Genomic DNA, 135,046 nt, shown 5'->3' with positions numbered 1-135,046 from the left:
TGGGGACAAGGGACAGGGTGGTCACCCTCAGCCCTGGGCAGCACCTATGTAGCCCTCAGAGACATGGGGGAATTGCGTGGCCTCTGACCCCATGTGACCCCTACATGACCCCAAGGATCCCTCGGGACCAGAACTTCCTTTTAAGTGCCAGTAACTAACACTGTGACCTCTGGATAACCCCAGGAACCAGAGGTCATGACCCTTTGACCACTGGATCAGGTTCGGGGAAGGGGCCGCTCCTGAACGCACCTGCCATTGGGTCTGGGGCATCCTGGGGTCCTTGGTGCCTGCTGAGGAGGGGACGCGCCGGGCGGCTTAGGGTCCAGACACGGCGGCGCCAGCAGCTCTTGCAGCTTCGAGAAGTCTGGGACAGGTTCGGCCTCCATCACGCCCCGGCCCAGTCCCACTTCCCTAGTCACGCCCGGCCCCGCCCACCCCGAGCCCACTCGATGAGCCCCACCTGAGTGGAACAGAACGTGCCTGGTGGGGGCGCTTCTGGCAGAGGCTGCGATGAGCCCCACCTGGGGGCGGGGCGGGGTGAGCGGAGGGTGGGGGGCGGCTGGCAGGCAGCGCCGGGCACTCGGTTCCAAGCACCCCCGCCCCCACCCCTCCGGCCTGCCCGGGTCCCACCCCGGCAGCTCCGCTCCGGTGGTCTTCACACCCTCCAGGCTAGCCTGGGTCCCTCCAAATCCCTCCGCGGCTGCGGGGGCGGGGCCTTGCCACGCGGCTGCACGTGCGCTCCGCTCCCGAGCTCTCCTGGACGGAAGCTTCCAGGTCTCTGCCTCAATTGTACCCCCCGCCCCCACCCCCATGGCCCCAGCGCTACTGTGTGTGGGGGGGGGCGAGATGTGGGGCTCCAGAAGATATGGCCAGAGACCCCCCCCCCCAGGGCCTGCCCTCCCCGTCCCCTTCCCCCCAAGGACACTCAAGACACTGGAGGTCCGTGAGACGGTTTTATTGTTGCTCCGGTAAGACTCCACCCTATCTCCACACCGATTCTCATGAGTTGGGGGGAGGCCTCCCCAGCAGGGCTGGGTCTCCCCGCGGCCCCCAAAACCAGAGCCTGGACATGGGATCTCTCTGAGGCAGGGGCTCTGGCCTTCTGGTTGCTTCCAGCATCTCTCTCCGGCCTGTCCGTGCTCTGGGCTGGGCTGGCAACTTGGGTTTTTCCTCTGGTCCCGACTCCCCAGGGCCACGTGGCTGCCGGTGTCAGTGGGGCTTGGGGACGTGGCCGTCCACGTAGAAGTTCCTGGTGATCTTTGGCAGCGTGAATTCGGCTCCTTCCAGCTCAGGAGTCAGCACGATTTGGCAGCCCAGCCGGGAGTTCTCCTGAAGAAGGGGGGCCATGTCCAGCATGTCGTCTTCCCTGGAGCGAGAAGAGCAGTCAAGGGGGGGCGCGTGGTCCAGCTGGCGCGGGGCCCCCCAGGGCAGGGAGGAGAGAGGCTGGGGCCGCCGGAGGGCCTCGGGACAGCGGGGAGGGGCGGGCCCCGCTCACCTCTCATCGGGAGGAGGCAGAAGGTCCAGGTGGTCCTCGCTCACGTACACGTGGCAGGTAGAGCAGGCCAGGGAAGCTTCACAGGCCCCTGCGGGGGACAGATGAGGTGCCAGTGAGGGGCAGGGTCACGGAGGCACCATGCGGCACAGACAGAAGACGGAAGAGGCCCTTTGTTTCCCCACTTGCCCCTTGTCCGTCAGGGGCCCGCACCGAGGACAAAACCTCCCCCCACACTGATTCGAGTAGCTGTTCCCAAGCTGCATGTACGTTTTGCAAAGGGCTGTCTAGGGTGTCTCATCTCCCAAGGACCCCCCCAGCAGGCTGTGGACCAGACGGTGCACACAGAACTGTAAATGAGCGTGGACTTGACTTCAGTGTGGCTGAGAGGGGAAAGGTCAGGCAGGGTCCCGGCAGCATGTAAGCCATAGCTGGAACCCTGTTGCTGCTGGGCAGACGGGCTTCCTTCTCCTTCTTGCTCCTGACGATGGGACCCGCTTCCTCAACACCCATTGTGGCAGGGGAAGAGACCAGAAAATAAGGGTTGAAAGATACAGAAGCTGGAGTTTGCGGCTTTTCCCCCTGGACGCATTCCCACCCTTTGGATTGGTTGCTAAGAAATGTGCTTGAGGATAATGTCCCTCAGGGTCTAAAATCTTCCCAGGCCTTGGGGCGTCTGGGTGGCTCAGTTGTTGAATGTCTGCCTTCAGCTCAGGTCATGATCCTGGGGTCCTGGGGTCCAGCCCCGCATCGGGCTCCCTGCTCTATGGGAAGCCCGCTTCTCCCTCTCCCACTCACCCTCTCTTGCTGTCTCTGTCAAACAAATAAATAAAATCTTAAAAATAAATAAAACAAAGCCTTCCAAGGCCTTTTTGCAGCCAGAATAAAACCAAACTCTTCAGCTCATTCCTTGAGATCTCCCGACCCCTCATTCATTTCAATTCAGCCACGCTGAATTGCCCCTGCTCAGTTCCAACGCACCAAGCTCGTCCCCACCACAGGGCCTCCGCCCTTGCTGCCCCCTTGCCCTAGAATGTTCTTTTCTCCACTCCTTTACCATGGCTAGAACGTTCTTGCCTTCAGGGACTCAACTGTTCCCCCATTTCCTGTTTCTTATCCTCTCCCCACACCACCTCCGTCCCTGCCTGGCCTTGGGGAGTCTAATTTCTGCACAGCGCTTACCACGATCTCAGGTTACCATCTGAATCTCTGGGTGTACCTGTGCCCCATCAACCTGGCCTGCTCTCTTGTTACTTGGCACTGAGCCTGGCAGGTGGAAGCTCGAGACAGGTTATAAGCGAATGGGACAGATTTCTGTCTCTTCCACAACTTGCTGGATAATGAGGATGAAGCTGCAAGGCAGCCTCCTAACCCAGAACCACCCAGGGGGACTTGGTGACTTGGCCCACCCTCCATGCTCCCTGGAGATAAAATGTCTGGACCCTGAAGCTCCAGGCAGTCCCCAAGGAATCTCATCCCCAGCCCATTCCCAACTCAGTGGAGTCCTCATCAATGAAAGATTATCGAATACTGGAGTCCCAGTGAGGCACACCAGGGGCCGGGCATTCAGCACTAAGTGCAAGAGCAGCCCAGTGAGACAGCAAATAAACTGTCCCCTTTCACAGATGAAGCTTCAGAGGCCCAGAGAGGTCAAGGACCTTGATCAGAGTCACAGAGCTGGTAAGAGGCAAAACCTGAACACAGGCCACTTGCCTCTGAAACTCATGTTCCAATCTCTGTCGTGGGCTCTTAGGATTGGATTCCAGAACAGAACTTGAGGTAGGCCTGCCACGGCCAGCCCCCAACATCCCCACCCCCGATGATATTAAATCAGGCTCTGTATTACAGTCACCTAAAAAATAACCTTATCCATTTTTTTTTTCTCCTTCTTCCAGACTGCCCTTTCCAGCTGCTCACAATGTAATTACATGTTTACTCCTGGGATAACAGTCCCTGTGAAGTTGAAACTGACGTGAAATGACAGGGGTCATGACTGTTTTGTACATTGCTGCCTAGCACACAGTAGGTGTTCAATATACACAGAAGAGTGGCACCGATGGATCAGTGGCTAAAATAAGCGGGCTTTGAATCTAGTTTTGCCACTTACTTGACCTTGAAGCATGTCAACTTAACCTGGGGCTGCTTCCTTACCTATAAAATGAGATAACAGTCTTCCTTATCACATAACCTTGTCATGAAGATTCAGTCAGTAAGTAGGTATTTAATGCGCTTAACATAATGTCTGCTATGATTATCTTTTATTCAGCAAATACAGATTTAATACTGGTTAGATCTAAATAACATGACAGGCAACCGGTAGGTAGCATCACGGTTTCTGATCTCATTCTGAGGACAGGTGACAAAAATGAAACAAGACACTGAGAAGTGCTAGGAAGACAATAAAGCACACTAAGGTGACGGAGGGGCTGGAGGTGGGGGTTTCAGCTAGGCTGAGGGGATGAGATTGTCAGGAATGAGACCCAATGGATAAGGTGGAGCCAGAAGTTCTGGTGGGAAAGTACTTCAGATGTCTGGAGCAGGAAATGCAAAAGCCCTGAGGCAGGAATGAACTTGGCTTTTCCGTGTGAGCAACAAGCAAGAAAGCTCGTTTGCCTAGATTAGAAAGAGGAAGGAGAGAATACAAGCTCCTGGAGAGTAGGAATTTTACTGACCTCTAAGAAACGCTCAATAAATTGCTGTTGAGAGAGTGAAGGGTCAAAGCTGGTCAGGGTTTGAGCCATGGTGAAGAGTCTAGATTTTAGCCACGTTTGATGGGAAGCCACGGGAGAACAATATCTGTGATTTGCAGGGTTTTTAAAACAATGGATAAGGACCTCCCCAAATCCCAATGGCGGGTTCCCACCTTCCAGGTCCACTCCATGGCGCTGGGCCAGGTGGAGCACATTGTCCCCCACTCTGCCGCTCACCGGAATCCGCTGGCCTGACCGGTCTACGAACACCACGTTCACCCTGGGGACAGATGGGGATGCAGATACCAAACTTGATGGTGGGCGCGGTGAGCAGGTAACGTCTAGGTTTAGTTCCCCTCCCCTTGACTGTCAGGGGAATAGGACGAGGTAGAGAGGGGACACAGCGATGAGGCTGCAGGGCAAGGTGGGGACCAGAGGAGCCTCGTGGGATAAAGAAGAGGGGACTTGACCCCCTACACTCACACGTCCCCGGGTCGGTCGGGGCCGCCAGCTTCTTCTTCCCCCGCCGAGCGCGAGCCTGGAAAACACGGTTGGGTGAGCGGCCGCGGCGCGCCTCGCAGGCATCTGACGGATTAACGCAGTCCCCCAAAACGCCCCAGGTACCTGTCGCGCGGAATCTTCTGGTTGTCACTGGCGCCGCTGCCTCCCCGGACCCCCAGGAGCCCACAGGCCGGCTCCACCAGGTTCCCCGGGCCGCCCGCAGCAGAAATCCAGCACTCACGCCTCCCCGGGCCACGGAGGCGGCCATGACAGGCATCACGTGACCCGGGACTGGGCATGCCCAGTGGCAGGCCCGCAACCCGGGAGGCCCGTAATTGCCCGAATACAAGCACTGTCGTTTGAGTGGGGCGCGTGCCAGGAAGGACTCCAGGAAGGGACTGCTAAAGTGCGAGGGAGCCAGGCAGGGTCGCTCCCACAAGACCTGCGGGGCCATCCCCGACTACCCACCCAGGCCCACTGTTTGTCCCAAGAACCAGCCAGCTCTGCTTTCTTTAAAACCATTTACTTACAAACTTTAATTCAGCAAAGGAAGGTCTGTGAGGGAGGACTGGGGAGACGACACCCCCCTGGAGTGGATGTGGACCCCCCAGAGTCAGGGGAGGGAAGCTGGTGGCCCAGCCGGCCAGAAGGAGGGTCCAGGCCGACAGGTCCTGCTGGTAGGCAGGGGCAGAGCTTATCTGCATGAAGTTACTGGACTGGGCACTGGGCCAACAGGAGGCCAGCTCCAGGTGATCTAGCCTGGGAATGGAGAGGCGGAGCTCATCTTCAACATGGGGGTAGCGGGGGAGGGGGTAGACAGCAGAGGCTCAGTGAGATGCACAATACCCGACTCCCAAAGACTGACAGCAAGACTGGTTTAAGCTGGCAGAGAAAACCTGTCTCTGCACCTAGGCCTGGGCAGGAAGGATGATAGGGTTGTTTTGCCAAGACCAAGGCTTTGGCCTTCTACTGTCCTCAGAGTGGGGACCCTGGGTAGAGGGGCCCAATCCCCAGGCCAGAGCCATTTGGTCCTGAGTCAAGCTTCCGGAGCTCGGCATCTAAGAGGCTCTGACCGCAGGTCCTGGGACCCGGCTTTAAGGCATCAGAAGGCAAGGGAACAGTGGCAGGGGCCTGGGGCCCCCCAGCTGGAATACAGGCCAGAGTGGGCAGGCAGGGGCAGGACACAGCCATGCCTGCAGCAGACATGAGAGAAAGAGGGCTGAGCCATTTCAAACCGAAAAGAGTGGAATGAAGGCCCAGACATGCTGGACCTTGAAGGAATCAGAGCTGGGGGTCGTCCTGGATTGTTTTAAAAAATAATACAAATTAGAAAAGGAAACAAAAGTCAATTGTCAAAGTTAAAAAAGGGACAGTCTCTGATCCTCACGGGAGGTCAGGGGAACCTCCAAGGCACTCGAAAGGCCAAAATACAGGAGTGACGAGGCAGGAGAGGACTCCCAGAGAGACAGACACAGGTGGATATGGGGGAGGGGACAGAGAGCAGGCGAGGGCCCCTCTCTCTTAAGGCTGTAGAATTTCCATGCCGGGAGCAGGCCAGAGGTGCACAGCGGCCCCCAGACTCCCCCACACTCCTTGGGTTCCGGCTGGTTGGTCAACAAAGTCTTTTCAGAGATTTTTCTATTACTGAAAGGGGGAAAGAAAAAACACAAACAGAACTCCAGAAAACCCAAAAGCGATTTGGTGCAGGCCCTTGAGCATCTCTGGCACTGGCCCCCTAGAAAATCCTCTTGCGCTTCAGGTAGGAATCTGCGTAGTGGCCCCCAAGGCCCTGGGAGTGCTGGCCCACGTAGCTGCCTTCGGGGCTGGGCTCGGGTGAGGGCAACAGGTGGGCAAAGCTGCGTTTCTGGCCACCCAGTGGGGTCTAGAGACAGAGGGGACGGGGTGGCAAGTCAGGGGCCATCCAGGGGCCACTGCTCCCCAGCCTGGCATGTCCTCGCTGCCACCCCCCACCTCCCCACCTCATGACCCGTACCTTCAGCAGGTGGCTGTGGCCATTGGGCCCGGGACCGAGTCCCAGGAGCCCTTCTCCGGAGCCCAGTGGAGAGGAGCCGACCGCCTGGGAGACATGGGAGAAAGATGGAATGGGAGAGGAAGTGGTCCCCAAGGGCCAGGGGAAGGGGTTTTAGGCTCGAATCCTGCCTCTGCCACTCATCAGCTAGGAGGCTAGGGGAGGAGGAGTTCTTTTTTTGTGAGCCTGTTTCGTCCTCTGTCTACTGGGGTTAATATCGCCCACACCATAGGCCACTGGAGAGGGAGTGAAAGGTGACCAGGAAGGCTGGATATTAGGGGCAAGACAACACAGGTGTGGGGAGGATGGCCTGTCTGAGCTCAGCCCTGCCTAGAACCCCACTCTGCCACAACCTCAGCCAGGACCCAGGGACCAAAGGTCACAGGAGCCCCTGTATTCTGGCTGTCCCTAGGGCAATTGGTGGCTGGGGAAGCTCCTCACCTTGTTAAGGTGGCTCTGCTTGAGGCCAGCCTGCAGGCCACTGGTGAAGTAGGAAGTGGGCGAGCCCGAATAGAAGTGGGAGAGGGTTCCCCCACCGCCCCCGCCGCTCCGTTCTCCGAAACCACTGGGTGGGGGGGACATCTGCAGAGAGGGGGCGGGCCGAATGAGAGAGAGGACTAGTTCCACCTGCTTTTGCAGACCCTCCGAAATGCACCCCCACCCGCTCCCTGGACACCAAAATGCCCCCTGCACCAGTGACTAGCTTTGGTCACTGGGACGAGCAGCATGATGGCAAAGGCAGAGGGGCCTGGCCTCCCTGCTTCCTCTGGGGAGTCCTGGGGCTACCACCACCATATGTGGGCCACTCTCACAGGGTGGTATGCTGGAGAATGAGCTCCGGGAGCTAGTCATTGTCCCAGCTGAACCCCCCACCGCCCCGCCCAGTAACTGCTAGGTATGTGACTAAAACCAACGCAGACGACTGAGCCCCAGCTGAGCCACCAGGGAACCACCCGCTGGCCTCCGTGACGGAGAAATCAAGTATCTGCTGTTCTGAGCCACCAAGTGATAGGGCTGCTTGTTATGCGGCAAGAGCTGACTGATACACCCAGGAGGCAAGCTGGCCATGGCAAGCCCTTACTTTGTGTCGGCTGGGTCTGTGAGGCCCTAGTGTGGGCTCCCGTGGGTGGGAGAAGAGCCGCCGAGGTCCCACATCCTGAAGGAAAGGGGGAGAAGCATGTTGGGTCGGAGTCCACGCCAGCCTCACCCCTGGCTGAGTTCCAGGGCTCTGCTGCTCCCGGGGAAGTCTGGCCCCCTCCAGCAGGAGGCACACTCGACTGTGTGTGGGCAACTTCCAAGTGCAGGCTGGGCAGCTGGAAGGAGACAGGGTGTGCGCCCCACAGCAGGGAGGGCTTCCACATCGGCCCTGGAGGCGGCTGCTGTGAAGGCGTGTGGCCCCCGTGGGGGAAGGTGTTCACAGTGTTTCAGGAGCAGCTGCCCATCTGGGGTGTGTGAGGTCTTTTATACCTTAGCGTCAACATTTATCTCAGTTGTTATTTGTTTTTAATCCAGCGTGGGCCAAACAATACAGGGGGCCTGCCAGTGGCCGGGCTCCAATGGCTGACTGGGATTGGGGGCTGGGATCATGGAAGGAACAGCTCTCCAGGGACAGGGACAGGAGTCGGAGAAGGGAGAAGACAGAAACCAACAGGACACCGCGCCTTGTCTCGAAGAGACAGAAGCACAGCCTAACGCCTCTCAGGAGAGACAGACAGACAGAAAGCAGGTCTGATGTGCAGAGACAGACCTGTGACTCGGGGCAGGGACTGTGTGTGGCACCTTTCCCCCAATCTCCCTAGTGCTCGCCTGGCCATCAGCACTTGAGAAATAATGCTCTGGAGAATGACCTGCTCTAAGGGGACAAAGGGCCACAGCAGCGGCCCCCGGGAGGGCTGACCACACGGCGGCTAGGTACTCACCGAGGGGTAGTCGAAACCACAGCTGTCAGGCAGCCCTGGTTCAGGGGGCAGGCGGGTGCTGGCGAGAGGGCTGAGCAGGCGGGACTTGAGCTGGAAGGCTTTGCTGCTGCCGCCGCCGCCGCCGCCACCTCCAGGGGCTGGGGGGTTAGGCAGGTGGCCCTCAGCCAGGCGGCGGCTTCTCCCTGTGCCTCCCCAGCCCCGGGCCTCCTTACCCGCCAGGTTGCTGGCCGGGAGTAGGCTGTGTAGATTCAGGTAGGGATTCAGGGGGATCCGGAAGTCCTTTGGGGGTTCCCCCAGCAGCGAGACCTGTGGTGGAAGGGCTGGATTCGCGAGGGCCCCTGGCAGGCGGGGTCTGGCAGGGCAGGAGGCCGGATTGGTACTGGATACAGGGTGGGGCCTTACCCCAGGGGGTGCTGGCAGAGGTCCACTGTCTTTCTGGAGGCTCCTAAGGCCGGCGCCTCGGAGTCCCACTGGGGCCGGGGGTGGAGTGAGCTGGGCTGCTGGGGGACCCAGGCCTATGGCTTCCCGGTCACCGGCAGAGGGACCAAGGAGTGGTGGCAGCAGAGGTGGTGGCTTCCCTCGCCGAGGCGGCAGCTCCGGGGGCAGGGCCCCCCCTACAGGGAGAAGGAGGTATTGGCGCCCAACCGGAAAGGACCCATCTTCCAGGGGTCCTGGGCCTCCCCTAGGACTGGGACCAGCAGGTACGCACGCGGTGGGCACTGCGGAGAGCCCTCTAAGCACGTCGCCTCCCAGGCTCCTTCCGGCCACCCTGGGAGGTGGGGGCCCAAGTGACGGCTGGGGTCACTGAGACCCAGAGAGAGATGGGGTCATCCACCCCCACCCGGTAAGGAAAGGGGCTCAGAAAGGGGGAGAGGGAACGGGTCCAGAAAGATGAGTAGGGGCAGGGTCTGTGTTACCTGCAGGCAGTTCCCCGAGGAGGGGGTTGGCCGGCTGGGCCCCAGGCTGAAGGGCGCCCAGGGGAGAGTCTCCCAGGATCCCAGGCTTCTGGAGACAGAACACAATCGGCTGGAGATGGGCCAGCGTGGCCCGGGCAGGAGGCACCCAGCACGCCCAGACCGCAGGCCCAGCCAGTCACAGGCACACACGGACATGGGCTCCCACATCCCAGCCATCACCCTTCCGGCCACCCAGTGGTGACAGAGGGCCTCCAGCACACCAGGCCCCGGGAAGACCCGGGGACATGCACCTTATGCTCAGGATGTTAGGGCCCACCACCCTGCACTGCCAGCCACTGTCAGACACACGTAAGATGACGGTCCTTCCCAGGCACACACTGTCCCACACCCGGTCCCCTTGCTGATGATCAGGGAAGCACAGTCTCCAACACAGGGTAACAGCCACACGTGGAGCCACTTTCAGCCCCACAGGCCCCTGAGGCTGTCAGTGATGGTCACACACCCCCACGTCACTGACTTGACCCTAATGAACCAAACCGGGTAGGTCAGCAGCATGTGTGTGGATGTGTGTGTACAGGGGTGTGTGTGTGTGTTATCTTGGTCTGTACAGGTCTCCATGTCTGTGCGTTGAGAAGGTGGGAGTGAAACACCAGCAAGCGACTCTCCTGTGAAGCCTGGACTTTCTCTCCCAGACTGTGTCATCGCCGGAGTCCTGAGCACCTGCCTTCACCCCACCGACGAGAAGCCACTGGCACATGCGAGCGGGGTGTGACGTGGACCAACATGGAGCCGGGGTGTGCGTATGGATACGGAGGGCCCAGGGCCGTGGGCCGTGCAGTTACCTTCTGACTCTGGGTCTGCAGGGCGAGCTGCAGCAGTGCGGTGGACAGGGCGGGCCCGTTGAGCAGCGGCATGGCCGGAGGTGCGCCCAGGAGGCCTGGGGGAGATCGGGGAGTGAGCGGTGAACCCAGGATGGAAGCGCCTGCCCCCGTGAAGCACAGCCCCGGGCTTGAAGCTCCCTGAAAGCAACCAATATCCCCCAAAAGAGGACCAGAAGGAGTGTGCCGCAGGGAGGGATGGCCCTTTCACTAGCCTGCCTCTCTGCTGCTAGCTCTGCTTCCCCCGGGAGGGGCTCGGGGCCCTGCTCCCTCTGTGGTGCTCTCCTCCAGCCCCTGCTCATGGGCTCGAGTCACTTAGCAGTTGGATGGGAAAACAGTCCATGGAGGCGCCGGGTTCCAAGAGAGCTGCGGACCCTGGCCGCCACTTTGCCTGGCCCCACCTTACCCTGCTTGCCCCCTGCACTGCCGTGGAGCAGGGGGTTCAACAGCAGCTGGAGGGAGGCGGAGGGCCCCAGGTTGTTGAGCAGCTGCAGGAGGTTGGGCTCGGGCAGGAGCCCTTTGCCCCGATTGAGGGCCTGCAGAGAGAGAGGGAAGAGCGGCTTAGAGCCCCGCCGGGCCGCAGGGCCGCGGGCTCACCCGTCCCTCTCATCCTGAGTCCAGCTGACACCCTGACTTTTCAAGAGAGGAGGGTCTGGCCCCTGGGTGCCCACCCCCACCCCCGGGGGCACACCTCCCAGGCACGCACTCACCGTGGCCTGCGCAGCGATGAGCGCAGCCAGCATGCTGCGGCCGGGGGGCCCAGGGGCACAGAAGGAGACGCGCAAGTGGCTGCCCCCCAGCGCCAGGCCGTCCGCCCGCTGCTGTGCCTCTTCGGCCATCTCTGCAGTCTCGTACTCCAGCACAGCGAAGCCCTTCAGCTGCCCATCCTGGCCGTATGCCAGCTGGCGGGGGAGGGGGGCGGGGGGCGGGGAGGAAGACGTGAGCACCCAAGTGGCAGTGGCTGCTCTCATGTGAAGTGACAACAGTGCCCAGACTTGGCTCCTCCTGACAGGGAACCTCTCCAGACGGGGTGGGTTTTTAGATCTATACTCTTCTGAGCCCTGTTCTTGCAACAGCTCATCGAATCTTCTGGATGGCCCTAGGAAGCTGCATCCTACCCATTTTTCAGAGCGGACAACTGAGGCTCAGAGGTTGACATGCCCAAGGTCACGCAGCTGGTTAGAGCACAAAGCTGGGATCCACCTCGCATGGGTCAAGTGCCCTGGGCCTCAGACCAGCGCCACCTGGGGACTCTGATGGGGACCACGAAGCACACGAAGGCGCAGGGAGGTGGAGTTACAGAGCTGTGAAGGGGTGCTGGGGTGGGGAGAGATGGGTGGCTCTGACACTGCTCCACTGAGCCTCAGGCTGAAGACACGCAGCCAGGGCTGGAGAGAAAGGACACAGCTTGGGGGTGAAACACGTGGCCTCCAAGCTCGGGTTCAAGACCAGACGTGTCAGTTGAGAGGGAAGGAATACAGCCAGTCAGGGCCCCCACCTCTCCTGACAGCAACCTGTGGGTTAGGCCCACAGTCCCTTATGCAGACTCTGGGGTCAGATGTGTCCCGGGATGGAGACGTTTTTGGAGGATGCTGCATGTGCTGTGTGTCACGTGTTCGCTCCCCCACCACCCGGGTCTGTCTCTGCAGCAAGACACAAAGATAAAGGCCACAGGTACCCTCCTCCCCGCCCCCGTCAGGTCAGGTCAGGCTGTGCCACCATGTGAGCCTGCCACCTGCTCAGGGAACAAATGGGCACGGTGGTGCTGTCCCAGGGCAGGCAGATCCCAGGCGAGCGCCCGGTCGGACTGTGCCCGCCGCAGGCTGGGTGCCATGGGGGCTGGCCCAGCATGTCGCAGAGCCTGGCACGGGCAGCGCTCCCACTCTGCAGGGGAGGAAACGGGTTCCGACAAGGGCAGTCCCTGGCCTGGGCCACAGAGCCGGAGCTGGGAGCGGACAAGGCCATGCTGCTGCCCTCAAGAAACCACCTCTGGGCGGCTCTGGCCGTTTCAAGAAACAGTGATGCTCCTTGGTCCCCAGCGATGCATGTCCATCCACAGAGGACAGCAGGGCCCACGAAACGAATATGGGCATCCCTGACAGCAGTGAGAAAGCTGTCTTACGTCTGAGCATGGAAATATTCCCAAGACCAAGCGGAAGAACCAAACCAAAGCAGGCCCGGCCGTATCTGGGTCAGGCAGAGGGCAGCGCAAGGACATCCGCACGCATCTGCTTGAAATGCGTGGTAGAATCTCGCCGGAAGGAGACACCATAACCGGCTCTGGGCAGGGGCTGCGGGCAAAGCCGCCTTTGCCACTGACCTTCTGCACCTGCTGAATTTCCAAACAGGACTGGACTGTCCATTCGCAAAAATAAATAAAACGGAGAAGGCTTCTGACAACACCCAGAGCCTTGGGATACCTGCTTTATTAGCGTCTACAGCACCGCTGGAGACCGGCCCACGAGGGGCTGGCAGAGTGCGCAGAGTGGGCCGCTCGGGCGCTGCCTGATGGGCTCAGCTTGGTGATACTGAGAATGACACTCCCCACCAGGACGGCCAGTTCCCAGCTCTGCGTCCCGCCTTCTTGGAAGGTGAGGGTGCCCCACTCAGGACTGGGGGACCCTGGGGTCAGCGGCTGGACCTCGACCCCCAGGGCCCTCTTATTGGCAGGCTGGTGTGGGCACCTCACTGCACATGCCCAGCCCTGGGCCTCGCTCTCCTCATCTGTGAGCTGGAGCCAAAAGGAACCCACCTCTAAGGGTGGTTGTGGGGATTCAAGGAGACGCTACTCCCCGGGGGCAAGGAAGGGAGGTGCTCTCGGCGTGCCCCTGCTCCGGGTGCCCAGGTAGGGGGGCTCCGGCTGTCAGCCTGCCTCTACTAAGCACTTCAGCTTCGCCTCTGACCAAGGCCCAGATGCACATCTTCTAACAAAATGTTCTCTTGCAGGGGAAGAGAGAGAAGGGTCAAAGGGCAAGTGAGGCTTCACGGCTCATAGAGAGGGAGAGTAAGGCTCAAACCTCAACGTGCCTCACTCCTGAGTCCGGCCTCCATTCAACCAGGACACGTACTCTAAGTGGAACCATGAGCAAGGAGCCATTTATAATAACTCAATCACAAATCACTGCTAGCCCCATTTCCAGATGGGGAAACTGAGGCTTGGAGCGAGAACTGATCGTTGGTCAAGGCCCTGCTGTCCCACCCCCGCAAGACAGGACAGGGCTGCCAAGCTATGTCATCTGTGTCCTGAGCCCTCCACCCGGACCTAGCATGTGGCAGGTACGTCACGGAAGGCAGCAGCGTGACCAATTGCAGAGTGAGCGAGGCATGGGCTTTCTAAGACAGTGGAGTCCCCAGGCCCCAATACTCCATTTACACGAGGGAAGCGGGAGCCGCCCCTGGCCATAGAACTGGGGGGATATGGGGTTAGAGCCTGTACGGCAGCTCCGTCAGGCTGCCTGGGGGCCCCTGGAGCCAGGCTGTGGCCTTCCAATCCTGGCCCTGCCACGCCCCTCTGGCTGTACAGCCCCGGGTAGGGCACTTGAACTTGTGCCACCTGAAAACGGGGTTATTATCTGCCTCCGTGGGCAGTTCTAGGATGAAGGGATTCTCAGCAACACGCTCAGCGGGTACTGAAGGAGTGCCTACGTGGGGCTCTGTGGGTAAGAGGAGTGGGTCTGGCCTGCTCTCACACCCCCGTGCCTGCCACAGGGCCAGCCACGCACACTGGAGTGCATGACACATGCCACTCGGATGAAACAGATACCATTCTGCCGACCTGACGTGCCGAATCCCTTTTTATGGAGGGAAACTGTGACTCAGAAAGTGACTGACTTGCTCAAAGCCACAGGGCAGGGCTGGAATCTAGCCAAGCCGGACGTCCTGACCTCCAGGCTCACACGGGACTGTGGCTGTCTTCGGACAGCCTCCCCAAGGCCAGACCCGGGAGCCACAAGGCCCCTCTGCAAACGTCTGAGGAACACGGGAATGGGAGAGAGAGGTGACCAGCCTCGCACCCAGCTCTCTCAAACGCGGCCTCACCTGCACTTGATAGGAGGCTCAAGGCCACCAAGGTTCAGCAAGTCGCTAAAGGGTGCCCAGGAATCTAAACCCCAGCCATCTGGCTCCGGGCTGGGCTGTCACCCACTACACCACGTGGCCTTTCTAACAAGAACCCCATTCAAAGTGGCACCGCCGCTGCTTTACTGAAAAGGGACTCAGGAGATTAGAAAAGGCAGGTGACTCCAAAGGGCCCATCCGAGGCACTCTGTCCCTGGCCCCGATCCCCCAGGCTCCTGCACCAGGCCCAGGGCTCACCTGGCAGAAGGTGGGCGTGTGGACCGCCGACAGCGCCCGGCGCAGGGCGTCCACGTCGCTGAAGCCGGGGGGCAGGCGGTCGACACAGAGGCAGCGGGAGTGCAGCAGCACGGGGGTCAGCTGCCCGGCGTCCGTCCAGTGCACGTAGAGGGTGCGCGGGCCCAGCGGCTTGCCCAGCAGGTCCGACTTGGCACGGGCGGCCGAGTCCTTCTTCATGTACTCCGCGAAGCCATAGCCCTTGGAGTGGCCGGTGCGCTCGCTGTAGACCAGGAAGCAGCGCTCCAGGCTGCCGAAGGGCCGCACCAGCTCCTCGAACTGCTGCTGCGTGAAGCTGGGGGGCAGGTTGGCCACGCACAGCAGCGCGTCCGTGGGCTGCAGCTGCACCGACAGCTCGCGCTCCCGCAGGCGGCTCTGGTGGAAGGCGCTGATGGCAGCCTCTGCCTGCTCCCCGTTCAGCAGGGTCACAAAGGCTGCAGCGGAAGGGGGTGTAGGCTCAGGAGGCACCCTGAGGGGCAAGCCCCCCCACCTCCCTCTATACCTTGCATGACCTCAGAATACCTAACAACCAGAACGTGTCAGAGACCGGCCGAGGGAATGGCTGGCAGCCTTGAGGCCCGGGTGCGGGGCCCTCCTGCCTCCCTGAGCCCTGCTCCCTGCTCTCGTCCCCAATCCCCACCCACAGCAGGGCTCACCCAGTGTGTGCCTGGCTGGGTCCTACATGCATCTAACTCAGGGGCTGTGTGGCAGTGGTTCAGGATGTAGTCGCTGGGGCCTGGGCTTCCAGTCCAGCCCCTGAATGGCTCTGGGGAGCTCTGGGGTCTCAGTTTCTTCATGGGAAATGAGAGAACTTACTCCTGACCACCCCTGTTGGGCCAGCAAGGAAACAGGTCCAGAGCAGTGCCCCCTGCCCCCATCGAGGAGCCTGGACTTGAACCCAGGCAGGCAAGCCCCAGTGCCCTGCTCTGCACCCTTCCTTTACCACCTTTCCAGGCCACCAACACCTCTCATATCCAGTCCCACCGCCATGCCTCGTTTGCTCTCCACCCAGCAGCCACAGGGAGCCTTTTAAGAGGATAATCAGATGGCATCGCGTCCTTGTCTAGGGCTGGTTTCTCATTACAGGGGCCAGTGGGTCCTGTGCGGCCTGGCCCACCAGCCTTGCTGAACTCCTCTCCCATCTCTTCACGGCTACTTCCTGGACCGTGCCACGCCCACTCGGCCCCGGACCTTTGCTCCCGCTTTTCCCTGAGCCTGGAAGCCAGACCTCCATGCTGCTTTGCCTGGTTAACCCGATCTGCCCTTCAAACATCACTTCCCCACAAAGCCTAGCCTGACTTTTCCTGTTGCAGATCTGGAGCTTCTGGTCGCGTGTGTGTGCGTGCGTGTGTGTGTGTGTATACATGCACGCGTGCAAACCTCCATGTTTGCAGCTATTTGAATAACACCCTTGTCTGCAGACTACAGACTATTCTCCACTCGATTAACAGTTATGTACCCGGTAGCTGGCATACAACATTCAGTCACCACTGCTGGAAGAGTCTATCAATGAGAACGTCAGTTAACCTCCGGATCCCTGATGCCCGGCAAACACACATACTAGGTGCTCAGTAAATACTTTTGATGCACTGCCTCCACCTATATTAATAAGCACCCATTAGGTGCCAGGCACCCCCAGCTTTTTAGATATTTTAACAGGTTTGGCCTCGTGGCTAACCCAAGCAGGTCATGCCCAATTTGCAGGTGAGAAACTGAGGCTCCAGAGGGTAAATCACTTGCCTGGGGCCACAGAGGGTGGCCAGACCAGGACCTGAACCCAGGTCCGTTTGCCTCCTGCACCCAAGATCTGAACAACTTTCCTAGCCTGCCAGGTGGGTCGCAAGGAGTTACCTGTCCTCAGCTCCTCACCCATCTTACACACTGCAAGGAAAGGCCCCAGTAGATTTAATACTGGCACAATGCCTGGCAGGCACAGACACCCACAGTGAGCCTCCCATGCCTGGTGGGCAGGGGAAGAGGGAGCGCCAAGGCTGACAAGACCCCTCCTTGTTCTCAGGAAGCCAGCCACGAAGTGTAGGAGGCAGGTGAGCGAGAGAGTGACAAGAGCCCAGCGTGACAGTGCTATGATGGGCAGGGCGTTCGGAGCACAATGCAGAGCTGCCCGATGCCGCCCGGATGGCACAGTGGACAGCTAAAAGCACTGGCAGAGGGAACAGCCGAGAACATGATGGGTGCCCAGGGGGACGGTGAGGCCGGGGCCCATCCCTGCACCATAGTGTCAGCAGGAGCCTCAGAGATGTTGAAGAGAGAGAAGAACAATGAAGGTTACACCTGGATTTGGTCAGATTTTCAACTGGATCAGAGCTGGCTACTGGGGGGAAGACATGAAATCATAGGGGCAGACGAATCAGAGGGATGCTGCCTTTTTGGCAGAGACTGGGTCAGATGGAAATTGAGGGAATTAAGGGATGCCAATTGTTCTGGAGGACTTGAAGGAGAGGACCAGACTAGGCCTGGGTGACTGGCTGGCTGGGGGGAATGGCATGGGCAAGTGGGGAGCCCAATGTTCAGGTATCTGGCTAGGCAGCCCAGGGGAGGAAGGCCAAGGCTGCCCCACAATGGGCACCCAGGATGAGAGGCAGAGTGGGACAACAGTCTGTCCTATATGGCCTAGGGGACAATGTTGGGCCTGAGGTTCAGGACAGGAAATGTTGGGCCTAGACCCTCCCAGTTTCAGGGACTGTCACCTCCTGCCACTAGCCCAACCCACAGCCGCACAAACCTGTCCCTTTGTATTTGTCCACAAAACAGTACTTGAGCTCATAGTCGCTGAGCAGATCATGCACTTCCTGTGAAGAGAGAAGCCAAAGGATAGAGTCACCAGGGGCTAAAGGCACCCACCCAGAGCCACCTCCACATGGACCACCTATGAAAGCAGATCAATCAGCATACCCATCTCACAAACGAGGGAACACACACAGCCAGGATTCAGAGCCTAGCTGCAGACTCCATGCTTTGAACTAACACAACACAACTGAAGAGTCAGATGGGTCTGAGTTCAAGTCCCAGGTCTGCTGTATGTCCTTAGGGAAGTAACTTCAATCCATCTGAACCTTGGTTTGCAAGTCTGACTCTTTCCAACATCCCAACAAATTGGGCATTAACCCATTTTGTAGATGAAGAAACTGAGGCTCAGGGATGCAAAGAAACATGTCATAGGTCATGCAGCTGGTCAGGGCAGCAGAGAAAATGCCAGCCAGGGGGTACCTAACTGGGGACACTGTGTACTTAATAAGAGCACAGTGCATAGCTTCACATGCCTCCCAACTTCCTCCTGCTGACAGGGCTGGCCTTCTGGTAAGCTAGCTTCGTGAGCAAACTCTGGGGCCTGCTACTGCCAGACACACACCATGTACCCTGAGGAGAGTGTTCCCAACTGAGAGATGGTAGGCATTAGGAGAGCCAGCTCTAGGAAAAAAACAGACCATACTTAGTGGCACCTGCCCCAGGTGTGTCCTCAAGTCTGCCCCTCACCACACTCTGAGACCCCACCAGCCATGCGCCTACTGGTGGTTAGGGAGAGTCAGTGGCAGATGTGCACGTGGGTCAGAGAGCAGAGATTTCTCAGCAGCAGGGAGAAAGAACCCATCCCACTGTGGCAGGGCAGGGCCGACTAGATGCAATCTCTTTGGGTCCAAAGAGCACTGGGAAGCCCTACCCCATGTAGGCCCCAAAAGAAGGGCAGCCCTGGCCAGATCAGTCAAGGGAGGGGTAACAGAACAGTGGGGGAGGCCTGCAGGTCTGTGAGCTGGGGGAACTAGACTCAATTTTTCCGCATTAATCCAGAAGCTTTAGGGGAAGAAAGACCCCAGGAGCTACTACAACTTCCGATGTCGCAGAGGGGTCGATAAGCGCGTGCTATGGAAAGGTATACTACAGTGAACCCTGAAACTTCTGGATACATCCCGCCTACCCATAGGAGAGGGGGTGGGGCAATACACAATCAGAGCAGGGAGCAACTGCCATCCATACTTCCACAGTCCCAATATAGCAGCTCATTCACAATCCCCCAACCAGGCCAAAGTTGCCCGCCCCCTTCCAGTTCCCCGCCCCCCTTCAATCACTTGGTTTCGTCCAAGCCTGTGGTCGCCCCTAGCAACGTCCTCCCTCAGTCTAAAGTTGGTTTCTCCCTCCATCACTGCCCACCCCCACCCCCACATCCTGCTCTTGGTTTCTCCCGATCCCGCACTGATCCCGCGCTTGGACTCTCCCGCCGACGCCCCCAGCGCAGGCCAGCGTTGGTGTCGCCCGGTTCCCCCCGCGCACGCGCACGGTGGTATTTCCCGCCACGCTTCCCCCCCCCCCCATACCTGGTTGGTCACGTCCCCCGGGAGGCCCCGGATCAGTATCTTGCGGCGGTTACGGAACTGGCGCTCGGTATGTTCTAGGCGTTTCCGGATCTCTTCTGGATCTAGCGGCGGCAATTCTTCTTCGGGCGCCCGGCGCTCCGCGGCATCATCAGCTTCAGCCTCGGCCCCAGCCTCCGGGCTCAGCAGGGGCCGGTGAGTAACGGACACGTCGGCCGCCATCTTGGGAAACCCGGCGCCTTCTGGGACCAGCGAGCCTGGGCGGAGCGGCATAGAGCGGCAACGAGGGCACGCCCGGTGATTGGCCAGGATAAGCCCCGCCTCCTTTCCCACCCCCTCAGCCCATTGGCTAAGGCCCAGCCCGCCTCTCAGCGTTCAAGTCGCGTCTGGGCACCACAGGCTCCACCCCTTGCTGCCACAGAGATGTCACTCAAGGGACGCCAAGCGCAGTGGGTGAGCTCCTCAGCACACGTGGAATCAAGCCACAGACTTCGGATTTTGAGAGCTTTATTGGTGCGGAATCCGGGGATACAGTCAAACCCCCCATCGTCTTTGGTCCAGCATTACCCCAGCTGGAGGTTCAGGATGGATCCTCCCCCGCAGACTCCTCGGGCTGCCTAGAAGTCAGAGGAAACGAAGTGCTCCCCTGGTTCACATGGTAGATGCCACCATGCCTATGGACCCGGAAGACGTACAGTAAGGCAGCGCAGATCGTCACCACGCCCAGGACCGCTAACATCCCCAGGACGATGCTGACGGCGCGGGCGTTCCGATCTATGCAGAGAAGCAAGAAATAAATACACACGCTCTGCCGCCCCACGCCCCCGCCCGGGCTTGCCCGTCTATACCCGCGGCCCCATCTTGGCTCACCCAAAACGTTCATCACCACGGTTATAGTGTGTGTGCCTCGTGAGCTGGCCGCCTTGCAGGAGTACGTTCCATTATGATTTAACCTGACGAGGAATGGGATCCCGATGGGCACCTCGAGCCGGGAGCCTTCCTGGAAACAGTGCAGCGTGGGGTCCGGGTTGCCCCGAGCCTGGCACTGCAGGACATGGGTAGTCCTATCTTTCCACGTCAAGCGTTGAGGACATTTGGCTTGGTCAATCTTGGGACCGTCTGTGGAACAGTCCAATGATAAGACACACTCGAGGCACAGTGGGGCAAGGGAGAGACTTCCCACCAAACCAGTATATGTGCTGCCGAAGCGAGCACAAGACTTCCCACCAAACCAGGAGAGCAAGGGTTTAAAGATCAGAGTGACCTACTCACACAGGACACGCAACTGGACGCTGCTGTTTCTGTGTAAGATCTCCCCATCCACCCGGAGGGTCGCACTGCAGAAGAAAATGCGCCTGTCCTCCGTCTCGGTGGCGTTTAGCTGAAACTGGACAGGCTGTCCAGGGGCCGGAGCTGGAATTCCATCCAGTGTGACCTGAACTCGGGGTCCGGCCAAGCAAGTCACAGTCACTGCAGTCCCCTCGGGGGCGCTGGGCTCACTCAGGTTTAGGATGGGCCCCTGGAAGCCTAAAGACGGGACATTTCCCAGGTCACTGACCACGCCCCTCACATAGGACTGTCCCCGCCCTCCACCTGCCTCTTTCTTGGAGTATCCAGGCCATGCCTTTATGCTACTCTGTGCGACGCCCCTAGCCCCCGCCACCCCCGCCGCCCCAGTCCAGCTTGGGGTAATCTTGCTACATATACACCCTTCGGGTAATTTAGGCCTCGCCCACACGACAACCCCTTCCTCTCTGCTGGCTCAGACCCCACCTCTCCAGTTTAGTCTCCGCCCTATATATGTCACTCCGTTCCGGATACTGACGCCCCGCCCCTTGTCTCCGCGGGCCTGCTGTCTTGGCTCCACCCCCTCTTACTGTAGATGGTTATGTTCTCCCGGGCCTCCCAGCTGACGTTCGCCAATGTCATGTTGCAGACAATCTCCTGGGCACCCTCCTGCTCCATACTCGCTGTGGCTGTGGCTGTGGCTGTGATCGTGTTCTCGTGACTCTCGAGTGTAGAGTTCAGCGTCTGGTTCCCCAGCGCCAGGTGGACCTGGACCTCAGAGGCGGGGAACAACCCATCCAGGGTGCAGTTCACGGACCAAGTCGTTCCTACCTCCAAGAACCGAGGGACAGTGAGGTGTGGAGTGGTCGCGGGCAGTGCTGGGGAGAAGGGCGGACGTGAGCAGGAGGAAGGTCTCCCAGAGCCCTGGGCGTCCCTTTCCCCATGGAATGCTCACTGTCCCGAACCAGGGTCCTTCTTTCCCAGGATATCTTGCGGCCTGGCTCACCCCCTTCCCAGGACACACCCCCTTAGACTTCTCGTTAGTTACCGGGCCATGAGTCTCCCAGCTGAGGCTGCACAGTCCTCAGTGGCCAAGGGCATCCCTTCCCAGAAGCCGCTGAAGTCCAGTCCACTCCATTTGCAAGAAACCTCCCGGCCAGGGTACCCCTTCTCTGGCTCAGCTCATCACCCACCCTCTGCAGTCTCTTCCCTCACCAAAGGTTTGGAGCTGCCTGGGGGCCGAGCTGTTCTGGAACAATCCCAGCCCTCCGGGTCTCAGGTCCAGTTCCGTGCAGCAGGAGAAATTGGCGAGGTGGTCATCTCTGCTCGCCAGCATCGTGACCGTGACCTCGGCGGGCTCCCCGACGGCGGGCTGCCGGCTCAGCTCCTCCTCCCCGCGGAGCAGCACCACGGTGAGGTTTCTCCGGGGCGCCCCGCCTGCCACCTGGCAGCGCAGGGTGAGGTTTTCTCCCACGGGTTGCCAGCGGGGCAGGGGTAACAGCTCCACACGCTCCGGGAACCCTGGGGCGGGGTTGGGAGTGGGGAGCGTTGTACTCACCAGCCAGCCCTACAGCTCCCACCCCAGGGAGCGGAGAGAAGGCTGAGGGTGGCCCAGGGCAGAACTGAACTTTGAGTTAATAAATGGGGAGGGCTGAGTACTGTGCCAGAAGTGTTTGCTATTGTCCTTAACATCATGATTATTATTTCCTGTTTTGTGGGATCCCTTGCCAGGAACTGAAAGAGAAGTCAGTTTCTATTCTGTTCCTGAGAAATTCACAGTTGAGAAAAAAAAGGGGGGGGGGAAGAAAGGGGACTAATTTATGACCACTGACAATGTTATTAGTACTTATAAAAGTTCCTGTTTATTTAGTGTTCCTTAGACTTTCCAAATGTCATCCTCCTTCCTGCACGCAGCAACCAAGCGAAATCTCTGTATCCTTCTGCTTTACGGTTGAGGAAACCAAGGCCCAGAGAGGTGAGAGTAAGGTGATCTACTCAAGGACACAGAGCCAGAAAGGGTTAGAAGGTGAGTCACCCAAACTCCAGGCCCCTGTGTATTTCCCTGCCTCCTTGATGTCACAGCCTGGGACTCCCACAGCCCACCTCCCAGCGTCTGGCCTGGACTCTGGCCTTGGCCTTCTCAGTCAGTCCCAGGCACTCAAGGCTCTTCTGGGGCAGCCTCTCAGGGTGCCTTGGCACTGCCCTGAGGGACTGCTCAGCCCCAGGCTGGCTGGGTCTGCTCCCAGCAGCAGCTGCAGTGCCCCTCCTAGGCATGCGGACCAAACCCCGGACCCCCTTCAGGGAAGCATCTTGGGCCCTCGACAACTCAAGCCTGGATCTCAGCTATCACACGGAGGCCAGTGCACGGGCTGCTGTGAAAAATAGCTAACATCTTCCTGCAGGTGTCCCCCGCTTTCCAAAAGTTCATGACTCCACTTTGGTGAAAGCCCAACATTAATTAGCACCTGTTTTCGCTAAGCAGAACTCAGAAGAGGATTTCCGCTTTTAAGAAAAATAGCCAGGGGGCGCCTGGGTGCCTCCATCAGTTAAGTCTCTGCCTTCCTCTAAGGTTGTGATCCCAGGTCCTGGGATCCAGCCCCACAACGGGCTCCCTGATCATCAGAGAGCCTGCTTCTCCCTCTCCCTCTGCCCCTCCCTCGGCTTGTGGTCTCTCACTCTCTCTCTCTTTCAGATAAATAAAATCTCTTAAAAAAGAAAAGGAATGGAAAATGGCCAGGGGCGCCTATGCACAGTCGGTTAGGCCTCCAGCCCTGGGTTTCTGCTCAAATCATGATCCCAGGGTCATGAGATCGAGTACCACGTTGGGCTCTGTGTTCAGTGCAGACTCAGCTTGAAATTCTCTCTCCCTCTCCCTCTGCCCCTCCTGCTTGTGCTCCCTCTCAAATAAATAAATCAACCTTTAAAAAAAAAATTGGTGAAAAGCATAGATAGCATTCAGTGTTGGTTTTGCAGGGAGGGGTTATAGGGCAGCAGATATCACGTCCAGTGGGAGGGTCGCCCAAGGTCCTTCCCTGGGATGGCACTCAGCATCCCAGCGGCGAGCCGCTGGAGCTCTGACCTGCGTCTGCGAGCATCAGGACTTTCTCCCCATTTATTTTGTGAGCCTGTTAGCAAAATGTGTCCGTAAGATGTATCAGAAAAGCCTAGGAGATGTTATTTTTGGCATCTGAGAATGCTCAAGATTTTCTTCAATAGAAATTGATTGCTTCTTCACTTTCCATCATTTTTTAAAAGGATTTTATTTATTTATTTGAGAGAGAGAGTAAATGCACACAAGCAAGGGGAGCAGCAGAGGGAGAGGGAGAAGCAGGCTCTCTGCTGAGCAGGGGGCCTGATGGGCTCTATCTCAGGACTCTGGGATCATGACCTGAGCTGAAGGCAGACACTTAAGGACTGAGGCCCCCAGGCGCACCCACTTTACATCATTTTGACTCACAAAAGGTTTCACAGGAGTGCTTTCCTTTGGAAGCAGGAGAAGCCTGTATTTACAATTTTAGAGTATTTAACAAAAAGGGCCCCCATCCAGCCTCAGGCACCAGGGGTCAGAGATGGTGGCCTGTGGGCCCATGCTAGTAACACTTGGGAACTCAGGGCTGGGGTGGGGTGGGACAGCCCCAACATGGAGCGTTTGCCGATTTCTGCAGTGTAAATACTCCTACTCTGGCTGCTTTTAAGCTACCCAGCGTGACTCAGGGTCTCGAACGGATGAGTGCGTTTGGCTCCTGTAAGCCAGGACTGACAGGCTTCCGCAGAACGCTGGACAGAGGTATCTGGGACACACAGAGATCCGCACTTTACACAGAAATGTGATACAAAGACATAAAAGCACAGACGTGTCCCGACACAGACCTCCACGCCCATCACACACAAATACACACCGACACAGAAACACACGCTCACACACAGAGACACACATAGGCGCAAATCCTGAGCCAGACCTACCCACACTCACATTCACATCCACACACGCCACAGGCACACACAAACATGCAGACAGACACTAACGCCTGTGTACACTCCACACAGACTCGCAGAGATGATGACACACGTATTTACATGCACAGACATGCACATGGGGACACAGACACAGGCGCACACACGGTCCCAAGCATATACCACACTTCTCTATGAAGGCTCCGCCAAATGGCTGGGACCAGGAGGGGCGTGCTCTCTTTTCTGATCTATTGGATTCCTTTAAATGCAGAGAAACTCTGGCAGGAAGCACAAGAGACTGGTAACAGGAGCGCCTGGGTGGCTCAGTGGGTTAAAGCCTCTGCCTTCGGCTCAGGTCATGATCCCAGGGTCCTAGGATTGAGCCCCGCATCGGGCTCTCTGCTCCATGGGAAGCCTGCTTCCTCCTCTCTCTTTGCCTGCCTCTGCCTACTTGTGATCTCTCTCTGTCAAATAAATAAATAAAATCAATAAAATCTTAAAAAAAAGAGAGAAGAAACTGGTAATGGTGGGGATTGGGGAAGACTCAGCTGTTAGGAGCAAGGACCTGAGAGCCAGATGACCAGCTTCTCCACTCGTGGGCTGTGAGCCCCGACAAGCGACTTGACCCCACTGAGCCCTCTGTCCTCATCTGCGGAATGAGACTTCGCAGATGAGGACAGAGGTTCCTCCCCCAGCCTGGGGCTGCTTACGGACTGAAAGAGCGCCCAGTGTCCACATGAAAACATCACAGCCAGCACTAGGAAGAATGGAGGTTCTGACTTTGATGCCTTTTTATAACTCTTGATTTGAAACCACATACATGATTTATTACCTGCCATAAGAAATAGAGAAAGAAAAGAAGGAGATGTCGTCGAAAAAAGTGCTTGATGGGACCCAAGTAAATTGATTCCGCAGCTGTTGCCTTGGCATATGGTTGAGATGCGCCTCTCTCTCTCTACACACACACACATACACACACACACGCCCAGGTCCACACTCTAGGTCAGAGCCCTGGTCCATCTCTGCAGACTCAGGGTTCCCTGCTCCCCCACACCCCTCGCTCTCTACCCCCCAACTACTGCCCCAGGCTGGTCCCACCTCCAGGCTCCGTCACTCACGGTACTCTGTGATGATCAAGAAGCCTATCATCTGAACACCATTGCAGAAGCCAGAGCAGAGGACCTGGGTGTCACCAGTCACATTGAAGAGCTGGAAGGCCGCCCAGCCCAGGCCATTGCCCACAGGTTCCTTGGATAGGGATGTCTCTAGGGTGATGAGGTTGGGATTGGGGCAATCCGTACTGCAGTTGACCAAGAAGGACCCCCCGGCAGGCACCACGGGGCTCTGGACCTCCACCTTCAGCGGGAACTGCTGTCCTGGGGCACCTGTGGGGAGCAGAGGGACACTATGGGCCGGTGCCTCTCCCCAGCCCCCCACAGCGCCCCCCTCTTAACACCACCTCCCTGCGTTTGTGGCGCTTCAGTCCAGTGGGGAAGACAGATGATTGGTCAGGAATTGGGGAAAGCCCTGAAGAAGGCTAGGGGAGACCCTGATCCAGCCTGGAGGAGGAAGTGAGCCAACAAAAGCTTCCTGGAGGAGGAGGCAAATCGGGCCAGCTCTGAAGGGAAAGTAGTAGGGGTGTTCTGAGTGAAAGGGAAGAGATCCCGGCAGAGGGGAAAGTAGAGACAGAGGTCTAGGGAAGGAGTCTGTGGGTGGGTGGGGCGGGGCAAGTCACAGGGCATCAGGGCATCAGGGAGCCCTGAAGGCCGAGGTAAACAGCTGCTCTGTTGAGGCCGCTGGGTGAATACCTGTCAGATGCGAGTTTAGGGAAGTGTTACAGGGCCAGGAGCGGGGTGAGGGAAGCTCTGCTTCATCAATTCCCGTCCCCACCCTGCCGGCCCTCCGCCAGTACCCCAGCTCCAGTCCTCCCCAGCCTGACTTGCCTCACCTGGGGGCAGCAGACAGCAGACGAGAAGCAGGGAGATGAGTGGAGTCCCGCAGGCCCTGGGCAGCAGCCCCGGGAGCACCATGGTGGCCAGCCTGTAGGAGAAAGTCGCCCTAATGAGGTCCAGGGCAGCCGGGGGGGAGTGGGTGTGGCCCCCACGGGACGGAAGCCCAGCCACAGTGTTACAACTGCAGAAGTCCAGGGGCGGCTCTTCCGGCCAGCCCCGGAGAAGAGCAGGGGGTCCGGAGTGGGGGGGACCCCAGCGAGGTAGAGGCTGCTGGTGGGTCTCGGACGGGGCAGGCCTGACTCACACCATGGCCCCCAGTGATCGACAGGAAATGCTAACACAGTTGGCTTCCTTCGTGCTCAGTACTAGGAAGCCTGGGGTGCGTTGGAGGAGGTGATGAGACGCCTCCTTCCTGCTGAACTTGGGTGAAGGGGGTGCTCGGTTTCCAGAGAGGAAGTTAACAGGGGATCTCCAGGCAGGCAGTGTCCTTGAGGTGATGAGGTGGGGTTGCACGAGGGCAGTGGAGGGACTTGTGGGCAGGATCTAAAGACGTTAGCATGGGGACCTGATATTCCCAGGATGAGGCAAATAAGAGACTTGGGGGAGATAATGAGGGTGCCCTAAGATGAGTAGAGACATGAAAATGAACAGAAACCACGTTGAAGGGGCCCGGGTGCCTGGCTCTGCGTTGACTTGTCTGAGTGGCTACTGTGGGGGCGCTTTAACTCGGAAGATCATAGAGGATCCCCCCATTTCCTGTGTGTCCTGCTGAGGCGGGGTGTTTGGAGTAGAGCCAAATCCTGGGCCGAATCCAGCTGAAGGTGCTACTTATAATTGGCCCTTCCCTCCATCCTCAAGAGCCCCCCTGCCTCCCCTTGCCCCCTCCTCCAGGGGCAGCAGCTTTCTCTACCCCAAGAAAAGGGTCTGGGGACCCAGGTGGGCCCTCCCACTTCCACCTGCTCCATCTCCCGAGCTTCAGACCTTGTCTCGTGTCTCTGATCTGAGCTCCAGAGAGGAACCTTGTTGAGGTCCTCGAGGGCAGCCAGCATCCACGCACTGTCCCCATCCCGAGACCACGCCCCCTGCTCTCTCAGCTGGAACATCTCCCCCCTCCAGTTGGGTCTCTCCCCTGCTGCCCTGCCCTGGGGGGTGGGGGGGCGGGGAGGTCGGGGGTGCCCCCCCCCCCGTCCATTTCCCCTAAAGTCCTGAGAGGGCGCCTAAAACCAAAATCAAAAGTATTTGTAAGTAACCCTGGTCTCCCTCCCTTTTCTAAAGTTCCATTACGCCACTTGGCTTTTACGAAAGATCTTCATTAGTACCTGTTTTTTTAACCAAAGGAAATCTGAAGAGAATTTTCCTTTTTAGGAGAAAAGATTAAAAGCGAAAATAGTATTCAGCATTGGATTCCTAGTGGACGTTACAGAGGACGGTGCCCAACTACGCAGTGGGAGGGGCGCCCCAAGTCCTTCCCCAGGAGGACACTCAGCATCCCAGCAGCGAGCCGCCGGAGCTCTGACCTGCGTCTGCGAGCATCGGGGCTTTCTCCCCATTTATTCTGCATCTGGGAACACTAACAATTTTTTTCCACATAAATTCATAATTACTTCTTCACTTTAGGCCATTTTTGACTTATAAAAGGTTTCATAGGAACGCATCACTTTGGCATGGCTGGGGGAACTTATATTATCTGGTGAGGGATTAATATCCAGATTAGAGAAATTTCTGGAAGTTACAGAGGAAGCTAATAGGGGATCTCCAGGCAGGCACTGTCCTTGAGGTGATAAAGTGGGATTGTAAGGCAACATTTCAAGAGGACAATGGGGGGACTTCTAGGAGGGTCTAAAAGCCTTAGCATGAGGGCTCAATATTCTTGGGGTGGGGGATGCAAATACAACACAACTCAACAACAACAACAAAAAGCCTATTTAAAAATGGGCAAAGGACTTGAATAGACATTTCTTCAAAGAGGCTATTTAGGGCACCTGGGTGGCTTAGTCGGTTAAGCATCTGCTTTCGGCTCAGGTCATGATCCCAGGGTCCTAAAATCAAGCCCCGCATCAGGATCCCTACTCAGCGGGGAGCCTGCTTCTCCCTCTCCTTCTGCTGCTCCCCCTGCTCATGTGCTCTCTCCCTCTCTCAAATAAATAAATAAAACCCTTTTTTAAAAAATGGAAAGTGAAGATGCAATCAATTTCTAGTAAAAAAAGTCTTGAGCCTTCTCAGACTCCAGAAATACTATCTCTTAGACCTGATCCCACGAATGAGCTGAAACCAAGAGTCAGATGCTTAAACGACTGAGCCACCCAGGTGCCCCTTAAAAAATGGGTTTTTTGGGCACCTGGGTGGTTTAGGTGGTTAAGCATCTGCCTTTGGCTCAGGTCATGATCCTGGAGACCCGGGATCGAGTCCCATGTCGGGCTCCCAGCTCCACGGGGAGTCTGCTTCTCCCTTTGACCTTCTCCTCTCTCGTGTTCTCTCTCACTCTCTCTCAAATAAATAAAATCCGAAATGCCTTTTTAAAAAATGTGTCTTTTTAAAGTAGGTTCCATGTCAACGTGGAGCTTGAACTCATAACCCCAAGATCAAGAGTCACAGGGTCCACCTACTGAGCCAGCTGGGCCCACCACATGCTACTATTTTTACAAGAGTTGAGAAAGCCTAGTACACGCACAGATTTCCTTTTTCTAGATAGTCTCTGGAAGCAAGAATAGGAAACCAGATGACATTAGCTGCCTTCAGGGAGATGACAATAGTGGCTTGTAGAGGGAGACAGTTCACTGCATGGGTCAGTATCACCTACCTCGTGCCCATTTATTATAACTGTAATGCATATTTAACATTAAAACTGTTATAAAAAGCAAACCTCAACACATTTGCATGGAATTATCTGGAAAAGGGGAACTGCAGGCCATAAGGTCTTGAGAAACCCAAGCAGAAAGAAAAATATTTTCACAATGTGGCCTGACACACATCCTGTCTCAGTAGAAACACCTCAGCAGGGGCGCCTGGGTGGTGCAGCAGGTTAACTGTTGGACACTTTGTTTTAGCTCAGGTGGTGATACCAGGGTCCTGATCTCAGGATTGTGAGATCAAAGCCCTGTGTTGGGTTGCACAGACATGGAGTCTACTTGAAATTCTCTCTCCCTCTCCCTCTGCCCCTCTCACTCGTGCGCTAACACATAAATCTCTAGGGGGAGAAAAGCAAAATTAATCATTTCCTTAAAAAAAAAACAAAACAGAAACACTTTGGCAAACACCAGATTAACAAGAATATAAAATGTTTATTAAGTACATTGTTCGCATATCTGTCCACTAAGCATCTGACTTCAAGACCCCCATTAGCTATTTCCGTTGAGTCCCCTAGGTAGCCAGCATGACCATGCCCAGTTCAGAGCTGAGAGCTAAGGCCCAGAGAGGGAGAGCCATTTGCCTGAAGTCACATAGGGAGGAAAGCGTGAACCCAGAAAGCTTATCTACCTGGTGCAGGGCCCCTCCAAGCCCTGCATTCTTGGTTGATCTCTATGCGAGTAGTTCCCACGAGCCTTCTGTGCTCCAGGCAATGGCCTGCTAGCTGGGGATTCGGTCGAAGCAAAGGTCAGAGATATGTCTGGCTTCCTCTGCAGCGTCCTGCTCCAGTTGCAAAGCCCAGGACAGCAAACACCGGCTGCAGAAGGGCCCAAGGAACACGGCCTCCAGCAGAGAACCTATGAGTTTATTACCAGCTTGTGGAAATGCTGGGCCCTAACTAAGGCTGGGAGGGGGGAGGCCAGAAGATTGGATTCAAGGGCCTGATTAGGTCCTTGCTTGTCCTTGGGTCCCTCAGGGGCCTGCACCAGGCTCATAACCATAGAGGGTGTGACAGTTTGAAGGGTTGTGTCCCCTCAAAATTCGCAAATTGAAATCCCAGTGCCTGATATGACGGTATCAGGAGGTGAGCCTTTGGCAGGTGCTAAATCATGAGGGTGTCCTTGGCCTTAAGTGTCCTTATAAGAGGGACTCCAGTGAGATCCCCAGCGCCCCCCCCCCCGACCCTGTGGGGACCCAGCCTGTAGGTGTCGGCTGTGAACCAAGAGGACGGCCTTTACCAAATGTGACCGTGCTGGCACCTTGGTTTCAGACTTCCCAACCTCCGGAACTGTGAGAAATAAATTTCTGTTTATAAGCCATCCTGTCCGTAAGACTGCTACAGCAACCCAAGGGTGTAAGACAGAAGGGAAGTCCATTCACAGAGGTGGCAGCTCCGGTCAGGAATAAGGCACTGGGAACGGTGAGGCCGGCCTCTCCTTGTCGGGTTCCTCTGGGGCCAGGGAGGCCCTCTGGGTGGGCACCTGCTCCGGTCCCCCAAGAGCCACTGTTAGGCTTCAGCACACATTGAACACTGAGGCAGCCTGGCCTTGGTATTTCTCCTGGATGGTCTTGAGAATGGGTATGAGGTTCTGGAAGGTGGGGCGGAATGAGGCCTCCGCCTGCCAGCAGTTCTTCATGAGGAGATAGATCTGGGCAGGGAAGAGAGTGAGTCTGCGGGGGCTGCTCTCTCTGCGGTCTGATGGCACGGAGGTGAAAAGGGGGGGTCTCACCTCACAAGGACATCTCTCCGGCCGGGGCAGCCTCTCCCCGCGTTCCAGCAGCTCAGTGAGCCTCAGCACCGTCATCTGCCCATGGGTGAGGCCTATGAGCTCCATGAATTTCTACACAGAAACAAAAGCAGCTCTTTTCAGGAGGCGGGGCCGGCTAGACAGACGTCAGAAGCTGCCGTTCAGCGGTCCCCGGCCCACCTCCACCGGGACGTGGTGCCTAACTTCGTATTTATGACCTCATCTCTCTGGGCCTCGGTTTACTCATCTGTAAAATGGAGCGATAACATCTACTACTGGGTTATGTGGAAGGTAACTAACACTCATGGAGTAAGTCGGAGGTGGGAGGGTTGCTGTTAAGCCTCTCAGCAAACTGTTTTCATCGGTCCAGAATCCTTTGCCCACTCCTCTGACCATGGCCTTTGGAATAAACTCGGAGCACAGCCTTGGTTCCTCCCCCAGCCCAGGCCTGGCCAATAACCATGGCTCGGGGGGCCAAGCTGGGCTAATCAGAAAGCCCTCAATGATGCAGGCGGGGAACAGACCCTTTGGTCCCCTCAGCTGGGAGGCTGTGCCTGAAGAGCTAGGGGGCCACTGCTGCCACAGCAGAGCAGGGGGCGGGGGTGGGGGTGGGGGTGGGGCTGGGGAGGGCTGCCTGAAAGATGCCTCCTCGGAGAGCAGCTGAGCAGAGATGGAGAAAAATGGGTCTCCTGAGGACAGCTGAGGATCTAAGTCAAGCTGTGCCTCCCCGGCTGCAAACGCCTGAATAAGCTGTTTCTATTTGGGTTTCTATCACAATCCGAGCCCCCCGACGCGGCAAGGGGGCCCGTTTTACACGGTGGGACTGTGAGGCCCACGTGGCTTAAGTGCTCCCTACAGCGGGCGAGCTGGGAATTCAATGCCTTCCTTTCCAGCGCCTCTGGTATGGGGTGGGCTGAGGGCCTGGCTCTCACCGAGGGGGGGCTCTGGCTGGAGTCACAGTAGGTCAGCAGCTCGTACATGGTGACCCCGAAGGACCAGACATCAGAGGCATAGTAGAACTTACACTCCTTCAGGCACTCTGGGGCATACCTGGGGGCGGGGGAAGGGGGGGCACTCATGCCACCGGCCAGACCAGGTGGGAGGCCTTACCTGGGGCTCTCTGGTCCCAGTCAGGACCCCACCCTTGTGGGGGGGGCAGTTTCACTGAGACCAGGCCCTGTCGCCTGAGACCCCGGCATCTATCTCCTTCACCCTGTCTGCTCCAGGTACCCCTGACCCCCCACTCCAGCGGGTGCCTGTCCGGTCACCAGAATACGGGGCTGTCCCCATCCTCGCGCACGCGGTAGTACTCATGGCCTTCGGGCACAGCCTTGGCTAGACCAAAGTCCCCGATTTTGACCAGCCTGTCGTTGTCCAGCAGCACGTTGCGGGCCGCCAGGTCTCGGTGCACGTAGTGCTGTGCGTGGAGGTAGGCCATGCCCTGGGGGAAAGGCGAGTCAGGGTCAGTGGCCCGGGGCAGAGCCTGAGGCGCGCGGGACCGGATGGGAAGGGGCTGCGGAGTCCGGCGGGACTGCTGGGACCATGCCAGCGTGGGCAGGCAGGGTGGCAGGCGGCAGCCGCAGAAGGGAGCAGGGCCGGCAGCAGAGGCGGGGACAGGTGAGCGGGCGGTGTGGGGCCATCGGGCCGGGCCACGGAGGAGGGAGCCGGGCTCGGGGACCAGGGGCCAGCGGGCCCACCTCACAGATCTGCTGGGCGAAGAGCAGCAGCTGCGCCAGCCCCACGCTGTGCCGGGGCAGGTAGTCCCGCAGGCTTCCCAGGGGCACATACTCCATGACCAGCGGTACCGACTTCTCTCCTGAAGCAAGGCAGAGGGGTGGCCCGCGCAGGCGACGGGCAACAGAGGCAGGGGCTGGGCGCCGCGCGTTCGGAGAGCCGCAGCTTCGCCCTCCCCAGCGTGGGGCCCTGACTCGCCCACACCAGGTCCAGCCCTCAGGCGGGCCAGACCATCCTAAAACCCCCGGTGAGGGGGCCGCCGAGTCCCTCTCACCCATCGTGCCCCGCAGAAGGCCAAAATGGGAAGGAGGCAGCCCCGGGCCGCAGCCACCCCTGCCCGCGTTCCCCAGCCGGAGGCTCCAGCTGGCGGCTCCCATTCGCCCCAGGCCCCGCCGGCCCCGCCCACCTGCGTCCTCGCAGCAGCCCTTGTACTTGACAATGTGCTTGTGGTACAGCGTGCGCAGGATGTCGATCTCCCGCCGCCAGCTGGTGCGGAGCTGGGGGCCGCAGTCCGCCTTGAGGGTCTTCACGGCCACCATCTCGCCCGTGCCGTCGTTCGTGGGGTCGTAGCAGTACAGACTGACCTTGCCGAAATGGCCCTGGCCGGGGAAGGCGCAGGTGGGTCGGCCCTGCCCCGGCTCTCCAGGCCCCACCCCCTGGCTGGGTGCGCTTGGAAAATCCCAGGCCCCATCTCCTCTGTGGGGGCCGGGACTCGGACTCCCTTGAGGCGGGGGTGGGGGGGGAGCTTCTAGGCCAAGCCCCATCCATATTTCCAGAACTAAGCTCAGGCCCGCCCCAACCCCCTGAGCCCCTCACCTCGCCCAGATCTCGGATCTTTTTCAAATAGCGCTTGTGGAACACGGTGGGGTCTGAGGCAGGTGAGTCAGGGTTCACAGCCAAGACGTCAGCAAGATCTAGAAGGGCCGCGGTGGGTGTCACTGGACTCCTGCCTTTTCCCGGACAGGCCCACCCTTGGGGGCACAGAAAGGGGGCCACCACTCCGCCAGCATCCTATCTCAAATATAAGGAAACTTTTTTTTTTTGCAACGGTTGGAAAATTCTACCTTGGTGTCCAAAATGCAGAAGTGGCTGTATCCTAGGACACCCAGGATGGTCTCAGATAGAGTAAAGGGTGTTTCAAGATGAGAGAAAACGAAAGCCAGAAAGCTGCAAGGGCCCAATCTGTCCAAGGAAGCCGTGGTTCTCCCCACATAAACCATTAAGGCAAGCACAGGTGTCCACACACCCGGAAGTGGGTCAGACACTGTCACACCTAACGGGCGACACGGGGTAGAAACCTCAGGGGCCAGGGGCCAGCACCAGCAGGGATCCCAGCAATGGGGTGAGGCTCACTCTGGGGCTGCAGCTGAGTGAGGTCCCGCAGGATAGTGCGGAAGGAGGGCCGCTGAGCTGGTTCGTAAGTCAGGCACTGGCTGGTGAGTGTGGCCAGCTCCGGGCAGGAGGGCTGAGGAAGCTGGTGCTGCTTCTGGTAGAAGCACTCTTTCTGCCAGGAAGGGGATCCGTGGGAGTCAGTAACCCCCACCCATCCCCTGCCCCCAAACCCCTTTTCCAAAAGACAGTCAGGCCCCAAGAGCATGCTGGGTCCTTGTTCCGTCATTCCCATTTTACAGATGATGTCACTGTGGTTTGGTGGAGGGAAGCAGACTTGGACACCACTGCAGAGCCAGGGCTGAATCCCAAGTCCAGCTGACTCTGCAGAGCTCGGGAGCAGCCTGCACAAGGCCCTTCCTGCCCTGTCTCCTCCTCACTCTGCCTCCAGGAAGCTCCAACCACCATCTGATGCCTCAGGGCCTTTGTACCTGCCATGACCTCTGCCTAGGTTGCACTTCCAAGCCTGGGTCGCTGCAACATTTCTGTACTTGGATTGAAACCTCCTCTGGGAAGCCTTGCCTGACCCCTCAGCTGGTTCGGGGGGTCCTCTGGTCCTCCCTCACCCCCACAGCCTAGGGCTTCTCCCATGATGGCCTTGGTCGTTCTGCTTAAAATTGAAGCATGTCACTTACTTGCTGTGTGTCACAACAACCTGATGAGGTAAAGACTGTCAGCCCCAGCTGACAGACAATCAGATGGAGCCCCAGAGAGATGAGGCCACATATATATGCCAGGTCCCACAGCCAGAGGGGAGGCAGCCCAAGACCCTGAATGTGCCCTCTAGACTCCTTGGAAGTACCAATGCCCTCTGTGGTAAAGGCCCAGAGATGCCCCAGACATACCTCGGAGGGGCCACGGCCCTGCAGAGGGGCCTCCCCATCGAAGCAGATCTCCAGGAGGGTGGCACCAAAGCCCCATTTATCAGCCGCAGTGGTCAGACTGTTGGCTCCGCCGGAGAGGCACTCAGGGGCTGTCCAGGGGATCCGCTCCACCCGCTCTGGGGGCCAGGATCAGAGGTCAGTGAGGGTGGAAAAAGAGTTGGGGGGAAGCCTGTCCCTGAACCCAAGCCAGCCCGGGTCCTCACCCTCCCTGGAAAGGGCACCCAGGCCCACACCGGGGTCACTCAGCTTGATGAAGGGGCTGGTGCCCTCCGTCAGCCCTAGCCGTGCCAACAGGATGTTCCGGCCACACACATTACCATGAACCAGGCTCTTGTCTTCCTGTGGGGGGGTGAAAAGAAGGTGTGACCACTGGGGGGTGCTGGAGATACTGCCCCCACTCCCATGCCATGTGGTCTCCACAGGGACAGACCATGTGAAGAAAATACCCATGGTTAAATAAAACAAAACAAAAGCCATCATGGGGATCCAAGTACATCATTGGCACTGGATACCCAGTAGGTCCTTCCTGTCTTCCCAGAGCTGGTGGTCAAAGCTCGGCGTGGTCAGGTCCAGCTGCTGTCCTCTAACCATGCCAGGCATGGTCCTGCCCCAGGGCCTTTGCACTGCCTATTCCCTCTGCCTAGAGTGCACTTCCTGAGGTGCCCACACAGCTCCTTCCTCACCTCCAGGTCACCATAGCATCTATTTTAAACTCTACCTCTTCCCTTGCCTGTAGCAACTGCTTATTTCCACGCCTGCTACTCTCCCACAGTTGTCACTGCTTTCTAAAATACTGTGTAAAGGGGGCGCCTGAGTGGCTCAGTGGGTTAAGCCGCTGCCTTCAGCTCAGGTCATGATCTCAGGGTCCTGGGATCGAGTCCTGCATGGGGCTCTCTGCTCAGCAGGGAGCCTGCTTCCCTCTCTCTCTCTTTCTCTCTCTGCCTGCCTCTCCATCTACTGTCAAATAAATAAATAAAATCTTTAAAAAAAAAATAAAATAAAATACTGTGTAAAGTAGTTAATCATTTGTTTGCCCCTCCCAACTAAAATACCTGCTCCTTAAGGACAGAGACTTTGGTTTTGTTCTCTACTGTGTCCTCGGGGTCTAGGACAGAGCCTGGCACACAGAGGTGCTCTGGAAACTAGGGGGACTGCACCAGGAGGAGCTGGGAGCAATGCCAACAGAGAGTGACAGAGGAGCTGAGCTCAGGCCCCCATGGGACATAGAAATTTGAGGCATTCTTCTCTTGGGGGAGATGGGAGTCACAGGGGTGTGTGAGCAGAAGAGACTCGTGGAAAGATCTCCTAGGGCCAGTGTGTCCAGGACTGCTCTGGTGCGCCCCACCAACCCAGGCCCCGCCCACAGGCCACGCACCAGGTAGCTGAGGGCGCTGGCCAGCTGCTGGGCCACCACCACCTTCCAGGCCACAGGCACGTGACCCTTCTCTCGCCGCAGCCACACGTCCAGGGGCCCGTGCTCCACGTACTCTGCCACCATGATGTCTGCAAAGTCCCAGGCACTGCACAGGCTGCCCACCCGGCTCCCACTTCCTGGGCACGGTGGGGGCGGGACATGGGGGCTGGGACCGTGGGTGGGGAAGGTGCTGGGGCAGAAATGCTGGGGGCGGCTGACGAGCGACTGTGGGGCGAGGGGAGATGCGGGCCATGTGGGTGCAGGGTGGGGCAGAGGTGAAGGCTGGCATCTCGGTCTGGGGTGGGGGGCTGGGCAAAGCTGCCATGCAAGGGACAAAGGGGAGGACGGGCCTGGGGACCTGGGGGCGGGTGGAGACAAGTGGAGGCCTGGAGCATGGGGCTGGGGCTTAAGTGAGGAGAGGATCCCATGGGCTTGGGGTGCTCATGGGGTGTCGACCAGCGGTAGAAGGAAAGCAAGAGAGACAGACACATGGGGTTGAGGGTCTGGGGGCTACTGGCTGGACAAGGACTTGGGAGGTACATGCAGGGTAAGTGCAGGGGTGGGGCTAGAGCAGGGACTGAGATCTGGGAGGACGAGGGCGCCCCACAACACTGGCACCTGCACGGGGGGGTCAGAGGGTAGCCAGAGGCTGGGTGGCAGACGGAGTGCAGCCGGGCATCGAGGTGAAGCTAAGAGCCCAGGTGTGGTCGGGGACTGTTGGGGAATAGTCTGCGGCCGGGGCACAGGTCGAAGGTCAAGTAGTCACAGATCAAGGTGTGGAGTCAGGGATCCCAGTACAGGTCAAGGTGGAGCACAGAGTTAGGGTAAGGAGGACACAGGCTTGAGGGTCAGTGTCCAACCCAGGGAGCGGGCATAGGCGGGGGGTGGCCTGCTGACGGGGACACGAGAGGGCACGCGGGGCTCACTCACTCTCGGAGCCATGCACGCAGATGCCGTGTACAAAGGCCAGGTGCACGTGGGAGACCTGGCTCATGAGACTGGCTGTCTCGTAGAAGGCCTGCGGGGACCGGGCAGGTCAGGCAGCCACACACCCGGACTCCCGCATCCCTCCCCACAGCGTCCCCTGGCTGGGCTCACTCACCAGCGCGATGTCGTGGTGACTGGGGTCCAGCACCTTGAGGACCACTCGGAGCTCTTGCCCGCAGTCCCCACTGGGTGTGGGGGGGTCCTCACTGTCTGCCGTGCCCTCCTTGGGGTCTCTGCCCCCCACTCGTAAGATGCCCTCGTACACGTTGGTCCTGGTGCCTTGGCCCAAGTGGGACAGCTGAGGGAACAGGGCACGGGGCAGCTCCATGACCAGCACCCAGGGCTGCCCACCGCAGCGCCCCCCGGCCCCAGGGAGCTCCGACCACACACACCTGGGTGATGTCATCCTGGCTGATCCGGTGGAAGCTGAGCTGGCTGAGGTTGGGCGGAGCGGCGCTGGCCCGAGACCCCCGCATGATGATGAGGTTGGAGATCTCTGGAGGGTGGAGGTGCCGTCACGGAGGGCTGGCCTGGGTTGGGGATGGGGATCCCAACGCCCACCCTCACCCCGTCCAGGGCCCCCCCAAATGGTACCTCCAGGCCGTGGCAGGCAACAGCGGCGCAGGGCGAAGCAGTCGTTGCCAGCCCGCAGGCAGCAACCCTGCAGGGCAGCTCGCAGCTCCCGCACGCTGGGGAAGGACCGGTCCCAGCCCTCCAGCGTGAAGACCCCGGCCTGCAGCTCAATGGGGAATTTGCGCAGGTGCACGTGCTGTGTGCCTGGGGCCTGCGGCGGGGGCCAGGAGGCAGGGCGGTGAGCAGGGGTCCAGGCCAGAAGTGCACCCAGCCCCGGCCCAGGACCCCCGCCCCAGGCTCACTTGCTCTCTCTGCGCCACCGTGAGGATGAGGCGGTTGAGGTGGCTGGTGCTCCAGTGGATGAGGTAGAGGCCGTCCTCGGGCCGCAGCTTGGCCAGCACAAATGGCTCCCTGTGGGGGGACCAGGGGGCCGCGGTCAGAGAATCTGGGGGGTACCGTGGGGCACATGCCAGGCAACAGGGATACAGAGAATCTGCCCATAGGGGAGCACTCCCGGCTGGGACAAATGTCAGCACTTCTGTGGGGCCGCGGAGTCTGAGCGCGTCCAGAAATACCCACGGGATGAAAGAGGTAGCGAGACAGGCACCCCCTCGGTCAGGCAGCACCTCTGACACGGTAACACGTGCCCGGAGACAGGAGACATCGATCAGACACGGGAGGGCACATACCCAGGTAGCCACTCGGACACAGGGTGGGCAGCCTGCCGCACATGCGCAGACGATACCAACCGCAGACAGCCACTCAGCCCCTGCGACATGGCGCATAAGGCGCCACAACATCCCAGACCCAGAGGGGACAACTGCCAGGAACACAGATGGGCAGGACCCGTGACACTGCCACCTGGGCCCAGACAGACCGCCCCCCACCCCCGACGCTGGGGCTCCCATTCTATTGTCGACCCACCGTCCACGTCTCCCCAGAACTCCCGTGTGGAAACCTACCCCCCAGCGCGACGGCTCGAGGAAGCAGAGCCTCTGGGGGCTGAGTAGGTCGCGAGGGTGGAAAGCCCATGGATAGGATTCGTGCCCTTTTACAAAAAGGACCGCAGAGAGCGCCCCTGCCCCTTCCCCCATGTGCGGACCCAGCCGGAAGCTGGCTGTCTGTGCACCCGTGCGGGAGGCTCTCTGCCAAACACTGGACCTGCCCGCACCTTGAACTTAGACTTCCAGCCTCCAGAACTGTGAGAAATCGATGTCCGCTGTTTGGCATCACCAGGTCCCCAGGACCATTACAGCCACCTGAACTCACGAGGATGCCCGTAGATGGGGCCCAGAGACCCCTGTCAGGTGACACACACCAGGCAGTGACCTTGTGCCACCTTGGCCCTCAAGAAGTGGAATGGCCCCTCCACCCTCCTCCCGTGTAGAGAGGAGGCTCCTAGGGGTCAGACCTCTTAAGACACCTTAACGGCCAGTTCCGCTGTCACAGGTGGGCCGGGGGACAGCCACACACAGGTATGATGACCACATGAGCTCAGAGTCACAGCCCTGTGACCCAGCGGCACACAGGAGGACTCCTGATGGCCAGACACCGCACAGGTTCCGCCCCGCGAGTCTGTAGAGAACCGCAGGGACTGCCAGTGACCAAGACAGACACACGCCTGCAGGGATGTGAGTGCTCACGCGAATGTGTGACTGGCCTCCAGCCTCTGCGCAACGCACGGCTCCATGAAAATCACCAGCCCACTGCGCTGCGCAACACCAGGCTAGGACAACTGGGCAGGCGACTGTGAGGCACAGCTGCACGCTGGGCGGGCTGTTCGACCTGCAGACGTGCGCAGTGACAGTCCCAAACCTGGTCCCTTGTGCCACATGTCCACACCACTGCAGGCGCCCCCTCTCCCCCACACTGCTGGTGTGCCCCATCTGCACACACGTACACACGACCGCACGCACTCCCACACGTGCACGCGCATGGGTGAACACGTGTGCACTAACACGAACGCAAAGACGTGAATCCGCACAAACACGCACGTGCCTCATTCACGCCTCACCATGAGCTCTAGGCAGCCACACCTAGCTGTGTCACCCATGTGCCCTTCCTCCTCCTGCCTGCTCCGCCCGCCCCTTCCCTGCTCCCTCCACTACCCCCCAGCTCCCCCCACTCCCCCCCACTCACAGCAGGGGTCCGTGGAGCCCGTCCTGGATGCTCATCACCAGCCGTGGCGGCGCCACCTCGCGGCACAGGTAGTGGCTTGAGTCTGCGGTCAGGCGGAAATAGCCGTCCACCAGCGACACCAAGGACAGGGCCATGGCCCGGGAAGGCAGGGTCAGCTCCTGCAGGCCAAGGGCGGGGCAGGGTGGGGACGAGACATCAGGCAGGCATCCAGCCCACAGGAGCCCCCACCCCTGCCAGGCCCCCTCCCTGGGCCCCACCAGGCTCTTGTTGTCCTGACAGTGGACGCTGACGTGGCATTCCTTCAGCACCACGTGTGTGATATCCTGGAAGTCACAGAAGTAGGTCCACAGCGCTTCCTGAGGCCTGTCTGCTGGCTGGTCGCCTGCTGCTGGGGCCTTGGTTCCCTTCCCAGATGGGCCAGCACGGGGATTCCTGCTGCTGCCATCGCCTCTGGGACCCTGGAAAGGCAGCGCGCGGGGCAGGTGCATGACGCAGGGCTACACCCGTTCAGTCTCCCGCACAATCTCCCTGCGGAGAAGCGGGAGCTGGAGGGACCGGGGATGCTCCTGAGGCAGCCGCACTCGAGTCCGTGTCACAGACTGGATGATGGGGACCCGCCCCCTAGAGAGCTGCACACCAGAGGCCAGAACCTCAGGGTGGAAGAGAGGAAGCCCCAGGCCCTCTCACTCCCAAATACCAGACAGGGGTTCCTCAGAGGTCCCCAGGGGGGAGGCGCAGAGGACATTCCCCCAAAAAACCACCCCAGAGGACAAACAGACATATCCCAGAGCCACGCGGGAAAAAGGTTCCCTGCAGCCACCCTCGGGGGCCAAGGCCAAGGCGGAGCAGGAACCCCAGCCCCAGCCCGACCTGGACCGCTAGATGGGAGAGGCACCCTGCTCACCTCTGCCCGCACCGGCCGCCACTGGATGCCACCTGTGCCCGTCACCAGCACCTCGTGAGTGGGTGGCCCGGTGGCCAACTCCGGCCCAGGCTCTGGGGGAGCCTGCCCGGCGTCCCGGAGGTAGTAGGGCTCCCCCACGGCCTGGGCCAGTAACTCCAGGTGGCACACGGGCAGGCGCTCCGTGCCGAAGCGGGGTGCCAGCTGCTCGAGGGTGGCCAGGTATTTGACCATGATGACCTGCTGTGAGACGTGGCCCGGCTGGAAGGCCCGCACGAACCTGCGGAAGATGTTCCGCAGGCGCAGTCGGGTCAGCGCATTGTGCCGCCGGATCTGCAGCCGGAAGGAGCGTGGGATGCAGTCCTTGAAGCTGGGGGCGGGGGGCAACCAGGAAGGGCTGGTCAGGAGTCTGGGGTTGCCCCCCAAGCTGGCCCTCATATTCCAAGTTCAGATCCCCAAGAAACAGGCCTTTGCTGCCTCCTGCCTCTGGGCCTTTGTATATGCTTTTCCTCGGCCTGGAGTGCTTTGCCAACGTATTCTACATCAGGATAAAGCTGACTCAACCTTCAGGTCTTAGCAGAAATGTCACCTCCCCACCAGAAAGCGTTCTCTGCCGTCCAGGCTAGAGAGGGTATATCCTCTGGGTTTCCCTGCACCGTGGACTTTACTGTCCCAGCCAGAGTCATCCAGAGTGATAATACAACAGGGACAGAAAGATATGTGCTTTAAGAGGGACTACTGGTCCTCCAAGAGCCATGTCTCCCACTGCCTCCTCCAGGCAGTCTACCCTGATTACCAGGGCCCTCACAGCAATGGCCATGCCCACAGCTGGCTCCCAGCTCCCCACACTCCTGGGTCCGTCCTTCCCTAGAATCTAAGGAATTCTCCAAGCTCGCTCTGCTCCAGCCACACATCCTCCAATGCATCAGGCGGGCCTCAGGATCTTTGTCCTCTAAACAGAGAGGTATCTGTCCTCTCTGTCCAGAATGTTCTCCCAGACGCTCGCAAGCCTCCTGCCTTCACTTCCTTCGCACCTTAGAATTTGAATGCTACATTCTCTGAGGGAGTCCCGGACCCTCCACGCTGAAATTCTACACCTCTCCTTCTTCCTCCTTTCCTGCTGAATTTCCCCTCCGAAACACCGGACCTCCCCCTTTTGTATTTTGTTTACTGATGCCTCCTTCACCAGATGTGCGCTCAGGAGGGCAGTGACCGCTGTTTGACTTGGTCACTTCTGTGGCTTCAATACCCAGAACGACTGCTGGTACCACAGCAGGTATGCAGCAGGTACTAGATAAGTGCTGAATGAACACACTGCAGTAGGCGAGGTCTCTTGCGGCTCCCAGATACCCGTTCCCGCCGCATTCCCAGACACCTGATCTTCTTGGCCACCTTCTCCAGGGGGACGCCACGGCACAGGGCAAGGTGGCACAGGTGCAGAAAGGCCATGCCCAGACTCTCATTCTTAAAATGGCGGATCTCCTCCTCGCCGGACAGCTCCCACAGCGATGCTACGTCATTCACAAACTCATGCTTGCCCTGGGGGTTGGGGCAGGAGGGTGGGGGGACAGATTGGGCAGAAAGAGAGGCATGAGAGCCTGTTTGCTCCCCAGCTTCTGTCCACTCTGGGGATGGAAGGGGACCCCTGTTTTTAGGAAAGGTCACGTGTGCTTCCTCTGTGCAGGCAGCCAAAGGATCCCAGGTGGCATGAGTTGAAATCTATTAGCCTTGGTGAATTGGGATGAGGTGGGGGGGGGGTCCTCAATGGCACCAAAGTCCCTCACGAACAGTCCCACTTCCCCAGCCCTACGTGCACCTGCTCAAAGAGGTACTCAAAGGAGGCCGGGTCCAGTAGTTGCATGCCCTGCTCTGCCTGTTCAGAGGAAGACTTGGGCCCTGGGGGCCCACAGCGGTACACAGCTGGCTCCTGGGGGTTTGTGCCATGCCAGTTCCGGAAATAAAACCTGCAAGACGGGATGGAGAGGTCGCAGCTGGGACCTAGCATGGACTCAGATGCAGCTCCAAGAAGGCGGGGTGCAGGGGAGCAAGGGGACAGAACCAAAGGGGACAAGACTCCCAAGGGCCCATCACCCACCTCATGCGGAAGTACAGCGTGAGGCTCATGTCTCTGGGGATCTCCAAGACATGGTTTGGGGGCAGCCAGACCTGGGCCTGGGCATCGAAGAGGGCGAAGAGATTGAGGCAGGATGGAGTGATGCCTGTAACAGGGGAGAAAGAGAGTCAGGAGGCAGCATCTGCTGCCAGCTGCTTTGTGGACCCCCACACCTGATGTTTCCCACCACAGGCCCTCCCTCCCTGGGCCTCCTTCTGCCCACAGAGGACAATGCAATATGGTGACTGAGCTGTGGTTTCAGAGACTACATTTCCCATCCTCCTTTGCAGCTGGGATGGGGCCACAGGACCAGTTTCTGGCCAATGGGATGCTGGCGAAAGGAATCTGCAGATTTCTAGGCCTGGAAATAAACTCTTACCATCTCCTCTGGCTCAGGGATGTTAGAGACCCCTTGTGCCTTGAGACAGAAGCGAATCATCTGACCTGCACTGGATTTTAGGTAAACCTTCATTGTCTTGACCCAGGGAAATTTGGGGAGCTGCTTGTTACTGCAGCAAAAACCTACCCTTGATCGACCAGCCCAACTACAAACTGCTGGCACGCTGCCTGGTCTCCGAGCTCCAGCCCTGCAAGAATACCCAACTACCTCCCGGATGTCTCCTCCTGGACATGAAGCCCCCTTAGATGTGTCATCTCCCAAAGGAACCTCATGCCAGGTCCCCAAACCCGCCTCTTTTCTGGCTGGTTCTTTTAAACTAGGACTTGGTCCTTGTCCTCAACTTTGTCTGCAATCCACATCAGATGGGTCACAAGATCTGCTCTTTCCATATCCTCCATCTCTGGGATCCTTCAGATCCAGAGCCCAGCCCTAACCCCAGACTCCAGACTCGCTACCATTCCCTACACCGGCCACCCAAGGCACCCTTTTATACATATCACTTGAAACTGTTATCTAAGGCAATCTGTTGAGAATAATTTATCATGACCAAAGTACAGCCACAAGACATAAAACTTGCCTCTGCCTATATCCACCTCTTCTTCCTAAGAGTTAACCACACTTCTGGGATGCCTGGGTGGCTCAGCCGGTTAAGCTGCTGCCTTCTGCTTAGGTAATGATCCCAGGGTCCTGAGATTGAGTCCTGCATCGGGGTCCTTGTTTGACAGGGAGCCTGCTTCTCTCTCTGGCTCTGCCTGCCTCTCTGCCTGCTTGTGTGCTCTCTCTCTCTCTCTCTCTCTCTCTCTCTGACAAATAAATAAATAAAATCTTAAAGAAAAAGAAAGGGTTAACCACACTACCGAACTAGAGTTTATCATTCCCGTATCCTCTATGACCTAGTCTCAAATGTTATAAACTATAAATGCAGTATTACACTATAGGTGTCCTTCTACAATTTACTTCTTCATGTTATAACAGGTTTTTGTTTTGTTTTGTTTTCTAAAGATTTTATTTATTTATTCATGAGAGAGAGAGAGAGGCAGAGGCAGAAAAAGCAGCAGGCTCCCCAAGGAGCAGGGAGCCTGATGATCCCAGGACCCTGGGATCATGACCCAAGCCAAAGGCAGATGCTTAACCATCTGAACCACCCAGGCACCCAATCACAACAGCTTTTAAAACCTCACACATGGGGCACCTGGGTGGCTCAGTGGCTTAAAGCCTCTGCCTTCAGCTCAGGTCTTGATCTCAGGGTCCTGGGATCAAGCCCCACATCGGGCTCTGCTCAGCAGGGAGCCTGCCTCCCCCTCTCTCTTTGCCTGTCTCTCTGCCTACTTGTGATTTCTGTCAAATAAATAAATAAATAAAATCTCTTTAAAAACAAAAAACAAAAAACCTTACACAACAGGTGCCTGGCTAGTTCAGTCGGTAGAACTCTTGATCTTGGGGTTAGAGTTCAAGCCCCATGTTCGGTGTAGAGATTACTTTAAAAAATAAATTAAAGGGGCGCCTGGGTGGCTCAGTGGGCTAAGCCGCTGCCTTCGGCTCAGGTCATGATCCCAGGGTCCTGGGATCGAGTCCCACATCGGCTCTCTGCTCAGCGGGGAGCCTGCTTCCCTTCCTCTCTCTCTGCCTGCCTCTCTGCCTACTTGTGATCTCTGTCAAATAAATAAATAAAATCTTTAAAAAAAATAAAATTAAATTAAGAAAAAACTTCACATATGATTAGGTGTAACTTTGGTTAAATTTCCTTTTTCCTGATTATATAGCTTTCCAGCCTTCAACCTTAGTTTGCGTCCTCTCCCTTACAGGGTACCCTGAGAGGGTCTCTTATTTTTCACCACAATAAATGAAGCTGCTCCAACACATACATTCTGGTATGTGTCTCCTCGAACACATGAGCTGAGCGTCTGTACAGGGTCTATCTAGAAGTGGAACTATGCAGCCTCAAGGGACGTATGTTCCAACAATGTTGGATGATACCAAAGGCTTTCCAAAGTTGCTGGCTCCAAGTGTACTCACTGCCTCTCACAGGAGGATGCCTCCTTGAGAGACAACTTCCTAAAGAACCAATCTGACTGTTTCACTCTCTGGCTTAAACCTTCCATGGTTCCCCATTGCCCCATAAGAAAGCCCAACCCCCTCAGCACAGACTAACCATGACCTGGGCAGGGAGTGCCTGGGGCCGGGCTTAGTCGGTTACATGTCTGACTCTCCTTTTAGGCTCAGGTCATAATCTCAGGCTTGTAAGATGGAGCCCCAAGTTGGACTTCCCGTTCAGCGGGGAGTCCGCATGGGATTCTCCTCCCGCGCCTTCTGCCCCTCCCCGGCCTCCCGAAAATAAATCAATCTTAAAAATAATAATAACTATGACCCGGAGTCTGACAATATGATCCACTTTCAAGTCCTACTTCCCTTTCCAAATTCTTGAAAGCGACACTCGTTACTCTTAAGGTCTTTTGCTTCCTCACATACATCAAGCTGTCTGGGAGCTTTTCACACGCTGTTTCTTGTGCTGGGCATGTTTCTCACCACCCAGCACACCCGTCGGAGCTCATGAAGGATTAGCCACCATGGGAAAGTACAAGGCGTGGCAGAAATCCACCATGAGGCCCCCATCTGCTTGTGGCAAAGGGCATCAGAGAGGACTTCCTGGAGGAAGGGACATATAAGCAAGGTCCAATTGGACAGATCTTCTCCTCCTCAGGAGGAAGACAGGATACTTCTGGTGCCTCTGCTATGGGCTCTCTCAGGCATTCCGAAGTTCCTTCCTGCTCTCAGGAGAAAGTGTAAACTCTCAACGTCTCTCTCTGGCATTTAAGGCACTGTAAAATCTGGCCCTGGCTGACCCCTCCCCCTTATCTCCTACCTGGAGGTCACGACCACCCTGGTCTCCTGGCTCCCACCCTCACCTGCCACAGTCTCTTCCCCACACAGCAGCCAGAGAGCCCCTGTGACGCCTGAGTCCAGTCACGCCCCTCCTTTGCGCCTAGTCCTCTGTGGCTCCAACCTCACTTGCAGTCAAGAGTAACACACTCACGGGGCACCTGGGTGGCTCAGTGGGTTAAAGCCTCTGCCTTTGGCTCAGGTCATGGTCCCAGGGTCCTGGGATCAAGCCCCACATCGGGCTCTCTGCTTGACGGGGAGCCTGCTTCCTCCCTCTCTCTCTGCCTGCCTCTCTGCCTACTTGTGATCTGTGTCAAATAAACAAATAAAATCTCAAAAAAAAAAAAAAAAAAAAAGAGTCACATACCCTGCCAAGCGAGCCAGCCAGGCACTCCTCTTCCTCTCCTGAATTTCTGAATTTTTAATTTTTCTCCATCATCTATCTCTGTTCTCCCACAGTTGTTTTTTTTTTTTTTTTTGAAAGATTTTATTTCTTTGAGAGAGAGAGAGAGCAAATGAGCATAATTGGGGCGGGTGGAGGGAGAGGGAGAAGCTGACTTCTCCCTAGCAGGGAGCCTGGTGCAGGGCTTGATCTCAGGACCCCAAGATTGTGAGCTGAGCCAAAGGCAGGCGCTTAACTGACTGAGCCAACCAGGGGCCCCTTCCACACAGTTTTCTTATTCATTGTGTTTCTTGCTGATTTTCCTATTGGAATATCAGCTCTAAAAAGACAGTGATTTGGGGCTGCACAATGTAGTTGCTCACTCAATGTCTGTTGAATGAACGGGCCGACAGGCAGACAGATGGACAGACGGATGGGCCCAGCTACCTTGAGCACCTCCACCCCTGCCACAGGGCTGATGCCCCAGACTCACCGACTTTTTGTGCAATGTGGATGCAGACCTCCTCTGCGGTCAGTGTGGCCTCGCTGAAGGTGACCCAGGGGTCCCCGCCGCCAGGGCCAGCCCAGTGCAGAAGGACCTTCAGGCCTCCCCTGGTGGCCATGGGCTGAGCTCCATTGCCATCAGGCCTGCTGTCCCTGGTGGTGGCACCCCAGTGGCACAGAGACATGCTTTTGAGAGCTGGCTTGGCTAGAAAGAGATAGGCCATCAGCCTCCAAACATTAGGCCTGAGGGGAAAATTCTAGAACCCCCTCACTGTGTGACTTTAGGCATCCAATTCCCCTCCCTGAGCCTGTTTCTACATCTGTTTGATGGAGTTGGGGTACATGTCCACAACTGTTAGATCTGCCATGAACAATGAACCCCTTTATTGGACAAACTTGCATCAATATAAAAACCTGCTTTGCACCCCCCTTCCCCGAATCACCAGGCAGTCAGGTCAGACAGACCGGGGGACGAATCTTGGCTCTCTCCGTGTCAACTCAGGCAAGTCACTTAGCCACATCAGGCCTCAGTTTTCCCATCGGAAAATGAAGATGCGGAGAGCATTGCCATGAAAAGAAGGGTTGACATCCCCACAGCACCTAGCCCTTAATGCAGGCATGAAAAAATAACAAAATATGACAAAAAAAAAATAAAATCATTATTGATTTCATCGTCCTGATCATCTCTCTCTAGCAGGCCAAGATTCATGCGTCCCACACCTACCCGCAGGAGTGACCCCAGGCCCTGCCCACTCCCCCGAGCCTAGGAGGGGTTGTGTTTCCAGTCGCCCCTCAGTCCAGCTGGGGGACTTCTCGAGAGCCAGGCCCGGGGTCGGGCCGCCAAGTCCTCCAGTTTAAGATAAACAGTGACGGGAAGAAGAGAGTGTCGTCGTAGCACAATGTCAGATTCCTCGGGAATCAAGCTCCTCTCTGAGCCCGTTTCCTCGCCTGGAAAAGGGGCACAGAGCAGTCTTTCCCCCAAAGCGGTGCGGGGAGGATTCAGTGAGATGCGGAAGGGAAGCGCTCAGCTCAGGGCTCGGTGTGCGGTCCGTACTCGATAAACGTTCGCTAGTACTATATGTTAACGTTTGAGAAAATACGGGTGGAGTTTCGGGGGGTGCCCATTTCCTTCGTCCTCGTCCCCACTGAGTGCAGACCAGCTTTGCAGATGCGGTAGGAGTGACGTCTGCGCCCAGGAGACCCGCACCGCCCCCCAACACCCCCCTCCCCAAAACCTCGCCGGCTGGGGCAGGAGCCGCGATGCGCACCCACCAGGCATCGACGGGTCACGAGGCAGCGGGTGTTTCCGTCCACCCTCCGCCACGCGCAGCCTCCCGCCGCGCCTCCCGCCGCGCCTCCCGCCGGCCGCGGCCCTCCAGGGGACCTCCCGGAGGTTCCAGGCTCACCCTTTCCCCCCGGACTCTGGCTCGAACCCGGGACCCCGCCCCGCTCTGCGGGCAGCCACCGCCAAATCGCCGCCGAGACGCCGCCTCCCATTGGCCGCCTGAAATGGGCATATTCATTGGCTGCTGTTGTGATCCGTCGCACGTAGCCATTGGTCTTTTCGTTGCAATGGCGGCGCTTCTATTGGCCCTCACCTTTACCTTTTTTTTACCCTCAACCGCGATTGGCTGGGATGGCACCATGGCGTCAGTGATTGGCTGCTGGAGGGGAGCGGGCGGAGATGCGGAAGCGCTGGCTGGTGTGCGAGGTTAGACAGTGCAGGCGTTCAAGCGGCGTCGCGATATCGATTTCCTCCGCGGGCTGTTGGCCCTAGTGAGGCTTTCGGAACTGGCGTAAACTTCTCGTCCTCATTTTGGCGATCAAGGCTGCAGCCAGCCGCCCTTCCGTCTTCCAGACCCGTGCAGTGTGACTCCATTCCATCCTGCCTCGCTTCCCTCGTCTCCGCGGGGCCAGCTGCACCTGGCTGGACGGAGACACCCCTCACGCACGCCCGGGCGGCGTCTCCCGCCCGCCTATTCAGATCCTCCGCGGAATCACCTCCAGCCCGGTCCGCTGAGGCTGTCAAAGTAGCAGCTTGGAAGTCCCCCCTGACCGGAGTTCTAACCAACACACAGCGGCAAGTCGCTGTCATTTACCGAGAAGGCTATGCGCTGAGTGTTCTCATGCAGTATCTCATTTGATCAAGGCAGTAGTCCTCTTTGTGTTGTCCCCATTTCTCCGAGCAAGAAACTGAGGCACAGAGAGGTGACAAAGACGCCCTCCTTGACCTCACTCATTTGAGCTCTCTTCTCGACCAGCCTTCGACCCAGGCCTGAGCCTATCTTCAGCCTGCTTGGTCCTGTCCGAGCAAAGAAACCTTTTAAGTCATTCCCACCTTTGGTATCTGATTCAGTTCCTCCCAGCGAGTGTCTACAGAAAATTGGAGAGCTGTCTGGTGCAGAAAACCCACACACTGGGGATCAGAAGTGTTGCAAGTAGAGAAAGTTTTCCTTTATAATGCACTAAAGAAAGATTTCCCAGGCTTCACCTGTGGGCCCAGTTTTAAAGAACAGTAATAAACCCACTACCCAGGCCAAGAAATAAACCCTCAGCCCTTCCCAGAAGCTCCTTGATCTAAATCAACAATCTCATCTTTCTGTCTCTTCCCCTGCTGTATTTTTCTCTGCAGTCCTTATGACATTTCACTGGAAGTTTCTGTGAGCACTGATTTTAATGCCTGTGTTCCACTTTAAAATGTCAGCTCCACAAGGGAGGGGTCTGTGTGGTTCTCCACTATATGCTTGGCATCTGGAATTATGCCTGGCACCCAGGAGATGCCTTAAAGATGGTGGGGGGTGGTGGTGGTGAATGATTGAGGGAGCCCTCTGGGCTTGAGCAGCTGTCCTGCTTGCTGCGGAAAGCCTGATCATGGCCTTCCGGCCTCAGCTTCCTCTCTGCCCCTGAGAGCACAGCAGCAGGAAGTCGAAGTTGCCAGATTCTTCAACAGGCAGCTGGGTGAAGTGAGGCAGCCTCCACAGAACACGGGCTGAGCCTGGCACTGGGTGACCAGCATCCCAGGGGGACAGGAAGTGACAGGTGGCTATGATGACTGATAATAATAATGATGCTAATAACCCCAGTAATAAGAAGATAATTCCGGCTCACACTGTCCCAGACTGCATGTGCTTAGAATTCACCAAGCTCTTTCAGTTTCTCTTAAAGTGGGACTAGCACACCCACCTGACAGCGGAAGAAAAAGGAGACTACAGAGACTGCGGGCAAGGCTAGTGTCCTGCCCCCAGGGCCCAAGGCCTCCTTTGCAAACTCCTGCATGACAGACAGTTTCCAGGACCAGCAGGGGCACTCGGGGTCACCCCACCAACCATCAGGGTTTGCCCAGGATTGAGGGAGATTACCACAAGGGACTTTCGGGGTTGTAACTGGGACAGTCCTGAGCAAAATAGAACAATTGGTCACCCGTCCCTCGTGGGTTTTTAGGAGGAAGCTAGACTTGGGGGATTCCCCTGACCCTGCAGGGAGGGGCCTCCCAGAGCTCCCTCCAGCCCGGGCAAAAGCCAAGAGTCCAGTCGGTGAATTAAAAACAAAACCCCTTTGTGTTCTTTTGAATTGGAGGGTTCGTGGAACAGTCAGCCCCTTCCCCCCAAACAGCCATGAGGCTGGTCAGTTTCCTGGGAATCCTTCCAAGGAAGTGCCATACCCTGTTGGGTACATATGTGAATACATGCCTCCAGGAAATTCCCACGAGCAGCCCTAAACTGGGCATTCCTTGCTGGTCTTGGGAGGAAACAGGAGTTACACACACAAAGGCTGGAACCAGAAAGTCTGGGTTTGTATCCCAGCTCAGCCACTGTGGGATCCTGGGCACACATTTAACTGCTCATGCCCATCTCCTACTCTGCAGAATGGGGCTAATTGGAGTCACAAACTCTGAGACATGTCAGGAACCTCAAACAGGGTAGTACACGTGAGGTCTTGGAATCTGAGTATAGAGTGAGGGCCGTTACCTTTTTCAATTAATGATAGTTTTTGGTGATCTTTCCTTTCCCCTGTGTATAGATCTATTTTGCAGAATTGTTTGATTAGGATATATCCCAGGCACTCATCGAGGGTTTGGAAATGCATGAAAACATTGGCTAGGTGACAGGCAGAAACCACTCAGGTGTCCATCAATCAATGAATGGATAAACAAAATGTGGTCTAGCCATACGGGGGACTTTTTGGTCATTACAAGAAAGGAAGCTCTGACACATGCCACAACTTGGATGAACCTGGAAAACATTGTGTTGGGGGCACCTGCGTGGCTCAGTCAGTTAAGCATCTGCCTTCAGCTCAGGTCATGATCCCAGAGTCCTGGGATCGAATCCCCAGTTGGGCTCCCTGTTCAGTGGGGAGTCTGCTTCTCCCTCTTTCTCTGCTCCTCTCCCACACATGCTCTGTCTCCCTCTCTCTCTCTCTAATAAATAAATACGTTTTAAAAAAAATTTTTTTAAGTAGGCTACAGTTTATCTGTCTCTTCTCCCATGGATGGACAGTTATGTGGTTTCCAAGTGGTGCCAAGAAATGTTCTTACATCGTCATTCTTTTTTTAAAGAATTGCTTTTTTTTATTATTAAAGATTTTATTTATTTATTTGTCAGAGACAGAGGGAGAGAGAGCGAGTGAGCACAGGCAGACAGAGAGGCAGGCAGAGGCAGAGGGAGAAGCAGGCTCCCTGCTGAGCAGGGGGCCAGATGCGGAACTCGATCCCAGGACCCTGGGATCATGACCTGAGCCGAAGGCAGCTGCTTAACCAACTGAGCCACCCAGGCGTCCCTAAAGAATTGCTTATTTTAAGTAAATAATTCACTCACATGGTTCTGAATTGAAAAGGCAGAAAAGGATTTTGAGGACAAGTTCTTACTCTGCTTCTGGGTCCCTGACATTGAATTACTGAATTCAGTATATGTTTATGGTTTGGTGGTTCCTAAAGTTAAGTGTAGAATTACCATGTAAACCAGCAATTCCACATCGGGGTTGTATATGCAAAGAAATTGTATCCTATGATGCAAAATGATTCAACTGTAAAATGGAATGAAATTGGTACATGCTACACCACGGATGAACCTTGAAAACGTTATGCTAGTTGAAATAAGCCAGTCACAAAATTACAGATTCTTTAAAAAGACTTCATTTATTCATTTGCCAGAGAGAGAGAGCACAAGTGGTAGAGCAGCAGGCAGGGGTAGAGGGAGAAGCAGGCTCCCCGCTGAGCAGAGAGCTGATACGGGACTCGATCCCAAAACCCGGGGGAATCATGACCTGGGCTGAAGGCAGACACTTAACTGACTGAGCCACCCAGGCGTCCCACAAAATTACAGATATTTTATGAATGGGGGATTAAGTGTTTAACGGCAACAGTTTCTTGTAGTTAAAGCCACTGAATGGCACATCCCAAAATGGTTAATTTCATGGCATGTACATTTCACCACAATTTAAAAACACACACTTAAGGAGTGCCTACTGTGTGCTGTGCTCTAGGATCTGAGGGTTTAGCCATGAACAAAACACAGGAATCCCTGCCTCGGGGGAGTGGATGTAAATGATATAAATACTAGTAAGTGGGTTTTATGATATGTTGGAAGGTGCTAAGTGGTAGGGAGGGAAGAAGTTAGCCAAGTAAGGCGTCTCGGGGGCTGGAGTAACTTGTTCTAGGCTATGTGTCGTTGTCTGGGTATTTGTTGCCTATGATACTGAGGGCTTCCTCTTGTGGCCAGAAGTAATCAAAGTGCTGCACCCAGCTTCGGGTGCGTTCTGCCAATGGGGAAGCCTGGCCAGAGACCAGAAGTGGGAGAACCATGGAGTGATATCTAGTCCCCTGCTCCCTCCCTGCTGGGCACAGTTTGGGCAGTGATTGTACCTCTGTGACCACATGTTCTGCAAGGAGTGCCTTCCTTGTGGCTACAGATCTCCATGAGTTCTGCTAATTCTGTTTCCTGCCCCTGCACCTTAGCCCTGGATGTGGTGCCTCCCTGTGGCAGGCAGAGTAACAGACCCCCCAAAAAGCCCATTAGGAACTAATTAATCCCTGGAATCTATGAATAGGTTATGCTTCGTTAGGGAGAAGCATAAAAAGGGAGAATTAAATTTGCAGATGGAGGAGCGCCTGGGTGGCTCAGTCAGTTAAGTGGCTGCTTTAGGCTCTGGTCATGATCCCAGGGTCGTGGGATCGAGTCCCACATCGGGCTGTTTGGTCATCAGGGAGCCTGCTTCTCCCTCTGCCCCTTCCCGTGCTCATGTTCTCTTTCTCTCTGACAAATAAATAAATAAATTATTTTTAAAAATAAATAAGTAAGGGTGCCTGGGTGGCTCAGTGGGTTGGGCCTTCGGCTCAGGTCATGATCCCAGGGTCCTGGGATCGAGCCCCACATCGGGCTCTCTGCTCAGTGGGGAGCCTGCTTCCTCCTCTCTCTCTCTGCCTGCCTCTCTGCCTACTTGTAATCTCTGCCTGTCAAATAACATAAATAAAATCTTTAAACATAAATAAATAAATAAGCAAAATTGCAGATGGAAATTGAAAATGCTAATCAGATGGCCTTCAGGTAAGAAGATTATCCTGTTGGACTCAAGGTAATCACAAGGATCCTTATAAGTGGAGGAGGCAGGGTTGGGGGTGGGGGGTGGGGAGGACACCTGGGTGGCTCAATCGGTTGGGTGACTGACTCTTAGTCTTGGCTCAGGTCGAGATCTCACCATCGTGAGATCCAGCCCGAGTCAGGCCTGCACTAAGCATGGAGTCTGCTTCAGATTCTCTCTGTTCCTTTCCCACTGCCCCTCTTCCCACTCTATCTCAAATAAATAAAATTTAAAATCTTAACTTTAAAAAAAAGTGGAAGGGGGAGGCAGAAAAAGAAATCAGAATGATATGATATGAAGGCCTGACTTATCTTTTTTTTTTTAAGATTTTATTATTAAAAAAAAATTTAAAAAAAAGATTTTATTATTTATTTGACAGAGATCATAAGTAGGCAGAGAGGCAGGCAGAGAGAAAGGAAGGGAAGCAGGCTCCCTGCCGAGCAGAGAGCCCAATGGGGCTCTATCCCAGGACCCTGGGATCATGACCTGAGCTGAAGGCAGAGGGCCCAACCCACTGAGCCACCCAGGCTCCCCCTGACTTATCTTTGCCATCTTTGTAGATAGAGGAAGGGCCAGGAGCCAAGGAATGGAAGCAGCTTCTAGAAGCTGGGCAAGGCAAGGAAATGGATCCTACTCGGAGCTTCCGAAAGGATTGCAGCTCTGCCCGTGTCCTGATTTTAACCAAGTGAGACTCGTGTCAGGCTTCTCAGCAGCAGAACTGGAAGCAGTAAGTTTGTGTTGAAGACGCTAAGTTTGCAGTTATGTTACACCAGCTATAGAAAACAAATACTCTCGATATGAATTTGTTGGTTCTGCAACCCCGCTGACATCCCTGACATAATCCCTTCATCACAGTTTGTTCTGTGAAACCCTTTTGAGTTGAACTCTGTTTCTCTCGCTTAAGACCCAGCAATCCTGCTTCTGGGAATTTTTCCTATAGGTAGGATGCCTGTGCTTACAGGAAACGGTACACAAGTATATTTCTTGCTTGTAAAAAGAGAGAGACTGGAAAGCCTTGAATGAAACCAACCCCAAGAAAGGCACACCCTGTAGGTTTCCACGCAGGGAGAAAGAATGAGGAAGTCGTAATGGACTGATAAAGGCGGGTCTGCAGGTCATACTGTTCCGTCAAAAAAGCAAGATGCATTTCAGACAGTGAAACATGCTATGTTTCAGGCAAAGAAGAGGAGAGGGGATAAGAACACATTCAATTAAAGAACAAAATGCATTCAATTTTGCAAAAAGAAATCTTGGAAAGAGTCACGAGAAAGCACGGACAGTTGGTTCCCATGGGCGCCCGTCACTGGGGGCGGGGAACCACCTGGGGGGAGGGCAGACAGACCGAGCTAGTTCCTGTGTCTCTTTTGTTTGTTTGTTTGTTTAAGACTTTATTTATTTATTTGACAGATAGAGAGCAGAAATAAGCAGAGCAGCAGGCAGTGGGAGAGAGAGAAGCAGACTCTCCCCTAAGCAGGGAGCCTGATGTGGGGCTTGATCCCAGGACCCTGGAATCATGACCTGAGCTGAAGGCAGCGGCTTAACCAACTGAGCCACCCAGGTGTCCCCCTGTGCGTCTCTTGATAGCATTTGATGTTTTAAAATCCCGTCTTAAGAGAGCCGACACTATGTGCGGGAGGTGAGGCATGAAAAGTAAAGAGGGCGCCCAAAACCTCAGTAACCAAGATAAATACTTTAATGAAGTATTTTTTAAAAAGCACAATTAATGTGAACAAAAGAACACCCATGAACAAAATACTGAAATTTTAAGTAGAGATTCATTAACAGTGCTGAGTTAGAGCCTGAGGCAAAAGGAAAAACCAATAATATGGATTCCATCTTTGAAAGTTTTCACAGTAAATAATGAAGTCGCCTATCCTGGATGGCCGAGGTTTCCCCAGGGCCTTAGGAATACCTTCCTCCTCCCCAAGCCCTCCAGATCGGCGCCATGCCCACCATTTAAAAGCTTTAGGGGATGCCCGCAGGGTCTACAGCTCACCACTGCCCCCTGGTGGCAATCAGCTTGCACACAACAGCATCTACGGGCTCTTCGCTTAAGCGGACAGGGGTTTACTGAGCGCCCACTGAGGCCGGATCCATCCAGGGGGCTGTATCTCAGGGCCACAGCTCAAGGGAGAGGACAGCACACAAGCCGGCAAAGCTTGGCACATGGCAGGTGAGACAAGCCGCCTGACTGCACGTTGAGGGGCAACTCAGGTGGGCCAAGGAGGGCCCTGGGGAGGAAGTGGCACGGAGCTCTGGTCCGAGGTGTAAGCAGCTGCCAGGGGTGTAACCCCCTGGAAGGGGCAGGCAGAGGGCCTCCCTGCTTGGCTTCATCCTAAAATGGTGTCCTTGTTCATTGTACTATTCTTTAAGGCCTTTCATGTGGCCCAAATATTTCATTACTTTTTAAAGGAGCCTCACGAGGGGTGCAGGGAAGGGTATCCGGGGAGAGGGACAGGCACACGCCAAGGCCCACATTTTGAGAATTTAAGTGCCAGGCGCCCTGCTTGCCTGTGGCATGATCTCATTTTAGCACTAAGTCCCCAGGAGAAAGGCACTAACATTACTCATTGTGCAGAGGGGGAGGTATTTGCCCAAGGTCACACTGATAGAGAAATTTAAAGTGCTCAGGCCCTGCAAGGAGGGAGCAGGAGAGGGGGCGAGCGGAACTGGGGACAGGAAGAGACTGGGGCAGAGAGCGCAGCAGAGAGAACTCCAGGCTTCTGCTCTCAGGGAGGGATGTTCCTGGCTCCCCTCTGGCCACTGCTGTTGGGGTCTGCTGTGGACTGGGGTTGGGGGGGTGGATAGTGGAAGTGGCTGGGGTGGGCTGCAGGCCAGAGGAGATGGGATCTGGACCCAACTGGAGGCCATGGATACAAAGGGTAGTGGTCAGAGATGGGCCAATGCTTCTGAATGGGGCAGGGGGCCTGGGGGCCAAGCCGGAGAGTGGGGGGTGGGGCTGAGAACTCCAAGGTAAAGGAACCCTGGGGAAGAATGTTGTAGGCAGTGGAACAGCGTGGGCAAGAGCCTGGAATCCGAACAGAGGGAGCTGCCCAGACAGCTGGAGGATAAAGCCTGAGGCACCGCAGGCCAGGCCTCCAACACTCACTGGGTTTCCCTCCCACTCCACGAGAAGAGCTGTGTCAACAGCCCTCGAGACGCCCCCCTGAGCATCTGAAATCCTTTATTGGAAGATCATTGCTGTTTACCATATAGAAGACTCCGACAGCAGATGAACAGTGAAAACAGAGCCCATAGTGACTGGAGCAGGCCTCTGGGCTGGAGACCCCACCCCCCACCCCAGGAACCAGCCTAGCGACCTCCGCCCCTCCCTGGACCCCTAGGCCTTTGGCATAATGCTGATGGGGGAGGGGGTAGCGTCCTGCAGGCAGTGAAGCCCCTTGACTCAAAGCAGAGACTTGGATGAGCACTGGAGGTGGGGGCAGTGGGGGCGGGGACAGGCCCTCTCCCGGCCCCAGGCTGGGCAGGAGCACGAAAGTGGAGGAAGCCAGGAGCTGGGGAGACGGCATCTATTTCTGTTTTCTGAAGAGGGGCACACAGGGGCCTGCAGGCAGGTGGGCAGCAGCTGGGGCGAGTTAGGCGCTGACATCCTTCTTGTCGCCTGGCTTGGGGCCGGCTTCCAGCAAGGGGTCCCCGGGGCCTGCCTCCTCCCCATCCTTGGCCTCGCTGGACTTGGAGTTGGGGACCCAGAGGCCGGAGTCAATGCAGCGCTGCATGTGGTACTTCGCATCCTGTGGGGAGAAGGGTGGCGAGTGAGGCCGGGCTGCCTACCCACCCTCCCCGCCCCCCTACCCCCTGCACATCTTTCAACCTGCTCACTGCTTGTTCTAGATCAGAGCTGTCTAGGGGATTCTGCAATGATGGGAATGGTCTGCAATCTGCACGTGTGGCTGCCAAGTCCTTCAGCCATAGCCAGTGCTGGTGAGGAACAGACCTTTCCATTTCACTTAACATTAACTCAAATTTAAACAGTGTACGTCCAGAATGAGAGCTGTGTTCCAAAAAACTTTACTTTTACAGACAGACATGGAGCTTGTGAACCATAGGATCAAAACCCTCGGTCTAGAGATCCTTTTTCATGGAAGTTTCTAGAAATCCTGGGCCAGGTCCTGCAAGTAGACCCATTTCACAGATGGGGAAACTAGTGTGGCCAACCCAGTGAGGCAAGCAGCAGGCAAGGGGTCAAACCGAGATCTGTGAAGATACAGAGTCCCGTCCACCAGCTCCCAAAAGCAGCAGCAGCTGGGGGCACCTGGCTGGCTCCATCAGTAGAGCACATTGACTCTTGATCTGGGGTCATGAGTTCAAGCCCCACGCCGGGCACATACAGTGACAGCTGATGTGTACCACGTGCTCAGCGCCCCCAAGCATTCTCCAGGTCAGTCTCCAAAGAAACTGTGGTTTCATGGGGTAACCCAGGCTGGGGAGGAACGCCCGTTCCTTGGATGAAGGTGGGGCAACCACTAGGCTCGTAAATGGCCCACAGGGGGGTGACACTCGGCGGCAGGGGACATGCGGAAAATGCCGTGTTCACCTCTGGGGGTGGTCACACAGTAGACGTGTGTGAAAGGAAGCCTGGCTGCCTCCTGTGTGGGCCACAGGGTGACAGGCTCTCCCACGGCAGCCGGGAGCGGGGCTTGAGTGTGGCCCTGGGGCGCTGCTACTCACGGTGGGGTCCATCTTGCTGATGGCATCTTGGAGCATCTGCACATCCTTCACGTCAAAGCATTTCTGGAGTTCCTGCAGGTGCCGAAGGGCTGGGGGTCAGGGCCTAGGTCCCCAGGGGTCCTCCCTGCTGCCCCCTCAACCCTCCACCTGGGGACAGGGGAGCCACACCTCAGGGAGAGACTCATAGACTTCAACGGGGTCCAGGCCGCCGGGGCCCAGGCGCTTCTTGCGCTCCTCCTCCTCATACTCCTTCATGGCCTTCTCGATGCGCAGCTTGGCGCGGCCCCGCACGCGCTCCTTGAAGGCCTCAAGTTCATCGTTGAAGCCCTCCATGTACTGGCGGTCAGCGGTCTGCAGGGTCGGGGGCCGAGAGCTGTTCATGGGGCTGTGAGCCATTCACGGGGCCGTACCCGATTGGCCCGCGCAGGCCCTGCGCAGTCTCCTTGCCAGCTCTGCCATCTCTGCGCTACCAACCACCTGCCTACCTGCACCTCAAACTCAACACGGCTCGCTCGTGCTCTGGACCACTCCGCATGGGCTGCCCTGGCCTCAGCACCCCCAGCCCCAGCACGGGCTGCCCTGTTCTTCCAGGCGCTCAGCTGAGAAGCCCTGAGGCGTCCTCAACTCTGTCCCTCACCCCTGTCTTTCAAACTATCTGGGAGCCGGCCACCGGCCCCTCCAAGCCTCTGCCCTCCCCTGCTACGGCAGGCTCCGATCCCGCGGCCGGGAGTCTGAGTGGCCGCGTGGACACCCCTGCTGCAGACCAAGGCTGGTGCGCCACAGAGAGCCACACCCCAGCCCGGCCCGGCTCCTGGGGACGCTACCTTGATCTTAGTGAAGAACTGCCGGAAGCAGGCCCGGGGATCCACCTTCAGGCTCTTGGCCAGCTCCAGGATGAACTGCATGACGATCGTCTGGTGCGCCACCTGCTCCATAAGCGCGCATTTCTGCGAGAGGGAACAGAGGCACCTTGTCAGCTGTTGTCCCGGAGGTCTCGGGACAACGGCTCCTCCCCAGCCCCGGGGCAGCCTCCGCTCACCTCCTCCACCTCCAGGTCAATGCACCAGATGACCAGGTAGTTGGCCGTCTCCTCGCACACCAGGTGGACGTTGTCTGACAGGTACTTCTGGCTGTCATCCCAGCGGCGGAGCATACCTACGGGAAGGCGTTGGCAAGGTGCTGAAGGGCCCCGGACGCAGAGGGCCGGGCCCTGCCAAGTGCACCCCACGCCCCGGCAGCAGCGGGCCCCCTCCACCCCGCGCCCAACTCACCAAAGTGCTTGATCTGTTTCTCGTACTTCTCCACGAAGGTTTTGTGTTTCTGCTCCCTCACCTCCTCCGACTCCTCCTCCGCCGGCTCTGGCTTGGTATTGACCATGCTCTGTGGTGGGGCGAGAGGGGGAGTGGGCTGGGGCGAGGCAGCAGGGCGCCTCCAGCGGGGCCGGGCGGGCCGAGGCCGCAGCGCCCATCCCTTCCACAGCGGAGGCGGTGCCGGTGCCAGGAGCGTCAGTGTGGCGGGAGCGAGGGTGTGGCAGGTGTGGCCTCGGACTAGGGCCTTCGGGCAGATCAGAGGGGCGGTACCAGTGGGGTGCTTCCCGGCCCAACCCGCACACCTGTCCCTCCACCCCCACCAGCCGGTGCCCACCTTGACCTGCCGCCCACCACCTACCCCTGACGAGCGCGCAGCACCCCGCCCCTGCAGGAGGGGAACCCCCCCGCCCTCCCCACCTTGCTGAAGCCGTCCTTGCTGAGCGTGTCCACGTTCCAGGGCATGTTCTTCTCCTTCTTGCGCATCTCCTCTAGCTTCTGCTCCCAGCTCCGCTCCTCCTTACGCAGCTGCTGAGCCTCGGCCTGCAGCCGCTCGAGCTCCACCTTGCTGCCCTCGCCCTCCGCCACCTCCAGCTCCTTCAGCTTCCGCTGGCACTCGGCCACCTTGCGCCGGCACTCGCGGCAGCCCCTGTCCAGCTCCTCCTTCTCCTTCTGGAACTGCTCCATGCGCTCCACCCGGGCCTGGGGGTAGACACGCAGCCCGTCACTGGGGGGAAGGGCCAGTCCCTGGACCTCAACACCACCCCACCCAGGGCTCTACCCACTGCACCTGGGATGGCCCAGGGAATGCATGCGCCACCCTCTGTGGCCCAGATGGCCAGCTTCCACGCCCACCAGTACAGCTACACACACGTGAGTCTGTGTGTCGTACCCCCCTCCCAGGAACGCTCCGTGCCATCTACCGCACTCCGCAAAGGTCCAAGTCCTATCCGTGACCCACCCACAAGGCTCTGGACGGTCTTCCCCTCCCCTCAGTCACACTGGCTGCCTCACCTTTTCTCCAACCCACTTCCAACCTCAGGGCCTTTGCACTGGCTGTTTCCTCAGCCTGGAAAGCTCTCTGTTCAGATTCCACCCCCCAATACCACTTACTCCCTCACATCCTTACCATCTTGGCTCAAAGGTCACTTTACAGATGAGGCCCTCCCCTGACCACCCTGCTAAAGATGGCAACCTCCCCTTACTCTTGCCTGTGTCACCTTCCTCCTCAGCACTCATTACCTGCTAACGCCTGGTGATAATTATTTACTGTGTTATCGACGCTGTCCCGCTCCGAGGATACTGGCTCCATGGAGGCGGGGTTCTGTTCACTCTTGTGTCTCACACACACCGCACACATGGGAAACATTTGTTGGATGAATAAAGTGATGAAATACTGGATGGGGGTCTCAGGCTCCCCCTCCTCTCTAGAGCTGCCCTCAGGGACACTCGGGTGCCCCTCCTTGCCCAGCAACCTCCTCCAGCCGTCTCTGCCGCCAGCGGAGGCCTGCTCACTGGCCCTGTCCTTCCCTCCCCCTCCGCTACCCAGTCCTCACTACTTCCACTTCTAGATGTCTCTCCAATTCGCTCCCCTCAGGGCACTGCTGCTGGACTGCTGCCAGGACCCCTTCCACTCTGTCTCCAGGCCGGCACACCTCCTTCAGCCTTAGCTCGGGGACCACCAGCCTCCTGTCCCCCTTCCCCAGCTGTTGCTCCCCAGACCGCCTCTTCGGCTGTTCCCCAAGCTCAGATGGTCCCTTTTCATTCCCCCTCTCGCTCAGGTCCCCAGCGGACCCCATGTCACACAGCATGCCCCGTCTGGTCCCCAGGCCAGCTTGGCTCCACCTCCCCCGCCCCCCTAGCTCTCAGCAGTACCTGCTCAATCTCGAACCACTGCCTGAGCCCTGAGAGGCGCCCCTACCTTCCAGCACTGTTCCCTGAAGCTGCCAGGCTCTGAAATACACACATCTGTCTGCAGCCCTCCCTGCCACCCCTACCTAGAGTGCCTGGGTTCACACAGGAACCCTGACCCTTGCCCCAAGCTGTTCAGATAGCACCAAGGCCCCACGGGGGCCTGGGTCCCACTCCCCTCTCCCAACTCTGGGTCTCAGGCAGATGCTGGCCCTCATGGTTCCCCAAATGCCCCAGCTCGCTCTTGCCTCGGGGCCTCTGCATAGGCTGTTCCTTCCACCTGCAACTCTCTTCCCTTTGCTCCACTTACTCTGCCCTCAGGTCTCAGCTTCGACAGAACCTTGTCCAAGTGCCCCCATGCCACATCATTGTGCCCCCAAGGCCCCTTCATGATCCCCAGATAACATGATAAGATGCTGGACGACAGGTGCAGGGCCCCGAATGTGGGGTCATAACCCACAGCCACAGAATAAAGGCCAGGGGTCCCTGGGTCAATCCCATAACCTCTAGGGACCTCCGTTTCCTCAGCTGTCAAAGGCGACAACAGCCCCGGACTCACAGGGTGGCACTAGGAGAAGCAAAGGAGATAAGAAGTTCAAGTCGATAGTGCAGACCTGTGCTGGATGCTCAGCAAGCCCCTTTCCCGTGCTGGCGACTGCCACTACCATCCAAGGGGACAATTTTTTTCTCTCTCTCTGGGGGCCATTCTGGGCCTCAAACAAGAAAACTACTTCAAGCGTTTAGCTCGATTTCCAGCCGAGTAAATGCTCAGTAGCTGGGAGCGGTCAGCTTTGCACAGTCCAGTTACCCGGCTCCACCACTTACTGGCAATGTGACCTTAGCTAAGACACTTAAAACTCTCCAAGCCTTGGGGGTTCCTCTTTGGGAAACGGGGCCTCGGGAGTTAGTCCCAGGAAACTGCCTGCAACCCAGTACTCAGTACTGAACACGCTCCATTGTTACCGCCGTCACAGCCACTGCCACCAGAATGGTCTCCCGACTCACTTCTGGGCCTTCTTGGAGGCCGCATCCCCAGGTTCTAGCACAGAGCCAGGCGGGCGGTGGGTGGGAACCAGGAAACCTGGAGCCTTCTCTCACGCCCCACAGGACTACTACAGTCAATCCCGAATCTCACTTTGCCCATGTGGATAAAGGCCGAGAAGGGCCTTTTCTTGTGGAGGGACCAGAGAGAGCAGCCCTGGGCCCTGCCCGTTCCCCTTCCCGGGATGGGCCTTTGTTGCCTGGGAGGCTCCCTGCCGCCAAGAGGCTGGCATCATCACTGGCCTCAGGTGGCAGCAGGAACCTACCATCCTGCTGACTCCTGCTGGGCCACCACTGAGCTCTTCTCGGTGTCCTCTGAGTGGCCGCCAGGGAGGCCGAAGCTAAATAAAGGCCTCTCAGAGCCGATGGGGGCGGCAGCTCGCCCAGCTGGGGCTTTACACCTCTGGGAGGGGCTGGAGCAGGCTGGGCAGGGCAGACGGGGGCGGGGGGGGCACCCTATCTGCCCTACAGATACAAAACCTGAGGCTCCCAGAACCTTGGTGCCATCCAGTTCCATGAAAGGAGTCACAAGAAACCAGTAACAGCAGCTGAGGCGGGGGAGGGGGGACACGGGGCACGGCAGGGACTGGGAGACTCCCCTGTCCCTTTCTGGATAGCTCTGGAATTTTTCTTTCCCAGGAGCACGGATCACCCGAATAACAACAATGATGCTAACGGCTCAAGTTTACAGAGAGTTTATCACAAGCCAGATGAGGTCTATCCCAAGGACATCACACAAGTTAAATAAATAAAGTAACTCCTCCTACCTAAAGACCCTTTCAGGCAGATACCCTTAGTAGTCCCAGCTGGGGGAAACTGAGAGACCCGGAGATCAAACAACCCGCCAGAGGTCACGCAGTAAGCCAACGGATTGGATTCCGGACCCAGGACTGGACCCCAGGCGTGCCGGCTGGTACTCAGAAGCGCGCCAGGCTACCTTCTCACTAATCCCACCTCCCGCTCCCATATGCTTACTCCGTCCCAGGCCCTGAGCCAAGTTCTTGTCGTGCCTAATCTCATTTCATTCTCAAGTTGGTCTCCCCGGGCAGGGAAAGTACAGCAGTAAACGGTAGGGCTGGGATTAGAACCCAAACTGGCCTGTCACAGCTGGAGATGCTTATCTCCCCTCCCCCACCCCCACTAGGCTCCACTACAGCTCCAGGGTCCTCAGCAGGAAGGGAAAAGGTCCTGTGCAAGGGGGGAGGAAGGCGTGGTGGAGAGGATGACCTCTGCAGGAGAGGGGGCGCTGGCTTTCCACCCAGCAGGACCAAAATGTTCCCAATACAGCTGTATAGATTAACCTCTTTATGTGAAAGAAGTAGGTGTTCCCAAGAATAGTCTTATTAGAGCTCTGCACAGATCTTAGGCATTTCGTAATAAAATGTTACACACAGCAAGAAATAGAAGTGCTAGAACTTTCTTCTTACTCCGTAGCTTGCCTGGCAGGTACACTCCCCTAGAGACTGCTGCGGTAGGGTAAGGATTGGAAATGGGACTAGAGACCAGATGTAGGGACAAAAGACACCACGGAATGGGGAAAGGCTGTTCTAGGAGATTCTGACTGGGAGTTGCCTTATGCAAGGGTGGGGTGAGGAATTCCTAACCAGAAGATTCTGAGAGATCCATCGTCCTCAGTGTGAGAGTATACACCAGTACGTTGGTGTAGGAGCTCGGATTTACGGGAGCAAGAGGTTGGACTACTAGGACTTATGAGAGCTGTTTTGTTGGCCTGTGAGCACTGCTGGGCAGGGAGAGAGGCAGGAGGACATCCAGACAGGGTTCTGGGATCTGGATTTGGGGGCAAATAGGTAAAAGAAGGAGTGGTAAATTTGGAATCATATTGGGCGGTTCTCTAGTGAGAGCAGGTACAGTCTGGGTGTCTGAGAGCAGCAGACTGAGCTGGGGTCAGGAGGAAGGCCGGGTGGGTTTGGCTGTTGGACTGGAGTTGGTATAAGGCATTCCAAGGCTGCCAGAGGCTCCTACAGGAAACTGCTGGGGGTGGGTAGTGCCTGGGCCTGCAATACCAAGGAGGGGTAGGGGCTCTGGAAAGGCGGGCCGGAAGCCCTGCGGGGTAGGGTTTCCTGGTATAATGGGAAATGGGGTCCACAGTAAGCGACGCTGAGAGTGGCTGGCATTAGGAAGGCTCCATCAAGTGGAACCGGAAGTTTGTTCTGGAGGGGAAATGGGTTCCAAAACTCCAGGCCTGAATGAGATTGAAGGTCCTGGTGTAGCACCCGTGTACCTTCCAGGGAAGGGGTCTCCTGGCTATGGGTTGGACTCCCAAGCCAGGAACAGAAATCTCTCGGGGAAGAACACAGTTCCTTGTTTTGTTGGGAGGAGGAGTGGGATCTCTGGATCGGATCGGGAATCCTTGTCAAGAACTAGGAAAAATCTCAGAATGAATTCAAAGTATTGAGCATTTGGGGAGGGGCAGATGGTATATCCAAGATCAGAAATGCCTCCCAGAATAGGATCAGGATCCAGACTCTGAGGCAGAGTTCTGCGTGTAAGTGGAAGGTCCCAGAGGGGACTGAGGAGTACCACCAAAGCTTCTCTTAGCAGTTTAGACTCGGAGAGAGGTTCCCTAGGGGTCAAGTGGGAGTTCCATGCAGAAACCGGAGGGGAGGCCCAGGATCTCTGGTAGGGACTCGGCGCCCTGGCAGTTCTGGGGTCTGGAGTTGAATCAAGGAACCCCAAGCGATACTGAAAGTCCAGACTGTGCGTTGGGAATCCCAGGTGTCAATGGCGGGGTCCCCGGCACTACTAGGGGTCAGAACTCTGGAGCGGAGTCCCGAGCGCTGGGGGGAGGGGAGGGAGGCAGGGGATGGACGCGCGCACTCTACCTGGTGCCGCCAGCGGAAGAGGCTGGCCGTGTCGATGTTGGGGTGCGTCTCGTCCTCATCGTCAGACACCTCTATGTGGTCCCACACGCTATAGTCCACCATCTTGCCTCAGCGGCTCAGCCCGCTCCGGCTCCCGGTCTGACTCTGGCGGCGGCAGCGCTGGAGACTCGGCCTGCGGAGCCCCGCCCCTTCCGCTTCCGCCCTGGCGCGCACGTTCCCCGCCCGCGCATGACGTTATATCCCTAGTAACCGCGGTGGCGGCAGTGGCGACCCGGCTTGTCTTAAAGGGTCAGGCGCGTGTGTTCCGGCCCCCGGGAGTCCCCGCAAAGACCCCGCCTCATGGGGCGCGGGACCTCGGCGGGGCATCTGCTGGAGGTATACGGGCTGGCGTTCCAACTTCGAGCCCCCTCATCTCCCGCTGCCCTCCCCCCCCGTGGGCGTTCGCGGCGGCCGCGAGGGGCGGGGCAGGTGGCGAGACTAAAGCCGGGGATTGTCCCCTTCAACCACGCCGCAGTGACGTCAGCCCGAGCATACTGCAGGGGCGGGCTTGGGCGGGAAGACCTCTCCCCGGGCACCCGGAGAGGAGGACCTAACCCCACGCTGGGGAGGGGTGTCTGATCAGAGCATTTTCCCAATCCTAGGGGTACAGCACCCTGCCCTGGGAAGGTCTAAATGGAGGAGAGATATGGCCCTGCCCTTGGGGGGGGGTCGGATGTTGAGGACGATGTGGTCCTGCCTTGGGCGCTAGTGTTTCCCTGGCTCGGGCCACAGCCTCCCCCTCGCGTCACCATCCTCTACCATTCCTAAGAGGAGATTCACGCACATACGCCCCCTCTAAAATCACCCGGACCCCCACCTCCACCCCCCACCCCATTCCCCGGCACCCGACTCCAGTCTGGGGATCTCGGGCTCTTGTCCGTGACGTCTCCCCGTGTGGCCGCTGGGTGTCGCTAATGTCTAGTCAAAGGCCTGTGCTCCAGCCCAGCGCAGCCGGGGGACGGGAAGGGGATCTTGGAGGTGCGGATGGAAGCTTTCCTCGTGGTGGTACTCTAGAATCGTTCGTAGCCCCTCCTCTTTGGTCTCGAGCCCCCTTACGCGGCCGGGGCTCTAAAGACTCCATTACTGCGAGCTTGGGCCACCCCAGAGGCACACTTGCGTGCATCCCAGTACTCGTTTTGATACTGGGATAAAAGGCCGTGTTGCAGCCTAGGGCCAGGATTATCTCCGATTAAAGGGCGTTCCGTGGGGGTGGGTGGGATAGGAGGAGCTCCGACCCCTCGGGTGAGAGGCGCTTTTCCCCAGACTACCCCCGAGAGCGTGTTCGGAGAAAGGGGGCTGGAGGGGATGGATTAAAGTTCTCAAGATGGGGGGATTCCCCTGTCCAGGGAAGAGGAGGGGCCATCCAGACAAAAGCGCCCGCCCGCTGTCTCCCCTCCCTCTCCTGCATCTTTCAAACCCGCGAGAGGGCGGGCGGGGGCGGGGGAAGTCCCCCTCTCCTCCCCCTCCCCCTCCAGCCCAGGCAGTCCAGCATCTCCGCGGCCGTCAAGGCCCCGGGCACGCGCGCGCACGAACCCACACCCCCGCGGGTCTCACAACCGCGCACACACACATACACACACACAACAGCAAACAAAGGGTCTGGACACCCCTGTCCCCTCCCGCCCCTCAGGCCGGAGAGGGCGGGGCATCCCCTCCCCAGCCCCTCTGCAAGGTAAGCTTCCGGGCTGAGAGCTGTGGTTGGGAACCGGGACCTGGCACCCCGGAGGGAGGGGACCAGGACGCTGTGGGGTTCCTCCGCCCCCCAAGAAAGCCAGGGCCCACCAGTACGCCCTTTGAGGGTTTCAGGGCAGCCTCCGGGCTGTGGGTGTGCGGGGAGGACCCCAGATGCCGGAGATTCCCGGGTTTCCGGAGATCTTTCCCTGGCTTCCGAGACCGGGAGCTTACCGGCCCCAGTGAAACGGGATCCCGGGAGCCCGAGCTCCCAAAATTGGGGACAGGGCGCCGGAAGCTTCCCCATCAGCGCCAAGACTTTCCTAATCTGCCAGCACATCATGTCCGGCTGGGTGCTGAGACAGAGCCCTCTGAGTTGCTTTGCACCGACCTGGCGACATCATCAGGGCATCTTCTGCTAAGTCTCCGGTACCTGTGAGGTGGGGGTGGGCGGCTACCCAAGCTTTCTCTGCTGCATCCCACAGCCACACATTACTTAGCTGCGGTGGGACCCCAGTGGCATCAGCTCTGCTTCCCTGAGCTTCAGTTTCCTTATCTGCAAAGTGGGTAGCCACAGCGAGGATTCCCTGAGGTCATGCATGTGAGCCTGCCTTTGCTCTGTCATTGATTTCCTAGCTCATTTCACACATATTTCCAAGCGTCAACTACGTGCCCCAGCACTGCAGCCAGGGAATGGGACTATAGCCACCAGCAAAAAGAGCCATCTGTTTGCTGTGGTTGTACCTAAGGCGGGTGCAGGAGCAAGATCCAGGTGTAAAGAGAGAAAAACCCACTGGTGAATTCAGACTGTAGAGACTAAAATCTAATAGGGCGTAGAGGGTGATGGGGGGGGGTAAGAGTGTGCCAGATGGAAGATTTCTGGTTGGTATCTACCTTACTCATTTACTTCATTCAGCTCTTTATATATGGGCTGGGCCAGAACAGTGCCTGGTACACAGTAGATGCTCGATAAATGTTGACTGAATTAGAAAGGGTATTAGATTATGACTGTTTTCATAGCACTTTAGGTCAGGAAGGAGGTTTATCATGAACCAATCCATCCTCCCTCCCATCGTACAGTTGGGGCAAGTGAGTCCTCGAGACCTGGAACAGTGGAAAGAGCTTGTCAAAGGCAATACAGGGAGTTGATGGAGTATCATCGCTCCCATCAGGTGAGCGTGACTGAAGGAAGGGGAAAGGGAGAAAGTCAAGACCAGATTTGAGCACAGGGCACCCCAGGAACCCATGATCCACAGCCGGCTCCCGCCTCTCTCCACACAGACATAGTCCTACTGTGATGAATAGCTACTCCACAAACATTTATTCAGCATCCACTACTATATGCCTGGTGCCTGGGACATAGCCGGGAACAGAACACAAATCTCCGTTCCCACAGAGGTGTTATCTAATGGAGAAGACAGAAAAAGAAACAACGCAAACAAATAAATATATAACCACAGATTATGATTAGGACTGCGATCTGTGATTGAAATAGAAGGCTGTGTAGAAAGAGTAAAATGGAAGGGCCCACTTCCAGTTGGGTATCCAGGAGGACTTCCTGGAAGAGTCGAATTCATCTTCAAACACACACAACACACACACACACTCACACGCCCTTAAACCCAGATGGACATAATCATACTAAACAAACACCATGTGGGGCGGGAGCCAGCACAGCTAAATAACATGCCTGAGGCCACAGAGCTAGTGAGTGACTGAGCAAAAATTTGAACCCAGAACCTGCATTCCTAACTACTGTGAAATGCTGCCTCCTGCTGTGTCCACAAGAATGTGTTCTCTCTTCCTGCATACGCCTTCTGTAATCACAAAGAGGCACGTCCAGTGTCTTTCATAGACTGATGTGGCTTCGCCCTGTCCCATTTTTCGTCCTGTCCCACGGATTTATATACTCCTGCAGGTATGGTCTGGTTTTAGCTGTGCGGCGCTCACAGACTCACCCAAAGTCCCACCTGCTCAGCGGCACGGTGTATACTCTCATGCGCACATACCTGCATATCCAGGAGAACTGGGTCAAAGAGAACTGCAAGTACAAAGGCCCTGGGGTCTCTGGCGAGCCTTCCTGGCCCTGCTTTAGCTCCAGGCAAAGAGCTAGTTAGTAAAGATTCCTTCTTAGGCCTGAATGCTCAGGGCCAAAGTATGAATAAGGGCCTTTATCCTCGCCTCCTTCCCTCTTTTTGGCCATCTAGGCCAGCATACTTCTGAGGGTGGTGGGCTTGGGTGAAGCTGGTGCTTTCTTGTCCAGCCAGGCCAAGGGCTCCCAGGCTGGGCCGCTAGCTGATCCCACTGACAAGCTGGGGTAAGGAAAGCAGCCCCTCTCTCTTCTCTCGTCTGAGCCTGGTGCCAGTTGCCCAGAACAGCGTGCTCTGCCATCTGGACCCCACCCCCCAGCCTGCCTGCTGCCCAGGGGAGGGGAAGGCAGGCTTAGAGGCACCCCACTACCTTGGGCACTCAGGCCTGTTCGTGATGCCCTGCCTTCCAAGCCTGGGGTTCTGCCAAGGCTGATTTCTGCAAACGTGCTCAGGTGTCCAGACAGTGGTGGGTGGTGTGTGTGTCTCTGCCCCTCTTCCCTGGATTGCAGGGCTCCGCTGGCCATCCACTCCTCCATTCCTTCCTTTATTCTGCAAATCCAGGGCTGCTCCAGACTCTGGGGATCTGGCTACAGGATTCGAAGAGCCCAGGGCAAGGGAAAAAAAAATGCAGGGCCCTTGGTCAAAGTAAGGAAGCATTTCAGTCAACAAGGACAGTGCATTCAACCTTCCAAGCACGGGGCTGTGAGTGATTGTACGGGTCACAGGTCTTTGAAGCCGGTTCTCAATACAGCTAAAACCAGACTGAAAAATCCCCTCCCCTTGTGGATCTCAGGCTGTGGACAGAGATGTAAATGTACATTATGTCAGGGATGATGATGGCTGAGGAGGAAGATAAAGCTGAGAGAGGCCAATGGGATGGAGGGAAGCAGCTCTATCAGGGAACCCTCCAGAATGAGCTGCTTTGAGCAGAGGCTTGAGGAGGTAAGGGCTTCAACTGGATTGATCCGTTCTTTTAAGAGATATAGGTTGAGTGCCTACTGTATGCCAGCATTGTCCTAGGATCTGAGAGCCAGCTGGAGACAGAACAGATCAACATCCAGACCTCAGTGTCCTAATTAAAGGATGGGCAACAGCTGATAAAAATAGTAGTTACATTCTTTATCTCGTTAGAATGTTATAAGTCTATTTTTAAAAAAGATTTTATTTATTTATTTGACAGAAATCACAAGTAGGCAGAGAGCCAGGTGTGGGGGGGGGGGGGAAGCAGGCTCCCTCCTGAGCAAAGACCCCTCCAATGCAGGGCTTGATCCCAGGACCCTGGGATCATGACTTGAACTGAAGGCAGAGGCTTTAACCCACTGAACCACCCAGGCGCCCCTAGAATGTTATAAGTCTAAAAGCAGAGTCTGAAACTCTGAAAGCAGAGTCAAGGCAATCAGGAGGAGTGGGGAGGAACACAGGATATCCAAATCTGGCGTTTTGGGTCAAGTACAAAGGCCCTGAGGTCTGAATATGCCTGATGTCTGCAGAACAGTGACTGAGCTGGTGAGTCTAGGGGGAGAATGGGCAGAGGTGAGGTTTCTGTGAAGGTGTTGCTGTCTTCCATGTCTGTGAGTCAATAATGATGGTAATTGCTATTATTACTGGGATGGTGACTCCCCGTTTTGTGATCACCCACCATGAACCAGACATGTTGCTTAGAACCTCACAGGCAACGCCCTCAGATAAGTATGATTATCATTCCTACTTTACAGATAAGGAAACCAAGGCTCAGAGAGGCTGGGTGACTTGCCCAAGAACATACAGCTAATAAATGGCAGAGCTAGGATTTGAATGCAAGCCTGTCAATGTAATTTTTTTTTGAGAGAGAGAGTTTGCAACCATGCCGTGTGGAGGTGGGGGTTGGGAGTGGAGGAGAGGAAGAGGGAGAGAGAGAATCTTAAGCAGGCTCCACATCCAGTGTGGGTCTCGATCTCAGGATCCTGAGATCATGACCTGAGTGAAAATCAAGAGTCAGGCGCAAACCTGACTAAGCCACCCAGGCACCCCTGTTGGCGTAATATTGGACTCTGAGCCTGGCCCTTATTATATGCCGTTTCTCTGCCTGTCATGGGCTGTCAGTGCATGTATCTGACTTCATACAGAGAGAGGGGGATGCTTCTTTCCCCCGTGTCTATCTTATTCATTCCTTCATTCACTCAGCATCCGTTGAGACCCTGTGTGGGGGACCGTAATGAATGGGTACCACTGATACAGATAATTACAACTCAGAATGAGGAATGCTTTAATGGGGGCAAAATAAGCATCAGTGGGGGCTCAGAACACGAACTGTCTCAGTTTGGCTGAGAAGTGGAGGTGACCTTTAAGCTATCTTTATACATTCATCCATTTGTTCAACAGTTGTCTGTCCAACGCTTGCCGAGGTTGGTGAGATAATGTTTACATTCATTTCTATTGGTTGACACGGAACTGAAATGCTAGTTAGTGCAATAAGGCAAGAAAAAGAAATGAAAGCCATAGTAGGGGGTAAAATAGTAGCAAACCTTGCTAGGAACTTTATAATTATGCTATTATGTCCTCAAAATAATAACTAGACATCAAACAAATACTAAGAGCCTGCTATGTTCTGGATTCAGTTCTAGGCACACTGGGATTATGGTAAGGAATAAAACAGATAAAATATTCTTGCCCTCCTGCAGTTGATATTCTAATGCGGGAAGAGACAATAAGTGTAATAGATAAATCACATAGAATGCTATCAGGTGATAAGACCTGTGAAAATAGAGCAGGATAAGAGGGATTGGGAGTCCTGAAGGGCTAGCAATTAAACAGGGGTGAGGTGGAGAGACACTCCAGGAAAAATGTCTGAAAAGGTGAGATGTGAGCAAAGACCCGAAGAATGTGAGGACCCTGTGGATATTTAAGGGAAGAGTTCCAGGCAGAAGGATCAGCAGGTGCAAAGGCCCTGAGGCTAGAGTGTGCCTGTTGTGTCCAGAAACAGGTGAGACCAGTGTGGATAAAACGGAAGCTGAGAGGGAGTGAGAGGTATGGACTTCGAAGTGACCAGGCACATTGTGCCAGGACTGTATGGGCCTCCTCATGAGGACTCCGACTTTTCCTCTGAGGAAAGTAAAAGCCGTGGAGGGCTCTGGCCAGAGGAGGGACATGATCTTGGGTTCTAACAGACTCTCTCAGGTTCACATATTGGTGGTATTAAGCACTTACTGGGTGCCAGACACTGTCCTGTGAGAATTCAGTGTGGTATGATCTCATTTCATTCTCACATGGAACCTGTAGGGATGATCATTCCATTTCATTGAGGAGAAACCAAGGCTCAGAGAGCTTGTCATTGACCCATGGCCACACAGCAATAGCCTCACGTGGGTGCGAAGGTGAAGTGAACCAGCCTCCCCCTCCTCCAGGCTTTCAGGCGAGGATCGCCGCCGGCAGAGCGCACTCATCATCGGGAGCTGCGTCTGTGTCCCTGTCTGTCTGTTTCTATTTCCACGCGTCCCTGTCTGTCTCCGCGCGCCTCTGCTTGTGCGTCCCCCATCTGTGCCCAAGCCGCCGTCTCGCTGCGCCCGGCCCCCGCACATCGGAGCTATTTCGGGTTTAGGCATAAAAGCCCAACAGCTCGGAGGAGACGCTTCCTCCGGCCCCCGGCTCGGACCACGCGCCACACGCGGCCGCTTCTGGGAGCTCCCGGTCTTCTCTGCGGGATCCCCAGGCCGGGGGAAGCCCCCGCGGGAGGACGGGTGGGGGCTGGGGCGACCGGGTCCCGAGGCTCCCGGCCCCCCAGTGGCCATCCCGGGCATTGACGCCGTCCAGACCCCAGCCGTGCGTCAGCTGTCGCTCTGGCAACGGGCAGGCGACGTCACCCCCCGGGCAGTGCGTCAGCCACCCGCTGACGTCACGCCACGGGAGAGAAAACTAACGAGGGAGGGTAGGATTCGGACTCCGCCGGCAGGGGGAGCCCCGGGGCACTAACGGCAGATGTCTTTGGCTTGGTGCTTCAGGAGCCGCTGGCCGGGGAGGACATGACCCTCGCAGCCCCAGCGGCGCGCTAGGTTGGCGGGATGAAGAGGAGTCGCAGTGTTCTGTCGGTGGCCGGGACAGGGGACGAGGTGCGAGAGGCGCGGCCCGGGCTGGGGGCGGGGCTTGGGCCGCGGGGGAGACGGGCGCCCTCTTGTGACTATGGCTGTTCACTAAGTGTGGCTTCACGTTACCAAATCTGAGGAGTGTCGTCGCCTTGTGCCTCAGTTTACTCCCTTCGATTCCATAATTTTCCAGCTGCCTAGACCAAGACGCTCTCAGGCCCGGGACAGAACGCAGGGGCTTCCAAGGGGCTTCCCATGTGGGGAGTGAGTTGTAGGGTGAAGAAGGGGTGCTGGGGGTAAGGTCTTGAGGGTCTAAGATGGGGGGCAGGGGCCACAGACAGGAAGGCTAGGTCGGGCCTCGTAGGTGTGCCCGGTGGGGATATGTTAGTGGGGTTTCACAGCGAGGCACACAGTGTACAGGCATGAGGGTCCAGAGCCCCAGGGCAGGAACATCAAAAGGAAGCCCTGTTTTACTGTTTTATGGCTGAGAAGGCGTGGGAAAGCGCCCTTTGTGGGAGGGATCAGCGAGTAGCTAAGATGTGAGGGGGACACGAGGAGTCTATGTCCCCAAGAGCCATTTTCTCAGGTGGCTAGGGAAGGGTGTTATTGGAGGGAGGGGCTCAGAGCAGCCTAGACCGGCCATGCCCCTATCCTGTCCTTGTCCCTCCTCAGAGGCTGTGGGAGACCCCAGAGCTCACCAGCGCCAGCATGCTGGGGGCAGACCTCCGGCGCCCTCGCCGTCGACTTTCCACGGGTCCTGGCCTGGGCTGGGCAGAGACTGAGCCCTCAGACCCTGGGATCCCAGTGCCGCCAAGGCCCACCACGCTGCCACTGCTGGTCCCTCCGCGGATTTCCATCACCCAGGCTGACAGGTACATAGGAGGGGCCCAGGCTGGGAGGTGGGATGGAGATTCATGGCCCGGGGTTAGGTCCAGCCACCAGCTGTTTCCATGTTCCAGGCTCTTGGCTTTTCACAAAGTCAGCTGAAATTTCTGGAGCCCTGTGGGTCCGGCTGTGACACCCCTTCCCCAGGGTGCCCCTTGCCTCTAGGAATCCCTTCTTCCATTTTGCAACTCCCTGAGTCAGCAAGAGGCAGGCCTGTGGAAAGGGTTTCAGTCCTCCAGTCCCATCATGCCCCCACAGAGAGCTGGCACAGATTAGGCAGTGGGGCTCCCACCTGTCAGCTGCGTGGGAGGATACACTTTCCTCCAGGCCTTAAAGGGGATGGTGAGACCCTGGTGGAGGGCCGGACTGGCATTTTCTTTCTCTTGGGAGGAGATGTAAGAGGTATGTGTGAGCCCCTTGCTCTTTCTCATCTGGGGTCCTCTGAGGGCACTTCAGCCCCTATCTTGGCGGAGGATGAATTCAAAAGCTGGACAATTGAGCTTGCCCTGGCTGCTGGCCAGGCCCCTGACCCTATGGCCCTCCCCAGGCCATTGTGGTCTGCAGCCTCAATCTTGCCATCCCCTTATCTACTCAGTTGGAGATCTCCAGGGTCTCTCTGCTTGGGTCATGAGCTAATGCTTCATTTCCAGATGGGGGAAGGAAGTGACTATTATCCCTCCTCCCTGGGTCTAATGTATCTCCCTCCAACTCCCCCCCACCCCCCAACCCCAATCATCCTTCTACCCTCTGCCAGGTTCAGGTCCAGCCTTGTCTAACCCGGATTCAGAGCAGAGCTCCAAACACCAGCCTTAGCCCACTGCCTTCCGCCCTTCTGCAAACCGCCCCCCCCCTGGTGGTCCACAGCCCCCCCACCTCCACCCTGATCCGTAGTTACCCACTGATAGCTCCGGCCAACGCTACAGCCTCCAGGCCCCAAGAATTTGGCCCAGCCCAGGACCCTCAAATGATCTGGAGAGGACTGGCAGCCCTTGCCAATCCCCTAGAAGCCGTTTTGACTATATACTGTTGGGGGAGGGTCCCCGAGAGAAGCGGAAGACACAGTTCTGGCTTCTGGGATACCCCGCGGCTGCTAATGCGGGGCGGGTTCTTGCTCGGCGTTCGCCCACGCCCGGAGCCCCCTCGGGCTGGGAGAAAAGCGGCTGTGGGGGTTGGAGACGGCCGCTTTTTTTTTTTTTTTTTTATAAGAACAGTGCTGGTGGGGGGGCGCAGGAGGGAGGAGGGCGGTGGCAGACGGCACGGCCTGCCCTGGGGAGTCCGTGAGGGGGACTCGCGGGGGCAGGGACCTGGTTCCGGGGACGCGCACCCAAGCCGTTTAGCGTCCGAGAGCGCGTGGGCCCCGGAGGGGGGACACCCGGGAGATTGCGCTCCCAGCCCGGCTACCGCCAGGGCTCCGTCGCGGCCCGGGCGGCAGAGATGGGGGGAGGGTGGCGCTCGGATCCCGCTCGCTCTCTGCTCGCTCGCTCGCTCGGCGCGGCGCTGGGGGAGGCGGGAGCGTGAGTCACGGCGACTCCCGATTTAGGTGCCGGAAGGGGGGCTCTGCCGGCGGGGGCCGCAGGGAGGAGGCTCGGCTGTTTACTCGCCTGAAAAGGGCATGGGGGTGCATCTCGCGGCTGCGGGAGACCTGCCTCAGTTTACCTCCTGTAGAAGCGTTTTAAAAGAGGCAGTGATACACAGAGCGGTGGGCGGGCAGCCGGGGTGTCCTCCTGGAGCCACACGGGAACCAAAGGGACACACCCCAGAAACACCCCAAAGCGGCCCTCGGGCGGACCACACACACACACCAACGCATGCAGACTCCCTCAATCACCACAGTAAAACAGCCGAGGCTGAATTGCCTGCACAACTCGGCAAGCACGGACCGACCACAACACACACCCAAACGCGTGGGTACACATGCACAGCCCCAGGCCACCAGAACAGACCCCACAGCGGCGCACACCCTCCAAACAAGCAGCACACGTGCGCACACATCGTTCACCCACAGACACACTGATACACACACAGCGAAATCCAGAGAAACAGGCAGACCGCAGCAGCCAACCACGTGCGCACACACACTTCCAGCCGACACCAAAAACACAGACAACCCTCGGAAGGGGCCACGTGCACGCCCATCCCGCCCAGGGCTCACATCATCACCATCTTCCGACCCACCAACAGGAGAATCCCGGAACATCGCCGCTGCCAGCCTCAGAGACCGCACCGGCGGCGCCGGGACCACTCCCCACACTCTCCCCCCGGCCAGGGGTAGCGGCGAGGACACGCCAGCATAGGGCTCCGCCCCCGCCATGATGGACGGACTGACTGACACACCGGCAACCAGTCGGGTGTCTTCCTCCTGATCGGATTAACCGTTTAACTCCTTCTTTCCCGTGCACGCCGCGGCTAGGCAGGGCGCTCCGGAGAGAGCCGAGTTCCGGCGCCCCCTCCCCTCCGGGAGCGGGGCTCTGCGTGGGCGGGGAGGGGCCCCCCTCCTTGGGTGGCTGCCCCCCACTGGCCGGGACGGAGGAGGAGGAGGGGGGCGGCGCTGACAGAGCGGCGGGCGGGGGGCGGGGAGGGGCGGGACGGGGCGGAGGAGCCGGGGCTGGCGCGGAGCGGGGTGCCGAGCGCGGAGAGCGCTGCCGGGCGCGGAGCAGAGCGCCAGCCGCCGACTGAAAGCCGCGGCGCCCGGCCCGGGGGCGACCGGCCCGTAGCGCCCCCGGGTCTGTCCCCGGGGCGCCATGGCCCCACCGAGGCCGGGCGCACCCGCGGGGCCTCGGACGCGTCGGCTAGCGCGCCGCTGAGCAGGGTGCAGCTTGGAGAGGCCGGGGCCCCCCGGGACGCAGTAGGGGGCCGGCGCCATGGAGCCCCCGGCCGCCCCCTCGGAGAGGAGCCTGTCTCTGTCTCTGCCCGGGCCCCGGGAGGGCCAGGCCACCCTGAAGCCGCCCCCCCAGCACCTGTGGCGGCAGCCGCGGACCCCCATTCGTATCCAGCAGCGCGGCTACTCCGACAGCGCGGAGCGCGCAGAGCCCGAGCGGTCGCCACACCGGCCCATAGAGCGCGCCGACGCCGTGGACACCGGCGACCGGCCCGGCCTGCGCACTTCCCGCATGTCCTGGCCCTCGTCCTTCCACGGTACCGGCACCGGCAGCGGCGGCGCGAGCGGAGGCAGCTGCAGGCGGTAAGACTCCGGGCGGCGGACGCGCGTGGAGCGGATAGGCGCGCAGAGAGGACGCAACTCGCCCCGCTGACCGCAGGGGGCGCTGCGCTGCGGGTGGAGTCCGAGTGACTCGCGGGGGTGTGGAGAGGAGGGGGAGTTCTACTGTGGGGGGCGTCCGGGACGCGGCCCTGGTGATGCCCTGTACACGAGTACCCTTCCTGCTGAAGCCGGTCCTGGGGTCGACTTAGGGGGCGCCATGCTGCGTGTAGTATTAAGGATGTCTTGGTTGAGGGCTGCAGCTTTGGCAGCGTGAACCTTAGTTGATGCCAGCGCAGGACGGTGGCTAGGCTGGGTAGTTGAAGGGACTTTCCTGGGGGCACTGTACTGTTTCCTAGAGGGCACTGTAGGGGGCGCCTGCTGAGATCACAATGTTTCCTCCAGGCTGAGGGCCTCTTGGAGTCCCCTGAGGAGGTGGAGGACTCTATAGGGTGCGGGGGAGCATTTGGGGACTCTCCCTGAAGCAGCTGGGGTCAGAAATCCAGAGGGAGCCTCTTAGGGGAACCCCGTTTTGGGGGCCTGTGTGCTGCGTTGGAGCTCCCTCTCAGGGCAGGAGTGTTAGGGTTCAGTAGCTCACCAGAGGGAGGGACGGCCGTAGAGTGCATGGTCCCAGCACAGGGTAGTAAGGGATTCCCTGCCTCCCCCAGGGGACAGTCAGTGAGGGCAGGTGTCAGGCTGGTTCGATGGCATCCTCTCCCTGACCGGGGTTGGCTCCAGCTGTTGGGGTACTACTAGCTGTGTCTTAGCTATAGGCGCTGCCTGGGCTTCTGGAGACCTGCGACTGTGACATAGGATTATGTGTGCTCAAGGGACAGTGATTATGGCAGTGGAACCATATGTGCTCCCGAGACCATGACTGTGACAGCACGACCGTGTGTGTGCTTCGGGACAGTGTGGTTGTGATACATGGCGTGCTTCCAGGACAGTGACTAGTGACTGTGTGACTTGTGTACTTAGGGTCACAGGAATTGTGACGGTAGGACCCCCTGAGCTCCCAGGACCATGAGGATGTGACAGTGTATGCTTTGGGGAAAGCAATTGTGACAGTGATTGCGTGTGCTCTTGAGGCACATATTGTGACAGTAGGCATTCCTGGGAGGCAGTGATGGTGGCCCTGGGACCGTGTGATCGTGTCAGCTGGACTGTCTGAGCTCCCAGGGATACTGACTAAGATGGACATGCTCTCTGCCTCCTCCGTCCCCTGAGCCGAGGAGCCGAGGAGTCCTCTGAGTTCTGGGGTGTGCTCCCGTCCGCCTGCCCTCCTGTGCTCTAACCACCTGGTGTTCTTGGCTACAGTGTGGACTCTAGTTGTGCTCGGGGGTCTGACTCTGGGTGACTGACAGCTTCGCCTGTGTGCTGTGTCTGACCCCCACGGGTGCCCCTCTGCTTGGGACATCTCTAAGATGGTCAGATTCAGGCCTCTCACCCCTGGAGTTCTGGGGGAGTCCTCTCTAGGCTGTGACCCTACAATTCTAACTCTCTCTGGAGCCTTCCAGCAGGCCCTATACCTCCCCCCCAACACCCCCACCCACTCTCATTGGAAACATACCCAGCCCCGGCACCCCTGCCCCCAGGCAGGAAGCAAGTGTCTTGGGCCCAGCACACATAGCCTGAGAATTCCCAAAGGGAACTGGAGAGAAGCTGAAGGAAAACAAAAGCTGAAATCAACAGGAAATGCCAAGACCGGGGGCTGCCCGCCAAACTGGCTCAGGTCACTATCCTGAGAGACCAGTGAAGGCGTGAGGGGTGCTTTCGAGACTGGGTCCTCTTCCTTTTTAAGACCCCAGGGACTCCCCCTACCCTGGTGTTTGGGCACTCTCAGGGGACAGTGGCTTAGTGGTAATGATCGTCATTCTCTTGGTGGTATCCATCTCTTAATGGCTCACTCTCGGCTCCGTGCCGGGGACTTTTCCACATGTCTTCGTCTCCAGTGCCTGGGGTGGTATTCCTGTTGGACAGACTGAGGCCCAAAGGAGCAAAGGCTCTCCTTCGTGCCCAAGCCCACACAAGCAGGAAATGGCAAAGCTGAGATCCCAGCACCTCTCTGATGCCTTGAGTCCTGGCACAAGGGTCTTGCCCTCTCTGGGCCTCGGTTTCCTCTATCTGTGAAGCGGGGCTGTTGGTACTGCTCTGTTGGTGGGGGGTTGTTTGAGAGTTGTGAGATTGGGGATGTGTGTAAAGGACCTAACACAGCGAGTGCTCAGTAGATAGTCACTCAGGGACCTGGACTCAGGAGAGGAGCTGGGGTTTGAGCAGACCCTGCTCCGCCAGGTTGGGAATTAAAAACGGGAACCTCAACCACATCCCGGCAGGGCTCAGGTTTCTGTTTCACCCGGGGCCTGCGTAGCCTCCAGCGCCTGTGGCCAGAGGGAAGGCATGGGTGCCAGCGGCCTCTCCCCACCCTTAGGCAGAAGGAGGAAGGGGGAACTGAAAGGCCTCCAGTGGGAACCTTGCTTCTTAGAATGGGCTTTCTGCCAGCCTGTTTCTCCAGAAAGGGGGCTCTCTGAGCGCACACAGGGCGTTCCAGGGCTACCCACGTTGCAGTTCTTGCAGCCACCAAAAAGGGGATCCAGACAGCCCTAGACTTGAGTCACAGGAACCCCCAGAGAGAGGGCACTGCCCTCCATCTGAGATGGCATCCACAACCCCCCTCCAGACCTGGGGATGTATGAGCCTGTGCTCCTGGCGCCCTGCGGGGCTGAGTCACGGCACCACCACGATCTGTCAAGAGGCAGATGGAGCTGGAGGAAGAGAAAGACTCCGGTGGTAGTGGGGGCGGGGAGAGGAGGGCTTGCCTAAGTTGGGGGCAGGGCCAACATACGGACCCCTATGCCCTGTGCCCCTCTGTACCTCCAAATTCTTCCCACCGTGGGAGGCACTGCCGAGCCCCGGGAAGAGGTGGAGGCAGCTGGACTGGGGTGTCTCTCTGGCCCGTGGCCTCTGTCTCCACTTGGGTCCTCGCCTCCCCTCCTCTCTGGCTCTCCCTTATCCCTGGCGGTGCCCTGGGAACGGGTCCCTCCGCGCGCCCTCTGCTGGGCGACGAAAAAGGCACAGGCTGAGTGTGCGTTCGGAGTCGGGACGTGCCTGTGAGGCTCTAGTTCCCGAGGAGAGCAAAGTCACCGCCACCGCCACTACCGGCCCCAGGTTATTATTTCATGCATATCGAGCGCCTTGGAGAGTGGGCGCCAGGTCGGCCGACCGCAGACTGCGGGTGAGGCCCTCGCCGTCCCCGGGCAGGGACCAGGCGTCTCTCCTGTCCAGACGGGCGCAGGGGGGACGGCCACTTGGTGGAGGCAGAGGAACTTGGCAGAAAAGTTGCGGACTGGGAGTTCCCGGCTCACCTCAGCGCTTGGCCCTGCCCCTGCCTGTGCCAGGGCCTCCCAGCACCAACCTGCGTGTTAACTCCCAGTGTCTTTGGCTCACCATTCCTGCCCAGCAGACGGAGAGAAGTGACTTGCCCAAGGTCGCACAGAGAGTTGGGGTAAACACCCAGGTCTCCTGGACTCCAGACTGGTGGGTGAGAATCAGATTCTAGCCCTGCCCCCGGAGTCTCTGTGGGACCAGGAGCCCTTGGTCATGCCTCCGTGAGCCTCAGTGTTCTTACTGCATGGGCATAAGATCTGCCCACCCCCAGGGCTGCAGTAAGGCTCCAAGGGCTGACGTTGGGGCTGGGCAAACCAGGAGCTGGAGTTTTGAGATCTGTACTTCTGCAAAGCACATCTCTCTGACACCTGCCCACAGAAGGGGGTGTCCTCCAAACCACAATCCTGGGCCCTGGCTGCTGGGGTGCCCCCCAACTTTACCAGTCACAGACTAATTGCAGGGTTCCTCTGAATTGCAGGTCCGGCTTTGGGCCCGAGGGAACTGCAGACTGACAGAGTGAGGACAGAGTTTCAGGGGGCATCTGAGCCCATCGTCTTGGCTCCTGAGTTAGAGCTCAAATCCTGCCTTTGCCCTTGACTTGCTCTATGACCTGGGGAGAGGATTCACCTGCTCGAGCCTCATTTTCCTCATCTGGAACAGGGCCATTCATGCCACAGACGGTAATTGAGCATCTTCAGGCCGTGGCAAAGAATGAGCCAGACACCCCCCCCCCCCCCGCCACCCAGTCCCTCTGTCCTGGAGTTCTCAGGCCAGAGGATGAGGAAGAAGTAATAGGTAAAGGCATATGATAATTCCAGAGGGTGACACATGGGACAGGAAGCAAAGAGGGACCCTGGGATTAGGGAAGGGCTCTCTGAGGAGGTGACATTTTAGTACAAACCTAAGTGAAGTGACCCTGGAGGCTAAGTGGGCCTGAGGAAAGAAGGTGACAAGCAGAGGGAACAGCCAGTTCAAAGGTTCTGGGGTAGGAACGTGTCTGTTACGTTAGAGGCAAGTGTGGCAACCGTGAACCAGAGGCGAGTGGAAGGAAAGGAGGCAGGGAGGCGAAAGGGCAGCTCGTTCAGGGCTTCATGGCCTATGGGGGGATTGGCTTTAGGCCTTAGTTTCTCTCTGACTTTCTAGGAATCGGAACAGAGGTCACTGAGCTGGAAGGAGACTGAACTATGAAGGGCCTGTGTAGCCTAGTGGCTAAAATCCCAGTCTTGAGAGTCAGACAACTGGGCTCATCCTCCAGCTCTGTTTTTTCCAGGCGGGGTGACCCTGACCATGTCACTTCCCCTTCCTGGGCCTCAGGTTTCCTCATCTCTGAAATGGGCCTCTTCAGGACCTTATTTCCAAAGTCTGACCTAAAGAGTCAGCAAAACAATGGAAGGAAGCCCGAGGGCAGGTCAGTAAGAAAACTCTTCCTTTCTGGTTGTAGCTGGACCAAGGGGTCCTGATGGTTAGCGCAAAGGGTCTTAACAAGGAGTTTTCTTCTGCTTCTTTTTTTTTTTTTTAAGGTTTTATTTATTTATTTGACAGAGAGTGAGAGAGAAAGAGCTCACAAGTAGGCATAGCAGCAGGCAGAGAGAGAGAGGGAGAGAAAAGCAGGCTTCCTGCTGAGCTGAGAGCCCGATGTGGGACTCGATCCCGGGGCCCTGGGATCATAACCTGAGCCGAAGGCAAAAGCTTTAACCCACTGAGCCACCCAGGCACCCCAAGACCAGGAGATTTCACCTGAGGGCCATTCTGGCCTCTAGGGAACATGTGGCAAAGCCTGGAGACATTTTGGTTTCATGATTGAGGGGTGCTTCTAGTTACTAGTAGATAGAGAATTACCTGGCCCTAGATGTCAACAGTTGCCAAGATTGGGGAACCCTGCATTCCCAGAGAGCAGATATCACTTCCAAGGAAGCGAAAATTGATGGGTAGATGTGTAAGGAAAAAAACAACAAACCTTACATTTACGTATAAAGCCCAAATATTCACATAATATATAAATAGGCATACAATACAGACATACCTCTCTTCACGATGCTTTGCAGAGACTGGATTTTTTATAGATTGAAGGTCTGTGGAGACTCTGCGTTGGACAAGTCCCTCAGCGCCATTTTCCCAACAGCATGTGCTCACTCTGTTTCTGTGTGCCACATTTTTTAAAAAATATATTTTTATTTTTATTTATTTATTTGACAGAGAGAGAGAGAGATCACAAGTAGGCGGAGAGGCAGGCAGAAAGAAAGGGGGAAGCAGGCTCCCTGCTGAGTAGAGAGCCCGATGCGGGGCTCGATCCCAGGACCCCGAGATCATGACCTGACCCCAAGGCAGAGGCTCAACCCACTGAGCCACCCAGGCGCCCCTGTGTGTCACATTTTTTGTAGTTCTGGCAGATTTTCAAACCTTTTTGTTATTTTTATTATAGGCACATGTGATCATCTTGTTGTGACAGTGTAATCATTTGGGGGACACCACAGACTGGGCCCCTATAAGTCGACACACGAAATCCGTGAGTGTTGTGTGTGTGTTCTGACCGCTCCACCGATGTTTTCTCCCCCTACTCTCCCTTTCCTTGTGCCTTCCAATTTTTTTTTTAAAGATTTTATTTATTTGACAGAGAGAGAGAGATCACAAATAGGCGGAGAGGCAGAAGCAGGCTCCCCGCCGAGCAGAGAGCCTGATATGGGGCTCGATCCCAGGACCCTGAGATCATGACCTGAGCCAAAGGCATGCGGCTTTAACCCACTGAGCCACTCAGGCACCCTGCGCCTCCCTATTCCCTAAGACACAGCAATATTGACATTAGGCACCTTGATGGCTTCTAAGTGTTCAAGTGAAAGGAAGAGTCGGCACGTCCCTCACTGCCAATCAAAAGCCAGAATTGACTGAGCTTAATGAGGAAGGCATGTTGGAAGCTGAGACAGGCGGAAAGGTAGGCCCCTTAGACCAGCGAGCCAAGTTGGGAAGGCAAAGGAAAAGCCTCGAAGGAAACTGAAGGTGCCGCTCCAGCGAACACAGGAATAAGAAAGCAAAATGGCGTTATTGTTGATTTGGAGAAAGTTGAGTGGTCTAGATAGAGGACCAAAGCCGCCACAACACTCCCGTAAGCCAAAGCCTCATCCAGAGGGAGGCCCTCACTCTCTTCAGTTCTGTGGAGGCTGAGGAAGGTGAGGAGGCTGCCAAAGCCAAGTTCGAAGCTAGCGGAGGTCGGTTCCTGAGCTTGAAGGAAAGGAGCCACTCTATTACGTGAGTACAAGGTGCTGATCTAGAAGCCACACCAAGTTATCCAGAAGCTCGAGCTAAGATGATGAATGAAGGCGGCCAAACTAAACACACGTTCAGTGTAGACAGAGCAGCCTTCCATTATTGGAAGATGCCATCTAGGACTTTCATAGCTAGAGAGCAAAGGTCAACGCCTGGCTTCAAAGATCAGGCTGCGTCTCTCTTGTTAGGGGCCAGTGCAGCTCGCGACTTTAAGTGAAAGCCAGGGCTCACTTGCCATCCTGGAAAATCCTGGGGCCCTTAAGAATTAGGCTAGGGCGCCTGGGTGGCTCAGTGGGTTAAAGCTTCTGCCTTCGGCTCAGGTCATGATCCCAGCATCCTGGGATGGAGTCCCACATCAGGCTCCCTGCTCAGAAGGAAGCTTGCTTCTCCCTCTCCCTCTGCTGCTCTCTGCTCCTGCTTTCTCTGTCTCTCAAATAAATAAATAAAATCTTAAAAAAAAAAAAAAAAGAATTAGGCTACACTTATCTAGTCTGCTGGGTAAACGGAACAGCGAAGCCTGGATGACAGCACATCGGTTTGCAACATGGTTTACTGGATATTTTAAACCCACTGTTGAGACCTACTTCTTAAAAAAAAAAAAAAAAAAGGATTGCGTTCAAAATATGACTGTTGACTGACACTGTGCCCAGCTGCCGGCGTGCTCTGATGGCGATGGACAATGAAATTAATGTTGTTTTCATGCCTGTTGATACCACATCCATTCTGCAGCCTGGGGATTAAGGAGTCATTTTGACTATCACGTCTTATTATTTAAGAAGCACATTTCATAAAGCCATAGCTGCCGTAGACCGTGACTCCTCTGATGTGTCTGGCCAAAAGAAATTGAGAACCTTCTGGAAAGGGCTCACTGTGCTTGATGCTGTTCTGGACATTCTGACTCTTGGGAAGAGGTCACAATGTCAACTGGAGCAGGAGTTTGGAAGAAGTGGATCCCCACCCTCATGGAAGACTTGGGTAGGGCTTTCTAGACTTCCAGGGAGGAAGTACCTGCCCGTGTGGTCGGAACAGTGAGGAGCGGAATTAGGCGCCGAGCCTGAAGATGGGACAGCCTCATTGCAATGTCACGATCACACTGGAACAGTACAACTTGCTGAAAACTCAGATGGTGGTCAGTGGTTTTTTGTTTTTTGGTTTTTGGTTTTTTTTTTAGCAATAAAGCGTTTTTAAATTAAGGTACGTACACTTTTTTAGGCATAATGCTATTGCACACTTAGTAGGACTACGGTGTCGTGTAAACATGGCTTTTACGGGCACCGGGAAACCACAGAATTCATTTGGCTCGCTTTGTTGGGATGCTCACTTGACTGCAACGGCCTGGAACCGAACCCGCGGAATCTCTGAGGTACGCCTGTGTGTCAGTGTCTGTAACGTTTCATAGAGAAGGCAATTTGGGACCGTCTCCGCAGGCTATTCCTCTGGGCAGGGAGGGGATAATGAAATAAAGGGTGGCCACGCTGGTCGAGAGCCTGGTTCAGACACTCTTTGGCTATGTGACCTTGAGCAGGTTGTTTTTCATCAAGACTCCGTTTTCCCATCTGTAAAAGAGGGACAACACTATGTCCCTCTGCAGATATTTGGTGGGGATTAAAAGAGAATCAGAGCTAGAGGCGCTGAATGTTCAGCAGCAGGTTTGCTGCTATCACCGTCACCATCTTCATCTTCTTCTGTATCCTCTGGCTAGTATAGCGGCTTGCACATTATAAACTCTCCAGAAAATATTTTGTCAGATAATCATAGCTAATATTCAGTGAGTACTTTACTGCGTCCAAATGCTTTTCTGACCCTCCCCTTTTTTAACATGTCCGTCCATGAGGTGCGTAGTATTATGCCAATTTCACAGGTGGGAAAACTGAGGCTCGGTGAAATGAAGTGACTGACCCAAAGTCAAATGACTAAGAAGCGCCGGAGGCCAGACCCAGCCTAGGCCAGCCAGTTCGGGGGCCCATGACGACAGAGCCCACAAGGAGAGAGAGAAAGGTATTTACAGAGGCAAGGTCCTAAAATAGAGAGTCGCTCCATTTTTCTTATTTAAAACAAGCTTCTCCCACTTCCTAACCCCAAGGAGCCACAGACAGTTTGGGGTAGTCTCTGGAATTATATCCAGCTGGCCGGCTTTGTTCTAGAATCTTCACCTCCTCAGTCTCCCTTTCTTCCTCTGCGATAGGGGATCCCATGCCCCCTCCCCCAGAGTCACAGTGACTGGACATGCAGGGGCTCCAGAAAGTCCCTGTCTGCTTGTACTGCTCTGCCCAGGGGAGGTCGGTTTCTTGGGGCCACCTCATGAGCTGTGGAGGGCCCCTATTCTAAGATGCTTCAGAGATTCTAGGGGTGACGGGACTGGGGTTAGATCTCAGGAGTGTCTAGGGGCCGTGAGCACCCTCAGCGTCTAGGGATGTCTCGGACTTATAAGGCATGTTGCAGAAGCTGTGGGGGACATTGTGGAGCTGTCCCCAAGGATTGTGGGTTCATCTTGGTTCCAGAAGGTAGCCTAGGGTTATAGGACTGTCTTGGGAACTGTGGAGGAATCTAATTGTGCCCCTGGGGTCTGTAGGGGACCCTAGGATTTGGGGGGCAGCTACATGTTTATGGGAATACCCCTTGAGTCTGAAGATACCCCCGAGGTTATGTTGGTGTCTCTGAACTTGTGGGGCCGTCTCAGGGATGCTTTGGAGCCACTTGGGGATTAGGGGATCTCTGAGGAGCTGCGGAAGAATTCTTAGGATCTGTGAGGGAGATTCGAACCCACCACCGCTGACGCGCACTTACCCCACCCACGCCTGGCGGCCAAAGTCCTGGAGGGGGCCTTCATGCGGTCTGTGGGAATACTCTGTGGCTATGAGAAATTCTAGGGGTGCTCTGGGAGTCTCTGCCTGACTGTGGGGGTACTTTAAGAGATTTGGGAGACATCTGAGGAAACTTGGTGATGATCCTGGGATCTGACTGAGTTTCATTTGCAGGTGCATCCTGAGAGTCTTGGGTTGCCCCTGGGTTTTATGAGAATATATCAGTAATAATGAGGACACTAGTGGGGACATTTGGGAAGCTAAGAGATTGTCCCAGAGTCTACCAGGCCTCTCAGAGCACCTCTGGCTTTTGGGGGGAACTCTTGGATTTGGGGAGGCACCTCTGGGTTCTGTGGGGGACACCTCAGGGATAGCTAGGACACTCCCTGGAATTGTGGGGACATCTGAGGGACTGTGGGGACAGCTAAGGGACTTTGGGGACGCCATTGGGGTTTGTGAGAGTCATAGTGGTTTGTGAGAGCACCCCAGGGATCTGGGGGGCACCCCAGATGTTTGTAGAGACGCTTCCGGTGATTGTAAGGACCTCAAGGGGACTGCGGGTGCCCCTGCGGTCTGAGGGGTGCCTCGCCGCAGCCGTGTGGGCGCCTGGGTCCCGCTCCGCCCCAGGGGCGGCCCCAGAGCGAAGCCGGAAGGGCCGAGGCGGCCGGGCGGGGTGCCCCAGGGCTGGGCGGCCGGCCTGCGTGGGCTGCGCGGGGCTGGCGGGCGGCGCAGCTCCCCAGCACCCGCCGAGGCGGGCCGCCCTGCGCCCCCTGTGGTTATGGCGCGGCCGCGAGGCCTGGGCCGCATCGCCGAACTGCAGCTGGCGGCCTTCCCGGCGGTGGCGGCAGCCGAGGACGAGGCGTTCCTGCCTGAACCACCGACCCCGCGCGCTCCCCGCCGCCCACGTTCGCCGCCCTCCTCGCCGGTCTTCTTCGCCATACCGTCCCCAACTTTCCGCAGGCGTCTTCGGCTTCTCCGCAGTTTCCAGGACTTTGGCCGCCAGGCGTGGGTGGGGTAAGTGCGCGTCAGCGGTGGTGGGTTCGAATCTCCCCTGACCGCCTGGCGCTGGCCGGGTCTGGGGTTCCTAGCTGGCCCTCCCCAGCGTAACTTCCCCTCTTCCGTCACAGGGCAGCGATAAAAATCATCCCTGCCCTCCAGCGTTGCTGTGGAGACATCTGATAGGGCATGCAGTAGGCACTCAATAAACGTTAAGTTCCTCCCACTTCCTGGGCCGACCTGAGGTTGTAGTCAGGCTTTGGAGAATAGAGGCCCACCTGCCCTCCTGGGTGATCTGAGGGCGTGTGTTCAATTCTGCGAGCCTCAGTCTAAGGGCCTGTGAAATGGGGCCAGCGCTGCCATCTGCGGGTTGCTTCGCCAGGAGGCACGGTGATGTTATCGGGTGCATCAGGCAGGGAGGGCAAACGGACTTTCTCTTCCTGGCCAGACCCGGACTGGGACAGGGGGCTGGAAGCTTTCGGGTGAGGAGCCTGGAGACCACATCCGGTCTGGCTTCCCGGTGTCCGCTTCTCTGGGAAACGGAGGTTGACAGCCCCCAGGTAGGAGCCGGCTGGCTCTGGGGGCTTCTCCAGATCCAGGAAAGGGTCCTCTACCTGCTCCCTTAACCCATACTCTCCGCACGCGCGTGTTTGGAGCCTGAGCCCAAACAACCTGAGACGTTCTGGGAGAGGACACTGCGGAGACAGGCTCAGCGTCTGGGCCCGGGGAAGAGATCCGGGAGGGCAGAGAAGCGGAGGAGAGGTCGGGAGCCCCGCGTGGAGTGGGGGACGGGGTATGTTTTGTGGGAAATCAGTGCCTCTCTCCGAGTTTCTCTGTGTGTCTGTCTCTGTCTCCACTTCTGTCTTTCCTGCTCCACCCCCTTCCCCGCATCCGTCGTCCCCCTCCTGGGGGTTTTTGTCACCGGACCCGCACTCTGCTGGCGCGGGCGAGTCTCTTTCCCCCAGGGGCGCCCGGCGTTGGGAGACGGCTCCAGCGGGCCCAGCTCGACGTCAGAGGGGGGGGAGGCGGGGCCAGAGGCAAGGCGTGGCCGAGGGGGGTGTGGGCCTGGGGCCAGAGCCCGGGAAGCGGGAGCCTGGGCACCCCTGCCCCCCCAGGTCCGGAGGGAGGGGGGCAGGGGGACATGTGCCCTGAGTTCCGCAGTAGAAGGCCCGTGCGGAGCCCTCCCTGGCTCTGGGGACACGGAGAGACGCCCGAATGCCCGCGGCCGTCCCTGGGGGGGTCACCGAGAGGGCGGGTGTGGAGGCGGTGCCAGCGGTGGCCACAGACACCTCGGGCCTTCGCCTTCGAGCACTGCTCGCCACACCACCGTGCCGCTGTCCCCATGCTCGCCCTGACAGCGCTTGGCACCCATGCGCTCGGGGACAGCACCCCGGGCAAGGCCCCGGCCCCCTGACCTGACACTGCCCCCTGCGCGCCTTGAGTCCCTGGTCCACTTCTCCTTCAGCGACGAGGACACCCGTTGGCACCCTCCAGGCAGATCTGTCAGGTGGGTGGCAGGCAGGTGGCCAATTTCCTCCTTTACCATCAAGGGCTCTGGCTGGGGGGAAAGGGTACCCAATCTTCCTTGGGGAGTCCTCAGGGTGGCTTCTAGGGTCTGCCTGGAGCCCCACCCCCTTTCCCGGCCCTAAAATTCAGGGCTTCCTGCACGTGAGAGCCTTCCAAGGGAATGTTGGGTCCTGCCCCCTTCCTATTTAAGATGGGATCCCTTCACCCTCTTGTGCCCCTAAACCTGGGTTTCTGGCACGCATCCGGGCAGCAAATATGGGTGTCCGGCGTCACCTGGCTTCCACTCCCAGGCCACCGGCCCGGAGCCAGGTCCCTCTGGCCCTGCTCTGCTCAGTGCCTCCAGGCTTCCCCACCCCCTCCTTACTGGGGCTGCCAGGCTGAAAACCAAGCTGGGGCAGAGGAGGGAGGGAGGCTTGCGCTGGAACTCCTGGAGGTTATTTAGAATCAGCTGGGCAGTGCTGGAGGGGAGAGGTTCTCAGAGGTCTCCGGGTACTCCAGCCTTGATCTTGCTTCCCTCCGCCAAACCCTTCCGACACCTGGACACACAGAGACGCAGACATGGGCACACGCACACACACTCTCCATCCGTAGCTACACTGGACACCCGAACACAGGGTATTCGGGGTCACCTGGTGTTTACTGTGTAAGGCACGGTCTCTTAGCTCGTGGGAACCCAAAGAGCCTCTCACAGTTGACCCTGGGGTGCGGGGATACACACACTCCAGAACCATCTCCTGCGGTGCAATACACCTCCCTGCCCGCAGGAACACACTCACCACGGCACACCCCCGCGCCGGACTCGCGGCTGCACACAGCCACACGCAGGAATGCACCTCATCCAGAGGCAGTACTCAGAGACAGTCACAGCATAGGTGTGGCACCCGGGTGCACTCTTCCAAGGTCACACAGGTTCACAGACAGAGATACAGACACACAGGTTCATGCAGGTGCCCCAGACCCCACTGACACGCTCGGGTGACCAAATCCGCACGGAGACCCCTGTCCACCCAGGTACCCCGGAGCACACGTCTGCTATGACTCTCTCTCTCTCTCACACACACACACACAGACCCTCTGTGCACACCCAGCCCTTACAAACAGCCATGTCACCTGGCACCACAAGCCTGCCTGGCAGACACGCCAGCGCCCGCCCTCAACCTCTGTGTGACCTTCACGAAGCAAATGCCAAGCCTTTCCATAAAGGCTGCCTGGCACCTCCTGCAAGGGAGTCGGGTGGAGTGGGGCAGGGAGCCCTGGGAGATACCAGGCCTGCCTGGAAGAAAGACAGACACCCCGTGATTTGGTGCACAGCTTCGCAGTCCAGCTGCCCAGGCTGAAATCCTTCCTCTCCAGCTAACTGGGTTGTTCATCCTGTCTGTACCTCAGTTTATTTCTCTTGAAAATGGGCCATTAGGGGACGTCTGGGTGGCTCAGTCAGTTAAGTGGCTGCCTTCGGCTCAGGTCAGGATCCCAGGGTCCTGGGATTGAGTCCTGCATCAGGCTCCTTGCTCAGCGGGGAGCCTGCTTCTCTCTCTGCCTGCTGTGCTCTCTCTCTAACAAATAAATAAATAAAATCTTAAAAAAAAAAAATAGGAAAGAAAGAAATGGGTCATTAGTATGTGTCCAGACACAGCACAGTGTCTGAGGCATTTAATAGCAGTTGGCTACTTTCGTGGTGGTTAGGATTTTTACCAACTGGAACGTGTCTCCTTTCTCTTCTGCTCCACTCCCGGCTTGTTTGTTGCCCATTGGCCCCTTGGAGCAGAACTCCCTGGAGCCGTGATCTGCTCCTGGGCTGCACTGTCCTCCAGGGGCCCAGTTCAATGCTTGGGGAGCCCACGTGGGCAGGCAGAGGGGCCCCAGGGATGGGAGAGGGACAGGGAGGCAGGGTGGCAGCTTCCTCCAAGGGTGCCACCAGTGGTCAGCCCCTCTGAAGGGGAGTCTTGTGCAGGTTTTTTCCTTTCTGGTGGAGTGTCTGGGCATGTGGCTATGATGTCAAGGCCTCCTGGCTGCCCTTGACTCCACTTTATGGCCTGGTCCCTTTAGGACATTAATGGAGCAGGCTCCGGGCTGACTTTGTTCTACCCTGAGCAGCCGCAGGCCAGGGAAAGGTGACAACTCCACATCGTCCCAGGGTGCAATTCTGGAGGGCAGCTGAAACCCTTCCCACCCCTACCCACCCCTACCCACCCCCCCCCACACACTCAACCTGCAGTTCCAAAGGCCCAATCCCCGCCCCTCTGCCCTTCCAAAGCCTGGGGGACAGAAGCTCCTGGAAGCACAAACAGCAGGGGCCCCAGGGAGCCTCTTCCCATCCTGGCCTCTGGGCTCCTGCTTACGTGAGCAGCGTCCCCTGGGGCTGCAGGATGGGCTAGCCATGCTGGTTGGGCACCCTCTGGGACTTGGCTCTCACCTTCCCTTACCTGGCTTCAATGACCTGGGCAAAGGTGAGATCTTGAGTCTGTAGGCAAGCTCCTCTCCCCGCCCCAGGGGCACTCAGCAGCACCAGAACATCCAGGCTGTGCCTTGGGAAGGAGGACATAGTTTTCAGGCAGCGAGGCCACCAACTCCTTGTCACCCTTCTGTGCCTCACTCTCCTCGTGGAGCTGGGATGTTAACACAGCTCACAGAGTTGGCGGGAGACATAACCGGGCTCATGTTCGTAAAGCACTAGGAGTGTGCCAGGCACATGGCAAAAGATTCAGTAAATAGCTTGTTATTATTGCTTTATACCTACAAGGATCTCACCTGGCCTGGGTATAGCAGATGCTCAGTAAATGGGCTTTATCATCAAAGGCCCCAAGGTCATGATCTAAGAAGATTCCACCTTAAGAGTTTTTTTTTTTCCTTTCCTTTTCTTTTCTTATTTCTTTTCTTCCTTCCTTCCTCCCTCTCTTTCTTTTCTTCTTTATTTCTTTCTTTCTTGTAGGCTGCGCACTCAGCATAGAGCCCAACATAGGGCTCGAACTCACAGCCCTGAGATGAAGGCCTGAGCTGATACTGAGTCAGATGCTTAATTGACTGAGCTACCCAGGCATCCCTTACGAGTTTTTGTTTTTGTTTTTTACTTTTAAAAATTAATGTCGAGAAAAATTTACCCTTTTTAGTATATACCATATGAGGGTTTTTTTTATTGTGGAAAGTATACATAACATCCAATTACCCATTTTAATCCCTCACGGAGTGTACAATTCAGTGTCATTAAGTACGCGCACAACTATCACCACCGTCTGTCTCCAGAACTTTCTCATCTTCTCAAAAGGCAGCTCTGTCCCCACCCTTTGCCAACCCTTGGCTCCCACCATTCTACTTTGTGTCTAGGAATATGACTGCTGTAGGGACCTCTTCACAGTGGAATTTTACAATATTTGCCCTTTTGTGTCGGGCTTATTTCATTTCGCATAATGCCTTCAACTTCATCCATGTGGTGTCATGTGTCAGAATTTCACTTTCTTTTTAAGACTGAATAAGATTCCATTGGCAATATACGCCACCATTTTCTTTATCTGTTCAACAACTGGTGGACACTTCAGTTGTTTCCAGCTTTTGGCTATTGTGAATAATGCAATGCTGCTGTGAACGTTGGTTTACAAATACCTGTTTAAGCTTTGCTTTCAATTCTTGAGTATTTAGTATTTCCTTTTTTTAAAAAAAAGATTTATATATTTTGGGGGCACCTGGGTGGCTCAGTGGTTAAGTGTCGGCCTTCAGCTCAGATCACGATCCCAGAGTCCTGGGATCGAGCCCCGCATCAGGCTCTCTGCTCAGCAGGGAACCTGCTTCTCCCTCTCCCTCTGTCTGCCTCTCTGCCTACTTGTGCTCTCTCTCTATCTCTCTGTCAAACAAATACAATCTTTAAAAAAGAAAAAGATTTTAGGTATTTTTATTTTGAGAGAGAGTGCGAGCAGGGTTAGGGGCAGAGGGAGAGGGAGAAGCAGGCCCCCCGTGGAGCAGGGAGCCGGATGCAGTGGCTATATCCCAGGACCCTGGGATCATGACCTGAGCCGAAGGCAGATGCTTAAGTGACTGAGCCACCCAGGTGCCCCTCCTAAAGATTTTATTTTTAAGTAACCCAATGTGGGGTTCGAACTTATAACCCTGAGATCAAGAGTCACACGCTCTACTGACTCAACCAGCCCGGAGACCCTATTTTTTATAGTAGCCATTCTAATGAGTATGTGCTGCTCTCTCATTGTACCTTTGATTAGCATTTCCCGAATGATTAATGCTGTCAGGCATCCTCTCCCGTGTTTATTGTCCATCGGTATGCACACATATCTTATTTGTTGTGCTTTGGTTTACTGGACTTTACAAATATTGTGGTTTTCGCACATCGAAGGTTTGTGGTAAGCCTGCGTCAGGCAAGTCTATCAGTGCCGTTTCCCCAACAGCATTTGCTCGCTTCGTGTCTCCATATCACATTTTGGTAATTCTTGCAACATTTCAGACTTTTTCATTCTCATCGTATTTGTTAGGGCAAACTGGGACCAGTGATTAAAACTCACTGAGAGCTCAGATGATGGTTAGCATTTTTTAGCAATCAAGTAGTTTTTTTTTTCTTTTTTTTTTTAAGATTTTATTTATTTATTTGACAGAGAGAGAGAGATCACAAGTAGGCAGAGAGGCTGGCAGAGAGAGAGGGGGAAGCAGGTTCCCTGCTGAGCAGAGAGCCCGATGCGGGATTTGATCCCACGACCCAGGGATCAAGACCTGAGCTGAAGGCAGAAGCTTAACCCACTGAGCCACGCAGGTACCCCAGCAGTCAAGTATTTTTCAATTAAGGTTATGAACTTCCTAGACCTAATGCTACTGCACACTTAATAGACCACAGTGTGGTGTAAACATAACTTTTATATGTCCGGGAAATAGACAAAATTCAGTTGCCATGCTTAATTGCAGTGTTCTGGAACCAAGCCTGCAATATCTCCGAGGTATGCCCATATCTTCTCTGGAGAAATGTTTAAGTCCTTTGCCCACTTTTTAACTGGGTTTTTGTTTTTTGTTGTTAAGTTTTAGTTCTTTATATATTCTAGGTATCAATCCCTTATCAGATACATGGTTTGCAAAAACTTTCTCCCGTTCTATGCATTGCCTTTTCACTCTCTGGATAGTGCCTTTTGGTGCCAAAAAACTGATAATTCTGAGGTACAATTTCTTTTCTTCTTTTTTCTTTTAAGATTTTATTTATTTATTTGACAGAGAGAGAGAAGGCACAAGCAAAGGGAATAGGAGAGGAAGAGGCAGGCTCCAACTGAGCAGGGAGCCAGATGCAGGACTTGATCCCAAGACCCTGGGATCATGACCTGAGCCGAAGGCAGACAGTTAACTGACTGAGCTACCTGGGCACCCCTGTTTTTTGTTGCCTGTGCTTTTGGTGTCATATCCAAGGAATCATTACCAAGTCCAATGTCATGAAGTTCCTAGGAGTTGTTTTTATTTTTAAGATTTTATTTATTTGACAGACAGAGATCACAAGTAGGCGGAGAGGCAGACAGAGAGAGAAGAGGAAGCAGGCTCCCTGCTGAGCAGAGAGCCCAACGCGGGGCTCAATCCCAGGACCCTGGGATCATGACCTAAGCCGAAGGCCGAGGCCTTAACCCATTGAGCCACCCAGGCGCCCCTCCTAGGAGTTTTATACCTTTTAGTTCTTCCATTTAGGTCTTTGATCCATTTTGAGTTAATTTTGTATATGATGTGAGGTAAGGATCCAGCTTTATCCTTTTCCATGTGAATAAGCAGTTTTCTCAGCACCATTTGTTCAAGAGACTCGCTGTCCTTTTCCCATTGAGTGGTCTTGTTGCCCATACTGATAATCATTTGACAATATATGTGAGGGTTTATTTCTGGGTTCACTCGACTCTGTTGGTCTATAAGTCTGTCTTTTTTTTTTTTTAAGATTTTATTTATTTATTTGTCAGGGATAGAGGGAGAGAGAGCGAGCGAGCACAGGCAGACAGAGAGGCAGGCAGAGGCAGAGGGAGAAGCAGGCTCCCTGCCGAGCAAGGAGCCCGATGTGGGACTCGATCCCAGAACATGGATCACTGGGATCATGACCTGAGCGGAAGGTAGCTGCTTAACCAACTGAGCCACCCAGGCGTCCCTATAAGTCTGTCTTTATACCAGTACCACACTGTTTTGATTACCGTAGGTTTGAAAATCGGGAAGTGTGAGTCTTCCAACTTTGTTCTTCTTTTTCAAGATTCTCTCTTTTTTTTTTTTTTTTTTTTTTAAAGGAAGAGATAACACGAGCAGGGGAAAGAGAGAGAAGCAGACTCCCCACTAAGCAGGGAGTCCCATGTGGGGCTTAGTCCCAGGAACCTGGGATCACAACTTGAGCCGAAGGCAGACGCTTAACCAACTGAGCCCACCCAGGCGCCCTGTCTTCACATTCTTTTTTTTTTTTTTTTTAAGAGAGAGAGAGAGAGATCATAAGGAGGCAGAGAGGCAGGCAGAGAGAGAAGAGAAGCAGGCTTCTTGCTGAGCAGAGAGCCCAATGGGGGCTCAATCCCAGGACCCTGAGATCATGACCTGAGCCAAAGGCAGAGGCTTTAATCCACTGAGCCACCCAGGCGCCCCCCATCTCCTCATTCTTGAATGCAGGATGTCTTTTGATTTATTTGTGCCTTCTTTAATTCCTTCCAGCAACACTTTTGTTTTCCATGCACTTTTGTCCCATTGGTTAAGTTCATTCCTAACATCTTATTCATTGTGATGGTATTGTACATGGAATTGTTTTCATAATATTCTTTTTGGATTATTCATTGTTCGTGTACAGAAAGGCAACCGATTTTTGGTGACTTTGTATCATGCGACTTTGCTAAATTCATTTATTAGTCAGTTCTGAGTTTTGACACAGGTAATCCCCACTGCTGGCTTCTTTCTCTTTGCAAAATTCTTTTGAGACTGATTCAAGTCGTTTTGTGTATCAGGAGTTAAAAAGGAAACTGCTGCTTCTTTCTACTCTTGCTGACTCTTAACTTCTGACACCAAACATGTGTGGTTCCCCCCACCCCACACACACACCAACCAATTCTGCAGTTGTCTGTGACACGGACTGGGTGAACTACATTCTGTTTCAATTCTGACACAAACTGCCCGGAGCTACTACAGATCCTACAGGTGAAGGGCTCAGTCTGGTAAGGCTGCCCCCACTTTAGCTTAAGTCTCAAGTCCAGGGTGTGTCTACATGGGCTTTGGCCCCACCAGCTGTAAGTCAAGGTTATGACAAATCCCCCCCCTCCCTCGGGTTTGGTTAATTTCCTAGAGCTAGTCACAGAACTTCAGTAAACAGTGCACTTACTAGACCACTGGTTTATTGGAAAAGATACAGCTCGGGAACAGCCAGACGGAAGAGATGCAGAGAGCAAGGTCTTAGGGGAGGGGCTTGGAGCTCCATGCCCTCTCCAGGTGCAGCCCCTCCGCGTGCTCAGCAACCCGGAAACTCTCAGGGATGTTGATGGAGGCTTCATTTTTTGGCACAACTCATTAAGTCATTGGCTGCTCCATTGGTGACTCACTCATTCTCCTGGCCCCTTCCCTTCCAGTCCAAGGAGGGGGACTGAAAGCTCTAACCCACTTAATCACATGGTTGCCCATCTCCCCCCCACCCCACCCCTGCAAGGAGTCCCTATCCTGAGGCTCTCCAGGTGTCCCCAGCAGATAGTCATCTCTTGGCAGGCAAAGACACTTTTCACTGCAGACGTTCCTAGGGTTTTTAGAATTGGGTGACAGGAAACCAGGGCAGAAACCAAATATATATTTTTTATTATTTCACAGTAGTTCAAAAAAAATTTTTTTTTTAAGCAGACTCCACAGGGGTGCCTGGATGGCTTAGTCGTTAAGTGTCTGCCTTCAGCTCAGGTCATGATCCCAGGGTCCTGGGATCGAGCCCCGAGTTGGGCTCCCTGCTCAGCTCGAAGCCTTCTCCCTCTCCCACTCCCCCTGCTTGTGTTCCCTCTCTTGCTGCCTCTCTTTATGTCAAATAAATAAATAAAATCTTAAGAAAAAAAAAATGAACAGGACTGGAAATGTATATTTTCTTTTTAAAAATATATTTATTTGAGAGAGAGAAAGAGCACAAGTGTTGGGGGGAAGGGGCAGAGGGAGAGGGAGACACAGCGTCTGTGCTGACCAGGGAGCCGGTTACGGGGCTCCATCCCAGGACTGGGAGATCATGACCTGAGCCAAAGTCAGACACTTAACCAACTGAGCCACCAAGGTGCCCCCCCTTATGATTTTTTTTTTCAAAATATTTATTTATGTATTTGAGAGAAAGAGAGAGAGACAAAGAGAGTACAAGCAGGGGGAGAGGGCGAGGGAGAAGCAGACTCCTGGCTGAGCTGGGAGCCAGACATGGGGCTTGATCCCAGGACCTGTAGATCATGACCTGTGCCGAAGGCAGACACTTAACAGTCTGAGCCACCCAGGTGCCCATGTTTTTTTTTTTTTTAAGGTTTTATTTATTCATTTGACCCAGGGAGAGAAAGAGAGAGGGAGAGAGAGAGCACAAGCAGGGAGACCTGCTGGCAGAGGAGGGAGAGCTCTCCACTGAGCAGGGAGGCTGATGCAGGATTCAATCCCATGACCTGAGCTGAAGGCAGACGCTTAACTGACTGAGCCACCCACGCACTCCCATGACTTTCTTATTTTTTATTTTATTTTTTAAAAAATATTTTATTTATTTATTTGACACAGAGAGAGAGAGAGATCACAAGTAGGCAGAGATACAAGCAGAGAGAGGGGAAGCAGGCTCCAAGAGCCGGATACAGGGCTCGATCCCACATGACTTGAGCAGAAGGCAGAGGGTTAACCCACTAAGCCATCCAGGCACTCGTCCTGTAACTTTCTTTTTTCTTTTTTCTTTTTCCTTTTTTTTTTTTTTAAGATTTTATTTATTTGTCAGAGAGAGAGTGAGCACAGGCAGACAGAATGGCAGGCAGAGGCAGAGGGAGAAGCAGGTTCCCTGCCAAGCAAGGAGACCGATGTGAGACTTGATCCCAGAACTCTGGGATCATGACCTGAGCCGAAGGCAGCTGCTTAACCAACTGAGCCACCCAGGCATCCCAGTCTTGTAACTTTCTTAATAACATTTTCTTTTCTCTAGTTTACTTTATTGTAAGACTACAGTATATAATACATATGCAAAATACATGTTAATCGATTGTTCCTGTTATTGGTAAGGTTTCTGGTCAACAGCAGGCTGTGAGTAGTCAAGTTTTTGGGGAACCAAAAGTTATATGTGGATTTTCAACTTCGCAGTGGGTAGCACCCCAACCTCTTGTTGTTCAAGGGTCTACCGTATTTTTACTTATCTTGGATATAAACTCAGGAGTGGGATTTCGGATCACCCAGTAAGTGTACAGTTCATTGCTTAAGAAACTGACCAGCTGCCTTCTAGAGTGGCTAAGCCACTTCCTGCTGGAGTCTTCCTTCCAGCAATGCATGAGGAGGGTTCCAGTTGCTCCAAATCCTTGTTACCAATTGTCATTATTGTCTTCAGTTCTTGTCTGTTTCCTGTTTGTTTATTTGAACCATGCTAGCAGGTATGAAGGGATGGTTCCGGGTGTTAATTTGTATTTCCCTAAAGAGTAATGGTGTTTCCTTTGCTTATTTGCCATCTGTATATCTTCTTTGGCGAACTGTCCAGACTTTTGATCATTTTTAAATTGAATTCCTTGTCTTCTTTTTATTGAGTTTGGAGTCTTCATTATATAGTCTGGATACAGATCCTTTGTCATATATTTTCTCCTAGTATGTAACTTGTCTTTTTATGCTTTCAACTGGGTCTTTTGCAGAACAGAAGTTTTTAGAGTTTTTAAATGTTTGATTTTTATTTATTTATTTATTTATTTGACAGAGAGAGAGAGAGAGAGAGAGATCACAAGTAGGCAGAGAGGCAGGCAGAGACAGAGACGGAAGCAGGCTCCTTACTGAGCAGAGAGCCTGATGCAGGGCTTGATCCCAGGACCCTGAGATCATGACCTGAGCTGAAGGCAGAGGCTTAACCCCTGAGCCACCCAGGCACCCCAGATGTTTGATTTTTTTTTTTAAAGATTTATTTATTTGAGAGAGAGACAGTGAGAGAGAGCATGAGCGAGGAGAAGGTCAGAGGGAGAAGCAGACTCCCCATGGAGCTGGGAGCCCGATGCGGGACTCGATCCCGGGACTCCAGGATCATGACCTGAGCCGAAGGCTGTCGTCCAACCAACTGAGCTACCCAGGCGTCCCCCAGATGTTTGATTTTTAAAAGAAGTTTGAATTTTTGACTGCTTAAAAGTTCTGATTTCTACGGCCACTAGGTGGTCCAGTCGGTTAAGCCTCCGACTCTTTGATCTCAACTCAGGGCTTGATCTTGGGGTTGTGAATTCAAGCCTAGGGTTGGGCTCCACACTGGGTGTGGAGCCTACTTAAAAAATAATAATTAAAAAATAATAAAATTTGTGATTTCTTTCCTAAAATTGGACTACCCGGTTGCCCCGGACCCCCAGCATCACCCTGCCTTTGGTGTCAGATGCCTGAGTCCTGGGAACATTTGCTTTAATGGTAGGAATGTGCTCGAATGGGGCTTGAGCAGGTAGAGGGCAGCAGCCAACCAGTTTGAATTCTGACCCCTGTTTACACTGGTCACCTGGATGCCCCGAAGGAGGTGGTGTTTGTCCCCATTTTGTGGATGAGGAAACTGAAATCCAGCCATACCTCTGGGAAGTGGCAGAGCCAGCATCTCCCTGCCTCCTCTTGAGGATCTCTGTCTTGCCAGTGCCCCCAGGCTGGATCCCATCTTCCTCCCCTCTCTCTGTAGCTGTGTCTCTATAGTCACAGTCTGTATCCCCACTCTAGCCACACCAGCTTCCTTGCTAGTCCTCACACAAAAGCCAAATCCTGCCCCAGGGCTTTTGCACTTGCTATTTCCCCACACCCTACCCCCACCCCTGGAGTGTTTTCTCCTATTTCCTGACCAGTGGCCTGCTCCTTCTTATCTTTCAGGCCCCACTCACTTGTCCCCTCCTCAAAGAGGCCTGGCTCAACTAGCAGCTAAAATCACCTCTCCAGTAACTTTCAGTCACCCACCTGGTTTCTAATTCTGTGCATGGCACAATTCCGTTCATACATTCATTCGTTACATTTTATGGTTTATTAGGTAAACATGTATGGGTGTCTACTGTGTGCCAGGCCATCTTCCTGGCTTAAGAGATATAGCAGTGAACAACGCAGACAAAAATCCTTTCTCTCCAAGGCTTAGTTCTAGAAAGGAAGGCAAATAGTAAAGAAATCAAATATAGAGTATGTCAGGTAAGTAGTATTTCTTTTTTTTAAGGAAGGGAGATATAAAAATATTGGGACAGAGATTCAGATCTTAAATGTGTTGGTCAAGTGAGGCCTCCTGAGAAGATAATGTTTAAGCCGAGGCCTAAAGGAGGTAAAGGAGGAGCCACCAGAGATCTGGGCAGGGGAAGCAGCCTGTGCAAAGGCCCTGAGGCTGGAATGTATCTGGAATGTTTAGGAAACAGCTAGGAGGCCATTGTGGCTGGAGTGGAGTGAGTGAGGGGTGGACTAGGAGGTCATTGGGCAGGGCCCTGTGGGCCACAGGGGGGACTTGGGCTTTTGCTCTAGGGTGAGCTGGGAGCCACAGAAGGATCTGAACAGAAGAAGGATGGGACCTGACACAAGTGTTCAAAGGCTCCCTCTGGCCACAGTGGAGGGGAACAGATTGAGGAGCAAAGACAGGAGCCAGGGACCAGGGCAGAGACAAATGTACTGGTCCAGATCCAGGCAAGCCCTGAGGCAGGGCTGACCCAAGAGGGGGTGCAAAGTGGACAGATTCTGAGTAGACTTGGGCATAGAGCCAAGAAGGCCCCCACACTTTGGGGGTGTGCACTGCGGCCAGGCTAACCTGTTTATAGTCCAGCCTCCCCATGACATGTCCTTGAGGGACAGAGGATGGTCTGTCACTGCTGGGTCCCCACACCTCTACAGAGCCTGGCTCTCAGAGGCGCTCAGTAGCTTGAGCTCCACAACTCCCCATCTCTTTTGGGGTATGTCTCTCTTTAATGTCTCCTATCTGTCCCTCCCGACCTCGACAGGAATTTCCTTGTACATTCCTTTTCAATGTCATCTCAGCCCCGCTGACCCGTCTTCTTGCCCATCCCCTTACAGCTTTGAGGCAGAGAATGGGCCCTCGCCGTCTCCCGGCCGCAGCCCCCTGGACTCGCAGGCGAGCCCAGGCCTCGTGCTGCATGCTGGGGCCGCCACCAGCCAGCGCCGGGAGTCCTTCCTGTACCGCTCAGACAGCGACTACGACATGTCCCCCAAAACTATGTCCCGGAACTCGTCGGTCACCAGCGAGGCGTGAGCACCCCCTTGTCACCCTCCAGGCCTGCGCCCACATGAGCTGCCCTTGCCAGCAGGGAGTGGGGACACTGCCCAAGCCCCGGGCCACCTCTCCCTTCCAGTGAAAAGTAAACAGCCCCCTTGTCCATAGCAAGGGCTCAGTCCGCCTACCCACTGGCAGCTGGGGCCTGGCCCCCCCTCGGCCCTGTCCCTCCAACAAGGAGAAAACTCCACGTGAGCCCCTCCCTGCTGCCATTTCTTCCTACGGACTGTCCACCCTGGCTGAGCCCACTTTTCCTTCTCCCCGACCCCAGGCCTCCCTAAGCCAGCCCCCCTTATCACGACCACCTGTTGAGGTGTGAGCACCCCCAGACCTGCCCAGCCCCCTCCCCTCTCACTGGATCCTCCAGTCCTGGCCCTTCCCATCCAGGCACCCGCCCCACCCCCTCCTGCCCACACTGCTCTCCCCAAGCCCAGCCCCGGCAGGGTAGCTATGGCTGTCCCCTTTGTCTCTGCACACCCCCTCCCTGCCCACCCACGTGAGCTCCTCTCTCTGACCACCATTTCCTTCAGGACCAGCCCCTGCAGGGTGCCTACCCTTGGGAGGTCTCCCCTGACCTGTGTGAGCTTCCCCTCCCAGCCCACCAACCTCCCCAGGCCCAACCCACTCTAGCGAGTTGCTGCTCTGGCACCCTAGCCCTTCCCCACCCAGGCCCATAGGTGTCCCGAGGCAAGAACTCCTGACCTGCCCCTGTCCTTGATTGCAGGCACGCTGAGGACCTCATTGTGACACCTTTTGCCCAGGTAAGACCCCTCTCCAAAGGAGGGAAGGGGTTCCAACCCTCCCCCACAGTTGGGGATGGTGCCTAGCCCCAGCCGCCTCTCCACGTGGCTCCCTCTTTTCACTGCCGCTCCCTATCCCAGGTGCTGGCCAGTCTCCGGAGTGTTCGCAGCAACTTCTCACTCCTGACCAATGTACCCATTCCCAGCAACAAGTAAGTCAGGGCTGGTCCCCATCGGTCCTGATTGCAAGGCTAAGCACACCTGGGTTCAACTCTTAGCTCCGCTGTGTGACCTCAGGCAGGAACTTGATCTCTCTGAGCCTCTGTTCAGGCAACAGCTCCCCCTGAGCCAGTAAACCATTGCAATTTGAATGCCTAAGACAGAAACTTAAAACTAAAGACCAAGGGGTCCAGTTACCCTAAGCTTGGGGCCACTGCAGGCCCCGATGCCAACTTCCTGGGCAATAGCATCTTGTGGTACCTTTGCTCCCCCTCCATAAAATGGGAATTTAATAGCGCCTCCATTAGATGTGGCTGTGAGGAGTCTGGAAGATGATACACAGGAAAGTGTGAGAACATTGTTTAGCACTAAAAAGCGGTAGTTATTATGTGGGAAGAGGGGTGTGGCTGAGAACTGCTGGTCCCTCCAGGAGTTAGGGGAAAGATGCTCAAGGAAGTAGGAACTTTGGAGACAAAGGACCTGTCCCTACCTCTGACCAGCCCTGTCACTCCTTGAGGAGAGCCCGTTTCCTCACTTGTAAAATGGGTCCTTTTGGGGCTCTGTGAGAGGCTGCAGGCTGAGTAAATGGGACACGGTGAGCGCTCAGAAAAAGGAAAATGGGCATTATTCATGGAGGGGGGGGAGCAGGAATCCGGACCCACAGGCTGATGCTGGAGGCCCATTTCTTTGCAGACGGTCCCCATTGGGCGGCCCAACCCCAGTCTGCAAGGCCACGCTATCAGGTAACAAAGCCCAAGGGGTGGGAAAGGGGCCCTCTTGCTGCTGGGGTGGGGATCCTCTCAGTCGGGGTGGCTGTCTTAACTGTCCTTTCCCAGCCCCCCTCTCACCTGGTAGACCCCCATCATCACGGGCTGGGGCCTCTGGGTCACCACCTGTGCTGCCCCTTCTCCAGAAGAGACATGTCAGCAACTGGCCCGGGAGACACTGGAGGAGCTGGACTGGTGTCTCGAACAGCTGGAGACCATGCAGACATACCGCTCCGTGAGCGAGATGGCTTCTCACAAGGTGAGCGGACCTGGAGCCCCAGGGCCGGAGCAGCCCCTGGGCGGGGCCTGGGGATAGGGGCCACCCGCTGGGTGGGACCTGTAGGCGGGGCATCCTTGGGGGCGGGGCTGGTTTCTGGATAGGGCCAATGAGGGGGGACCATTCCCTGGGCCTGTGGGTTGGGGCTGACTACTGGGTGGGGAATGGGGCGGGGTCAATCAGTATGTGGGGCATATGGGGTGGGAGTCCATCCTTAGGCGGGGCCCCTAGTCTGCCTGTTCCCGTGGGTGCTGACTTCTCCCAGGGGTGGGGGAGCCTGTTGTGTGTGGATGGGTATGGGTGTCTGTACACCTGCATGTAGACAACCGTCTCTCTTAAGTGGGGCTCTTATGCTAGAGTCTACAAGTGTGTATGTGCCCGTGGGTCTGTGTGGCTGTCAGTTTGCAGGCTACACATTCTCACCACAAGGTGGGATGGGAGGGGATATTTTAAGAGGGCACATCAGGAGCGGTATGCAGATGTGTACCTACGAAGGATATATGGGTATGCACAGACAATCATACTGAGTTGCGTGGGGGCCTGTGCCAGAGGGGTGAGTATGTTTACAAGTGTGAGTTGGCCTAGGAATGAATCTGAGTGTGCATCTCCATGTGTTTGTGACTCTGTGCGAGTGCATGCAGGGCTACAGGGGAGGGTGCAAGGCTCCCATGCACAGTTGTGCAGATTGTGGACTGCACAACTCTAGAGGACACCATTCAGAAAGCAGGCAATATGAATGATGTTTCTGTTGTGCAGCATAGTGGTTGCCCTCGTGGGAGGAAGAAGCCTATCAGGAAACGAGTATGCCCGTGGAGGTGTCTGTGTTGGGGGTGGGTGCCTACACCTGTGGGTGGAGGTATGTCTGGGAACATTCAAGTCTGAGGGTGATGGTGTCTCTGAGGGTGTGCTGAGCATCTGAGAGTGTGACTGTCTCTAAATGTAGGTCTTCGGTTGTGTTTCTGCAGTGGTGTGTTTGTGTATTTGTGGGTGTGAGTGTGAGCATTCCCTCGTGGATTTCTCAGGGTCTGTCTGGTACCCAGGGCCACATGGGTTTTTGTGTCTGTTTGAAAGTGTGTCTGTGGCTATGCTGAGTGTTTGTTAAGTGTGCCAGTATACCTGGGTGTTTGTCCCTTGGTGTGTGTCTCCACATCTGGGTGTGACTCTGTGTTCCTGGAAGTGTTGTGTCTGAGGGTGTCTACCTTCTGTGTGTCCAGCGGTCTACCTGTAAATGTGTTGGACATCAGAGTTGTGACTGTGTGGTATGTGCCTGCATACGGGTTGGTGTGGAAGGTGTGTCTCAGAGTGTTTGTATGTCTGTGAATGTGTAGAGCATCTGGGTGTGTGTCTTTGTCTCTGGGTGTGTCCATGGAGGGGACATGTCCTCTCCAGGGTGTGTGTGCCTCCCCGCCATCCCTGGCAGCCCCACCTGGATCCTGGCTTAGGCCCGTGGGCTCCGATGCCCCTTTAACGCCCCCCCCACCCCCGGCACCACCTGACGTCGCATGCAGCCTGCCAGTGCTGCAGTGAGAACGCACACGCACACACACAGGCGCACACACGGAGCCCAGAGCCTCCAAAGCCACCTCCCGGGACCCTCGCCCTGCCCCCTCATGGGCAGGGGTCCCAGGCCGCCTCCAGCCGCTGCCGCGGGGGGGCCCTTCAGGGCCAGGGGCTGGCAGACCATGTAACCAGGGCTGCTGTCGGGAGCGCGGAGGGGAGGGGAGCCCCCAGCCCTGCTGGGCCGGCCCAGGCCCCTCCGCGGCTCCCCTTTGCACTGCCCACCTGCCCAGAGCGCCCCCCCCCACAGTGGCTGTTAACCCCAGGACTCCCCAAGCCCAGCCTCTCTGTGCGGCAGCCCCGAGCGGGGCTAAGATTCCAAGATGCCCTTGGTGGATTTCTTCTGTGAGACCTGCTCCAAGCCGTGGCTGGTGGGCTGGTGGGACCAGGTAGGGGAACTCGGAGTGGAGGGTGGGCAGGAGACTCGGCCCCGGCCCTCCCACCTTGGATCCTACAGCCCCTGGTCTGGGCTGGTGTGTGCCGCTGTACACGTGTGTGGCCTGAACATGAAACCTTGTGACTGTCTGTCTCTGTGTGTGGCCCAGGACTGGGCTGGGAGAGTGGGTGGCTGGGGATGTGGGTCTCTTGCTGGGTGTGACTGTCCGCACTCGCCTGTGTGTGTGTCTGCAGTGGTGTGGGGCTGTCTGACCATATGCTTGTTTGCCTGGGTCATGATGGGGCCGTCTCTGAGATCATATGGCTGTTTGTGGTGGTGTGTGTTGGGATGTGTTTGAGAGCCCAGACCTGTGTGATTTTTCTGGGGCATGTGACCCCAAGTATCAGGGACTGCCTTATTGTGTATGCCCCTCAATTCTTATGGCTGTGGCTGTGTAGAACTGTGTAAGATGGTAGTCTGTGGCTCTCTGTGTGGTTGTGTGACTTTGTAGGTCCATCTTGTGTGTGTATATGTATCTTTTTGTGCAACTGGGGTCTCTGGCAGCACTGGGAGGAGTAAGCGCCCCATCCTGGTGTGGGCTACGTGAGCTCACCCTTCCTGCCAAGCGTCCCTCCTGCCTCTCTGGATGGAGTCTGCTTCTGGTTTGGGGGTGCTTTGGCGGAGCTTGGGGGCGGGGAACCAATGCCCTTTCTCCTCCATGCACAATGTCATAGCAGACGCTTGTGTGAAGTGGCATGGGGGGACCAGGAGGGACTGCCAGGCCTGGTTCTGTGTATACTCCGTTCATCTGTGCATGTGCCCACCCCTCTGAGGTTGGGGGAGAGGGGCTGTGATGGGAGCCCCCCTCCCCTGGGTGACCGAACAAGGTTTCCTCAGCTCAGTATTCTCCCCTGCCCTGCCAAACCTTCTCTTCACCCAGAACTTGCATTCTCTCCTGTGAAGGAGAGATTGTATTCTCTCCTTCCAAACTGGGTTTGGAGCTGGGGGCCAGGACGCCTTGGGAGTGGGGTCCATATCTGGGAAGACTTGGGCCAGGGGGGCTCTGGGAAGGCAGGGGTTAAGGGTCCTGAGGCCTGCCCCCCTTTCCCCCAGCTCTGCAGCTGGTTGGAGGGGGAGTTGCTAAGGAGACTCCCATCACCATGGCGACGGGATTCTCCTGACATCCCATTGGCTCACTGTTAGGCAGGAGCCCCTCCCTTCCACAGGTGCCCCTCTGGCTCCTCCTTTTGGGCTGGAGGAGGAGGAAGTCTGGGGAGGGGTGCCCCCCTTCCTCAGGAAGGGAGGGGCATGCTGAGTCCCGAATTCCCGACCTGAGTCCCCATCCAGACCCGGAGGAGAGGAAGGGTTGCCCCCCTCCCCTCCAGCAGCTTGCTGAGGGCTCTCTTGGCAGAGCAAAGTAGTAGGAGGGGCTCATGGGATCTTCAGAAGTTTCTTGTGAGGCGATGACCCCACCCTCTGATGCCGTCTCCCCATCATTCCTTCCTTCTTGCCTCCTTCATCGTAGTTCAAGAGGATGTTAAACCGAGAACTCACACACCTGTCAGAGATGAGCAGGTCAGGAAACCAGGTCTCTGAGTACATCTCCACCACATTCCTGGGTGAGTGAAGGGTAGCACTTTGTGGGGACTGTGCACGCCTGGACTGGAGGGGGCTGTCCCAGACCACAGGTCTAATTGGTGACATTTGCCCCAGGGACCCTGGCTCCTGACTCCCCAAAGATCAGGGTTATCACTCTCAAGAGTTCCCATACTCTCGATGCCCCCAAACGCAGAGGGATGTTGACTTTCTAGAACCTCCACATTAAAAAATTTCTCCAAGCAGAAAAGACCCTCCAAACTCAGTGGAACCTCAATGGAACTCTCAAACTCAAGACCCCACGAATCCCACAAACTCAAATAGAATTTTTTTTTTAATTTTAGATTTTATTTGTTTGACAGAGATAGAACAGAAGTAGGCAGAGAGGCAGGCAGAGAGAGAGGGAAGCAGGCTCCCCGCTGAGCAGAGAGCTAGATGCAGATGCTGCGGGGCTGGATCCCAGGACCCTGAGATCGTGACCTAAGCCGATGAGCAGCTTACCCCAATGAGCCACCCAGGTGCCCCTCAAATAGAATTCTTAAACTTCAAATGCCACCAGGCTGAAAGGCCTCCCCGAATTCAGTAGCATGTCCCAATTCGGATTCTCCACCCCCCACGAATTCAGGAGATCCCACAAACCTAAGAGAGATGCTCACCTTCATTCAGTAGGGTTCCCAAACTTAAGGGAGCTGGTGTCCTTAAGAGTCCAGAAGAGAACCCCCAAACTTTCCCAAAACACTCCAAGCTGAAAAGTCTCCCAAATTCAGGAGAATCGCCCAACTTAGCATGACCCTCAAATTCAGTAGACTCCTGTGAACTTTCCATACCCGATACGGTGATACAGAATACCTCAAATTCATTAGAACCCTAAAGCCCATGGGGACCTCCAATTCGTCCTAATCGCTGAACCCAAGAGCCCAAGCTGAGGCTGTCCCCCACAATCTCAGGATAATTTCACCCTCTCAATTTATCGCCAAAGGTTTCCAAATTCTGGAGAACCGTCCTGCACCGAGCTCAAGAGAAGTGTTCGGAGTTTCAAAGGCTCCCGCCAATGGGGGTGTGGCCGTGCCGAGTTCTGACATCCAGCCAATGGGAGCACGGCATGCAAATAAGCCCTATTAGGCCCCGTTATTTAGTGGCAGGGCCCCAGGTCACAATGGGTGGCCCCGGCTTGGCTCTGGAAGCCCTTGAAAGCTCTGGAAGAAGGCTCCTGGGGCTGGCCCCCAGGTGGCTGGTGTCAAAGGGGTGGGCTGGTGGGAGGGTTCATGGAGCCAGAGGCTACCCTTCCCTCCCGCCTCACCCTGCTCTCCACTCCCACCAGCACTCTCAGTCACCACGGAGGTGTCCCCCCAGTCCAAGAAGTTTCCCTGCCTATACAGGGCAGGCAGCAACTCTCTCTAGCACCCCCACCCTCCTTCCTGACTTCCCATGCCACCCCCCTGCCAAACCTGGCAATCAGACTGGAGCCACCCCATAGCTCCAGGCCAGCCTCAGGGTCCCCACTCCAGCCCAGTACATCCCAGAAGAATTCCTACTTTCCTTCTGGTTTCCAGCCTATAAGTAACCAACAGCATGACACCCTGAAGGGGTCTGCCCTCCAGAGTGAGCCTTCCCAGGGCGCAGTGGGGAGCAGGGGCGGGGAACTGAGAGCCAGATGAGGGCATCTCTGTGGGTTGCTCATGCTTGTCTGGCCTCCGCTTCTCGCAGACAAGCAGAATGAAGTGGAGATCTCATCGCCCACAATGAAGGATCGAGAAAAACAGCCAGCCCCACGGCAGAGACCCTCCCAGCAGCCCCCGCCCCCCGGGACACAGTTCCAGCCCATGTCTCAGATCACAGGGGTGAAGAAGTTGAGACACAGCAGCAGCCTGAATGATTCCAGCATCCCCCGCTTTGGGGTAAAGACCGACCAAGAGGAGCTCCTGGCCCAAGTGAGTGGAGATTTCGCAGGGGCTAGACCAGAGAGGGACAGGTGTCTGCGGGGGCCCAGCCAAGGACTGGGCATTGGGCCAGTCTGAAATGAGGATTCAGGTATACTGGGGTTATGAGACTCTCAGGAGAGAGGGAATAAAGGAAGCAGGATAGGACGGAGCTGAGTCGGGAGGTGGCGTGAGCTCGAGCATGGCCTCTCAGCCCGGCCCCTCAAACAGCTCCGGAGTGTGAACATCACCACCGAGTTGAGCCCACGTTGAGGCAAGAGCACTGAACTCTGTACCCCTGTGTCAGTCATTTTGGGCTGCCCCCAGAGTGGACAGCGTTACCTCCTCTGTGTAGCTCCCATAGGGGCACGAAGAGCAGTTTCCTGGAGAACAGAGCAGTGTGAGCCTTGGTAGGCCACAGCCCCAGCAGGTGGGGGATGGGTGCACCCATCAGTGAAGGGGGTCTGGCCAGAACCCCCATAGCACCCACTACTGGCCAGACCTGGGTTCAGCCCCTGGCTCTTCCACGTGGGTTTGTACAATATTTATTGAGCACTTACTGTGTGCTGGCACTGTTTGGGGGGTTCTGGGGAGACATGGAAAACTTGCCCAAGTTCCCTTCCCCCTGGCGCTGATGAGCAGTTTAGCTCAGAAGTGAAACTGCGCTCTGGGGTCAGCCTAGCTGAGATCACATTTCGACTTGGCCCCTGGTGAGATACAAGGTCTTGGGGAAGTCTCATCATTCCTCCGGGCTCTGGTTCTCAAACCAACCAAAGGAGATCAAGCACTCCGAGTCATGCTGGGCAGATAATAATCAGGGCACAGTGGCTGTGGTTGTGTTGTATCTTAGGGCCCCTTGGGTAAGTTCCCAGCTGCTGAGCACGCCCCCCCCCCCAAAGTGAGCGATAAGGGTGCTGCCTTCAGACCAGAGCTCTGGATTGCTAGGGAAGAGCAGAGAGGGGTGAAGGTCAACCATGAAGAACTTCTGACCTAAGTGGGTAGGGGCTTGGCCTTGGGTCTTGAGGGCTCCTGACCTCTGGCCTCCCCACTCGGTCAGGAACTGGAGAACCTGAACAAGTGGGGCCTGAACATCTTTTGCGTGTCGGAATACGCGGGCGGCCGCTCCCTCAGCTGCATCATGTACACGATATTTCAGGTAGGGCGGGCCGAGTGGGGCAGGGTGCGAGGGAGGGGCGCAGCGTGGAGAGCGGAGAGCCCGCGGGACTCACTGCCCCCCCCCACCCCCGTTCCTACCCCAGGAGCGGGACTTGCTAAAGAAGTTTCGCATCCCAGTGGACACCATGGTGACCTACATGCTGACCCTGGAGGACCACTACCACCCCGACGTGGCCTACCACAACAGCCTGCACGCGGCTGATGTGCTGCAGTCCACACACGTGCTGCTGGCCACACCCGCGCTCGATGTGAGCTTCCCCCCCCCCCCCCCCCGCGCACCCCCAACCCCCCATCTCTCTCATTGCCCACCTGCCATCTCCCGTTGGTCTCTGTGCCCCTGGGTCTCTGACTTCCGTTCCTCTCTGCTCCTGTTCCTCTTTCTGATCCTTATCTCTCTCTCCTGACCCCCTTCTTTTGTGACACCCCCATCTCTCTCTTATCTCTCAGACCCCCCCCATCTTTCTCACCCATCTCTCTCCGACCCCCACTCTCTGCCCCTAGGCTGTGTTCACGGACCTGGAGATTCTTGCCGCCCTCTTTGCAGCTGCCATTCATGACGTGGACCACCCTGGGGTCTCCAACCAGTTCCTCATCAACACCAGTGAGTGGCCTCCCCCACGGGGGCGGGGCCTGCCGGGTCAGGGGCGGGGCCTGCCCTGTCAGAGGCGGGACCTGCTGGGTAGGGGAGGGCCCGGGTTGGCTTCGGTGCTCCTCTGACCCCCTGCCTGGGCCTGGGCGGCAGATTCGGAGCTGGCGCTCATGTACAACGACGAGTCGGTGCTGGAGAACCACCACCTGGCCGTGGGCTTCAAGCTGCTGCAGGAAGAGAACTGCGACATCTTCCAGAATCTCAGCAAGCGCCAGCGGCAGAGCCTGCGCAAGATGGTCATCGACATGGTGGGCGGGGCCGGGGCGGGGACCGGACAGGAAAGATCGCCTCTGAGGCTTGGGGAGAGCGGCAGGGTCTGAGTCCAGGACCGGAAGCCCCGGGAGCGGGAGCGGCGTCCCTGTGGGGGCTGGGAACAGGTTGTGCCGAGCGCAGGTGGGGTCCAGGCAGCCCCGGGCAGGGCTTCAGCGGCCCCTGTGATGCCCCCCTCACCCGCAGGTGCTGGCCACGGACATGTCCAAACACATGACCCTCCTGGCTGACCTGAAGACCATGGTGGAGACCAAGAAAGTGACCAGCTCGGGTGTCCTCCTGCTGGACAACTACTCCGACCGCATCCAGGTGCCCCCTCGCCCGCCATATAAGGAGACTAGAGCTTCTCTAGACTTCTCTAGACTAGACTTCTCCTCTCCCCTTGGGGTCTGGGTGGCTCCCCTCCCTCAGCCTCCAGCTCCCATGCTGCCCATCTTTCTGTCTCTTTTTTTCTCTCTCCCTCTCATCTCCATCCCAGCCTCTGTCTCCCCCCATCCCTCATGTCTTCTTCTGTTCCATCAGCGCTTTCCTGTCCCCTCTGCCGCCCCCAACACCGCCTTCTCTCCTCTCCCCCACCCGTCTCTTTCTTTTCTCTCCCTCTCTCTTCCTCTCCCCTCTCCTCCCCTTTTCCCTTCCCTCTCCGTATCCCCACCACCCCTTCTCCTCATTCTGCCCATAAAGGGGGAGGTAAGGAAGCACGAGGTCCCACCCTGGGACAGGGGCACGGCCTCTGAAAGAGGTCCCCTACCTCGTGCAGGTCCTTCGCAACATGGTGCACTGTGCCGACCTCAGCAACCCCACCAAACCACTGGAGCTGTATCGACAGTGGACGGACCGCATCATGGCCGAGTTCTTCCAGCAGGGTGACCGGGAGCGGGAGCGGGGCATGGAGATCAGCCCTATGTGCGACAAGCACACAGCCTCGGTGGAGAAGTCTCAGGTACAGTGCTGCGGCCCCAGTGGAAGGTAGCAGGGCGGCCCTCCCCATCCCACGCTGGCCTGGAGCCGGGAGAAGTCCAGGCGCTCCTGACCTGCCCCTCCACAAAGTCAAGTTTTTCTGTTTTGGGTTTGTTTTTGTTTTTTTTTTTCTCTTTTCTATCTTGATGGGAAATTTGCAACATTTTCTCTCCTCCAGAACAACCAAACTGAGCCTCTGGACTCAACGCGTGTAGACCTGAGTCAAACAAGTCCTAGTTCATTTGTAGCCACCAAATAGCTGATAATAATACTTACCCAGCTCTTAGTTGCAGACCTTATGTCCATATAGCCTCTCACTTTCCCTGTAACCACTATCTTGTCCTTGATTTTTGGTGGATTTTTTTTTAAGATTTTATTTATTTTATTTTTTTACAGAGAGAGATCACAAGTAGGCAGAGAGGCAGACGGTTGTGGGGGAAGCAGGCTCCCTGCTGAGCAGAGCCTGATGCAGGACTCGATCCCAGGACCCTGGGATCATGACCTGAGCTGAAGGCAGAGGCTTAACCCACTGAGCCACCCAGGCGCCCCTGGTGGATTTTTTTTTTTTTTTAAGATTATTTACTTATTTGTTTGAAAAAGCAGGAGTGGTAGGGGTGGGGGGAAGGGCAGAGGGGGAGGAAGAAGCAGCCTCCCCATGGGCAGGGAGCCAGGAAGCCAGATGCAGAGGCTTGATCCCAGGACTCTGGGATTATGACTTGGACCGAAGGCAGATGCTTTCCCTTGATTTGGGGTGGATTTTGAAATGGAATGCAGTGACTCGTCATCGTGTGCTTATTTAACTTAACAAGAGGTACAGAAACACAATCTTGTTTGTAAAGTGTGAACAAGAAAGAGTCTCACCCTCCCCACTTTCAATCTCCTCCCCGGTGAGACCTATTTTTTCCCGCTTCACTGTGCCTGCCCTTCCAGACCAGAGTTACCCAGCATTGGCACTGTTGACATTTGGGGCCAGATCATTCTCTGTCACAGGGGCCGCCCTGGGCTTTGGAAGATGTAGAGCGGCATCTCTGGCCTCCACTCTCCCCTTTCAGTGATAACAACCTATTTCTGGACACTCCCAAATGTCCCCCAAGCGTGTAGATCACCCCATCCTCCAACGCCTGGCAAAGCCAGTTTCATACATTCTATTATGTAGTTATGGTTACAGACAACTTAATAGTTCATGGGTTTTGCTTTTTTTTAAAAATAAGAATTTTATGAATATATATCTGTTTTTATACAGCTTGCCTTTTCTCCCAAACAGTGCTTGGAGATCAGTCCAAGTGTTTCCACATAGTTAGCCTGTCCTTTTTGACTGTTGTATAGTATTCTCAAAGGTATAGAGAGCTAATGGTTTCTGGAGAGACTTGTTTTTTCTCCATGGCTGATCATTTAGGTGCTGACGGGTTACAAATTCATAGTGACTCAAACAAGGTAGACCTTCAGGTTTATTTCCTCTTATGTAAAAAAGCCTAGAGAAATAATATCACTCCTTTGATGTGGTCAGGCATCTAAGAGAATTCCCTTCTATCATCCAAAGCCTCGGTCCTCTGTCCCAAGAAATGCCTCTTATGATCACAGATGCTGTTGAAGCTCTAGGGATTTTGGCTACATAGCAGGGAAGAAAAGTTTCTGCCAGTTGAGGCAGCACCCCCCACCCCCGTTCCCACCCCAGCTCCAATCTTCCATCCACCTGTGGTCACTTTGCCACCATCTCTCTTTTGCAAAGGAGGCTGGGAAATGTAGTTTTCAGTTGTGTGAGGGAAGCATTGCCTCCACCAAGAAAAATTAAGATTCTGTTATTAAGAAGGAGGGAAGAGGGACAGCTAGGTCGCTCAGTCAGTTAGGTGTCTGCCTTTGGCTCAGACGCCCAAAATTGTGTTTGGGGCACCTGGGTGGCTCAGTGGGTTAAGCCTCTACCTTTGGCCCAGGTTGTGATCCTAGGGTCCTGAGATCGAATCCCATTTCGGGCTCCTTGTTCAGCAGGAGCCTGCTTCTTCCTCTACCTGCTGTTCCCTCTGCTTGTGCTCGCACTCTCTCTGACAAATAAATAAGTAAAACATTTTTTCAAAAGCTTAAAAAAAAATAAGGAGGAGGGAAGATACTATCAGAGTGGGTTAGCCAATCTTCTGCCGTAGGGTTATTTCTAGTTTTTCTTTGTTGCAAAAAAAAAAAAAAAAAAATGTTATTAGGGACACCTGGGTGGCTCAGTTGGTTAAGCCGCTGCCTTTGGCTCAGGTCATGAGCCCAAGGTCCTATGATCGAGTCCCACACATCGGGCTCCTTGCTCGGCAGGGAGCCTGCTTCTCTCACTGCCTCTGCCTGCCTCTCTGCCTGCTTGTGTGTACTCTCTCTCTTTATCACTAGCAAATAAATAAAATCTTTTTTAAAAAATGTTATTAATATCTGAGGTTTACCACAATTTTTTTTAAAGATTTTATTTATTTATTTGACAGAGAGAGAGATCACAAGTAGGCAGAGAGGCAGGCAGAGAAAGAGGGGGAAGCAGGCTCCCCACTGAGCAAAGAGCCTGATGCAGGGCTTGATCCCAAGACCCTGAGATCATGACCCGAGCCGAAGGCAGAGGCTCCAACCCTCTGAGCCACCCAGGGGCCCCTACCACAATTTTTTTTTTTAAGATTTTATTTATTTATTTGACAGAGAGAGATCACAGGCAGGCCGAGAGGCGGACAGAGGGGGAGGGGGAAGCAGGTTCCCCACTGAGCAGAGAGCCCTACTCGTGCTCCATCTCAGGACCCTTAGATTACAACCTGGGCCAAAGGCATAGGCTTAACCCACTGAGCCACCCAGGTGCCCCAACCACAATTTTTTAAAACTAATTCCCGATTGACAGATATGTGGATATGGACAAATCTATGGATATATGTTTCAGGGTTTGCAAAAATCTCCTATGTAGAGATTTTTTTTTTTCTTACCCATGCAAGAGTTTTTCCAGGGTGGATCCTAAGAAGCAAGGTTGCAAAATTAACGGCCATCAGCCTCTTTTGAATTTTGCTAGATCCCACAGCGTGGCAGGACGGTCTGCACCAGCGGGCCCCCAGTTTGTGCCTTTCTCCCTTCTCTCCCAGGTGGGTTTCATTGACTATATTGTACACCCGCTGTGGGAGACGTGGGCTGACCTGGTCCACCCAGATGCGCAGGAGATCCTGGACACGTTGGAGGACAATCGGGACTGGTACTACAGCGCCATTCGGCAGAGCCCTTCCCCGCCACCTGACGAGGAGCCCAGAGGGCCAGGCCACCCACCCCCACCGGACAAGTTCCAGTTTGAGCTGACTCTGGAGGAGGAAGAGGAAGAGGAGGTGTCTACCGCCCCAGGTGCATTTGAAGTTCGGGACTTGACCATGGCTCAGGATCCATCCCCGGCTGAGGAACCGTGGGAGGTGGATGGCCACGTCCTGCCCACAGAGGTGAAGGTAGAGGAACCTGGCGTCACACAGCAAGGCGACACAGCACATAGTGTGGCTACGGGCGAGGACGGGGCCATGTCCCCAGACGCATCCGTGGAGGCTGGGGGCCACAGCAGCCCCCTGGCCCTGTCCACTGAGAGCCCCCCTCTGCCTTCCTTGAGGACCCCGCCCTCTCCAGAGGCAGCCCCGGGCCTCCAGGGCCTCCCCTCCGTGGCGGCCGAGGTGGGGGCCCAAAAAGAGCACCAGGCTGCCAAGAGGGCGTGCAGTGCCTGCACGGGAACATCTGGCGAGGAGCCCACCCCACTCCCAGCTCCTGGTGGGTGGGGGTCAGCTGGAGGTCCTACCTGAGCCCCAGCCCCTCCATCCTGTTGCTCTCCCCGGCTCCCTCCACCACCATCACCCCCCGACCACCTCCTCCACTGCCTCAAAGACTCTTGGGCCTCCTGAGAAAAAAGAAAACAGAAAAGTGGGGTTTTTTCTCTTTTCTTTTTTTCCTCTTTCCCCCCACCCCCACCCACGGGGCCTCTTTTTGGAGGTGGGGGCTGGGGAACAAGGGGCGGAGGTCCCGGAAGGGATTTTATTTTTGGAATTTTAATTGTTACATTTTTAGAAAAAGAAAAAAAAAAAAAAAACCAGGATAAAACACAGCCACTGTAGACGCTCCTGTTCCGGACTGAACCCCTCGTGTCCCCCCTGCCCGCCTCCCCTCCTGTGCCTCCCCCCAGGTCCCAGGCTCAGTCTTCCGGCCTCCTAAGGCTCCCCACCGGGGCCCAAGCAGGCATCAGGCATCGCACCTCCCTCTCTCCCTCGGGGCTTTTCCTCTGAATTTTGGAGGGTCTCTGGAACCCAACTGGGAATAGCCATTCTGGGCGGGGGGCTCTGGGGGGGGGGCTGTCTCCGGGGTGACCCCAGCTGCAGCCCCTGTCTGGCTCACTGCCCACCCCCCCCTCCCCAGAAGTCTTCCGCCTCATTTTGCACAAACCTGGCAATACTAACTTCGGGGACAGGGGCGGGGACAGAGGAACTGTGTGCTATCAGATGGAGCGGAGAGGAGGTGTCGGAGAGACATTCATACCACTAACCCGGGGTCTGAGGTTCGAGGAGGGCCTGATCCCCCCTCCGCTTGCCATCCCCTTGCCCTTCCATTTTGGGTTCTGTTTGAATTTTCTCCATTTGGGGGGAGAGGGCTCTGAACCACACCCCTCCTTCCAGCTGCTTCTCCTCTTGTTTCTGCCTCTATGATTCCCGTGGCCCTGGGAGAGGGGTTTGCAGTGGCTCGCACCTGCACCTCGGGTGGGGTGGGGCCAGGCCCAGAGCCCCCATCCTGGGCACACCCCCCCTCACGCCCCGCATCCTCCTGACCCCCTTCATGACCCTTTGCCCTAGGAGGAAGCAATAACAGTGTACACCCACATCCCCTTTCGGGGCAGCCCTTTCCCACCCTGGCACCAACCAAAGTTCTTTCTCCTTTGCCCCCATCTGGCCACGCCTCCCCCTCACCCCTTAGCTATTCCTGGAGCAATATGACAGACAGATGCAAGGCCATTTTTCTCCAAGCCATGGGGGACTGTTTGGAAGGAAAGACCACCCCCCTCCTCCTCCTTTATGCCCTTCGCCCCGTTCTGCAGCCGGGCGAGGCGGGGCCTCTCTCTCACTCCCGCACCCCCAATTCTGAGCACACGGTACTGTAGCCCCCAGCTGCCCGCAGCCTTCCATCTGTCTGTCCGTCCCGGTGGGGAGTACCACCCACTCCCACCCCCATGATGCTGTACAGGGTTCGTTTTTGTAGCGACATTAGTTTCTGTCCCCCACCAGTGACTGGAGTGGGACTTCTTTATGGTTTTTTTTCTTTCTTCTCTCTCTCTCTCTCTCTTTTTTTTTTTTTTTTTTTGTACATATTGTATGGTTGGTTTGTAAATTATTCTACAGAGGCAAAAAGGGAAAATAAACTTGCCCTTCCCCCAGCTGACCCCGGTCAGGGGAAGGAGGGGTGGGGTCTCCCAGAGAGAGGGTCCTCATTCCCACTCTGTATTATACAAACTGTACCACAAACCCCGAAAGCGTGGGTTCCGCGCTGCCGCTCAATGGGAAGTCGTGTCATTGTAGGGGGCGAGGGCTGAGCAGAGCCTGCCCCTTCCCCCTTACCCAGGTGTGACTGGTGAGATGGAATCCCACCCCCAATCAGGGCTCCTCTCCCCAGGAGGGGGGGCGCAGGACCCCCCGAGCTGCTCTTGTGTTGTCCACTTTGACGATCAATCAGTCCGTCCGTTGATCGATAATCAATCATTGTCTCCAATTAAACCGAGGCTTTCACTGATCTTCCTGACTTATGTGACTTCCTTTCCCACCCTCTTCTTGGCAGGTGCGCCTCTCCTTACACTGTCTGCCCCGGGGTGGGGGTAAGGGGAAATGGAAGCTCTGTCCATATCCCTCCCCAGGCAGATAGAACCCAAGGGAGGGGGGCAGCAAGTGTGGCAGGAGGCAGCCTCTGTCCCCACTCCCACCCCCACCCCACCCCCGCCGAGGCCTGGGCTTGGACACCTGCTCAAGGACTTCAGGTTGTAAAGTGGAAGTTCAGACCAGTCTTTGGAGGCCAGCAGACCCAGGTAAACCCCACTTCTTCTCTACAGCATATCTGACACAACTCTTGGGTACTTCTGGAACCTCAGAGTAATTCCTAGAAACCTCAAGGGAGCCTGACTAATGAAGCCTCTACCATCTGGCTTCCAGGCCATGATAGAAGGCCTCCAGTCAAATGCTGCTGTGCAGACCTTAAACTTGATAAACAGGCACAAGGGCATTTTCTTACCCCTATAAATTCTGTGAATTCCCAGGATCCTGACCATTTTGGTGTTGCAACCTTCATGTTGCATTAAAAAAAAACAAAAACCTGAATATCTTTTTTTTTTTCTTTAAAGATTTCGAGTAATCTCTTCACCCAATGTGGAGCTCGAACTCACGGCCCTTTGAGCAAGGGTAGCATGCTTTATTGACTGAGCCAGACGGATACCCCCAAACCTGAATCATAAAGACAGGGCTCTGTTGCTTTGACCCTGTAAGACTTATGGTCTATATCAGGCGATCTAAATCCTCACACACAACTGGCTTGGGATTGAAGCTGTTTTGTTAACGTGTTCGGTGGAGGTTGGGGAGTGAGCGACTCTCAGATATTTTAACCAGTCCACATGTTTGAATACTGTAAATTCCACTCAAGGGATCCCATTTTCCCCACCTCTATCAGGGCAATTAACAAACCATTGATTTCACCAGTGTTTCTGATATTCGTTATGTTAATGAGCAAACCTTCCCAAGTGGATGAAGATAGGGATGACAGAAGTGACTGATTCGAGCTTTTGGTTTAGAATACGGGCTGCCTCTGGGGTGTAGTTAATTGAGATACACACAGACACACTCAGGGCTTAAGTGGTTCAGCGCAGTGGAATCAACAGATGCATATATTCACACCATGTGTGTTTTAGATCCAAGGGCAGCTTCCTTGGATCTAAGGAAAGGTGACCTGCCTACCGTGCTCTATTCTCGTCTAGTTACCAAGGAGAGGCTGAGATCCCAGCTCCCGCTGTGTGACCCTGGGTGTGATCTCTGCTGTCTCATCTCTAAAATGAAGATAACAAAAGTCCCAGTCAGTCTAGGGCAGGGCTGACCGGTGAAACCTTCTACAATGATGGTAATGTTCTGTCCATGCTTCTCCAATGTGGGAGTAGCCACTTAGCCCCACGTGACTGTTAAACACTTGAGATGTGAGTGCCATGAAGGAACTGGAGTTTTCATTTCCCTCTTCATTAAGTAGCCACATGCGGCTAATGGCTACCGTCTAAGACTACACAGTTCTGGAACTTGAGAGGGTGAACGTGTAGGCTTAGCGTTACTAAGGTTTGTCTGGTTCACTGCGGTTTGAAGATTGACAGTACGTAGATATCCTGGCCCAGAGAAGTAGGGGAAAGCTTGGAGCCAGAGAGCGGGGGAAAAAAAGGCTGGGAAAACTAGGTAGAAGTTTCCAGGGAATCTGAACTTTGTGCAAGCAGTAAAGAGGAGACACAGACGTTTTCCCAAGGGTATTTCAAAGGGAGGCAGAGTCGGGGAAAGGGTGTCAGGCTGAGGGTCAGGAGATGACAGCACCAATCCCGGGCTGCACAGGAAGACCGATGAGACTTCTTGCTCTGGACCTCAGGTTCCCCAAGTGTAGCATGATGTCCCAAATGCCTCCTCTGCTGGGACACTGTGACAATCTGAGAATGCGGGTCAAAGGCCAGAGGTGGGCATGTGACCATCAGCTGGCTCTTTAAAATCCTCGTGATGGGGAGTTCATCTTTCCTCAGTCAAAGGTGACCAAGGGTAGTGGGGCACAGCTGCAAGGCCTTGTAATCCAGATAGGACAGGGAGACCTGGGGAAGGGGTGGAGTCAGTTCACGTTAAGTTGACATCAGCCACTTGCAAACAAGCTACGTGGTCTGGGACAAAAGGCTCTGGCTCTTCCAGTCTTTCAAGGGCTGTGCCCTGTGCTAAACTCATTAGATGGGGGGGTGCCTGGGTGGTTCAGTGGTTAGAGCCTCTGTCTTCAGCTCCGTCATGATCCCAGGGTCCTGGGATCAAGCCCCACATCGGGCTCTCTGCTCATCAGGGAGCCTGCTTCCCCTCCTCTCTCTGCCTACCTGTGATCTCTGTCTGTCAAATAAATAAATTTTTTAAAGTCTTTAAACTCATTAGATGGATTATCTTATTGGCTCTCCAGCAGTCCTCAAGAGATATACACCATTACAGGAAACTGAGGCCTGGAAGTGATCTAACCCTGTCCAGGAAAGGCAGAGACCTCACTTCACCTACTGTCTGTCCCACAATGATAGCTGCTAGATAACTACCTGATACTTCCATTATTATTGCTCCTTTTATTTTTTTAGCCCTACATCCAACATGGGGTTTGAACTCACGACCCCGAGATCAAGTGTCACATGCTACACCAGCTGAGCCAGCCAGGTGCTCCTATGATTGCTACTTTATTCCATCTGAACAAATGGATATTTCTTCTCCCTCTTCTACAAAATAAAATTATGAGTGTAAATTAAAACACTTATTTTTATTTTTTAAGTTTATTTTTAAGTAAGATCTTTGCCCAGTGTGATCTTGATCTCAGGGCTCCAACGACTGAGCCAGCCAGTCGTCCCTAAAAGATTATAAATAAATAGGGACGCCTGGGTGGCTCAGTTGGTTAAGCAGCTGCCTTCGGCTCAGGTCATGATCCCAGCGTCCTGGGATCGAGTCCCATATCGGGCTCCTTGCTCTGCAGGGAGCCTGCTTCTCCGTCTGACTCTGCCTTCCACTCTGTCTGCCTGTGCTCGCTCTCGCTCACTCTCTCTGACAAATAAATAAAATCTTTAAAAAAAAAAAAGATTATAAATAAATAAATATAGATATAAAAATAATAAGTATTATATATAATTAACATATATTTATTTATTTTAAGCTACTGGCAAATAATGAAAAGATGGACCATCCTTGGGTAAGCAAAGAACTTTCATAGCTCATTAGTGTTGGTGGAAGTTGGCACATACAGCTTTCTAAAAGTAGTCTGACGGTATTTATCAAAAATATAACTGCATGGGGGTGCGCTGGTGGCTCAGTCAGTTCAGTGTCTGCCTTTGGCTCCGGTCATGATCCCAGAGTCCTAGGATAGAGCAGGGAGCCTGCTGCTGCTTCTCCCTCTACACTCCCCCTGCTTGTGTTCTCTCACTCTCTCAAATAAAATCCTTTTTAAAAATTTTTTTAAAATATAAATGCATGCATTTTGACCTACCCACTGAAGTTTTTACAATATTTATCCTCAAGAAACAGCTGGATAAAAACCTAAAGGTGAAGGCACAAAATGCCCGTTGTTGTATTGGTCAGAATAGCGAGGTACTATGAAAAATGTCCAACATTAAAAGGATGCATGGGTGGCTTAGGCGGTTCAGTGGCTGTCCTCTGCTGGGGTCATGATCCCCGAGTTTCAACCTGGAGTTCCCAACCATGGGTCCCTGCTCAGTGGGGAGTCTGCTTCTCCCTCTCCCGCTTCCCCCTCCCGCTGCTCTCGTGCTATCTCTCTCTCTCCAAATAATAAATTAAAAAATTAAAAAATATATTAACAATATCTCCAGTGGTAGGATTAAGAGAGATCTGTATTTTCTGTTCTGTAGTCTTTGATATTTTCTGAACTTTAGCAGTGACCGGGTATTAATTTTATAATCACAGGAAAAGTTATTTTATTATCAGGGTAAAGAAATACCCGGTATTTGTTATCTGGGAGGCACAAAAGCATGGTAGATAAGCACACGGACTCCGGATTCAGCTTGCCTGGATTCTAGCTCCCACACCTCTAGTTAATGACTGGGGTCCTCCGAGCAGGTTACTTATTGGTTCTGTGCCTCAGTTTCCCTTGCTGTAAAATGGAAATAATAACTGACTAGGTGATATGTGCCAGACACTGTTTGTTTTACGTCAATTATTGCGCTGAATTCTCACAACAGCCTTATAAAAGATTTTACTACAAATGGGTCACAGTCTGGGAACTCCAGCCCCCAAGCGCCTCCCCGAGCGCAGCTGGGGAATTACAGCAGGTTCAGAAATGCACGCACGCGCAGATCGAGTGGAAGGCGTGGCGAAGACGCGCGGGAGACTTCCCCTGCACTACGATTGGCTGTCGTGGCTGTCATTAGCCGAGAAGACCGCCAATGAGGGGCGCGGCCGCTTCGCCTTGGGAACCCGAGGGCGGAGCAAGCTGCGGCGTTCAGGCTGCGGCAGGTGCGCGAACCTCAAGGCGGGTGAAGGGACCGCGCGTCACTCCTTGAGAGTGAGCCCCAGCGTCGTTCCCACTCGTTAAGGGGCCCCCAGCGTCAACCTCCTTTCCTGAGAGTTCCCTGGCGTTGTTGCTCGCCCTTTTGTCCCCTGAGACATCCCCCCCCCTCCCCCGCCAAGAGGGACCCCTGAGATGTTCCCTCTTCCTGAGGACAACCCCGGCGTCCTCTCTCCTCTGGAGCGGAACCCTAGCCTCGTCCCTTCTCCCTGAGAGGGACGCCAACGCCATTCATGCTCCCTCGGGTGGGCCCCGGCTTCATCAGCCCTTCCTGAGGGGACCCGGGTGTCAGTCCCCTTCCTGGAGGGCTCCCAGTGTATGTGCATGTGTGGAGGGGGGACACCAGCTGACACAGGAACTCGCCGTGTCGCCTGAGTAATCGGTTAAGGAATTGGGGCTCTTTCTCCTAAAATGGGAGCCGCACGAAAGCTCTACAGCTGCCTTAAAATATCTTTCAAGTGCTTCCCACGGTCCCTGTCATGGTCAGCAGGTCCTTGTGGAGTGGTTGGGCATGTGTAGGACTGTCCCCTGGAAGAGGGGTTGCTGTGGCCCATGACGTCTCAAGAGATCTGATGGTAGGGGCTAGAGGGAGGTCGCAGGGGCTTCCCTGCCTCTGTTGAACTGAAATCCTAAAAGAAATCCTAAAAGGCTGAGCACAGAGCGGGCGAAATCCGCAGCCGGGAAGACCTGGCCAGTTGCATTCGATCCTGCAAAGAGTCATCCTCCCGCCACTGTGATGGCAAATTGTCTCGTCCATGTTCAAATCCATGTGAGTTTCCTGTTGCCGCCAGTGCGTCAAACGGTGAGCAAGACAGAAGACTAATTCCCATGACAAGGCTCCCACATACGGGGCTTATGACTTCTGCAAGTGACGCTGCTTCTCCCTCATGGTTTCTGGCTGTTCATTAAGGAACAGTCTGTCCCCTGCCTGGTTGGCGACAAGCTGCAGGACGGCGGAAACGGTCTGCTCCTAGCTGTCTCTACCCAGTGCCTGGCACTTGGCTGGCACGGAAGAGTTTGTTGTGCATGCCCCCAGCGCTTCACTTGGTGACTCCTTAGTGGGGCTGAGAGATGGCGGGGGCGGATGAGGTGTGATGAGTAAGGGAAAGGCACGCGGTAGAGATGAAAGAGAAGCACCTGTCTAGCTGAGATTTCAATGCCAACTCCTTGGCTAACGCAACTCATCCTTCCTGACCCTGAGGCTACGAGCAAGTGAAGGCAGAGGCGGCTGAAGTCAGCAGAGCCATTTAAAATTTCCCACCGAAGTTGTCTGGAGCCGCTGATTGAATCCAGGCAGATCCTGGGATACGTAGTCTGAAAAGTGTTCCTGAGGGCCCTGTTTAACATGCGGCCTAGGAAAATGTGGATGGGGTGTGGGTGTGGAAGGGGCGCTGGGGCTCATGGAAGGAAGAGCTCTTTAAATAGGGGCGAGTTTCCTGATGCATTTGAAGTTGTGTTTCGTTTACTATAAATATAATTTACCCAGAAGTCTTGAAGAATGCTAATTAAAAAAAAAAATAGGAACAATCCAAGGTCAGGTAATTTTGCACCGTGGGCCCCTCCAATCTTGTTCCTTTTCTAGCTCTCCTTGTCTGGCAACAGTTCCTCTTTCTGCCTGGAAGCCCACAAGAGGGTGCTGCATTCCTTTTAGACCACACCTCCTGCATCAGCCCAGAGTTAGGGGCAGCTACAAAACCCTCGCAAAATAAGGCGATGGGTTGGTGGAAGTACTGATGTTTCGCAGGTTACAAGAGCCAGAGAGGAATTCTAAGTAGCACAGGTAAAGTAGTCTGAGGTGAGTAAATGTTATACCATTACCTTGCTAACCTTAACCTCGATAACCCCGATCAATGTTAGCATATCAGGTTTCCAGTACTTACCTCATTCCTATCAGTAACACTACATTTATTGTATCTTACTGTGCGCTAGGTGCTAGGTAGTTATTATCCCCATTTTACAGACGGGGGAAGCCAGGCACAGACAGGATTTGCACCAAGTTTGAATGCCAGATATGTGTCTCAAGCCTAGTCTGTTGATTCCAGTGTATTCTTTCCCGTCCCCCACCCCCTGCTTCAGTTCTATCTTTTGCAAAATTTAGTTCCACTGACATTTATATTATACATTTTGAAAGATTTTATTTATTAGACAGAGATCACAAGTAGGTGGGGGGGAGGCTCCCTGCTGAGCAGAGAGACAGACATGGGGCTCAATCCCAGGACCCTGAGATCATGACCTGAGCTGAAGGCAGAGGCTTAACCCACTGAGCCACCAGGGCGCCTGACATTTATATTTTAAAACCAGATGCAGGGGCATCTGGGTGGCTCAGTGGGTTGAGCGTCTGCCTTTGGCTTAGGTTATGATCCCAGCGTTCTGGGATTGAGTCCCATATCAGGCTCCTTGCTCAGTGAGGAGCCTGCTTCTCCCTCTGCCTGTGGCTCCCTCTGCCTTTGCTCTCTCTCTCTGACAAATAAATAAAATCTTAAAAACAAAACAGAATGCACACCCAAGGGAGAAGATAGTCACTGAATTGAAGGCATGTTGTACTGCACAAACCAGGGGACTCTAGCATCCAAAATGACCGTGACCTTCAAAGAGCTCAAGGTTACCCTAGACACTGTCCACCTGACTAAGAGTGGGAAGTTATTTGTTTCCTATATGACTAGGACTCCATCCTCTTTCACCTTCATCTTTGATAATCTTTTTTTTTTTTTAAGACTTATTTATTTGACAGAGAGAGAGAGATCACAAGTAGGCAGAGGGAAAGGGGGAAGCAGTCTCCCTGCTGAGCAGAGAGCCCAATGTTGGGCTCAATCCCAGGACCCTGAGACCAGGACCTGAGCTGAAGGCAGAGGCTTAACCCAGTGAGCCACCCAGGCGCCCTTTGATGATCTCTCTATACTGAAACTTCCCCTCAGCTTATAAACATGCTATTTTCTGAATCTCAAAAACAAAACCCCAAGCCTTCCCTGAACTCTTTGTTCCTCTCTAGCTTTCACCCAGTCTTTTTCTGCCTCTTCTCATCCAAATGCCTCAGAAGAGATGTTCTCTTCCTCAGTGTTCCTGGCTGATTCAGTGTTGTCTTTTCAGCACTTGTACCTGTTTCAAGGAGGCACTCCCTAGGTTTTTACTATAGGGATCTGTTGCTTTACCCTCACCAGTCTCCTGAAGTGGTTCGCTATAAGATTGCTTTCCAGTCACCAAATCCAGTAGGCATTTGAAGGGGTCTATCTTTCTGAAGCTCTTTGCACTTCATAGCATTATTCCTTACAATTTTTGTGTTCCCCAAAGAACAAATAATCCAATCAAGAAACGGGCAGAGGACGTGAACAGACATTTCTGCAAAGAAGACATCCAGATGGCCAACAGACTCATGAAAAAGTGCTCCACATCACTCGGCATCAGGAAAATACAAATCAAAACCACAATGAGATACCACCTCACACCAGTCAGAATGGCTTAAATTAACAAGTCAGGAAATGACAGATGCTGGCGAGGATACGGAGAAAGGGGAACCCTCCTACACTGTTGGTGGGAAAGCAAGCTGGTGCAACCACTCTGGGAAACAGCATGGAGGTTCCTCAAAATGTTGAAAATAGAACTACCTTACGACCCAGCAATTGCACTACTGGGTATTTACCCTAAAGATACAAATGTAATGATCCGAAGGGGCACATGCACCCGAATGTTTATAGCAGCAATGTCCACAATAGCCAAACTATGGAAAGAACCTAGATCTCCATCAACAGATGAATGGATAAAGAAGACGTGGTATATACACACAATGGAATACTATGCAGCCATCAAAAGAAATGAAATCTTGCCATTTGTGACAACGTGGATGGAACTAGAGTGTATTATGCTTAGTGAAATAAGTCAATCAGAGAAAGACAACTATCATATGATCTCCCTGATATGAGGAAGTGGAGATGCAACATGGGGGTTTTGGGGGGTAGGAAAAGAATAAATGAAACAAGATGAGATTGGGAGGGAGACAAACCATAAGATACTCTTAATGTCACAAAACAAACTGAGGGGGTGCTGGGGAAAGGGGGTAGGGAGAGGGTGTTGGGGTTATGGACGTTGGGGAGGGTATGTGCTATGGTGAGTGCTGTGAAGTGTATAAACCTGGCAATTCACAGACCTGTACCCTTGGGGCTAATAATACATTATATATTTATAAAAAAATTAAAAACTTCTAAAAATTTTTTGTGTTCAACTTTTTCTCTTCTTAGCCTCTGTGACACTATACTTTTCTTAGTTTTCTCGTGTTTTTCTGCTGTGGTTGTCTGTTGGGGCTTCTCTTCCATTTACTCAAGTGTTTCTCACAATGTGCTTTTTAAAAAAAAATTATTTATTTATTTGACAGAGAGAGGCCACAAGTAGGCAGAGAGGCAGGCAGAGAGAGGCAGAGAAGCAGGCTCCCCACTGAGCAGAGAGCCTGATGCGGGGCTCGATTCCAGGACCCTGAGATCATGACCTGAGCTGTAGGCAGTGGCTTAACTGAGTCACCCAGGTGCCCCTCAGAATATGCTTTTACCCGCTGCTGTTTCTGTTCTACAAGAGTATGTCTTGGAATGTGGTCCCTGGACAAGCAGCACCAGCATCAACTGGGAATTTTAGAAATGCAATTTCTTGGGACGCACCTATAGAGTGAGGGACTTCTGGAAAATTTAACACTCATTTATGATTAAAAAAAAAAAAAAAACTAGGTATAGAGGGGAGCTTCCTGAACTTGGAAGAAGTTCCAGCAAAGCTTAAGGTATAGGTGACAGAAAATCGTTCAGCAAACATCTGATTGAGTGGCGGCACATTAGAAGCACTCACCTTACTATTAGGAATAAGATAACTATTCCTCACTATTCCCACAACTAACCAACATTTCCCAGAAGGTCTTAGCTAATGCTGTAAGGCAAGAAAAAGAAATGAGTGGTGTGACTACTGAAAAGGATGACATCCTACTATTACTATTTGCAGACGATTTAACTCTCTGCTTTAAAAAAAAACCAGAAAACTAGAAAAAGGCTGGTGGAAGATCAAGATATCTAAATCAAAACTTTCCTATATACCAGAAATACCAATTTTATTATATTTTCCCAGAAATACCAATTGTAAAAGATCCAGGAGTAAAGATCTCATTGACAACAACCAGACCCATAAAACTCCCATGAATAAACCTTTCTTCACAAGTCCTTTGTGGAGAAATTATAAAGCCTTCCTGAGGACAGCAAAGAAGACTTCACTAAACAGGTACACTAAGTCCACGAACAGAGAGACCTAATATTGCAAAAATATTATTTCACCCCAACTTGATAATTTTAATGCAACCCAATTAATTTTTTCATGGGATTTCATTCATGAAGCAAAGAATAAATATGCAATAACAGAATATCTCAGGGTTTTTTTTTTTGTTTAAAAAAATAGAAAAGGGAGAGGGATTTACTCTGATATTAAGACATGTTATAAAACTTCAGTAATTTAAATGATGAAATTGATGCAAAAGTGGATAGTTAGGTAAAACAGTAGTAATCTGATATAACAGAATAGAGGTCCCACACATACATGAGAAGTCTGTGTATGATTGGGATAGCATTTAAAAACTATGGATAAAGAATTAATTAGTCAAGAAATGGTTTGAAAAATAAATGGTTAAGCAGCGATAGCTATCCATGCAAAAAATTAAATTCCTACTCGATACTATATATACCAACAAATTCCTGTTAGATTTAAAAATGGTACAAAAACAAAACAATCATATCTGAAGGAAAAACAGCACAAAAATTTTCTGGTGTCTCTATTAGTCAGGATTCTTGGTTTTAACAGAACCAACAAAAACCGAGTCTGGTTACCTTAAGCAGAAACAATGTATGGGCAGGAGACAACAACTTAACAAATGGGTAGGAAGCCACGGGAAATGCAAAAGTCCTCAAATATGACACAGAAGAGACAAAACATCAAGGAAGAGTGATAAATTCAACTGTGTGAGATCTATAAAGAGCTCCTAGAAGCAGTAAGAATGTGGTTTGTTACAACCACTTTGGAGAGGAATCTGGCAGGATATAAGGAAAGCTGTGCTTACCCTAAGATCTAGTAAGTTCCACCTCTTAGTATCCCCCTGGAGAAATACACACATTTGTGCCCAAGGAGACATGGTTAAGAGTAGGCATTTCAGCCTTATCTGTAATTCTGAGAAATGAAAAGACCTAACATTGTAGGTACTGGAAAAGATAAAACAGAACGTAGTACCCGGCAAAAGGATTGTGACGTCACAGACAAAAAGATCTAGAAGTCTGAGGGGGAAAAGCAAATTGCAGAATTATACAGGCAACATTTTACCATTTTTTTAAAGAAATACATAGAACATTTCTGCAGTTTGTTTTAAGTTGAGAGGGGGCTGGAATGGAGAAATAGTAAGATTTCAGCTTTATCTATAATGTTCAATTTTTTAGAGGTAATACTTAGGTATTTAACAATTAAAGAGAAATGAGCATGGCCCACAGGGCCTCTTCTGACACCATGTTCCTCCTCCCTCTCAGAGTTCACCTACATTGCTTCCCAGTGCCACAGGACCTTTGCATGTGATGCTTCTTCCATCCAGAATCTTGCCCTTCCTTTCCTCATCAAGTTTACACTATCAGTTCCTTTGGATTTCTATGAGAAAACCCCCACCTCAACAATGGTTTCTCAGAGCCTTTGGCCTAGGTCAAGTTCCTGGCCTTCAGAGGGCTTGCCTTTGAACCTAATTACATGTGTATTTTGTGATCATTAATTCCAGCTCTCTGAGTGTCATGCCTGTTCCTCACTGTGTCTGAACACCTCACTTCAGGTCTGATAAAACAGCCATTTGAGAACTACTTGTTGGAAGCATTAAAGCCTGGAGGCTAGAAAAATAACTTTACACCCTCCTAAAACAATTTTACCTTGAGGCCTCAAACCTGACACATCCCCAAACATGGTTACTTCTCTTCTATACCTGCAGCCTCCTCAAAGCTTCTCTACCCCTGGCTGCTGATTAAGGTTGAAGCCACACAGGAACATTCCGAAATCTCTGCCCTCCTTATCTCATCAGTCTTCTCCCTGTGGATTCGACCTCTCCATTCCCACAGCCTCATCCAAACTGGTGTCTTCTCACCTGCCTAATGCAATAGCTGCCTCACCTTTCCAATGCACTCCAGTCGGCAGCCACCTATGCCCATGTAGCTTCCAGAGCCATTGACTTTCAAATGGGAACTTAACCATGACCCGCAGCAGCCTGTCACTCAGCACGGTTGTAATACTGCTTCAGCATCTGGCTTCCCTGCGGAGGTGCCCCAGTTTACCCCGGGGTGGGGGGGTGGGAGGCTGAGGGGTTCTGGGATGCCAGCCTTTCAGTGTTCAAACTGGGACTGTCCTGGGGAAAACCAAGACGAGTTGGTCACCCTACTCCCAGGCTGTAATTTCCACGAGGGCGGGGATCATCTGGGGCCTGTTCATGACCCTAGCCCCTTTGATACCTAGCGCAACAGCTGTCTTTGCAGAGTTAGAAAGGGAGTGTCGATACTCACCTTTGTTGGTCCAGCAAGTTTACATGCCCAGTCGGTGTCCAAGTACCATTTTTGCAGGTAAGAAACTGTTCACCTTGCTTTGCTGAGTCAGTTGAAACCTGACCTCAAGACCAGGGTTCTAACCCTTGTAGAAGGAAACACCACTCTGGGATAGGCTGTGTGGCTTCTGGCAACCGGATTACATGCAAATTCCTTTTGACTCTAGATTAGATCGCTGTTTCCGGAACTTTCACTGATAGACACACTGATCCCACGGGACCTCCTGTCCCTTCTCACACACAGGGTTAGCGCACGCTGTGGCTGCTTAGTGTCCACTAGAGTTGAATCTAAACCCTACCACTTTGTGGCCACATGACCTTGGGCAAGTCACTTCCCTGAACCTCTGATCTGTAAAGAACGCAGGCTTTGCCTTCCTAGCTCACAGCACTCTTGAGGATCAAGTAATGTGCAAAAAACCGCAAATGCTAAAAGGCTGTCCAGATACTGTTTTCAGTTCTTAGTCCTTCCCCACCCATTCAATGCACCCAATGCAGATTTATTTTCTTGTTCCAATAAAACCTTAGAAGAGGACCAAGGAAGCGGCGCGACCAAGACAACCTTCAGGTGACTTGAGTGAATGAAGCTGTGAGACGGGAGGTTAAGGTTTTCCCTGGAAAGGAAGGAATCAAACGTCTCCTCGCTAAGCCCCTTGGGAGAGCCTGGGACATTCCTGACAGCGGAGACCACACTTCGTTCCTCTTTGCTCCACACTCCCAGTACAAATAGCTCATTGCCTTAAGGAGAGAGCCAGGCCGTATATTGCCTTCACAGGGATTGTTCGGAAGAGGAGACCAGGTTCCAGCGAGCCCTCTGCCTAAGAAAATTCCCAAGAGCCCCTTTTGTCCTTTTAATACCCCAGCACCTAAATAAAAGGCTCAGTCTGTGCAACTGAAGCGCATAAAAATGACCGGATAGATTTTCACCGATTTGAAAGGCATGTTGGGGATGGTTTGCCTGAAAATAGAACTCCAGGGAGACCTAAAAGAGAGGTGTCAAGGAGTTAGGTCATTGTCTTCAAAGCAGCCCTACGTGACAAAGTGAGCCCTGTGTGGCTTGCCCACGGGGAGACAGATGCCCTACATGTCAAGATGCCATGGGCAGAGATAACGAACTGGTTTCAAATTCAAACTCAAAATCAAGGACTTGAGTACGTTTCCAAAGAGTCCCTTCTGTCCCCAGGTTTGAGATCTCCAGCTGACAGCCTGGGTGGAAGACATTAGTTAGTTTGTTCTTTATTTTCATTGGAAAGCTATAGGGTTACTTATCAACAAAATGACTGTCCAGGGCAGAGATATCCAGTGGTTTCTATGTACAGGCCCATCCCTGGGGTCCACACCTCCACAGGAGCCTCACCCCAGAGGCCTCAGCTGGCTCCTTCCCAGGCCTCCAGGAACCAACCACAAAGACACAAGGAACAAAAAAACCCACCTGACCTCAGCACCTGTTTTCACCCCAAAGGGAGGTGGCAGCTGCTGGTTGGGGACCCAGGCCTACTCTCAGAGTAGTGGGTGCAGAGGCCTCTCTCCTGGGAGCCTGCCTTTCATGCACCCCCTTCCCAGGAAGGCTCTCTTGGACATTCCTGGGACAACTCTGACAGGCTCATAGGTTTCTGCTGTGGCCTTCTTTTCTTTCTAGTTGTCATCTGAACACTGGGGCACCTCAGCCTCCCATCTTGAAGGATAAGCATTTGCACTGCTGCCTTTTCTTTTGTCCCTGTTTTTGTACAAAAACAACAATTCTCTCGATCAGACCATTTTTTTGCCCAAGAAACACAAGTGGCTCAACAGGTACAGTTCTGCTGGTCGATCTGCTTCCGGCAGGGCTCCATGGTGACAGCAACACCCACCCCGCTCCGGCCAGATGTCATGTGGGTCACCTCACTCCAGGTGTCTGTGTCTGGGTCGTAACACTCCACACTGTCCAGGAACGTGTGACCATCGTAGCCTCCTGCAGGGGGGGCAGAGGAGACAGTCACCCCCTCTGAGGGGAGAGGAAAGAAAGAGGGAGAAGGAACTGCAAGAAGCCCTCCTACGGGGATCTGAGCCTGACCCCAAAGATGGGGTTAATCAGGCTTCTCCACCCAGGTCCCCGCCCCCAGGGCCTCACCGAGAACGTAGATCCTGCCCTGGTGCACAGTAATCCCCAGGGCGCTTCGCCGATGCTTCATGGGAGCTACAAAAGTCCACGTTTCTGTCTCGACGTCATAGCGCTCCACGCTGTTCAGCTGGTCCTGACCATCGTAGCCCCCCGCAGCATAGATGCAGTTGTGCAAGACACAGACTCCTAAACCGTACCATGCAAAGAGAGTGACTCCAGGGCCTGGCGCTGGGGGCCCCAGGCACCGCCTTCTTGGGGGCACCCTCCCCTCTCCCCTCTTCTGGGGCGCCCTTCAGAGAAGAGCTCAGACGGTTAGGATCTAGCTCTCCTGGGTGTGCCACAGGGTTTAAAACTGAAACAGGAAGCCTCCCCCAGGCCCTGCCGAGTTTCATTCCCCAGGGTTGGGGGGGGGGGGTCCGCCACGCTCCCTTCCTGGCAGCCCCCACCCACCTGCCCCACTTCGGATGGTGTTCATGGGTGTGATCATTCGCCACTCATCTCTCTCTGGGTAGTAACACTCGGCTGAGTTGAGGCGGTTTGTTCCATCGAAGCCCCCGACGGCATAGAGCAAACGGTTGAGGACAGCCACCCCTACCCCGATCCTTCGAGTCAGCATTGGGGCCACCAAGTGCCATTCATCCCGCTCTGGCTCATACCTGCAAGGGCATAGTAACAATGACAATGGCGATCATAGCTGCCCTGTATGGAACACGATGCCCCGACATGCCGCCTGTTCTTTATGCACTTGAACTCTTTACTCCTCGTAGCGTGTCTCTGAGGAAACAGGTTCACAGCCATCATCTGCTCAAGGTTACCTGCACGTCTGCTGGACGCTGAGGGTGGATCCACCATACACCACTGCCAGGCCCCATGCTGCGTGTTGTTAGCGCCCCCAAAACCCTCTTAGCCTGTTGGACAGGTGGTCCTCATTATCATCTCCCACTTCCCCATCACCTTCAGATGACAAGACAGAAGCACAGAGGGATGAAATGGCATGTCCCGGGTCACCGTGGAGGTGGGGCTGGGGGTCTGACCCAGGCTTCTAGGACACCAGAATCCTAATTCTAACAACTAGGCTACCACCCAGGATGGATTCTGTCAAAGTGTGCTGTTTGTTTAAAATTCCCATTCCCTAGCCCCGCTCCAAACCCACTGATGCCAGATCTCTAGCAGTGGACTAGGAAGTTTGTTTTAACAAGTTCTCCAGCTGAGAACTGTATCCTGGATCATGCTTCTAGAAGAGGAGAAGGCGAAGGACTGACTGTGCAAAAGTTGAAAGTCAAAACTGCTCAGCCTCTTAACACAGGGTCACCATGCAGTTGTGCAGGTTGTGCACTGCACAAGGAGTCACCTTCCACATAGAAGACCTCATATATCCGTTTATTACGGCAGTTTGGGGGCAGATGGCAGTAAGGTGTCATGCTGTAATAAAATTGGCAATTTACAACATCTTCAAACTGACAGAACTCCTTCCAAATCTGCAGGAGTTGTATGGGTTTGTGACAGCCCTGTAAGCAATTCCCAGGCCCAGACACATCATCCAACGTCACTGACCACAAATCTCCCATGGATTTAGCCTCACCTGAGGCTTCCACTACCTGAAGGCAGAGTGCAGAGACAGGTACCTAACAATAGGGGGAATCCCCAAATCCCAGTGGGTTAGTACCTGTTAGCAATGGGAACCTCAGAGCTCACCCCTCTGGGCCCTGCCACTCACCTCTCCACACTGTTGTGGTGGATGCAGCCATGGGAGCCACCAACGGCATAGATATGGCCATCGATGACCCCAACCCCGATCCGATTGCGCGGTACACTCATGGGGGCACAGGGTGACCACTGGTTGGTCATGGGGTTATAGCAGTCCAGGGCATTGGAGTCGGTGTTGCCATCGGGCGAGTTGTTCCGGCCGCCAACAGCATATAGCAGGCCACCCACGACGCAGCCGGCCAGGCCGCTACGAGGCACCTGCAGGTCTGCCAGTCGGAGCCAGGTGCCGTCACTGGGGTTATAGGCCTCCAGGTAGCTGAGCGACTGGCGGAAGTAGCCGCCGGCAGTGTAGATGAGCCGGCCGACTTTGGGCGCCCGACAGGGCATCACCTGCGTGGGCTTATGCAAGGTGAGCTCCTGGAAGATCTTGACTAGGTAGTCCTTGCAGCGGGAGTCCGACTGCAAGATCTCACACTTCTGCAGCTGCATCTGCAGGAAGTGGGGTGTGAGCGAGTGGCAGCGCACAGCACGGAGCAGCGCCTGCACGTAGAAGCGCCGCTGCTCGCAGTCATACTTGACCCAGTTGATGCAGGCGTGGAAGACCTCGGACTCGCAGCGCACGTTCAGATCGTCTCGGCTGATGAGCGTCACCAGCTGGCAATGGGACAGGTTGAAGAACTCCTCTTGCTTGGCCACCTGCGGAGGGCATTACTGTGACAGGCTGACTCCCCATGACAGCAGTATGACTGCGGACAGGTCACTCCACCTGCCTCTCACAACCTCAGTCTCTTATTTTGTAAAACGGGGATTCAAACAGTGTGAACCTCATAGCTTGGGACGATTAGAGTTAATACTCCACGCGAGGCATATACTACCTAAGTACTCAGGCAAATGGGCAAAGACACAATGTACTTTGTACCTTTTTGTATCATTTTGTGCTTGAACTACAAGATTGTTACCTTTTTTTTTTAATTTTTAGAAGATTTTATTTATTTATTTGACAGACAGAGATCACAAGTAGGCAGAGAGTCAAGCAGGAGTGGG

At 55.1% G+C, this 135,046-nt stretch overlaps 8 protein-coding genes across 29 annotated transcripts in view; 1 reads left to right on the top strand and 7 right to left on the bottom strand.

Moving 5' to 3' along the window:
- The window catches only part of ZGLP1 (zinc finger GATA like protein 1), a gene marked incomplete at its 3' end in the record, with an annotated part of 2,232 nt that extends 1,813 nt beyond the window's left edge, over positions 1–419 (bottom strand). The window contains exon 1 of the mRNA XM_082726405.1: positions 250–419. Coding sequence (XP_082582531.1) covers positions 250–386 — 137 coding nt within the window. The 5' untranslated portion in view covers positions 387–419. The remainder of the gene's footprint in view (positions 1–249) is intronic.
- A 521-nt stretch (positions 420–940) lies between these two features.
- Positions 941–4,991, bottom strand: FDX2 (ferredoxin 2). Its single transcript, XM_082731876.1, has 5 exons — positions 4,807–4,991; positions 4,666–4,720; positions 4,356–4,462; positions 1,496–1,583; positions 941–1,366 (listed from the first exon to the last, which is right to left on the bottom strand). Exons 1-5 carry the CDS (start codon positions 4,958–4,960, stop codon positions 1,210–1,212), a joined length of 561 nt encoding a protein of 186 aa, XP_082588002.1. The 5' UTR covers positions 4,961–4,991; the 3' UTR covers positions 941–1,209.
- A 199-nt stretch (positions 4,992–5,190) lies between these two features.
- On the bottom strand, positions 5,191–19,488 carry RAVER1 (ribonucleoprotein, PTB binding 1). 3 transcript variants are annotated; one of them, XM_082731860.1, is made up of 14 exons: positions 19,108–19,488; positions 17,520–17,586; positions 14,741–15,210; positions 11,137–11,328; positions 10,833–10,962; positions 10,391–10,485; positions 9,549–9,636; positions 9,034–9,245; positions 8,844–8,937; positions 8,632–8,768; positions 7,794–7,868; positions 7,154–7,294; positions 6,677–6,760; positions 5,191–6,565 (listed from the first exon to the last, which is right to left on the bottom strand). In XM_082731860.1, exons 1-14 carry the CDS (start codon positions 19,375–19,377, stop codon positions 6,419–6,421), a joined length of 2,202 nt encoding a protein of 733 aa, XP_082587986.1. In that variant the 5' UTR covers positions 19,378–19,488; the 3' UTR covers positions 5,191–6,418. The 3 variants fall into 3 exon arrangements, 2 of the variants coding, with proteins under 2 accessions (XP_082587986.1, XP_082587985.1); XR_014312106.1 differs by lacking the exon at positions 8,632–8,768; XM_082731859.1 differs by having other exon boundaries at positions 8,632–8,937; positions 19,108–19,486.
- A 108-nt stretch (positions 19,489–19,596) lies between these two features.
- On the bottom strand, positions 19,597–27,377 carry ICAM3 (intercellular adhesion molecule 3). 2 transcript variants are annotated; one of them, XM_082731862.1, is made up of 8 exons: positions 27,279–27,377; positions 26,294–26,385; positions 25,464–25,730; positions 21,607–21,912; positions 20,982–21,269; positions 20,377–20,631; positions 19,975–20,223; positions 19,597–19,878 (listed from the first exon to the last, which is right to left on the bottom strand). In XM_082731862.1, exons 1-8 carry the CDS (start codon positions 27,344–27,346, stop codon positions 19,685–19,687), a joined length of 1,719 nt encoding a protein of 572 aa, XP_082587988.1. In that variant the 5' UTR covers positions 27,347–27,377; the 3' UTR covers positions 19,597–19,684. The 2 variants fall into 2 exon arrangements, with proteins under 2 accessions (XP_082587988.1, XP_082587989.1); XM_082731863.1 differs by lacking the exon at positions 27,279–27,377 and adding an exon at positions 26,602–26,715.
- Positions 27,378–29,558: 2,181 nt separating this feature from the next.
- Positions 29,559–48,777, bottom strand: TYK2 (tyrosine kinase 2). Of its 9 annotated transcripts, none has more exons than XM_082731786.1 (26): positions 48,599–48,777; positions 47,917–48,266; positions 47,636–47,798; positions 47,182–47,397; positions 43,009–43,132; positions 42,730–42,877; positions 42,289–42,452; positions 40,917–41,283; positions 40,270–40,470; positions 40,013–40,170; positions 38,176–38,284; positions 37,895–38,084; positions 37,693–37,796; positions 37,416–37,598; positions 37,244–37,331; positions 36,275–36,402; positions 35,103–35,238; positions 34,861–35,015; positions 33,980–34,130; positions 33,443–33,540; positions 33,033–33,225; positions 32,590–32,708; positions 32,161–32,333; positions 31,825–31,942; positions 30,875–30,985; positions 29,559–30,793 (listed from the first exon to the last, which is right to left on the bottom strand). In XM_082731786.1, exons 4-26 carry the CDS (start codon positions 47,375–47,377, stop codon positions 30,659–30,661), a joined length of 3,549 nt encoding a protein of 1,182 aa, XP_082587912.1. In that variant the 5' UTR covers positions 47,378–47,397; positions 47,636–47,798; positions 47,917–48,266; positions 48,599–48,777; the 3' UTR covers positions 29,559–30,658. The 9 variants fall into 9 exon arrangements, with proteins under 9 accessions (XP_082587912.1, XP_082587909.1, XP_082587915.1 ...); XM_082731783.1 differs by having other exon boundaries at positions 42,229–42,452; positions 48,599–48,769; XM_082731789.1 differs by having other exon boundaries at positions 40,917–41,193; positions 42,229–42,452; positions 48,599–48,769.
- Positions 48,778–55,443: 6,666 nt separating this feature from the next.
- On the bottom strand, positions 55,444–65,779 carry CDC37 (cell division cycle 37, HSP90 cochaperone). 2 transcript variants are annotated; one of them, XM_082731537.1, is made up of 8 exons: positions 65,560–65,779; positions 60,185–60,466; positions 59,729–60,011; positions 59,497–59,612; positions 59,282–59,404; positions 58,626–58,808; positions 58,458–58,529; positions 55,444–57,520 (listed from the first exon to the last, which is right to left on the bottom strand). In XM_082731537.1, the coding sequence occupies exons 1-8, from the start codon at positions 65,659–65,661 to the stop codon at positions 57,365–57,367; spliced, it is 1,317 nt and encodes a 438-aa protein (XP_082587663.1). In that variant the 5' UTR covers positions 65,662–65,779; the 3' UTR covers positions 55,444–57,364. The 2 variants fall into 2 exon arrangements, with proteins under 2 accessions (XP_082587663.1, XP_082587664.1); XM_082731538.1 differs by having other exon boundaries at positions 59,729–59,837.
- Positions 65,780–73,336: 7,557 nt separating this feature from the next.
- On the top strand, positions 73,337–118,092 carry PDE4A (phosphodiesterase 4A). 8 transcript variants are annotated; one of them, XM_082731275.1, is made up of 16 exons: positions 73,337–73,444; positions 74,090–74,289; positions 101,624–101,815; positions 102,565–102,601; positions 102,722–102,792; positions 103,493–103,542; positions 103,713–103,825; positions 107,302–107,395; positions 109,080–109,303; positions 110,349–110,447; positions 110,551–110,715; positions 110,969–111,068; positions 111,210–111,364; positions 111,573–111,695; positions 112,144–112,326; positions 115,433–118,092. In XM_082731275.1, the coding sequence occupies exons 1-16, from the start codon at positions 73,397–73,399 to the stop codon at positions 116,120–116,122; spliced, it is 2,544 nt and encodes an 847-aa protein (XP_082587401.1). In that variant the 5' UTR covers positions 73,337–73,396; the 3' UTR covers positions 116,123–118,092. The 8 variants fall into 8 exon arrangements, with proteins under 8 accessions (XP_082587401.1, XP_082587400.1, XP_082587407.1 ...); XM_082731281.1 differs by lacking the exons at positions 73,337–73,444; positions 74,090–74,289 and adding exons at positions 77,063–77,483; positions 87,908–87,961 and having other exon boundaries at positions 115,433–116,421; XM_082731274.1 differs by lacking the exons at positions 73,337–73,444; positions 74,090–74,289 and adding an exon at positions 76,915–77,483.
- Positions 118,093–131,405: 13,313 nt separating this feature from the next.
- The window catches only part of KEAP1 (kelch like ECH associated protein 1), an 8,178-nt gene continuing 4,537 nt past the window's right edge, over positions 131,406–135,046 (bottom strand). For all 3 annotated transcript variants that reach the window (XM_082731503.1, XM_082731501.1, XM_082731502.1), the window contains exons 3-6: positions 134,013–134,698; positions 132,746–132,951; positions 132,305–132,481; positions 131,406–132,145 (exon numbers count right to left, since the gene is read on the bottom strand). In XM_082731503.1, coding sequence (XP_082587629.1) covers positions 131,979–132,145; positions 132,305–132,481; positions 132,746–132,951; positions 134,013–134,698 — 1,236 coding nt within the window. In that variant the 3' untranslated portion in view covers positions 131,406–131,978. The remainder of the gene's footprint in view (positions 132,146–132,304; positions 132,482–132,745; positions 132,952–134,012; positions 134,699–135,046) is intronic.

The sequence above is a fragment of the Mustela nivalis genome (assembly GCF_964662115.1).
Source record: "Mustela nivalis genome assembly, chromosome: 1".
Taxonomy (NCBI): domain Eukaryota; kingdom Metazoa; phylum Chordata; class Mammalia; order Carnivora; family Mustelidae; genus Mustela; species Mustela nivalis.
The sequence above is the reverse complement of the archived record's forward strand: the minus strand, read 5'-3'. Positions and strand labels throughout refer to the sequence as shown.

Coding starts and splice junctions, on each gene's coding strand:
- TYK2 (XM_082731783.1), bottom strand. CDS start 47,377: ATGTCTCTGTGCCACTGGGGTGCCACCACCAGGGACAGCAGGCCTGAT. Junction 33,226..33,442: donor AGATCCGAGATCTGGGCGAG/GTGAGGGGCTCA, acceptor TTCCCCGGCCAG/GGCCATTTCGGCAAGGTCAG. Junction 30,986..31,824: donor CCAGCCAGAGCCCCCCCTCG/GTGAGAGCCAGG, acceptor GTTTCTGTGTAG/AAATTCATGGAGCTCATAGG.
- PDE4A (XM_082731281.1), top strand. CDS start 77,164: ATGGAGCCCCCGGCCGCCCCCTCGGAGAGGAGCCTGTCTCTGTCTCTG. Junction 109,304..110,348: donor AAGAGGAGCTCCTGGCCCAA/GTGAGTGGAGAT, acceptor CCACTCGGTCAG/GAACTGGAGAACCTGAACAA. Junction 111,365..111,572: donor GCAAGATGGTCATCGACATG/GTGGGCGGGGCC, acceptor CCTCACCCGCAG/GTGCTGGCCACGGACATGTC.
- CDC37 (XM_082731537.1), bottom strand. CDS start 65,661: ATGGTGGACTATAGCGTGTGGGACCACATAGAGGTGTCTGACGATGAG. Junction 59,405..59,496: donor TTGACCTGGAGGTGGAGGAG/GTGAGCGGAGGC, acceptor TCCCTCTCGCAG/AAATGCGCGCTTATGGAGCA. Junction 58,530..58,625: donor TCTATGAGTCTCTCCCTGAG/GTGTGGCTCCCC, acceptor CGGCACCTGCAG/GAACTCCAGAAATGCTTTGA.
- RAVER1 (XM_082731859.1), bottom strand. CDS start 19,377: ATGCCGCTCCGCCCAGGCTCGCTGGTCCCAGAAGGCGCCGGGTTTCCC. Junction 10,963..11,136: donor TCATCGCTGCGCAGGCCACG/GTGAGTGCGTGC, acceptor CTCTCTCTGCAG/GCCCTCAATCGGGGCAAAGG. Junction 8,938..9,033: donor CTCTGCCAGCACCCCCTGGG/GTAAGGCCCCAC, acceptor CTTCCACCACAG/GTCTCGCTGCTGGGGGAACC.
- FDX2 (XM_082731876.1), bottom strand. CDS start 4,960: ATGCCTGTCATGGCCGCCTCCGTGGCCCGGGGAGGCGTGAGTGCTGGA. Junction 4,721..4,806: donor CAGAAGATTCCGCGCGACAG/GTACCTGGGGCG, acceptor CGTGTTTTCCAG/GCTCGCGCTCGGCGGGGGAA. Junction 1,584..4,355: donor CCATGGAGTGGACCTGGAAG/GTGGGAACCCGC, acceptor TGTCCCCCGCAG/GGGCCTGTGAAGCTTCCCTG.
- ICAM3 (XM_082731862.1), bottom strand. CDS start 27,346: ATGCTGGCTGCCCTCGAGGACCTCAACAAGGTTCCTCTCTGGAGCTCA. Junction 21,913..25,463: donor CTTGATCATCACAGAGTACC/GTGAGTGACGGA, acceptor ACCCCGCCCCAG/GGTTCCCGGAGCGTGTGGAG. Junction 19,879..19,974: donor CGTGGTGATGAACGTTTTGG/GTGAGCCAAGAT, acceptor TTCTCTGCATAG/ATCGGAACGCCCGCGCCGTC.